Genomic DNA, 144,179 nt, shown 5'->3' with positions numbered 1-144,179 from the left:
TTAAGGTTTTATGTGTCACACTTTACCCCTCCATAAGACATGATATGATCCCGTAGTATACCTAATAAATTACCGAACTTCGCCTACCGATAATCTATTAAATGTACTACAAGGGATTTTAAAGCAATTTCATTTATTTTGAAGTTTAAAATGATGCTAAAAGAGTTATTAAAGTGTCCTTGATTCAATTAAGTGTCATAAAATTTATTTAGAAACAATTTAGCATTTTTAAAATTTTGCGAAAAATCCATGTGCTGACGGTTAAAAATGCAATAAAATAGTTCTTCAAACTTGTTGTAAAATGATCTATAAAAATATGTCATACCCAAATTGAACTCAATTAAACATCAAATCATCTCATTTCATTGTCAAAAAATTTCATCATCAAGGAAATAATTCATCATTTACAGAATTCAGAGAGAAATTGAAATATTTGCCTTCATTGAAGTAATAAATTAATATCACAAAATTGACATTAACTGAAATGACCAAAATAACATTACAATGCTTTTTATACAACTGCTCAACATATGTACATAAATACATACAACTACATATGCATCAAAATGTAATTACAAGAGTATACCTAATATATACCTGAAGCTATATCTAACACGTCTCCAAGCTGCTCACTCTATAGCTTTTTCCTTATCTTTACTGTGACAACATGAAATAGCCATCGCTGAGCATAACACTCAATGGTGCACAACTAGAATTTTAAGACTCGTTATAAAGCATAATGTATCAAAACATAACAAATCATAATTTCCATAAACAACAGAAATATTACCACAATTTCAAACCAATAATAATTAATTATTTAAATTCACATTTCACTTGAGAAATCACAATTCACGAATCACAATTGCAAAAGTGTTGCCAAGAACACATTGTTTAGACCATGACACAAAATTTTACGATTAATGTCATGTTGTACACCATGACAAATCAATCTACAACCTCACTAATTATTATTAATGAGGGAGTTGGCCAGCTAGCTATATGTGTGCTCATCCGAACTCGACCTCAACTGGTAAGCCAGGGAGGGAGGATCACATAATCGAACTCAACCCCATAAAAAGAGGAGAAACATAGTAAGGGATTGTTATGCTAACTGTGATTTAAAAATAACTTTCAAAAGTTTTCCAATCAATAATCACGTTTGCAAAACAATAATACATTCAAATCGTCATAAAACCCAAAAAGGGTTGGCAACACTCAAATTTCTCAAACACTTCAGAAATCATTCAAAATCAGCCCACCCCCTTACTACAATGATATAAAAGAGCCAACATCCAACTTTCCACATTCACAAATTCATTTCATAAAATTTAAGTTCACAAATGTAAGGGAAAATCATAAGTCACTCATATAAATCCATTCAAATCAATTTCAAGTTTTAAAACATAGAAAAAGGGTTAGTTGTGCACAAACCTCAATGGATTTCTTTTCTCTAGATTTACTTTTCCTTGTTTTCCAAAGTTTCCTTTTTCTACTGAAACACATAATTAAAATGTCTCAATACTCATCTCAATTATCTCTGAAAGTTATTCAATGAATTCCCTAAGTTGGCTATGCAATTTCAAAAATTTCTAGTTCTAGGCAGTTTCAAACCTTGACTTTGCAACCCCATTTTAACCTAGTTCTAGTCATAATTTGGTGAAGTTTCTTCATGAAAATTGTTCCTCTATGTTTTAGTTTTATTTTCCAATTTGAATCACTCAATTTGAATTTCTGGATCTCAAGTTATATCCTAATTACTAAACACTATTCCAGGTGCTATATCCTAAGATTCTAGTTTTTTCTAGATTTGTATTCCAACTTTTCATTCTATATCCGGGCATCTTAAGTTCATAATTTGGCCCTGCTCCCTGCAACAACATTTTAGGTCTTTGTCTTAGGTTTTCAAATCATTTTGAATCACTTCAATTGGAATTTTGTAGAGGACGTTATGGCTTGATAACCATTTGGAGGTCATAGGGCTAATTTGCCAAGGAGCAGGAATTCAAGATTTAGGATTCCTGAATTATATCAACAATTCCTCTACCTTGCCCTAAGAACTGGTTTCTAGTCAAAACATGAAATTCTTAGTTCTATGTCTTATGAGAATTTTAGCTTTAGAATCACCTAATTTTCATTTTTTTAGCCCAAGTTATGGCGGTTTTACCACAACTAGTCGGATGGCTCATTGTTCAGAATTTCCAGGTTAGTCCAAAATTAGGGCAGATTTACTAGACCAATATCATCTAGCAATTTGATCAACTTAGGGTCATAATTTGGCTCTATGTTCTTCATAAGAATTTTTCTCCTATGTCTCAGGTTTCTTTTGGTTCAAGAATCACCTAATTTGGAGTTGTCTAGAGTGAGTTATGCCTAATTTACTAATTAATATTCATTTGGTCATTTTTGGTCAGGTCCAGAATTGCAATCCGGAATCAAGGCTCATTTAGGGTAACTTATGGTCATTTTCTAAGCATGGTGTCTTCATAAAAAATTTAGCCCTATGTTTTATGTTTCATTTCCAATTGGTTTCACACCAATTGGAGTTGTGTAGCTCAACCTATAAGCTGTTAAGCACACTAGACTCAAGTGTCCAGATTCCAGTAATTCAACACACTACCAATCCATTCATCCCTTTCATCAATTCAACATCAATTCTTAACCAAAGAATGCCAAATGACCATAATTAGCTCTTATAACATTAATTGTATAACATACCACAATAGCCCTAATTTCCTATAAACCCTAATTCTTCATGCATGGGCTTCATCTTTTCTTAAGTTATTACTACATATTTGAACTTAAATTCAATAAATATATAAGAAAGAAGCTTAGGAAGCAACTCACCTCAATTGACCACTTTTCTATCTTCCCAAAACTCTTCAATTTTCTTGGTTCTTTGGCTTTCAATCTTCCACTCAAGCTTAATTATCAAGTTTTTGTTGAAGTGGCTATGAAATTTATGGAATAAAACTAGGGTTTTAGGAGCTTTGAATTTGTCCTCAATGGAGGAAGAAAGAAAATGAGAAGAGAGAGAGTGAGGAGTTTGGCCAACTAAGGAAGAAGAAGGAAAAATTATTTTGATTTTTATTGAAATTTGTCCTCTTATACTTAGAATTATCCATAACAAAAATTTAATTTAGTTTTAATTTTTTTATTGTGTCATGCTAATGTCATTATGATGTCATAAATGTAAATGAAATTTGAATTCTCATTTCTTTCCTTTCTTTTCCATTCCCCATTCCTTATTTTCAATTCTTTTTCAATATTTTGCTCTCATACAATTTAATGAACATTTAGGTCAAAAGTCACCTCTTGAAGTGAATTGACCAAAATGCCCTTTATCGGGTTATAGTATATCTTTTTCCATTATACCGTTTAAGTCCTAAGGTTCTGATTTCCTTAATTGTACTTGTTTCTTTTTTATTTCTATGATTTTCTAATTCCTAATAGTTTTGCAATTAACCTTAAATTATGGATTCCATGGGTTCCCACACAATTCTAAGGTAGCAATTGAGCTCGCAGTCACTTCCCGGGTCAGTTACCCATCATTAGAACTCTAGGCTCATTTAACCTAATGGTGCTCCATTTTTCTTATTTTTATCTAACATCATTCGATCTTTATCAATTTTATTTGTGGATTTTCTATGTGATTTAAGTATAATTCTAGACATTCTAACTCTCCAGACAAACATTAGTCACTGGAACAGTATAATGTACATGACTACTTAGTATGAGGGTGTTATATTATGATTTATGGAAAGTTTAATATTTCAAATATGTGCACAACAATTAATTTTAAAATACCAATAAAAACATAATATTTCAAATATTTTATTATGAATGGATAAATTATGTTTTTATTGGTATTTTAAAATTAAATGTTGTGCACCACTGGGTTATATACTCAGCGATAGCTGTTTTTATGCTATCGCAGGTAAAGAAAAAGAGAAGGCAGCTGAGTGAGCTTACTAGAAACTATAATTGGTCTGTTCAGCAGGCATATTTTAGGTATACCCTTGTGAATTGTAATTTTGATGTAATTATGGCTATATGTATATAAGATTCATTTGAGCAGTAGTACAAAAATGTTATATTATTATTTTGTGACCTTGAAAGAATGTAATTTTGAAACGAATTGTTCCTTTAATTGTGAATGAGAGAGGCAACTTGATAAATGTTTATTTGATGAGTATTTGTAAAATATATATTGCTATAGGTTGTTGGCAATGGGTTTTTAATTTTTGGTTTATTGAATTTTCAGCCGACACTACGCTAGTTTTTTGCAAAATTAAAAAAAAATGCTTATTTTTCCTTAATTAATTTTCATAGCATTTTCTTAAACCTTTTTATCATCAAGTTAACTTAAAAATGAATTTGAATTCGTTCAAAATCCCTTGTAGTATGTTTAATGGATTATCGGTAGATGGAGTTTGATAATTCATTAGGCATATTTGAGATCATGTCATATCTTATGGAAGAATAAGGTGTGACATATTTTGGTGGTATCAAAGCAAGTTTTAATGAAGGTTTTGAATCGTAAAATTAAAATATTTCTTGATAAGTATAACTGCTCAAATGTTATTGATTGATACATATAATACATTTACATCATGGGAAAATGGACTTATGGGTAGAATTTGTCACACCCTACCCCTCTGTAAGGTATAACATGATCCCGTAGTATACCTAATGAATTACCAACTCCGTCTACTGATAACCCATTAAATACACTACAAGGGATTTTCAAAACTTTTCTTACTTCTTTTACAGTGGTGAGCACTATTTACAGGTGTTAAAAACTTTTGTGAACTGAAGTGATAGAACTAACACATTTGACTTATTTGGAGTTTTTGTAAAAATTTTGGCAGAGTGCCATCTGTATTTTGGATAAAACAGTTCTTCAGAAAACCTGTAAAAAGCACTTCAATATATATTTGCAAATCTCAACTCCAACATATTTCTCAACACAACATTTTTCTCAACTCAAATCCGCAATGATTTTTCAAAGACTGAGATACAAGAAATATAATACAAAACTATTCAAGCAAATGAAATCTCAAATTTACATTTACAATAATTTACATTTAATTACATACCAAAATATTTTACAAGAGTTTCTATACAACTACTCCAATAATTTACATACATATTATTACATGCATACATCAAAACCTATGTACATGGGTATACCTATGATATACCTGGAGCTGATCTAAATATATCTTTAAGGAAATTTACTTACTGCTCTATGCTCTTCTTACCTGCGACAGCATACAAAGCTATCGTTGAGTGGTGAACTCAGTGGTGCACAACTATAATTTAAAACATAGTACAATATACATTGACAAAATTTACAGTAAATAATTTGGGAATCTGAATACTCATCAAATTCCAAAACTCAAAATATTCATTGCCAATAATGTAAATCATTTGTATAAATTACATTGATCACAAAATTCAATTTATCAAATCATGACTAACCATTTAAATAATTCTAACGAAATCAATTATACATAAACCATAATGGAAATCAAAATTCCTTACCATTCAAAAGCCATTCTGTATCTCAAAAATTATTCTTTATCTCACTAATATGCAAGACTAATCCGAAAGGGCCATATTCGATGTGATTCTAACTCCCTATGGTCGGGGAGGTCGAATCAGATTCTAACTCCCTATGGTCGGGGAGGTCGAATCATCGTGCACAGTACCATCACAATAATGAATCTTCCGCAAGGGCCATAACGATAAAATAAACTTAGATCTAACCTCAAATTAGAGGAAAATCTAAGCCTGTGCACGTACCATGGTAATCAAAACACAACTAACTCCATTGTCTTCTCAACAAATGAGAGAGACGGGTAATAACCTAGTCAAGCATCTATAGTGAGATATAAAACAATATTACAATCCATTTAGTGAGCATAAATCACAATATAATTCGATTCAAAGTCAATTCTAATATCCAATAATTTTTATGCTCATCACAATTCAAATCATAAATTTGCATTTTTCCATGAAAATTACCATCACAATTCAAAACATGTTCTATCATAATTTTCCAAAACATATTTTGTTCAATCCATAACAATGCTTAATACTTGTGGAAATACCATTTCACAAAGCTAAAATCATACATACTATAGCAATTTCAATAATAATTGAATTAAATCCAATGCCTGTTAAACATAGTTCATAAGAAAATATGTCATTTAATCATATAAAATATACAGAACAAAATCAGTTAAAAACTAGTTGTGCACAAACCTCTGATATTTGTCTCCTGGTCCTGACTCAGCATTTCTTTCCCTTTTGCTGAGTCTTGTTAACTGAGAAACACAATTTGAAGTGTTTCAGTGCTAAATTAATTTGCCTCTAACGATAATGTTCGATAAACAATTCACTGAATACCTTTATTTGCTTAATCACCTAATATACCGACCCTCGATGCATTTTAGGTAAATTAGGTTTTAGTGTCATTAATATGTCACACTCGATAGGGTTTTAGGTTTGGTACGTTTTGCCAAACTCGTTTCCTTGTTTAGTGCATTTTAATGCAACTTGCTGGATTCCGGGATACTGGTTTGACCTAGCCGGACGGCCTAGTTCCCTCGGTTTTCGGGTTTTGGTCAAAACTACAAACTTGTAGATCTATGTCTTATTGCACGCGGGGCAAAATTTCAGGTCAATCCGAGTTAAGTAGACCAAGTTATGGTCATTATACTATTGCTGGTCAAATGGCATCAAATTAAGTCAATTTTAGGTCAATTTGGTCAACTTTGGTTCGGCCAGTTTTTGGACCCGAACTTGTGCAAGCTTTTTGACTTGCTTATGGTCATTTCTGGGCTTTGGTGTCTTCATAAGACTTGTAGGTATGGGTCTTAATTATTCATGGTTAAAATTTCAGGTCAATTGGACCTGTTTTGAGTGAGTTATGGCCTAAACACTCACTGCTGCCCAATTGGTCATTTTTCAGGTCCTAATTGCACCTAATCCGAATTGGTCATTTTCTTAGCTCACCTTGCAAGCAGAATTTTGGTATGTTTTCTCAATGAAAGTTGGCAAATTTTGTGCCTAGTTCCACCTCCAATTGGTCTCATACCAATTGAGGTTACACATTTAAACTTATTGGCTAAAATGTACACTGCCCTTAGTTACTTTGCTTAACACACATCAATTACACACATTTACCTTGCAATATGTTTACTTCCCTACCAAATCTGTTTTGGTACATTACCAAAAACACATTCCCCTTTACATTAACATCATTTTGGGCAGATTACAATTATCCTCAATACACCAATTAACACTCAATTTACAAGTTCTAAGTACAATCACATACACACCTAACCATTACAAATTTTTGCATATACTTTACACAACAAGTTCATATACATATCCATCAATCCTTCTATGTCAATATTCTGCCAACACTTCCATGAATACATACATTTATTCAAGTGTCCCCAAGTTGCCGAAAATCTTCTTCAACACCAAATTGTCCTGCAATTCATCAATTCCCATCCAAGTGCCAAAAATCACCATATAAATATGAAATAATTCACTAGGTTATTAAATCATCACAACCAACATAATTCTCATCAATTATATGTACAAATACTTCATCAATACATGATTACATGGCTGCCCAAAAATGGATATCTCAATACTCTTCAAACTTAAAAATTTCCTTCACAAAACCAACACCCATAACATGTATACAAAGTTTATCAAAGAAATCTTCAAAAATGCTAACTTACCTTATGGTTGGAGCTTGTTAAACCTTGCTTAAACTTATTAAATTTGGTATCAAACTCTTCCTTGTGATGTGTAGACAAACTTTAATGAAGAACCCTAGGTGATTGGAGTTGAAATGGAGGAGTGCATGGAGCTTGATTGAAAAATGGCCATGGAGGATTTTTCTTCTTCAATTCGTCTAAGTTAAGGGAGTGAGGAAGATGAACATTCTGCTGGATATAGTGGACTTACACCTGCCCCATTATGTGTTTATTATATTCCTTTAGTGGCCCACTCACTCAATTTTAACTATATAATAAGCTTACATGTTTTATTTACACATTTTTCACTCCATTTTGGCTATTTACTTTAGGTACCACTAAACTAATTTTTCATTTTATTCTCTAAGTGTAATATTATTTATTTTTAATGGACATTTAGGTCAAAAGACAATTCGGGATGTCAAATGACCATAATGCCCCTGTTCGGGTTGCATTCCGATTTTTCTGAATACCGGTTTTGTCTGGTTTTCGATTTCTCACTTTTCTTTGTACTAATTATTTAATTTTTCTTTGATCTTTCTAATGATATTTATTCTTCAATAAGTGTCTATTTACGTCCTAAAATGTTTTTCGTGGTTCCCGCAGTGTGGCTAGTCAACGGTCCACGCCGTGACTTCCCAAAGGCCACCCATCGTTAGGTTTCCTACTGTTTAACTTGGCTACATTTCTTTGCTATTATTTTTCCTTTGTTTTTCTTGTATTTTCTTTTCTTGTATTTCATTATTTTATGTCTCCCCACTCATATTGAAGTGTAGTTCTAGGCATCCTAGCTGTCCGGACAACACTGGTCACCGGAACAGCAGAACGCACTACCGAACTTAGGGGTGTTACAATTCTCTCCCCCTTAAAATAATTTTCGTCTCGAAATTTTACCTGGCATTAGTCTCTGAACAACTGTGGGTGCTGTCTCCTCATATCCTCTTCACGTTCCCAAGTAGCTTCCTGGCCTGAATGATGGTTCCACAGCACTTTAACCAGGTGTATTTGTTTGTTCCTCAGCTGCTTTACCTCATAAGCCAGAATTTTTTTTATGGATTCTTCCTCATATGAGAGGTCTAGATTTACTTCAATCTCTTCAACTGGTAGTACATGAGATGGGTCAGATCTGTACCTCCTTAACATGGACACATGGAAGACACTGTGTATCTTTGCTAGCTCTGGAGGTAATGCCAACCGGTATGCCAAAGGACCCACTCTTTCCAGAACCTCATATGGCCCAATGAAACGAGGACTCAGTTTCCCCTTTCTGCCAAATCTCATAATTCTCTTCCAAGGAGAAACTTTGAGGAATACCTTATCACCCACTGCATACTCAATATCTCTTCTTTTCAAACCAACATAGGACTTCTGACGGTCTGATGCAGCCTTGAGTCTATCTCTGATCAATCTGATCTTTTCCTCTGTCTGTTGAACAATTTCTGGCCCAATCATCTTCCTTTCACCTACTTCATCCCAACATAAGGGAGTTCTGCACTTTCTACCATACAAAGCTTCATATGGAGGCATCCCAATGCTTGATTGGTAGCTGTTGTTATAAGCAAACTCAATCAAAGGCAAGTGTGTATCCCAACTACCTTCAAATTCAATCACACAAGCCCGTAGCATATCCTCCAATATCTGAATTACCCTTTTAGACCGCCATCCGTCTGCGTGGGTGGAATCTTGTCAGGTGAAGTTCAATCTAGTTCCTAGGGTTCTCTCAAGACTACCTGAATCTAGAAGTGAACCTAGGATCCTCGCTGATACAATTGATACTGCACTCCATGCAATTTTACAATCTCATATATGTACAATCCGCCAATCTTTCTGTGCTATAGTCCATCCGATCGGCAAAAGTGAGCAGACTTGGTTAGTCCGTCGATTATATCCTACATCGCATCATGACTATTCTGTGTCCTCGTAAATCTCATCACAAAATCCATAGTTATCTGTTCCCTTACAATGTTTCATAGGGTGCCACTTGTATGCTAGCTTGACACTTATTAATGTATACAAATTCTGTTAGTGGGATGTATCTGTCTCATCACCCCTCGAATTCAATGACACAAGTTCTCAGTATATTCTCGGGGGCTTATTACATTTTACAGGTTATTATTATCATTTCGTTTCATTATTTATAGAAACTCAATGAGTTTCAAAATTTACCTGAATCACTTATTTCGACTGTCCATCCATCTGAGGATGATAAGTCGTACTGATATCTCTAAGCTTATAGCAATTACTATGGTACAGGTCATTCACATTAATGTAACCGAGTCACTGACTCTAGCAACCTTACAAGTGTAGTCGTTTGATAGGCTAGTTCTGAAGTTTTAAATTTCTGACTAAAATTTTCACATTTATTTCTAGTAATAGTACTCTATTCGGGTATAACTGTATCAATTTATAGATTACTTACAAATATTCTTAATTTATTGTACCACGAGGAAGCACGTAGCTCTACACAATAATCCTGTGTCGGTACTATAATCTGCAGCTTACAATAAAAACATTGAGAACATTATATAGTCACTACGTTATAACCTCATGGGCTAGGTTTTCTAACATCTTATCCTTCTCGAATCCACTAATATCCCAAACCGATTCTGATTACAATTTCCTTTGACAATTACTAACAGTAACATTTTTGCCCTCATCTAGAGTAATTCTATTACTGTAACTTACTTTTAGGTCCTCTTGCCTTACATTAAGTAGGCTCGCCAATTAGCTTTATAATTTACGGTATGTCAGAATGTCACACCCTACCCCTCTGTAAGGCATAACATGATCCCATAGTATACCTAATGAATTACCAACTCCGTCTACTGATAACCCATTAAATATACTACAAGGGATTTTAAAAACTTTTCTTACTTCTTTTACCGTGGTGAGCACTATTTACAGGTATTAAAAACTTTGGTGAACTGAAGTGAAACAACTAACTCATTTGATTTATTTGGAATTTCTGTAAAAATTTTGGCAGAGTGCCATCTGTATTTTGGACAAAACAGTTCTTCAGAAAACCTTTAAAAAGCACTTCAATAATGTTCCAAATCTCAACTCCAATATATTTCTCAACACAACCATTTATCAACTCAATTCCATAGAAATTTTTCAAAGTCTGAGATAAGGAAATATAATACAGCTTTTACAAGTCAAAACAGCTCATAATTATTTTACAACTTCAAGGTACAATTTGAATTTACAACTGCTCAAAACCAAAAGCAAAATGTACATACAGTGTCATACATTACAGTACAAAATGCCACATGTGGTATACTCACTATACCCAAAAATCTCTCATGTGTATTAGCAACTAGTCTCACAGACTGTTTGCCTGTCTACTGCATGACAAAGAATAAAGCTATCGCTGAGACAATGTCTCAGTGGTGCACAACATTAACCAAATACAATTTAAATCACAATTCATAAGTCATGTAAATAGTGGATACTTAAAATCATAGTTAAATTCAAGACAGTAATTGTCAACAGGAATTTAAACTCCATTTGTCAATATCACAATAATTTTCATAAGTTAGATCATGTTTGAATTCAAAAGACAGTATATGTCAATGAGAGTTTAAATCCATTTCACAATCTCACAATACATATCAATAAATCACACACAGCTTAATCATGATCCGTAGTTCAATTCGTCCCAAAAGCCGATGGCTAATGAGGTATTCGATTCGTCCCAAAAGTCGATGACTAATGAGGAATAACATGGCTAGCTAGCAAAAATATGAGTACTCATCCAATTCGTCCTCAACAGGCACACACCTCAACACTTCAGCCAGAGAGGGAATTCAATTCGTCCCACTAGACAAGCTAATGAGGAATACGATCAATATACATGATAGCTGTGGTTTCAAACCATTTCCAATGCTTTTCAATCAATAAGTAACCATCAATGTCATTCAAACAATTTTTCACAGTTTCAAATCATTCACAATATTTTTCAATCAATAAGTGTCCATCAAACTCATTTACACAATTTAAAACAATAATATACAAATAGTCAATATTTATTTCAATTGAAAATAATTCAAAAGAAACAGTTGTTGTGCACAAACCTCTGATATTTGTCTCCTGGACTTGACTCAGTATTTCTTTCCCTTTTGCTGAGTCCTTGTTAACTGAGAAACACAATTTGAAGTGTTTCAGTACTAAATTAAACTGTCTCTATCGATGGTGTTTGGTAAATAATGCACTGAACTCAATTATTCACTTAATCACCTAATATACCGACCCTCGTTGTGCTTTAGGTAAATTAGGTTTTAGTGTCGTTAATATGTCACATTCGATAGGGTTTTAGGTTTGGTACGTTTTACCAAAGTCATTTCCTTGTTTAGTGCATTTTAATGCAAATTGCTGGATTCCGGGACACTGGTTTGACCTAGCCGGACGGCCTAGTTCCCTCGGTTTTCGGGCTTCGGTCAAAACTACAAACTTGTAGATCTATGTCTTATTGCACGCGGGGCAAAATTTCAGGTCAATCCGAGTTAAGTAGACCAAGTTATGGTCATTACACTATTGCTGGTCAAATGGTATCAATTTAGGTCAATTTTTGGTCAATTTGGTCAACTCTGGTTCGGCCAGTTTTTGGACCCGAACTTGTGCAAGCTTTTTGACTTGCTTATGGTCATTTATGGGCTTTGGTGTCTTCATAAGACTTGTAGGTATGGGTCTTAACTATTCATGGTTAAAATTTCAGGTCAATTGGACCTGTTTTGAGTGAGTTATGGCCTAAACACTCGCTGCTGCTCAATTGGTCATTTTTCAGGTCCTAATTGCACCTAATCCGAATTGGTCATTTTCTTAGGTCACCTTGCAAGTAGAATTTTGGTATGGTTTCTCAATGAAAGTTGGCACATTTTGCGCCTAGTTTCACCTCAAATTAGTCTCATACCAATTGAGGTTACACATTTAAGGTTATAGGCTAAAATGTACACTGCCCTCAATATGCCTTTCACACCCCACTTCAAACACACATTTACCTTTGCAATTTGTTTACTTACCTACCAATCTGTTTTGGTACATTACCAAAAGCATTTTCTACATTACATCAACATTACTTTGGGCAGATTACCATTACCCTCAACACACCAATTATAATTCACATTTACAATTTCTAAGTACCATTACATACACACCTAACCATTACAAATTTTACATACACTTTACAATATCAATCTACATACATATCATCAATCCTTATAGGTCAATATTCTGCCTACACTTCCTTCAATATATACATTTACTCAAGTGTTCCCAAGCTGCCGCAAACCTTCTTCAACATCAAAGTGCCCTACAATTTACCAATTCCCATCCAAGTGCATAAATCACCATATATATGTGAAATAATCCTCTAGGATATTAAATCACCATGATCAACATTATTTCTCATCAATTATATGCATAAATATCTCATCAAAAACGTGACTCCATGGCTGTCCAAAATGAAAACAACAATAACTCTTCAAACTCAAAATTTTCCTTCACAAAACCAACACCCATAACATGCACACAAAACTTAATAAAGCTATCTTCAAAATTATGAACTTACCTTATGCTTGGAGCTTGTTAAACCTTGCTTAAACTTCTCAAATTTAGTATCAAACTCTTCCTTGTGATGAGTAGACAAAGTTTCATGAAGGAACCTAAGAGATTGGAGTTGAAAATGGAGAGTTAAGAGAGCTTGCATGAAAAATGGCCATGGTGTTTCCTCTCACCTTCATTCACGGCAATGTTGAGATACCTTTGAGGAAGATGAAGTTCAGCTGATTTAGTGGAGTTACAGCTGCCCTATTATATGTTTATTTTATGCATTAGTGGTCCACTCACAATTTTAATCATATTTTAAGCTAAACTTTCATTTAATCCCACATTAAACCCTTGATTTTAGCTATTTACTTTAGGTACCACCAAATTAATTTTTCATTTTATTTTCTAAGTGTAATATTATTTATTTTTAATGGACATTTAGGTCAAAAGACACTTCGGGACGTCAAATGACCATAATGCCCCTGTTCGGGTGGCATTCCCGATTTTTCGGTAACACCGAGTTTTGTCCGTTTTTCGATTTCTCACTTTTCTTTGTACTAATTATTTAATTTTTCTTTGATCTTTCTAATGAGATTTATTCTTCAACAAGGGTCTATTTGTGTCCTAAAAATGTTTTCGTGGTTCCCGCAAAGTGGCTAGTCAACGGTCCACGCCGTGACTTCCCGGTGCGGTCACCCATCGCTAGGTTTCCCGGCTCGTTTAACTTGATCACATTTCTTCACTATCATTTTTCCTTTGTTTTTCTTGTACTTTCTTTTCTTGTATTTCATTATTTTATGTCTCCTCACTCATATCGAAGTACGGTTCTTGGCATCCTAGCTGTCCGGACAACACTAGTCACCGGAGCAGCAGAACGCACTACCGAACTTTGGGGTGTTACACAGAAAATACTTTTAGCTAACAATTCTTCCAAAATTAACGTCAACCATACTTGTTATTGTAGTTATTATCCTAAAGGACTAATCACTAATACATCAAAATTCATTTCCATGTAAAGGAATAACAACAGAACCTATAGTTCTGACACTAACACACAACTAAGTAGTGCTGGGATCAAATAATAACTAATTGTTTCTTTCAAAAATTAAGAACTTACCAGCAGCTACATCTGAAGTTTCTGCTCCTTTTACTTGGCGCATGGTGGACACTCCGACTGGTGCGCTACTATATTCGGGTTGATTCATTGTGTTATAGTGGTGAGGAGTACCGACTCTATTTCTATCTTGACTCTGACTGACGGTCTATGAAATCCGGAGAGTATATTGAGGTGGTTTAGTACAATCTTTAGCAAAGTGTCCAAGTTTTCCACAATTATAGCAGGCTCCAGAGGCCTTACGACAAATACCTCCATGATATCTTCCACAAGTTTCACATTGGCGGGAAGGGTAGGAACTTCTAGTTGTTTGACGACTGGACCTTGGTGGTCTCTGTCTTAATGATCCACCTCTATCATATTTCTGAGTTCGGGGTTCCTCAAATTCTTTTCTCTTCCCCAAATTACTGTTTGAACTCTGACCCATAGGTTTCTCCCTCTTTTCCATTTCACACTGCCCTTGTGGGGTTGGAGTCTCAGATTGGGCTTGGCTGTGATTATCACCATTTGTTGGAAGAAAGTGGCCATTTGTCGGGCCATTTGTGCAGAATTTGTACTTGGTAAAACTAGTACAATGCCTTCGACATTTTGTGGAGCTGGGGCCTCAACTTGTTCTTCTGCCATCACAGACTGTTCTATTATCTCATTCTTCTCTTCCATTTTTCTCACAGAATTTTCTATTCCTGTACAACCAACACAAGGAGATTCCTCTCCATTAGTTCACATTTATGATGTAAATGTACTATATGTATCAAACATTTGAGCAGTTGTAGTTCTGACAAAAGATTTCAAATTCACAGTTCAAAATTCACTTTAAAACCATTGCTCGATACCACTAAAACATGTCACACCCTACCCTCTCAGAAGGTATAACATGATCCCGTAGTATACCTAATTAATTACCAACTCCGCTCATCGATAACCCATTAAATACACTACAAGGGATTTTCAAAACTTTTCTTACTTCTTTTACAGTGGTGAGCACTATTTACAGTGTTAAAAACTTTTGTGAATCAAGTGATAGAACTAACACATTTGACTTATTTGGAGTTTCAGAAAATTTTGGCAGAGTGCCATCTGTATTTTGGATAAAACAGCTTCTTGTAAAACTCAGTAAAAGCACTTCAATATATATTTGCAAATCTCAATTCCAACATATTTCTCAACACAACAATTTTCTCAACTCAAATCCGCAATGATTTTTCAAAGACTGAGATACAAGAAATATAATACAAAACTATTCAAGTAAATGAAATCTCAAATTTACATTTACAATAATTTACATTTAATTACATACCAAAATATTTTACAAGAGTTTCTATACAACTGCTCAAATAATTTACATACATATTATTACATGCATACATCAAAACCTATGTACATGGGTATACCTATGATATACCTAGAGTCGATCCAATATATCTTCAAGGAAATTTACTTATCGCTCTATGCTCTTCTTACTCATGACAAGATACAAAGCTATCGTTGAGTGGTGAACTCAGTGGTGCACAACTATAATTTAAAACATAGTACAATATACATTGACAAAATTTACAGTAAATAATTTGGGAATCTGAATACTCATCAAATTCCAAAACTCAAAATATTCATTGCCAATAATGTAAATCATTTGTATAAATGACATTGATCACAAAATTCAATTTATCAAATCATGACTAACCATTTAAATAATTCTAACGAAATCAATTATACATAAACCATAATGGAAATCAAAATTCCTTACCATTCAAAAGCCATTCTGTATCTCAAAAATTATTCTTTATCTCACTAATATGCAAGACTAATCCGAAAGGGCCATATTCGATGTGATTCTAACTCCCTATGGTCGGGGAGGTCAAATCAGATTCTAACTCCTTATGGTCGGGGAGGTCGAATCATCGTGCAGCATACCATCACAATAATGAATCTTCCGCAAGGGCCATAACGATAAAATAAACTTAGATCTAACCTCAAATCAGAGGAAAATCTAAGCCTGTGCACGTACCATGGTAATCAAAACACAACTAACTCCATTGTCTTCTCAACAAATGAGAGAGACGGGTAATAACCTAGTCAAGCATCTATAGTGAGATATAAAACAATATTACAATCCATTTAGTGAGCATAAATCACAATATAATTCGATTCAAAGTCAATTCTAATATCCAATAATTTTTATGCTCATCACAATTCAAATCATAAATTTGCATTTTTCCATGAAAATTACCATCACAATTCAAAACATGTTCTATCACAATTTTCCAAAACATATTTTGTTCAATCCATAATAATGCTTAATACTTGTGGAAATACCATTTCACAAAGCTAAAATCATACATACTATAGCAATTTCAATAATAATTGAATTAAATCCAATGCCTGTTAAACATAGTTCATAAGAAAATATGTCATTTAATCATATAAAATATTCAGAACAAAATCAGTTAAAAACTAGTTGTGCACAAACCTCTGATATTTGTCTCCTGGTCCTGACTCAGTATTTCTTTCCCTTTTGCTGAGTCCTTGTTAACTGAGAAACACAATTTGAAGTGTTTCAGTGCTAAATTAATTTGCCTCAACCATAATGTTCGATAAACAATTCACTGAATACCTTTATTTGCTTAATCACCTAATATACCGACCCTCGATGCGTTTTAGGTAAATTAGGTTTTAGTGTCATTAATATGTCACACTCGATAGGGTTTTAGGTTTGGTACGTTTTGCCAAACTCGTTTCCTTATTTAGTGCATTTTAATGCAACTTGCTGGATTCCGGGATACTGGTTTGACCTAGCCGGACGGCCTAGTTCCCTCGGTTTTCGGTCAAAACTACAAACTTGTAGATCTATGTCTTATTGCACGCGGGGCAAAATTTCAGGTCAATCCGAGTTAAGTAGACCAAGTTATGGTCATTATACTATTGCTGGTCAAATGGCATCAAATTAAGTCAATTTTAGGTCAATTTGGTCAACTTTGGTTCGGCCAGTTTTTGGACCCGAAATTGTGCAAGCTTTTTGACTTCCTTATGGTCATTTCTGGGCTTTGGTGTCTTCATAAGACTTGTAGGTATGGGTCTTAACTATTCATGGTTAAAATTTCAGGTCAATTGGACCTGTTTTGAGTGAGTTATGGCCTAAACACTCACTGCTGCCCAATTGGTCATTTTTCAGGTCCTAATTGCACCTAATCCGAATTGGTCATTTTCTTAGGTCACCTTGCAAGCAGAATTTTGGTATGTTTTCTCAATGAAAGTTGGCACATTTTGTGCCTAGTTCCACCTCCAATTGGTCTCATACCAATTGAGGTTACACATTTAAACTTATTGGCTAAAATGTATACTGCCCTTGGTTACTTTGCTTAACACACATCAATTACACACATTTACCTTGCAATATGTTTACTTCCCTACCAAATCTGTTTTGGTACATTACCAAAAACACATTCCCCTTTACATTAACATCATTTTGGGCAGATTACAATTATCCTCAATACACCAATTAACACTCAATTTACAAGTTCTAAGTACAATCACATACACACCTAACCATTACAAATTTTTGCATATACTTTACACAACAAGTTCATATACATATCCATCAATCCTTCTATGTCAATATTCTGCCAACACTTCCATGAATACATACATTTATTCAAGTGTCCCCAAGTTGCCGAAAATCTTCTTCAACACCAAATTGTCCTACAATTCATCAATTCCCATCCAAGTGCCAAAAATCACCATATAAATATGAAATAATTCACTAGGTTATTAAATCATCACAACCAACATAATTCTCATCAATTATATGTACAAATACTTCATCAATACATGATTACATGGCTGCCCAAAAATGGATATCTCAATACTCTTCAAACTTAAAAATTTCCTTCACAAAACCAACACCCATAACATGTATACAAAGTTTATCAAAGAAATCTTCAAAAATGCTAACTTACCTTATGGTTGGAGCTTGTTAAACCTTGCTTAAACTTCTTAAATTTGGTATCAAACTCTTCCTTGTGATGTGTAGACAAACTTTAATGAAGAACCCTAGGTGATTGGAGTTGAAATGGAGGAGTGCATGGAGCTTGATTGAAAAATGGCCATGGAGGATTTTTCTTCTTCAATTCGTCTAAGTTAAGGGAGTGAGGAAGATGAACATTCTGCTGGATATAGTGGACTTACACCTGCCCCATTATGTGTTTATTATATTCCTTTAGTGGTCCACTCACTCAATTTTAACTATATAATAAGCTTACATGTTTTATTTACACATTTTTCACTCCATTTTGGCTATTTACTTTAGGTACCACTAAACTAATTTTTTATTTTATTTTCTAAGTGTAATATTATTTATTTTTAATGGACATTTAGGTCAAAAGACAATTCGGGATGTCAAATGACCATAATGCCCCTGTTCGGGTTGCATTCCCGATTTTTCGGTAATACCGGGTTTTGTCTGTTTTTCGATTTCTCACTTTTCTTTGTACTGATTATTTAATTTTTCTTTGATCTTTCTAATGATATTTATTCTTCAATAAGGGTCTATTTAAGTCCTAAAAATGTTTTTCGTGGTTCCCCATGATCCAGGCTAGTCAACGGTCCACACCGTGATTCTCCAAAGGCCACCCATCGTTAGGTTTCCATTGCTTAACTTGGCTACATTTCTTTGCTATTATTTTTCCTTTGTTTTTCTTGTATTTTATTTTCTTGTATTTCATTATTTTATGTCTCCCCACTCATATTGAAGTGTAGTTCTAGGCATCCTAGCTGTCCGGACAACACTGGTCACCGGAACAGCAGAACGTACTACCGAACTTAGGGGTGTTACAGAATTTCTTGTGTTGGTTATTCAGGAAGTAGAAATCCTTGTGAGTCATAATGGAAGAGGGGGATAACTCTGCTCAACAATCTATGGCAGCTGAAGTTCAGAGGGAGGCCCCGGCCCCTCACGGTGTAGAAGGGCTAGCTGCTCAAGCCCCTCCTATGCAGTTTCCTGCTCAACTGGCTCAGCAGATAGCTGGCAATGTGCAAGTACAACCCCAACCACCACAAAGACAGTATGAAAAGTTGATGAACTATGGGGCTACAGAGTTCAAGGGCACTGTAGACCCATTAGAAGCAGAACAATGGTTGGAAAGAATGGACTGAATCTTTAAGAAATTATAGTGTACAGAAGCTCTAAATTTTGAATATGTCATGTCACTGCTTCAGGGGGACACATATGAATAGTAAAAGACAATCCCAAACAGTTTGTTAGAGCCCCCAATTCTGATATGGGGTGACTTCCTTAGGGAGTTTAGGAAGAAATATGTCCCTGACACATATGTGGACATGTAGCTTCAAGAGTTCCTAAGTCTAAGACAGGGGGATAGAATAATAACTAAATATGAAAGAGAATTCTCCCACTTAAGCCATTATGTAGGGGGCCTGCTCACTACTAGTAAAGATAAATGCATGAGTTTTAAGGCTTGTTTGAGGCCAAGCATCAGGATGTAAGTGATAGGCTTCTGGTATACAAACTTATCAGACCTAACTTTCACAAGCTCTTAAACTTGAGAGAGTGGAACTAGAGATGATAGCTGATAAGAGTGTGGGAGAGAAAGATAAGAGTGGAAAGACAACTGGTCAGAGTTCAAGCAGTGGATTATGGAAGAAAAAAGAGTTTTGGGGGATCTAATACCCAAAGATTTAGTAAAGGTAGATACTCGGGATAGAGGCCAGCTAGAGCTAATCAGCAAATGCCTAGGGGATCCTTATCTGTTTGCACCTGTGAGACTTATAGTAAGGTGCATGGGGGAGCGTGTTTTAAGGCCACCGAAGCCTACTATAACTATAGTGGAACTAGACATTTTACCAAGGATTGCACTAATGCATGCCAATCTTTGCCATATACTCCAATAGAGGGGTCAGTTCAAGGTCCTACCCCTAGAGTGTCACAGACTGCTAGTAGAGGCAAAGGTAGAGGCAGAGGCAGAGGCAGAGGCAGAGGCAGTGGTACAGCTAGCAAGTGTATAGTAAACCCGCCTGAGCAAAGTGGTGCACTAGCTCGGGTATACACCATGTGACAGAGGAAAGAAACAGAGACTTTAGATGTGGTAGCTAGTATATTCTCCTTCTTTGAACAAGATGTGTATGTGTTGTTTGACCCTGACTCTACTCATTCATATGTTAGTGCTAGGGTTATTGGTGATATTGCTATTCCTTGTGTAAAAATGGACTATGATGTGTTGGTGACTAGTCCATTAGGGCAAGAGGTGAAGGTGAATAGATTATATTGGGATTGTCCACGAAGGAGCGGAAGCGTGAAAAACACAAGTTTATACCATTGAATTCAAAAATTTTCACCTAGGGTCACATGCATCATGCAAGATTTATTTTTTATCTATTTGATTTCAATGATAAACAACATAATAAAACTCTTTTAATATGTTTTTAGATCTATATTTGCCATTTAAGATTTTAAAATTAATCAGATTAATTTTAGAACCCTAAATTAAATCAAGAACGATTACACTAACCTCTTGATGCACTGCAGCGTGTCTGCGCCTTTGAGATTCGTCTTCAGGACACCAGATGTTGTCCCTCTAGCTTGTCCACACCAAGAACACCTATGGCAGCCCTTGAACAGCTTTTAAAGCTTTTTCTATTAATTAGAAATTCAAGTTCTAGTGTTCTTAATTCAAGAGATTGATGGCTAATCTCTTTGAATTAATGAGAGATGAAGAAGAATAGATGAAAAGCCTCAAAGTGGCGTCACAAAGGAGAGGAGTGGCTGCTGGTTATTTTTTCTTTTCATAACCACACTTAAATAGCTAGGTTAACACATTAAACCCTTGCCACATGTCACCCTTTGATTAGCTCTAGGTTTAAGTGACCCAATCACATTGTGCCAAGTGTCAAACCTATATTTAATCTTGATTTTAATCATCTTACATGATTAAAAAAAATATTTGGCAAGTTTATGTGTAATCCCATGTGTCACCATCTCATGGTGCCACGTGTCACACTGTGAAATGACCAAAATGCCCCTGTGTCTTAATTTTGAGTTCTTAATCCAAAATAATTATTTTTCTTCTTCTAATTAATTTATATCAAATATAAATTAATTAATTAATCTCTATTAATTAATTTCTCATTAATTAAATTCATATTTAAACACTTTAAATATAAATTTAATTTATACTACACATCCAATAATCTAGATTTGGTTTCAAGTCATGCTAGGGACTTTGCAATTTAATTGCAAAATAAACCTATTTAATTAATCAATTAAACTCTTTAATTAATTAATTAAATCATATTTAAATAGGTGATAACTTGTGTATGTGTGTGACTTACTAGGCTCATCACTAATTGGCAATGAGACATGATATCAACTCTTAATATCATCAGAACTCTTTCTTACCATAAATGATTTCTCTAAATCATTTTATGAACCTCATAGACCATGGTTAACACCTAGCATAGCATGCCATGGCCACCCAATTAGTAATAAGGTTTATCTTAAATGAACCTATAATCATATGTTACCATGCACTAGAATCTCTCTGTTATAAAATCCCAACTCAAGCTGGAGTCATGGTTTATGTCAAACTCCATTTGCTATGAATATTATGTTTTCTTTTAATTCCAGTTCTTGATTAAAAAGATTTTTTTATCGTAAACTCTTTCTCAATAAATCTATCTGTCTGGCCAGAACTTGAAACATCAAGAACAATTAAATGAACATAGGATTTTATCTCTATTTACTTAGAGGAACAGATTCCATCTTGATCAACACCTACCTCCATATATAACTAGTAGGAGCCAACACATGCCCATATACCCATACATAGTACAAGTATGAAAGCAGTATCAAACTCAAACTACCTATATACAAGATAACTGTGCTATCTCAGGTCTAAAGATTATATGCACTGATATGATTTATGACAAAACATTGACAAGAGTAAACTCCATGTGCTTGTCATAAGTGTCACTGGTTCGGCCTACTTATCATTTATAAGTGCCTATCATGTTTGTTATATGGCATAAGACTCACCATTCCATCTTATTTATATCTCATATAAATAACTTGGGAACAAACATGAATACAATCTTTCTGGATAAGTCATGTCCTTATTATGAAGTATCCTCGATTGTGAACCTATTTATGATACTTTGTGCTAGAAATATTGTCACTCATATTCTTAACAACTTAAGAATAATATTTCTAACAAAATATCAATGGACCTTTTCTATTAAACATAAATATATTATGTAAACGGAAAAGTAGAAATGCCTTTTATTAATAAAAATATGTACAAGATACATACTAAATGATATGCTCTAAGGCATATTACTAACAGTCCATTGGTGATCCAAGGGCATACATTTTTGTCTAATTCGATTGAGATGCCTTTCAAAGACTGTGATGTTATTTTGGGCATGGATTGGCTATCTAGGCACCATGCAATGATTGACTGTAGATTGAAGACAATCACTTCTGGCCTCCCTGAGCATGCAAATGTGGTGATACAAGGGGAGAGACACTTATTATCACACCTCTTCCCTTGTAAGGCATGACATGTTCCCATAGCATACCTAATGAATTACTGAACTACACCTACTAATAACCCATTAATTATGCCACAAGGGATTTTAAATAAATCATAGCTTTTTATCTTATCAATTCTTTTGCGGAAAACTGCATGGGAATAGTTAAACTTCAATGTAAACATTCATTAGAAATAATAATAGAGTAAATATTACAAAAGTTACATTTCCATAAGTCTCAAAATAAAATACAAATAGTTACAAACTCAAAATGTGATAGCAATGTAATGCTTTTAAATACAAACAATGTCTGTACATCCATACATATAAGTACAAAATATATCATAAGAAAATTACAGGGGTATACCTATGATATATACCCACAATCAAAACTAAAATGTTGCTTCCAAGTCTCTCACTCAGCAGCCTTCTCCTTTCCCTTAACTGTGACAACATGAATAAGTTATTGCTGAATATATCACTCAATGGTGCACAACTAATAACTTTAATACTTAAGGTAAAACACAACTTGTCCAAATAAAAGAAATTATATATTTGCATAATCATGATAGCATCATAAAACTTTCTGAGTCCATAAGAATCATTTATTGAAATCACATTTCGAATGAGAAATCATACTTTACAAATCACCATTCACAAAGCATAAGTGTTGCCAATATCAACACACAGTTTAGACCATGACACAAAATTTCATGATCAATGTCGTGTTGTACACCACGACAAAGCAATCTCAACCTCACTAACCATTATTAATGAGGGAAGGGCTAGCTAGCTAATGAGTACTCATATAGTCTTTGTAACACACTCACTGTAGCAATTCTGTACATTGTACTGTTCCGGTGACCGGTGTCGGTCCGAACAGCTAGAACGTCTGGAAAAATATTTAAAATAAAGTGAGGAACTATAATTAACTCAAATACTAATAAGAAAAATTTGGAAAAATTTTAGAAATAAAATACAACAAAGTTAAATAAGCCGGTGCCCTAGCGATGGGTAACCCAGTGGGAAGTTGCGGTCTTCGCAACTAGAAGCCCTAAACCTGGAAGAAAATTCATAAAATAATTTTTGGGACTCTAGAGAAGAGTCATTGAGGTTTCTATGGCATTAGAATGCCAAGAAAATGCTTAGAAAAATTTTTCGATTGGTACAGATGATTTTGGCTCAATAAGCCAAACGGAGGGCATTTTGGTCATTTCGTCTTCAGAGATGATTTTTGACCAACTTGTCCAATTAAGTAAATAAATTATATGACATAAAATATGAACTAATATTGGTGAAAAATTAATTAAAAATGAGTAAAGAAATAAGAAAGAAAAAGAAAACAAAAATGAGATTAAATGCTAATTATGACATAAGCTTAAAGTAAAATGATGTAATTAAAATATTTTGGCCAATCAAAATTAAACAAATACATATAAGAAGATAAGAGAGAGTTGAAGAAGAAAAATTAAAAATTGAAAGCCATCTTCTTCATTTTTTTTCAAGATAGCTGAATCTCTTTCATGGTGAGCTTTCACCATTTTTGTCAAGCTTGAGCTTGATTTCTCCTTCATTCTTCCACCAAAATCCATAACTCCTTCCATCAAAAATTAATTTCACACTTAGACTAAGCTATTGACAACCAAGAAAAGAGGAAAAGAGAAAGTTTTTCACAAGTCCAAGAAGTGCCACTTCAAGGTTAGTGCTAAATCTCTTACTTCTCTCTTTACATTTTTTATTTGAACTTTGAGTTAAGTTAGAAAATGGAGAAAATTTGAAGAAAATATACATGTTAGGGACATTCAAATTTTCAGCAGCCATGGGGGAAGGTTGAGAATTGTTTATTTGATTAAATTAAATTGCTTAGGAATGATGTTTGATAATTATATTAGAATTAGATGTTGATTTGTGTATGTTAGATGAAGTAATGGATTGTTAGGGTTAGGGTTTTGAGATTTAATTGAGGATTTAATGCTTAGATGTTTAATTTAAGTTCTAATGGTTAATTAGTGACCATTTGATGAATTTTGACCTTAAATTGGAGACCAGTGTGGCATTGGAATTGAAATGGGTGTGCTGCCTTGTGTTCCCTGCAGGACTGGGTGTGAATCCAGTAGGTTTGGGTAGCCATAAATGGAGTTGTTTAGGTTCAATTGGTGCAAAGCCAATTGGACATGAAACTAGACACATAATGACACAACTTTTGTGAAGAAACCCTGCCCAGAAAACCAAACAAAGTTGACCTAAAAATTACTCTAATCCGGGTGACCAACATGCTGTCCCTGGAAAATGACCAAATGCACAGTATTTGTTCAAATGATCATAACTCACTGTATAAAGTATTAATTGATCTGAAATTTTACCAGCTGAAAGCTGAGATATATCGCTACAACTTTCATGAAGAACACAAATCCAAATTCTGACTATAACATAGTTAAATTACCAATCAAACTTAGGTCACAAAATATGGCAGAACCAAATTGCCCAGAAATTCTGGGTACAGGTCAATCCGGCCAGTTATGGTAAAATGACTATAACATAAGCTACAAAACTCCAAATGGAGTGATTCAAAAAAAGAAATCTAACTAGACACAATAAGGAACAACTTTCAAGAAGACAATTTTATCAAATTCCTACTGTACAAATAACCAATGGAGCAGTAAACTTAGGGTATGAAATCTGAAAATTTTGAATAACATAAGATAAGCTTCTGAATGGTATTGGAAATCAATACCAACAAAAATAAAATGCAAAATGTGGTATCTTAGAGAACTTAGGTTCAATAAATTTGTTTTGTATTAAAAAGTCAACAATTTGAGTGAATAGTAATACAAAGACACAAAGTGTAAGAACTAAATTGGTAGAGGAAATTAAGGTATGAAATTTGGAATCCATGAAATGTTCATGGATTACTTGGAATAGAAATAGTAATTTACCTAAATGACTTAATAAACATTTAAGTTATGTGAATATATAGTTAAGATTTGTATTCCCATTACTAGTAGGTCTAATAAATGCAAGTGATACCACTTGAATAGGAAATGAAATTAACCTAGATGGATTGTTGAGACTTATACTCCCAACACCAATAGAGTTCATAATATATTAGCAATACAACTTGAAGTATGGAATGTACTTTACATGAATAGATTGTTGAATAAATAAATGTGATAAAAGTGTCATTTGGGATTTAGGTTCTCATCAAGAGAGAAAGGAAAGATGTTTTGAATGTGAATTGTGATCAATATGAATAATGTAAGGAATGTATGATATTATGATGAATGTATAAATTATGGAATTTGTCATGAAATAATAAAGTCATAAAATATAATATATTAATATTTAATGATATTATGTGCCCTTGTATTGCCTAGACATGTGTATCAGATTGGATAGATTTGCATGCCAATAGGGTATTGTTTTAGCAGTACTGTGAAAGGCTTTATGCCTGTACTCATGGCTTTATACCCATACTCATGGCTTTATGCCAAAATTCATGGCTTTTATGCCCGATTATGTGTTATCATGGCTTTTTAGCCATACTGACTGCATACGTGATTGATGTTCTGCGTCCCATGGTATGAAGGCCCGAGGCATCGCGGTGTCCAGTGCCAACTACTTGTTATCCAGTTTAGTCAGCCTATCATAGGTTATCTGGGCAAAGAATTAAAAAAAATTTTATTGAAATAAGTTAAAAATATTAAAAACTAAATAAGTCAGTGAGAAAAATCCAAAAGGCATTAAATTGGTATTAAGAATTTAATTATTACAAAATAATCCACAACACATAAAAAATATTAAGAGAGTAAATGAAAGACTAGCAAAATAAGCATAACGTAAGTAATTATTAGAAATGCATCCTCTATAATAAAATAAACATAAACTAAATATTTAGATTTATTTGTACATTTTATAAATAATTATTGTAAACTTATGACAAAAGAGATTCTAGAGAGCAACATAAATGACAAAAAATGTATTGTATGGAAAATTTCATATGAACCCAGTAAAATTCTTGAGTATAGAAAATATGCTCCAATTATTTTTATTTGTATACATTATTTCTTGTTATATTATTGCTCCACTAAGCAGCAATGCTTAGCGCGATAGATTTGTTTCCTCTCGCAGGTACTGAAGTTAAAGCCTAGCGAATACTAAACAGAGATTTTGGAGTCCAGATCTGCAGAGTGTCAAAGGTTGTCACCTCCTCAGCAATGCATATGGCTAGGGCCCATGTATATCACTTTATGTATTTTATATGTTATAAATATTTCGTATGTTGTAATTCGTATGTTGTAATGTAAATTAAGAATTTGTAAGCAATATTTATGTGATGTAAATTTATAAATTGATTATTTCATATGTAATTAAATTATATATCATGTAAATTAATGAAGATTGAAAATTATCATATACAAGTTGAGAATGAATAGAAATGAATATGAAATTAAATTATATAGAGAATATTCGAATTGATGAGATAATTATGATTAGTATGAATAAGATTTTATTGTGAAAATATTATTGAATTTTCAAGCAGGTGAATAATGAAATGCGCCAAATTGAAATAAAATAGGGGAAACTCCGCTGGTTTCCCCATAGAAAAATAATTGATATTAAATTAAACGAAATCAAAATTACTAAAATAATAAAGTAAGATAAGATAGGGTGCTCCGGCACCGAATGTAGCACACTTTGCTCGGCTACACTGTAATCGGGTGAGGGGTGTTACATTTATTGGTATCAGAGCACTGTTTAGACATTCCTAGGCATAGGTAGATAGAATGAGATAGTGTGCATAACATGTATTGCATTCATATGAGTCGAGGTGACACTAATGCAGATCTGTTTTCTTGATTATTTTAGGTTAAGGTATGGACTCAGAATCGCAGAGGGCAGTAGAAGAAGAAGTAGTAAGCCGTGTCCCGACTGGGAGTGATATTGGAAATCAGGGAGATCCTGCTCCACCAGTGCAAGAGGTGCCTGTACAACCCCAACAGGCCTTGTTTGAGCAGATGACTGAATTCTTTTGATAGATGACTGGGGTTATTCCACCACCGCCTCAGCGGAAATCATCTCTAAGAAAAATTAGGAAGTATGGAGCTGTAGATTTCAATGGTAGAAAGGAAGAAGATTCTTCAGCGGATGAGTATTGGTTAGAAAGGACTGAAAGAGTCCTGCAGCAGCTCCATTGCACACTAGAACAAAGTTTGAAGTGTGCAGTTTCATTGTTGCAAGAAGCTATATATCGGTGGTGGCATGCTGTAACCAAGGTAATGCCACCAGCCGACGTAACTTGGGAATTCTTTCTAACAGAGTTCAGAAAGAAATATATTAGCTGTGTTCATGAAGAGGAACAGAAGAGGAGTGGTGATCAGCAAAAGAGGAAATTTGGACAGTCTAGTAATAAGAGGCCGAGAGAACAATTAAGTCAGACATCTTATCAAAGTAGGAGATCTAAACCCAGGCCTATACCCAGAAGAGATCAATCAGAAACACTAGTAGTGAGCGTGCTAGGACTAGCAAGAAAATGTGGCCATTGTAACAAGTGGCATAAAGGTGAATGTAGGGGATTGACTGGAGCCTGTTATAGATGTGGGGCCATAGACCATCGTCTAAAAGATTATCCTAAGAGGAATTTACAATGGACCCAGACAAAGGTCGTGGAAGGACCAAGTACAACAGTAACACCACTTTCAAACGTCACCCAAGCTGGAGAGGAGCAAGAAGCCCCAAATGTGAATTTGAGGTAAAGTATCCTTCCCTTATGATCTGCCTAAGTGTATAATGATAGAATCGAAAAGACTAAATAGTACCATATATATATAAAAGAAATAGACTGAGGAAGCAATAGAAAGGTAAAGGAATTATCTCAGATACCTACACCCGGTAAATTACGAGGACGAAATTTTTTTTAGAGAGGAAGAATTGTAACACCCTCACTGTAGCAATTCCGCACATTGTACTGTTCCGGTGACGGTCCAGACAGCTAGAACGTCTAGAAATATATTTAAACTAAAGTGAGAAACTATAATTAACTCAAACATTAATAAGAAAAATTTGGGAAAATTTTAGAAATAAAATACAACCAAGTTAAATGAGCCGGTGCCCTAGCGATGGGTAACCCAGTGGGAAGTTACGGTCTTCGCAACTAGAAGCCCTAAACCCAGGAGAAAATTCATAAAATAATTTTTGGGACTCTAGAGAAGATTCATTGAGGTTTCTATGGCATTAGAATGCCAAGAAAATGCTTAGAAAAATTTTTCGATCAGTATAGATGATTTTGGCTCAATAAGCCAAACGTAGGGCATTTTGGTCATTTTGTCTTCAGAGATGATTTTTGACTAACTTGTCCAATTAAGTAAATAAATTATATGACATAAAATATGAACTAATATTGATGAAAAATTAATTAAAAATGAGTAAAGAAATAAGAAAGAAAAAAGAAAACAAAAATGAGATTAAATGCTAATTATGACATAAGCTTAAAGTAAAATGATGTAATTAAAATATTTTGGCCAATACAAATTAAACAAATACATACAAGAAGATAAGAGAGAGTTAAAGAAGACAAATTAAGAATTAAAAGCCATCTTCTTCATTTTTTTTCAAGATAGCCGAATCTCTTTCATGGTGAGCTTTCACCATTTTTGTCAAGCTTGAGCTTGATTTCTCCTTCATTCATCCACCAAAATACATAACTCCTTCCATCAAAAATTAATTCCACACTTAGACTAAGCTATTGACAACTAAGAAAAGAGGAAAAGAGAAAGTTTTTCACAAGTCCAAGAAGTGCCACTTGAAGGTTAGTGCTAAATCTCTTACATCTCTCTTTACATTTTTTATTTGAACTTTGAGTTAAGTTAGAAAATGGAGAAAATTTAAAGAAAATAGACATGTTAGGGACATTCAAATTTTCAGTAGCCATGGGGGATGGTTGAGAATTATTGATTTCATTGAATTAAATTGCTTGGGAATGATGTTTGATAATTATATTAAAATTAGATGTTGATTTGTGTATGTTAGATGAAGTAATGGATTGTTAGGGGTAGGGTTTTGAGATTTAATTGAGGATTTAATGCTTAGATGTTTAATTTAAGTTCCATGGTTAATTCGTGACCATTTAATGAATTTTGACCTTAAATTGGAGACCATTGTGGCATTGGAATTGAAATGGGTGCGCTGCCTTGTGTGCCCTGCAGGACTGGGTGTGAGTCCAGCAGGTTTGGGCAGCCATAAATGGATTTGTATAGGTTCAATTGGTACACGGCCCATTGAACATAAAACTAGACACATAATGGCACCTTGCCCAGAAAACCAAACCAAGTTGACCTAAAAATTACCCTAATCCGGGTGACCAACATGCTGTCCCTGGAAAATGGCCAAATGAATAGTATTTGTTCAAATGGTCATAACTCAGTGTAGAAAAGTTCAATTGATCTGAAATTTTACCAGCTGAAAGCTGAGATATATCCCTACAACTTTCATGAAGAACACAAATCCAAATTCTGACCATAACCTAGTCAAATTACTAACCAAACTTAGGTCACAAAATATGGCAGAACCAAATTGCCCAGAAATTCTGGGTACAGGTCAATCCGGCCAGTTATGGTAAAATGACTATAACTTAAGCTACAAAACTCCAAATGGAGTGATTCAAAAAAAGAAATGTAACTTGACACAATAAGGAACAACTTTTAAGAAGACAATTTTGTCAAATTCCTACTGTATAAATAACCAATGGAGCAGTAAACTTAGGATATGAAATCTAAAAATTTTGAATAACATAAGATAAGTTTCTGAATGGTATTGGAAATCAATACCAACAAAAATAAAATGCAAAATGTGGTATCTTAGAGAACTTAGGTTCAATAAATTTATTATGTATTAAAAAGTCAATAATTTGAGTGAATAGTAATGTGAATAGCAATATAAAGACACAAAGTGTAACAACTAAATTGGTAGAGGAAATTAAGGTATGAAATTTAGAATCCATGAAATGTTCATGGATTACTTAGAATAGAAATAGTAATTTACCTAAATGACTTAATGAACATTTAAGTTATGTGAATATACAGTTAAGATTTGTATTTCCATTACTAGTAGGTCTAATAAAGCACAAGTGATACCACTTGAATAGGAAATGAAATTAACCTAGATGGATTGTTGAGACTTATACTCCCAACACCAATGGAGTTCATAACATATTAGCAATACAACTTGAAGTATGGAATGTACTTTACATGAATAGATTGTTGAATAAATAAATGTGATAAAAGTGTCATTTGGGATTTAGGTTCTCATCAAGAGAGAAAGGAAAGATGTTTTGAATGTGAATTGTGATCAATATGAATGATGTAAGGAATGTATGAATATTATGATGAATGTATAAATTATGGAATTTGTCACGAAATAATGAAGTCATAAAATACAATATATTAATATTTAATGATATTATGTGCCCTTGTATTACCTAGACATGTATGTCAGATTGGATAGATTGGCATGCCAATAGGGTATTGTTTTAGCAATACTGCGAAATGCTTTATGCCTGTACTCATTGTAACACCCCTCTCCCGTCTACAGTGTAGCCAAGCAAAGTGTGTTACACAGAGTGCCAGAGCACCTGATCTTATCTGATTTCATTACAGTTCTTGATTTATTTATTCAAAAACTTTATTTAAGGTTTAGGCTATTTTTACTTTTATCAAAATCTAGCTAATTTGGAAAATTCAAAAATTTTAATGATAGTCCAGCAGAGTGCCGGTAGTAATTTGGACTAACAGTTCTTCTGAACCTGCCAAAAACAATTTCAATATATACTCAAATTCACAACTCAGAATCAGTCTCAAAATTTTTCATACTCAATCTCAATCAGAATCATCATGATCAAATACTTGACTCATATATCAAAATTCTTACATTTTATTATTTTGCATAATTTGCCAACTAATTACATAAATTTGTCAAGTACAGGATGTACAAATAATTTACATTATACTTAGAATGAACAAAATACATAACATGTGTAAATATGAGCCCTATCTACATGCATTGCTGAGGAAGTGACAACCTTCAATTCTTCTGACACTTTTGCAGATCTGGACTCCAAAAATCTCGATCGACGATCTCTTGGTTTTACCTTGATGCACATGCGAGGAAGCAATTCCACCGCGCTAAGCATTTCTACTTAGTGGTGCAATAGTATAACAAGAAATAATATATACAATTAAAGAAAGAAATAAATCATAATTCAGATACTCAAGAATCAATTTAATTTAGTATGGTATTTCTAGTATCAATAATCTTATATACTAGTTTGTTCCTCTTTGGAAGTGCTTAGTTTATAACTTTTTAGTAATACTACCCAGTATACAAATTATTCTAACTGTATTGTATTTCAAGTCTCTACGATTCTGCAATTTATATTTTTGTTATGTTTCTTTTGCTAATCTCTTTTACTCATTCATTCAATACGTAATTTAATTGTACTGAAATTTCATTATACTTAACTTAACTTAGCTTCCTGAATTGAATAATGTTTTAAATGACTGCCCATATAGCCTATACACTGACCAGACTGGATAAGCGAATACACTAGCACTGGGTACCTAGTACCTCGGGCCGTCACACCATCGGTCACAAAGTATCTCCCGGTGTGCAAACAGTGTGGCTAAAAAGCCATATAATCAATCAGGCATTAAGCCGAGTATAACAACACAATCTGTATAGCCATAGGCTATTAAAATCATAGTATGGCATAATAAGCCATAAAACATAGTATGACGTAAAGTCATTTATAGAACAGCTGTCAGAATCCTATTGGCATGCCAACCTATCCAAACTAGTCAACTAGGCAAATTAGGGCATATTACAATGTTACATATTTAATTCTTTATTAATAGGGTTTATACATCTTTATGCCTTTCACTGGTCAATAAAATTATTGACCTTTTTATGCATCATGGATAGGTTGATTCTAGCATCAACATGTCACAATTTACAATTCAATATGTTGTCAACATAATGCAATTTACCCTTTTCACAAGTTGGCATTCATTGCCAAATCACTTCAAGCATCATTTTATGTAATTGCCAATTTTCAATTTTAATATGCTAGATTGGTCTAGCTTAAAGTCCTATTTTCCTTGGTTTTTAGCTTCTGGTCAAAGAAGCAAAATTGTAGCTCTATGTCTTATTGCACGCTGGGTAAAGTTTCAGGTCATTTCGAGTTGTATAGACCAAGTTATGGTCAATTTACTAAAGCTGGACAGTTTTCACCTTTACTTCAAAATTTGGTCAATTTCTCAATTTTTGTGTGCTAGATTTATCTAGCTTAAAGTCCTATTTCTCTTGGTACTATTCCCTTCAATTCATTTCCTTAGTCAACCTATAATGTTGACCCTTGATGCACTCTACGTGAGTCAATTCTAATGTTACCAATATGTCACATTTTATAGCCCTTTAGTGTTGGTATATGTTACCAATTTCATTTCTAAGTGTATTGCATTTTATTGCAATTTACCGAATTTCGGTGTACTATTTTGACCTAGCTGGACGACCTAGTTCCCTCGGTTTTTGGGTTTTGGTCCAAACTAAAAACTTGTAGGTCTATCTCTTATTGCACGCGGGGAAAAATTTCAGGTCATTCTGAGTTGTGTAGACCAAGATATGGTCAATTTACCAATGCTGGACAGAAAGTACTAAAATAGTAGGTTAGGTCATTTTTAGGTCACATTTGGTTCAGCCAGTTTTGGTACCTGAACTTGTGCAAGCTATTTGACTTGGTTCTGGCCATTTCTGAGTTTTGGTGTCTTCATAAGAATTGTAGCTCTATGTCTTATTGCACTCGGGGTAAAATTTCAGGTCATTCTAAGTTGTATAGACTAAGATATGGTCAATTCACTAAAACTGGACAGATTGCACCTTTAGTGCAAAATTTGATCAGTTTTAGTTCTGGCAGTTTTGGTACCTGAACTTGTGCAAGCTATTTGACTTGGTTCTAGCCATTTCTAGGTTTTGGTGTCTTCATAAGAATTGTAGCTCTATGTCTTATTGCACTCGGGGCAAAATTTCAGGTCATTCTAAGCTGTATAGACCAAGATATGATCAATTCACTAAAGCTGGAAAGATTGCACCTTTATTGCAAAATTTGATCAGTTTTAGTTCTGGCAGTTTTGGTACCTGAACTTGTGCAAGCTATTTGACTTGGTTATGGCCATTTCTAGATTCTGGTGTCTGTATAAGAATTGTAGCTCTATGTCTTATTGCACTCAGGGCAAAATTTCAGGTCATTCTAAGTTGTATAGACCAAGATATGGTCAATTCACTAAAGCTGGACAGATTGCACCTTTAGTGCAAATTTTGGTCAATTTTAGTTCTGGCAGTTTTGGTACCTCAACTTGTGCAAGCTATTTGACTTGGTTCTGGCCATTTCTGGGTTTTGGTGTCTTCATAAGAATTGTAGCTCTATGTCTTATTGCACTCGGGGCAAAATTTCAGGTCATTCTAAGTTGTATAGGCCAAGATATGGTCAATTCACTAAAGCTGGACAGATTGCACCTTTAGTGCAAAATTTGATCAGTTTTAGTTCTGGCAGTTTTGGTACCTGAACTTGTGCAAGCTATTTGACTTGGTTCTAGCCATTTCTAGGTTTTGGTGTCTTCATAAGAATTGTAGCTCTATGTCTTATTGCACTCGGGGCAAAATTTCAGGTCATTCTAAGCTGTATAGACCAAGATATGATCAATTCACTAAAGCTGGAAACATTGCACCTTTATTGCAAAATTTGATCAGTTTTAGTTCTGGCAGTTTTGGTACCTGAACTTGTGCAAGCTATTTGACTTGGTTATGGCCATTTCTAGATTCTGGTGTCTATATAAGAATTGTAGCTCTATGTCTTATTGCACTCAGGGCAAAATTTCAGGTCATTCTAAGTTGTATAGACCAAGATATGGTCAATTCACTAAAGCTGGACAGATTGCACCTTTAGTGCAAATTTTGGTCAATTTTAGTTCTGGCAGTTTTGGTACCTCAACTTGTGCAAGCTATTTGACTTGGTTCTGGCCATTTCTGGGTTTTGGTGTCTTCATAAGAATTGTAGCTCTATGTCTTATTGCACTCGGGGCAAAATTTCAGGTCATTCTAAGTTGTATAGGCCAAGATATGGTCAATTCACTAAAGCTGGACAGATTGCACCTTTAGTGCAAAATTTGATCAGTTTTAGTTCTGGCAGTTTTGGTACCTGAACTTGTGCAAGCTATTTTACTTGGTTCTGGCCATTTCTGGGGAATTGTAGCTCTATGTCTTATTGCACTCGGGGTAAAGTTTCAGGTCATTCTAAGTTGTATAGACCAAGATATGGTCAATTCACTAAAGCTGGACAGATTGTACCTTTAGTGTAAAATTTGATCAGTTTTAGTTCTGGCAGTTTTGGTACCTGAACTTGTACAAGCTATTTCACTTGGTTCCGGCCATTTCTGGGTTTTAGTGTCTTCATACGAATTGTAGCTCTATGTCTAATCTAACCATGGTAAAAATTTCAGGTCAATTGGACCTATTTTGAGTGAGTTATGGTCATCCCAAGGACTACTGTTCATATGGTCAAAAATCTGGGTTGCAAGGTTGCTAATCCGGATTTGGTCATTTTTAAGGTCAGTTTCAAGGCAGAATTTTGGCAACATTTCTACATGAAAGTTGGCCTATATGGTGTCTAGTTTCACCCCCCATTGGCTTCATACCAATTGGGTTCATAGTTTGGCACTTATGGCCTAATTTAGGTACTGCCTTCAATACATAACCTACACAAAGCCCATACACTTCCAATTTGATATTCCTTCTCCTCCTCATTACTTCAATATTCAATCAATAACACTTCCATATATATATTGTACACAATTCCAGCAACAATTTTGGGCAGAATATTCAAGTGCTCAATGCACACAATTCACCATTAAGTTCAACATTCACTTCCACCATAATTCAACATATCTCAATGTCAATATTACACATACACTTCAACATAATCATACTTCAATATCACTTACACTTGCTGCCCACAATTTAACATTAGCATATTTTATTAATAACTACATGTTCACACACAAATTCATGGTTTAATAAGCTGCCAAACATGGCAGTTTGCCCAAAGCATTAAGGTTCCATTACACACCCTTAATTCAAGCACTACATGCACATACTTAGATTTTAACTTGCTACTTCCTCCATTTAAGTTATTCAACCTTAGTTTCCATCCATTTGAGGTAAGAAAAACTCAACTACAATAAACTTTCATGGCTGTCCAAAATTGAATATATCAATAACTCATCAAATCCTTCAAATTTCTTCACCATCCAACTCATCTCAACCTTAGTACAAACTTTAATGAAGCAAGGGATGAAAAACTAGCACTAACCTTTTTTGAGCTTGACCAAAACATCATCAAATCCTCTTCTTTTTGCTTCCATTATACTGCCCATGATGTGTGTGCAAGCTTTAATGAAGGAACTAAGTAGAAATGGTGGCTTGATCATGCACCCATGGACGTTGCATGTGGGGCATCCATGGTGAACTTCATTTCTCTTGGCTGGTTATCTCTCAAGGTGGAAGATGATGGTTCTGCTGTCCCAAAGGAATATTTAAGTGTCCCAAATTAAGAGTTAGTGGAGCACTAATTTGGATTTTAATGTTTAATAAGTTAAAGTTTCCTTATTTGCTCATTTGGCTCCATTCTTTTACTATTTACATATTGTATCACAATTTAATTTTTCATGACATTTCTAAAGTGTAATATCATTTATTTTTAATGGACATTGAGGTCAAAAGGTGACCTAGGTGTCAAATGACCAAAATACCCTACTTTGGGTTATATTCCCAATTTTTCGGTAACACCGATTTTTGTCTGTTTCTCGATTTTTCGTTTTTCTTTGTACTAATTTATTAATTTTTCTTTCATATTTATAGTGTCAATTACATTTCAATAAACCTTTATCTATGTCTCAAAATTAAATTCCGAGGGTTCCCCGCAGTCCTGGGGTCGGCAACAGCCTTCCCAGTGCGGTCACCCATCGCTGCAGTGTCGGCTCGTTTAACTTAGCTTCATTTTCTCTCTTTCATTTGTCTTTGAATTTTTTTTTTTTTGCATTTTCTTCTTATTTATTTCATCATTATATGTCTATTCATTATCATCGAAGTGTAGTTCCAGACATTCCGACTTTCCGGGGCAAACATTTACCGTCGGAACAGTAGAATGTACGGACTACGAAAATGAGGATGTTACAACTCTTCCCCTCTAAAAAGGAATTTTGCCCTCGAAATTCATCTGATTCAAACAACCAAGTTATCATTGTCTCATAATTTTATTTACTTTTCCATCATTATTTTCCTCTGCCTTTAGTATTCCTACTCATGAAATTCTATTATTCATTAGTTTCTTGATCTCTCATACTAGGATTCTTTACCAGTCCTTCTGTCTCTTTTACCAATTCCAACTCTGTTAAATTACCCTTTGTCTAGGTATTCTGCATTTATCTCATACAAGACCTTATACCTTGGTATCTTCATGCTTATTTAATAAATATCACTATACACAAACTCCATCAATGGAAGGTATCTATTCTTGCTTCCGGAGAGAGCATCAATACAATTTCTAAATGTATTCTCAAATACCTACATCATTCTTTTCTGTCAAAAATATTAAAATACTGATAAGACTCCATATCTATGTCCAAATATCTTCATCCTCAAGGTGTTCTTTCTAATTTATAGCCATACTGAATTCTCAAACCTTATAGCAATTTTTGTGGTAATGGTCGTCCACATTAGTGTAACCGAGTCACTGACTCTAGCTACCTTAGAAGTGTAGTCTTTCGATAGGCTAGTTCTGAAGTTTTAAATTTTTTACTAGAATTTTCACAATTATTTCCCATAATAGTACTCTATTCGGGCGTAACTGTATCAAATTATAGATTACTTACAAATATTTTTGTTCTATTCTACCACGAGGAAGCACGTAGCTTTACACAATAATCCCATATCGGTACTGTAATCTGCAGCTTACAATACAAACATCGAGAAAATTATGTAGTTATTACGGTATAACCTCATGAACTAGGTTTTCTACTTCTTTTTCTAATGCCCTCTGCGACTCTGAGTCAATATCTTAACTTTAAATAATCAAAAGTAAACAGATCTACATAGTGTCACCTTGACTATTATGAATGCAATGCATGTATGCACACTAGTTATTTCTACTTATCTTTGCCTAGAAACGCCTAAACCGTGCTCTGATACCACTAATTGTAACACCCCTCACCCGTCTACAGTGTAGCCAAGCAAAGTGTGTTACACAGAGTGCCAGAGCACCTGATCTTATCTGATTTCATTACAGTTCTTGATTTATTTATTCAAAAACTTTATTTAAGGTTTAGGCTACTTTTACTTTTATCAAAATCTAACTAATTTGGAAAATTCAAAAATTTTAATGATAATCAAGCAGAGTGTCGACAATAATTTGGACTAACAGTTCTTCTGAACCTGCCAAAAACAATTTCAATATATACTCAAATTCACAACTCAGAATCAGTCTCAAAATTTTTCATACTCAATCTCAATCAGAATCATCATGATCAGATACTTAACTCATATATCAAAATTCTTATATTTTATTATTTTGCATAATTTGCCAATTAATTAAAAAATTTTTCAAGTACAGGATGTACAAATAATTTACATTATACATAGAATGAACAAAATACATAACATGTGTAAATATGAGCCCTATCTACATGCATTGCTGAGGAGGTGACAACCTTCAATTCTTCTGACACTTCTGCAGATCTGGACTCCAAAAATCTCAATGATCGACCATCTGGTTTTACCTTCAGTACCTGTGCGAGGAAGCAATTCCACCGCGCTAAGCATTTCTGCTTAGTGGTGCAATAGTATAACAAGAAATAATATATACAATTAAAGAAAGAAATAAATCATAATTCAAATACTCAAGAATCAATTTAATTTGGTATGGTATTTCTAGTATCAACAATCTTATATACTAGTTTGTTCCTCTTTGGAAGTGCTTAGTTTATAACTTTTTAGTAATACTACCCAGTATACAAATTATTCTAACTGTATTGTATTTCAAGTCTCTACGGTTCTGCAATTTATATTTTTGTTATTTTTCTTTTGCTAATCTCTTTTACTCATTCATTCAATACGTAATTTAATTGTACTGAAATTTCATTATACTTAACTTAACTTAGCTTCCTGAATTGAATAATGTTTTAAATGACTGCCCATATAGCCTATACACTGACGGCATCGATAAACGGATACACTAGCACTGGGTACCTAGTACCTCGGGCCGTCACACCATCGGTCACAAAGTATCTCCCGGTGTGTAAACAGTGTGGCTAAAAAGCCATATAATCAATCAGGCATTAAGCCCAGTATAATAACACAATCTGTATAGCCATAGGCTATTAAAATCATAGTATGGCATAATAAGCCATAAAACACAGTATGACGTAAAGTCATTTACAGAACAGCTGTCAGAATCCTATTGGCATGCCAACCTATCCAAACTAGTCAACTAGGCAAATTAGGGAATATTACAATGTTGCATATTTAATTCTTTATTAATAGGGTTTATACATCTTTATGCCTTTCACTGGTCAATAAAATTATTGACCTTTTTATGCATCATGGATAGGTTGATTCTAGCATCAACATGTCATAATTTACAATTCAATATGTTGTCAACATAATGCAATTTACCCTTTTCACAAGTTGGCATTCATTGCCAAATCACTTCAAGCATCATTTTATGTAATTGCCAATTTTAAATTTTAGTATGCTAGATTGGTCTAGCTTAAAGTCCTATTTTCCTTGGTTTTTAGCTTTTGGTCAAAGCAGCAAAATTGTAGCTCTATGTCTTATTGCACGCGGGGTAAAATTTCAGGTCATTTCGAGTTGTATAGACCAAGTTATGGTCAATTTACTAAAGCTGGACAGATTACACCTTTACTTCAAAATTTGGTCAATTTCTCAATTTTTGTGTGCTAGATTTGTCTAGCTTAAAGTCCTATTTCTCTTGGTACTATTCCCTTCAATTCATTTCCTTAGTCAATCTATAATGTTAACCCTTAATGCACTCTCCGTGAGTCAATTCTAATGTTATCAATATGTCACATTTTATAGCCCTTTAGTGTTGGTATATGTTAGTAATTTCATTTCTAAGTGTATTGCATTTTATTGCAATTTACCAGATTTCGGTGTACTATTTTGACCTAGCAGGACGACCTAGTTCCCTAGGTTTTTGGGTTTCGGTCCAAACTACAAACTTGTAGGTCTATGTCTTATTGCACGCGGGGCAAAATTTCAGGTCATTCTGAGTTGTGTAGACCAAGATATGGTCAATTTACCAATGATAGACAGAAAGTACTAAAATAGTAGGCTTAGGTCATTTTTAGGTCACTTTTGGTTCAGCCAGTTTTGGTACCTGAACTTGTGCAAACTATTTGACTTGGTTCTGGCCATTTCAGAATTTTAGTGTCTGTATAAGAATTGTAGCTCTATGTCTTATTGCACTCGGGGTAAAATTGTAGGTCATTCTAAATTGTATAGACCAAGATATGGTCAATTCACTAAAGCTGGACAGATTGCACCTTTAGTGCAAAATTTGGTCAATTTTAGTTCTGGCAGTTTTGGTACCTGAACTTGTGCAAGCTATTTGACTTGGTTCTGGCCATTTCTGGGTTTTGGTGTCTTCATAAGAATTGTAGCTCTATGTCATATTGCACTCGGGGCAAAATTTTAGGTCATTATAAGTTCTATAGACCAAGATATGGTCAATTCACTAAAGTTGGACAGATTGCACCTTTAGTGCAAAATTTGATCAGTTTTAGTTCTTGCAGTTTTGGTACCTGAACTTATGCAAGCTATTTGACTTGGTTCTAGCCATTTTTGAGTTCTGGTGTCTTCATAAGAATTGTAGCTCTATGTCTTATTGCACTCGGGGCAAAATTTCAGGTCATTCTAAGTTGTATAGACCAAGATATGGTCAATTCACTAAAGCTGGACAGATTGCACCTTTAGTGTAAAATTTGATCAGTTTTAGTTCTGGCAGTTTTGGTACCTAAACTTGTGCAAGCTATTTGACTTGGTTCTGGCCATTTCTGGGTTTTGGTGTCGTTATAAGAGTTGTAGCTCTATGTCTTATTGCACTCGGGGAAAAATTTCAGGTCATTCTAAGTTGTATAGACCAAGATATGGTCAATTCACTAAAGCTGGACAGATTGCACCTTTAGTGCAAAATTTGATCAGTTTTAGTTCTGGCAGTTTTGGTACCTGAACTTGTGCAAGCTATTTGACTTGGTTCTGGCCATTTCTGGGTATTAGTGTCTTCATAAGAATTGTAGCTCTATGTCTAAACTAACCATGGTAAAAATTTCAAGTCAATTGTACCTGTTTTGAGTGAGTTATGGTCATCCTAAGGACTACTGTTCATATGGTCAAAAATCTGGGTTGCAAGGTTGCTAATCCGGATTTGGTCATTTTTAAGGTCAGTTTCTAGGCAGAATTTTGGCAACATTTCTGCATGAAAGTTGGCCTATATGGTGTCTAGTTTCACCCCCCATTGGCTTCATACCAATTGTGTTCATAGTTTGGCACATTAGCATATTTCATTAGTAACTACATGTTCACACAGAAATTCATGGTTTAATAGGCTGCCAAACATGGCAGTTTGCCCAAAGCATTAAGGTTCCATTACACACCCTTAATTCAAGCACTACATGCACATACTTAGATTTTAACTTGCTACTTCCTCCATTTAAGTTATTCAACCTTAGTTTCCATCCATTTGAGGTAAGAAAAACTCAACTACAATAAACTTTCATGGCTTTCCAAAATTGAATATATCAATAACTCATCAAATCCTTCAAATTTCTTCACCATCCAACTCATCTCAACCTTAATACAAACTTTAATGAAGCAAGGGATGAAAAACTAGCGCTAACCTTTTTTGAGCTTGACCAAAACTTCATCAAATCCTCTTCTTTTTGCTTCCATTATACTGCCCATGATGTGTGTGCAAGCTTTAATGAAGGAACTAAGTAGAAATGGTGGCTTGATCATGCACCCATGGAGGTTGCATGTGGGGTATCCATGGTGAACTTCATTTCTCTTGGCTGGTTATCTCTCAAGGTGGAAGATGATGGTTCTGCTGTCCCAAAGGAATATTTAAGTGTCCCAAATTAAGAGTTAGTGGAGCACTAACTTGGATTTTAATGTTTAATAAGTTAAAGTTTCCTTATTTGCTCATTTGGCTCCATTCTTTTACTATTTACATATTGTATCACAATTTAATTTTTCATGACATTTCTAAAGTGTAATATCATTTATTTTTAATGGAAATTGAGGTCAAAAGGCGACCTAGGTGTCAAATGACCAAAATACCCTACTTCGGGTTATATTCCCGATTTTTCGGTAACACCGATTTTTGTCTGTTTCTCGATTTTTCGTTTTTCTTTGTACTAATTTATTAATTTTTCTTTGATATTTCTAGTGTCAATTACATTTCAATAAACCTTTATCTATGTCTCAAAATTAAATTCTGAGGGTTCCCCGCAGTCCTGGGGTCGGCAACAGCCTTCCCAGTGAGGTCACCCATCGCTGCGGTGTCGGCTCGTTTAACTTAGCTTCATTTTCTCTCTTTCATTTGTCTTTGATTTTTTTTTTTTTGCATTTTCTTCTTATTTATTTCATCATTATATGTCTATTCATTATCATCGAAGTGTAGTTCCAGACATTCCGACTTTTCGGGGCAGACATTAGCCGTCGGAACAGTAGAATGTACGGACTACGAAAATGAGGATGTTACACTCATGGCTTTATGCCCGCACTCATGGCATTATGCCCACATTCATGGCTTTATGCCAAAATTCATGGCTTTTATGCCCAATTATGTGTTATCATGGCTTTTTAGCCATACTGACTGCATACGTGGTTGATGTTCTGTGTCCCATGGTATGACGACCCGAGGTTGTTCTGTGTCTAGTGCCAATGACCCGTTATCTAGTTTAGTCAGCCTGTCATAGGTTACCTGGGTAGAGAATTAAAAAAAAATTTATTGAAATAAGTTAAAAATATTAGAAACTAAATAAATCAGTGAGAAAAATCCGAAAGGTATTAAACTAGTATTAAGAATTTAATTATTATGAAATAATCCACTAACACATAGAAAATATTAAGAGAGTAAATGAAAGACTAACAAAATAAGCATAACATAAGTAATTATTAGAAATGCATCCTCCATAATAAAATAAACGTAAACTAAATATTTAGATTTATTTGTACATTCTCTAAATGATTTTTGTAAACTTATGACAAAAGAGATTCTAGAGAGCAACATAAATGATGAAAAATGTATTGTATGGCAAATTTCATATGAACCTAGTAAAATTCTTGAGTATAGAAAATATGCTCCAATTTTTTTTATTTGTATGCATTATTTCTTATTATATTATTACACCACTAAGCAGCAATGCTTAGCGTGATGGATTTGTTTTCTTGCGCAGGTACTGAAGTTAAAGCCCAGCGAATACTAAACAGAGATTTTGGAGTCTAGATCTGCAGAATGTCAAAGGTTGTCACCTTCTCAGCAATGCATATAGCTAGGGCCCATGTATATCACTTTATGTATTTTGTATGTTATAAATATTTCGTATGTTGTAATGTAAATTAAGAATTTGTAAGCAATATTTATGTGATGTAAATTTATAAATTGATTATTTCATATGTAATTAAATTGTATATCATGTAAATTAATGAAGATTGAAAATTATCATATATGAGTTGAGAATGAATGGAAATGAATATGAAATTGAATTATATAGAGGATATTCGAATTGATGAGATAATTATGATTAGTATGGATAAGATTTTGTTGTGAAAATATTATTGAATTTTCAAGCAGGTGAATACTGAAATGAGCCAAATAGAAATAAAATAGGGGAAACTCCGCTGGTTTCTTCATAGAAAAATAATTGATATTAAATTAAATGAATTCAAAATTTCTAAAATAATAAAGTAAGATAAGATAGGGTGCTTCGGCATCGAATGTAGCACACTTTGCTCAGCTACACTGTAATCGGGTGAGGGGTGTTACAGTCTTACCCCATTAACCATTATTAATGGGAGACATAATTTGTAACACCCTCCCGGTAACTACTCCGTACATCCTACTGTTCTGGTGACCAGTGTCGGTCCGGACAGCTAGAATGTCCGGAAAAATATTTAAACTAAAGTGAAGAACCAAAATCAACTCAAATATTAATAAGAAAAATTTAGTAAAAATTTTAGAAATAAAATACAACCAAGTTAAACGAGCCGGTGCCCTAGCGATGGGTAACCAGAGGGAAGTTGCAGTTCTCGCAACGAGGAGCCCTAGACCAGGGGAAAAATTCATAAAATAATTTTTGGGACTCCAGAGAAGGGTCATTGAGGTTCCCATGGCATTAGAATTCCAAGAAAATACCTAGAAAAATTTTTCAATCGGTACAGACAATTTTGACCCGTTGAGCCAAACGGAGGGCATTTTGGTCATTTCGCCTTCAGAGGTGATTTTTGGCCGACTTGTCCAGTTGAGTAAATAATTAATATGACATAAAATATGAATAAACATTACTAGAAATTAAATTGAAAATGAGTAGTGAAAGAAAAGAAAAGAAAATGCAAAATAATGCAAATAATGACATCATTATGATGTCATTTAAAATGGTCCGCCAATCACCTTACAACTAATTCACTTAAAACAACTAAAAGAGGCTGAAATTAGAAGGAAAAAAAATCATCTTCTTCCTTTGGACAAACCAGCCGAAATCCCTTCCCCTCTCCCTCCATTAATCTTCAATCAAAAAGCTTGATTCTTCCTTTGTTTCACCACAAAACCCTCACCTCTCTTCATTAAAATTTTACCCCACACCTTAAACAACCTTTTGGCAGCCTAGAAAGTGAAGGAAAGTGAAGATTTAACTTGGGAAAATTCTGCCACTTAAAGGTTAGTGCACTATATACCTAAAACTCTTTAATTTCATGAATAGGAACTTGAATATAGTAAAAAAATGAAATTTAAATGAACAAAACTCATGTGTATGTGTACATGAATTTCGGATGCCCTATTGAAGGAATAGGAATGAGTGTTTTTGATGAACTTGGAGTGAACTAGAAACCATGTTTGAAGTTTATAAACAAAAGAATAGTGAATTAGTAGCTAACTAAGGTAAATTGTATAAATCATCACTTTGAACTAGGGTTTTGGTAGTAAAATGTGAACTTGGCTTATGCAATTGTTAAATAACATTCTAATGGTCAATTAGTGACCATTTGAGGAGATTTGACCATAATATGGACTGAAAAATAGCATGGCAAAGTGAATGACTATGCTGCCTAGGGACAGCAGCAATGGACTGAGATTTCAGTCCAATTACACAACCATAACTTTGGCTGTGTTGGTCCAATTGGTGTTTGGCCAATTGGACATGAAACTAGGCTTATAATGGCACATTTTTGCTGAAGAAACCATGCCCAAAAGACCAAAGCAAGAGGACCAAAAGTTGGCCCCAATCCGGATACCCTGCAACAGCACCTGCAGAAATGACCAAATGAATAGTAACTGTTCATTTGGCCATAACTTACTGTAGATATGGTCAATTGACCTGAAATTTTTACAGCAACAAGTTAAGACATTGACAAAAAACTTTCATGAAGAAACCTACCCCAAATTATGGCCAGAACCTATTCAAATATGCAATCACAGTCACTGTTCATGGTACTGTAGATGTGATAATTCTGCAGTTTTGGAAATCCGGGCAGCTGTGGTTTTTGGGCCATATCTGGAGCTACAAAACTCCAAATGAAGTGATTCAAAAAAGGAAATTCAACTAGACAAAACAAGGAACAACTTTCATGTTTGTCATTTCTTCAAATTCCCACTGTAACAGTGCTTAATGGAACAGTAAACTTATGCTTCAAAAACTGAAATTTTCTGCCCCCTTGGTTTTAAGTTAGAAATGGTAATGGTGACCAATTCTAACAAGTTTTAAATGTAAAATGTGGTATATTGGGAGTGCCAAAGTCAATGTACATATTGTCTATCCAAAAGTCAACATTTTTGTTGACCAATGAGGTGAATAGTAACACCAAAACTTGAAATTCACAAATTGAAGAATTTAAAAGTTTCAAATGCCCTAGTATACCTAACAAGATTGGTTTGGATAGTTTGGTATGCCAATAGGGTTCAGTTAGCAGTACTGCACATGGCAACATGCCATTCCGTGATTTTATGGCTTTTAGCCATTCTGACCTTGCATTGAGACTTGGCCTTGTGCTCGATGTATTCTGACTTGTTAGCTGTTACATTTGCCTGGGAGATGCATATGTGACTGATGGTGTGACGGCCCGAGGTACTTGATACCCAGTGCCAGTTTACCCGTTATCCAGTCCAGTCGTCTAGTGTAGGTTACTTGGGGCAACCAAATGAATAAAAGTGGACAAAGTAAATGATATACAAATACCAAACAAATATAACATATACATTCATTACATATTTATTTCTTGCTATTTCCTTTATTTTATTATTGCACCACTAAGCATTATTGCTTAGCGCATTGCTTTTGCCAGGTTACGAAGTGTTTTTAACAGGTTACGAAGAACTGTTTTCTCCATTTTTAGCCGGTACTCTGCCGGATTTTCTTTAAAATTTTCGAAACCTCAAATAAATGACAATTTCGATAAATGGCTTAAATAAATTATATTTCACAAATTATATTCAAAAGCATGATAAAAATTAAATAAGGCATATTAGAGTGTGCCGGTACACCGTGTGATATTGCTTACTCGGGTATACTGTACACGGGTAAGGGGTGTCACATTTAGTGGTATCAGAGCACGGTTTAGGCGTTTCTGGGCCTAGATTGAGTCCATACCATGCATTGCATTTGTAAGAGTCGAGGTGACACTAATACAGATCTGTTTGTCTTTGTTACATAGGATATGGACCCTTCATCTCAAAGAGCAGTCGAGGAGGAAGTGGAGAGTCATGCTCCACCTGCAGCAGCTGAGACTGGGGGCATGGGAGAACCTGCCCCGCCAACTCAAGCAGAGCCTGCTCAGCCTCCACAGGCCATGTTCCAGCAAATGGCCGATTTCTTTAGACAAATGGCCGGGGTAATGCCAGCACCACCACCACCACCAGCTCCACAGCAGAAATCACACTTGGAAAGGCTAAGAAAGTTTGGAGCAATGGACTTTTTCGGTAAGAGAGAAGATGACTCATTGCGGTAGGAATTGGTTGAAGCAGAGCAGGCGAGTTCTAAAACAACTCCACTGCACCCCAGAGCAAAACCTTGAGGCTGCCATATCTTTGTTGCAAAATGATGCCTACGAATGGTGGGACACGGTATCCAGTGAAGTGCAGTCAGAAGCTATAACTTGGGACTTCTTTCTCTCAAAATTCAAGAAGAAATATGTGGGTACTGTATACCTGGAAGAGAGAAGAAGAGAGTTTATTAACCTGAGGCAGAGACAGCTGTCAGTGGCCGAGTATGAAAAGGAATTTGTCCGATTAAGCCACTATGGAAGGGAGATAGTCCCTAATGAAGCTGAAAGGTGCAAGAGATTCGAAGAGGGACTAAATGACAACATAAAGATTCAGCTCACTGCCTTGGGAATCACAGAATTTAGCAAGTTAGTGGAAGCTGCAATAAGGGTTGAAAAAGTAAGAATAAGTGAGCAGACCAAAAGGGAGAGACAGCAGAAGAGGAGACCGAGTGAGTCTAGCTCATCTCCTGCACCTGGGAAGAAGTTCAGAGGTCCACCTGCACAGAGTTCGGGTCAGCCACAAGGTCAGGGTCAGTCTCAGGGGCCCAGGCCATAGTTCACCTGTGACACCCCTTACCCGACTACAGTGTAGCCGAGCAAGTTATGCCACTCAGTGTGCCGAGCACTCTATTTTTATCTTAATTAATTTTTTTATCATAATTTTGAATATAACTTGTGAAATATAATTCATTTTAAGCCATTTATCGAAATTATTATTTCTTTGAGGTTCCGGAAATTTTAAAGAAAATCGTGAATCTGAAGCTAAAAATGGAGAAAATAGTTCTTGAACTGTGAAAAACACTTCCTATATTCATTTTCCATCATCTCAACTCCATTTATCAAATTCTCAACAATGTTCAATCTCAGTTCTCATTCATCCATCTCATATGATACCATGCATAATTCATATATAAACATTCACTTTTCCATTTACAACCACACTTTTCATTATTTACATGAATATCAAAATACGTTACATAAGTTTCAAATACATATGAGAAAATAAAATCAATTACAAAATACCAAAATGACATCTAGCGTCCTACCAATGCACTGCAGACAGTGAGGTGACATAGACACTATGCAGAACTGTGAACTGCCTTACCGAATCTGTGGTCTACTGGGCCCTCTGTCCAATCTTCAGTACCTACGCGTTGCAAAAGCGACGCGCTAAGCATAAAGCTTAGTGGTGCAAATAATAAAATAGAAAGAAATAATATGAAAATAAAAATCATAATTTCTTAGCCATTGTGTTCATAAGAACTGAATAATTACCAACTTAATGTTTAGTCGAGGGCTAATTACGTTTTATGATATTAACTTCTTCATGCATTTTGTTTATTTATTTTCTTCCTGATCTTGAGTTTCTTTGTATTCTATCGTAATCATTCCTGATATTTAGTTTTCGTATTTTCTTCAATAATCAGTTCAATTACAGTTATACTTTTCCATGCCCAAGTAACCTATCTTTGAGCGATCGATGGATAACGGGTCGTTGGCATGGACACCGCGGTGCCTCGGGCGTCATACCATGGGACGCGAGCGTCAACCACGTATGCGATCGATGGCTAAAAAGCCATGATATCACATAATTGGCATAAAAGCCATGAATACGGGCATAAAAGCCATGAATACGGGCATAAAGCCATGAATACAGGCATAAAGCCTTTCCTTTCGCAGTACTGCTAAAACAATACCCTATTGGCATGCCAAACTATCCAAACCAATCACATTAGGCCTACTAGGGCATTTTGCATATTTAAGTTTCACAATTTTTGGATTTCAAGTTCTCATGTCACTATTCATTTCATTAGTCAATTAAAATGTTGACTTTTGCATAAACAATAGGTACATTGGTTTTAATACTCCCAACATACCACATTTTGTATTCAAAACTTGTTAGTTTTGGTCACTTTCTCAAAGTTTAGGTCATTTTGGCAAAATTGTCAATTTTTTGGTTTTGGTGTCACTATTCACCTTATTGGTCAACAAAAATGTTGACTTTTAGAATAAAAATGTGTACATTGACTTTGGCACTCCCAACATACCACATTTGGTGTTTAAAACTTGTTGGCATTAAGTGTTAATACCATTTCCAAGCATTAAACCAAAGGAGCAGATTTTTCAGTTTTGGTGAGTCAACTTCACTGTTCCATTGGACACTGTTACTGTTGGAATTTGAAGAAATGTAAAACATGAAAGTTGTTCCTTATTTTGTCTAGTTGAATTTCCTTTTTTGAATCACTCCATTTGGAGTTTTGTAGCTCTAGATATGGTCCAAAGACCCAAGCTGGCCGGATTGCCAAATCTGCAGATTTACCATATCTACAGTGCATGAACAGTAACTAGAGTCACTTGGTTGGATGGGTTCTGGCCATAATTTGGGGTAGGTTCCTTCATGAAAGTTGTTTGTCTATGTCTTAACTTGTTGCTATAAAAATTTCAGGTCAATTGACCAAATATACAGTGAGTTATGGCCAAATGAACAGTTACTGTTCATTTGGTCAATTCTGCAGAGGCAGTTTCAGGGTTCCGGATTGGGGCCAAGTTTTGGTCCTCTTGCTTTGGTCTTTTGGGTATGGTTTCTTCAGCAAAAATGTGCCATTATAAGCCTAGTTTCATGTCCAATTGGCCAAACACCAATTGGACCTACACAGCCAAAGTTATGGCTGTGTAAATGGACTGAATTTTCAGTCACCATTCTGCACCCTCTAGGCAGCACACACCTTCCCTTTGCCATGCTTTATTCCAGTCCCAATTAAGGTCAAATTCCTTCAAATGGTCACTAATTGACCATTAGGATGTACTTTAACAATTTCATAAGCCAAGCTAATTTTTACTCCCCAAAACCCTAGTTTTCATATTCATTTCATGCAACCTATACTTTATCAACCCATCCATCACATATATACATATCTCATACCATCTCTAGGCAAGTTTAATATCAATTAAACTCATCATACCCTTATACATCAAAGCTGCCGAAATTCATGCACACTCCCACAGATATGTTTTGTTCAATTTTTTCATCAATTTCTCATTCAATTTAACTTCCTAACAAAATTTAAGAAAGGAAGATAAGTATATGCACTAACCTTTTTGAAACCAACCTTGAGCTTGTTATTCTTCAAGATTTCTCCTAGAACCATAATAATCATAATCAATTATAACTTCACTTTCCTAAATTAAATATCCAATAAAAATTCAATAGCATTTCCCCTTAAATTGGACTAAACTCCCATCATAAATCTTAAATCCACAACCCATTAATACCCAATCTGGCAGCTTGTGCATTCAAATTTATATATAATGATCTAACCGTTAGATAAATCCCAAATTTATACCATATATTCAAGACATCCCTATACAATATCAGTAAAAATTTCAGCATCAAATCATCTCTATATCATGAGATATCAAAACATTCATTCAACCCTTCACAATCTGAATTTTTGCAGAAATCAGTCTTACTCAGATAGCTCATGCAAAACAATTTATATCTCATAAACCACAAGTCTAAAATTCACCAAATTTTAACACAGCAGCCTCAACATCCCAAATATCATTTGTACCAAATTTCATAATTTTATAAGCATCCTAACTATTTATTTTTCTCAAATTTCAGTAGCCAAAATTTAGAATTCAACCTACAGACAGCCTGTGTTCAACAATATGTTTCTCCAAATCCAACCGTTGAACAATCACCAAATTTTTACCATAACTTCCACACATACATAGCTTAAACATATCCAAAAATCAGCCTTATAAGTTGAGCCAAACTCACCTGGACGGAAAAGAAATATGCTGCCCTGCTGAACCCCTATTTCTGCTACTTCTCCTTCTCCTTCTTCCTTTCTTTCTTTCTTTTCCTTTTCTCTCTCTTTCTCTCTTATTCCAGCCCGTATGAAGAAGGAAGCTGCTGGTTCTTTTGTTTTTTTATCTCATTTTAAGTTCATTTTATCTCTTTTTATTAGTTTTATCAAGTGGTGATTGGGTGGGAGTAAGTGAGTGACATCATGTGATGTCATTATTTGCTTAATTTTTGATTTTTCTTTTCTTTTCTTTTCTACCACATTTCAATTTAATTTTTAGCAATATTTATTCATATTTAAGATCATAATAATTATTTACTTAACTGGACAAGTCGGCCAAAAATCACCTCTGAAGGCGAAATGACCAAAATGCCCTCCGTTTGGCTTAACGGGTCAAAATTGTCTGTACTAATTGAAAAATTTTTCTAGGTATTTTCTTGGCATTCTAATGCCATGGGAACCTCAATAACCCTTCTCTGGAGTCCCAAAAATTATTTTATAATTTTTCCCCCCGGGTCTAGGGCTCCTCGTTGCGAGAACCGCAACTTCCCTCCGGTTACCCATCGCTTGGGCACCGGCTCGTTTTACTTGGTTGTATTTTATTTCTAAAATTTTTACTAAGTGTTTCTTATTAATATTTGAGTTAATTATGGTCCCTCACTTAAATTAAATTATTTTTCCGGACGTTCTAGTTGTCCGGACCGACACCGGTCACCGGAACAGTAGACTGTGCGGAATTGCTACCGGGAGGATGTTACATCACCCCTAGGAGAGGTCAGTCCACACCATCAGTGGGCAGCTCTCCAAAGATGGGGTTCAGGGGACCAGCCCCAACATCTTCTGCATGTCCACACTGTCTGAAATGGCACAAGGGGGAGTGTTGGAGAGTAACTTGTGCCTGCTTAAGATGTGGGTCGACAGAGCATCAGCTGAGGAACTGCCCACGCAGAACTACTACAGCTGCTCCAACACAAGCAGACAGACCTGCTCCTGCACCACAGAGGGGTAGAAAATCTGGCAAGTCTGAGGCTGTAGGACCATCGCAGAGGCCTGCATCTGAGCCAGCAGAGAGGCCAGATAACAGACCACCTGCCAGAAATTATGCCCTGAGAGCTCAGGAGGAGCAAGATGCCCCGGACGTCATCAGGGGTACGTTCTCCCTCTACAATACTCCTGTGCATGCATTGGTGGATCCAGGATCCACTCACTCATACATTTGCATCAACCTACCCGTAGAAAGGGGGATACTAGTAGGGGAGAGTGACCAAGACATTCTGGTCACTAATCCATTGGGCCACAGTGTAGTGGTGAACAAAGTATACAAGGGTTGCCCGTTAAGGATTCAGGGGTATGAATTCTTGGCCGACCTGATTGAGTTACCCTTCCACGAGTTTGACGTGATTTTGGGAATGGACTGGTTGTCACGTCATCAGGCAATAGTTGATTGCAAATTGAAGAGAATTTCTCTAAAAACTTCAGAGGGTAATGAGATCACAGTTGTGGGGGAAAGGACAGATTTCTTATCCAATGTCATCTCAGCCACCGTTGCAAGAAGGATGATGAGAAAAGGCTGTGAAGCCTACCTAGCACATGTGGTGGATACTAGGCTGGCTAAGCCAAACCTGGGTGACATACCCACAATAAGAGACTTCCCAGAGGTATTTCCCGAAGAGTTGCCTGGTTTGCCACCAGAAAGGGAAATTGAATTTGCTATTGAGACACTGCCGAGTACAGCACCCATTTCCATTGCTCCTTATAGGATGGCACCCACTGAATTGAGGGAGTTGAAAACTCAGTTGCAAGAGTTGCTTGATAAGGTGTTCATACGCCCCAGTGTGTCACCATGGGGAGCTCCAGTGCTGTTTGTGAAAAAGAAGGATGGGACTTTGAGACTATGCATCGATTACCGGCAGTTGAATAAAGTGACTGTGAAGAACAAATATCCGTTGCCTAGAATTGATGATCTGTTTGATCAGTTGAAGGGAGCAGGAGTATTTTCTAAGATTGATCTCAGATCAGGGTATCATCAGCTGAGGGTGAAGGATGTAGATGTGCCCAAGACTGCATTCAGGACCCGGTATGGGCATTATGAGTTTCTGGTGATGCCCTTTGGCTTAACAAATGCACCAGCGGCATTCATGGACCTTATGAACCGTATCTTCCATCCATACCTAGATCGGTTCGTAGTGGTCTTTATTGATGATATTTTGGTGTATTCCAAGACCAGGGAAGAACATGATGAGCATTTGAGGATTGTTCTACAAACCCTGAGAGAAAAGGAACTGTATGCTAAGTTGTCCAAGTGTGACTTTTGGCTGAATGAGATTGCATTCCTTGGACACATAGTGTCAGCTGATGGGATTAGGGTGGATCCCAAGAAAATAGAAGCAGTGATGGAATGGAAGCCTCCCAGAAATACAACTGAGGTCAGAAGTTTCTTGGGGCTAGCTGGGTATTACAGGAGATTTGTGAAGGGATTTTCCTTAATAGCTGCTCCAATGACCAAGTTGTTACACAAGAATGTCAGATTTGACTGGAATGACAAGTGTCAGACCAGTTTTGAGAAGTTGAAGGCTATGTTGACAGAGGCACCAGTGTTAACATAGCTTGATGTCGTGAAAGGACTTCGTGGTCTACAGTGATGCCTCTCATAATGGGTTAGGGTGTGTATTGATGCAAGAGGGAAAGGTGGTCGCTTATGCTTCCAAGCAGCTAAGGCCACATGAATAGAATTACCCTACCCATGATCTAGAGCTTGCAGCAATTATCTTCGCACTGAAGATATGGAGGCATTACTTGTATGGTGAAAAGTGCTACATTTACACAGACCACAAAAGCCTGAAATATTTGCCAACTCAGAGGGAGCTCAACCTTAGACAGAGGCGATTGATTGTGTTCATGAGTGATTATTATTGTGTGATTGACTACCATCCTGGGAAGGCAAATGTAGTTGCTAATGCTTTGAGCAGAAAGTCCATCACAGCTTTAAGATCATTGAATGCTCGTCTATCTTTGATTCGAGATGGAGCTATTTTGGCTGAGTTGCAAGTGAGGCCAAACCTGCTCTGACAGATTTTAGATGGGCAAAAAGTAGATGAAAAGTTCTTGGCTATTATGAGCAAAATCCCAGAGGGAAAAGCAGCTGACTATGAGGTGAAAGCAGATGGGTGTCTGAACTATATAGGAAGACTGTGTGTACCAGATAATGGGGAATTTAAAGCCAATATTCTAAAAGAGGCACACACCAGTGTATATGCTATGCACCCAGGAAGTACAAAGATGTATCATGATCTGAAGCTCCAGTATTGGTGGCCTGGTATGAAGAAGGACATAGCTGACTATGTGACTAAATGCTTGACATGTCAGCAAGTCAAGGCAGAACATCAAGTTCCATCGGGTTTGCTCTGACCTATACGCATACCTGAATGGAAATGGGATCGGGTCACCAAGTATTTTGTAAGTGGTTTACCTCTAACTCGGAAGAAACATGATGTATAATGGGTGATAGTTGATAGATTCACGAAGTCGACACTTTCTCGCGATTAGACCGACTACTCACTAGAGAAGTTAGCAGAATTGTATATCAGTGAGATAGTTAGACTGCATGGAATTCCATTTTCCATCATATCTGATCGAGACCCAAGGTTCACATCGAGATTTTGGAAGAAGTTGCATGAGTCCTTGGGTACACAACTACATTTCAGCACAGCTTTCCATCCTCAGACGGATGGGCAATTTGAAAGAGTAATCCAGGTAAACAATAGAAACCAATTAGATAAATACACATATTGAACTGAAATGATAACAATAACATGAAAAATATGTCAAGTCCTTGAGGATATGCTGAGGAGTTGTGTCATTGAGTTTGAGGGAAGCTGGGATAGATACCTCCCACTGGCAGAATTTGCATACAACAATAGCTACCAAGCTAGCATCCAAATGGCCCCATATGAAGTACTGTATGGGAAAAAATGTAGAACTCCAGTGTGTTGGATGGAATTGGGCGAAGACAAACTGGTAGGACTAGACCTGGTGAAACAGACTGAGGAGAAAGTAAAACTAATCAAAGCCAACTTGAAGGTTGCCTTAGACAGACAGAAATCTTATGCCGACCTGAAGAGAAAAGAAATAGAATATGCAGTTGGCGACAAAGTGTTCCTCAAGGTGTCACCGTGAAAGAAAGTATTGAGGTTTGGAAGGAAAGGTAAGTTAAGCCCTAGGTTCATTGGCCCATATGAAGTCATTGAACGTGTGGGTCCAGTGGCCTATAGGCTAGCTTTACCACCAGAGCTGGACAAGATCCACAATGTATTCCACGTGTCCATGCTAAGAAGATATCGCTCAGACCCTTCACATGTCATCTCCAGGGAAGAAATTGAAATACAACCGGATTTGACTTATGAAGAAGAACCTCTACGGATCCTAGCTCGGGAAGTAAAAGAATTGAGGAACAAGCAGATTCCACTGGTGAAAGTGCTTTGGAGGCACCACAACACCGAGGAGGCAACTTGGGAAAGTGAAGAGACGATGAGGCAACAGTTCCCTCAACTGTTTGCATCAGGTAAATTTCGAGGATGAAATTTAAATTAGAGGGGAAGAGTTGTAACACCCTCCCGGTAACTACTCCGTACATCCTACTGTTCCGGTGACCAGTGTCGGTCCGGACAGCTAGAATGTCCGGAAAAATATTTAAACTAAAGTGAAGAACCAAAATCAACTCAAATATTAATAAGAAAAATTTAGTAAAAATTTTAGAAATAAAATACAACCAAGTTAAACGAGCCGGTGCCCTAGCGATGGGTAACCAGAGGGAAGTTGCGGTTCTCGCAACGAGGAGCCCTAGACCAGGGGAAAAATTCATAAAATAATTTTTGGGACTCCAGAGAAGGGTCATTGAGGTTCCCATGGCATTAGAATGCCAAGAAAATACCTAGAAAAATTTTTCAATCGGTACAGACAATTTTGACCCGTTGAGCCAAACGGAGGGCATTTTGGTCATTTCGCCTTCAGAGGTGATTTTTGGCCGACTTGTCCAGTTGAGTAAATAATTAATATGACATAAAATATGAATAAACATTACTAGAAATTAAATTAAAAATGAGTAGTGAAAGAAAAGAAAAGAAAATACAAAATAATGCAAATAATGACATCATTATGATGTCATTTAAAATGGTCCACCAATCACCTTACAACTAATTCACTTAAAACAACTAAAAGAGGCTGAAATTAGAAGGAAAAAAAAAATCATCTTCTTCCTTTGGACAAACCAGCCGAAATCCCTTCCCCTCTCCCTCCATTAATCTTCAATCAAAAAGCTTGATTCTTCCTTTGTTTCACCACAAAACCCTAACCTCCCTTCATTAAAATTTTACTCCACACCTTAAACAACCTTTTGGCAGCCTAGAAAGTGAAGGAAAGTGAAGATTTAACTTGGGAAAATTCTGCCACTTAAAGGTTAGTGCACTATATACCTAAAACTCTTTAATTTCATGAATAGGAACTTGAATATAGTAAGAAAATGAAATTTAAATGAACAAAACTCATGTGTATGTGTACATGAATTTCGGCTGCCCTATTGAAGGAATAGGAATGAGTGTTTTTGATGAGCTTGAAGTGAACTAGAAACCATGTTTGAAGTTTATAAACATAAGAATAGTGAATTAGTAGCTAACTAAGGTAAATTGTATAAATCATGACTTTGAACTAGGGTTTTGGGAGTAAATGAAGGAACGGAAGCATGAAAAACACAAGTTTATACCATTGAATTCAAAAATTTTCACCTAGGGTCACATGCATCATGCAAGATTTATTTTTATCTATTTGATTTCAATGATAAACAACATATTAAAACTCTTTTAATATGTTTTTGGATCTGTATTTGCCATTTAAGATTTTAAAATTAATCAGATTAATTTTAGAACCCTAGATTAAATCAAGAACGATTACACTAACCTCTTGATGCAATCGCAGTGTCTGCGCCTTTGAGATTCGTCTTCAGGACACCAGATGTTGTCCCTCTAGCTTGTCCACACCAAGAACACCTATGGCAGCCCTTGAATAGCTTCTAAAGCTTTTTCTATTAATTAGAAAATCAAGTTATGCCTTTTAAGAGATTAAAGATGTAAACAGGACACTAGAAACAATTTCTAGTGTTCTTAATTCAAGAGATTGATGGCTAATCTCTTTGAATTGATGAGAGATGAAGAAGAATAGATGAAAACCCTCAAAGTGGCGTGACAAAGGAGAGGAGTGGCAGCTGGTTGTGTTTTATTTTCTCATAACAACACTTAGATAGCTAGGTTAACACATTAAACCCTTGCCACATGTCACCCTTTGATTAGCTCTGGGTTTAAGTGACCCAATCACATTGTGCCAAGTGTTAAACCTATATTTAATCTTGATTTTAATCATCTTACATGATTAAAAAACATTTGGCAAGCTTATGTGTAATCCCATGTGCCACCATCTCATGGTGCCACGTGTCACACTGCAAAATGACCAAAATGCCCCTGTGTCTTAATTTTGAGTTCTCAACCCAAAATAATTATTTTTCTTCTTCTAATTAATTTATATCAAATATAAATTAATTAATTAATCTCTATTAATTAATTTCTCATTAATTAAATTCATATTTAAACACTTTAAATATAAATTTAATTTATACTACACATCCAATAATCTAGATTTGGTTTCAAGTCATGCTAGGGACTTTGCAATTTAATTGCAAACCAAACCTATTTAATTAATCAATTAAACTCTTTAATTAATTAAGTAAATCATATTTAAATAGGTGATAACTTGTGTGTGTGTGTGACTTACTAGGCTCATCACTAATTGGCAATGAGACATGATATCAACTCTTAATATCATCAGAACTCTTTCTTACCATAAATGATTTCTCTAAATCATTTTTTGAACCTCATAGACCATGGTTAACACCTAGCATAGCATGCCATGGCCACCCAATTAGTAATAAGGTTTACCTTAAATGAACCTATAATCATATGTTACCATGCACTAGAATCTCTACATAAAATCCCAACTCAAGCCGAGTCATGGTTTATGTCAAACTCCATTTGCTATGAATATTATGTTCTCTTTTAATTCCAGTTCTTGATTAAAAGATTTTCTCATCGTAAACTCTTTCTCAATAAATCTATCTGTCTGGCCAGAACTTGAAACATCAAGAACAATTAAATGAACATAGGATTTTATCTCTATTTACTTAGAGGAACAGATTCCATCTTGATCAACACCTACCTCCATATATAACTAGTAGGAGCCAACACATGCCCATATACCCATACACAGTACAAGTATGAAAGCAGTATCAAACTCAAACTACCTATATACAAGATAACTGTGCTATCTTAGGTCTAAAGATTATATGCACTGATAGGATTTATGACAAAACATTAACAAGAGTAAACTCTATGTGCTTGTCATAAGTGTCACTGGTTCGGCCTACTTATCATTTATAAGTGCCTATCATGTTTGTCATATGGCATGAGACTCACCATTCCATCTTATTTATATCTCATATAAATAACTTGGGAACAAACATGAATACAATCTTTCTGGATAAGTCATGTCCTTATTATGAAGTATCCTCGATTGTGAACCTATTTATGATACTTTGTGCTAGAAATATTGTCACTCATATTCTTAACAACTTAAGAATAATATTTCTAACAAAATATCAATGGACCTTTTCTATTACACATAAATATATTATGTAAACAGAAAAGTGGAAATGCCTTTTATTAATAAAAATATATACAAGATACATACTAAATGATATGCTCTAGGGCATACTACTAACAATCTCCCACTAGCACTAGAGCCATTCATTACAATACCTTAGACCCATCTTCTCAAGATGTCAGTCTAACTGAGCTTGTGACAAAGGCTTAGTGCATGGATCAGCTGAATTTTTTCAGCTGATGTTATTTTTCTGCATGGCTATATTGCCTTTGCCCAACTATATGTCTGATAATGTGATAGTGCCTTTCTATGTGTTTGGATTTTGGGTGAGACCTTAGTTCCTTAGCCTGTATGACTGCTCCATTATTGTCACAGTGTAGTGGAACTGCTGACTCAATGGAAGGAACTACTATAAGTTCTGTCACGAACTTCTTTATCCAAACAGCTTCCTTTGCAGCATCTGATGCAGCAATATACTCAGCCTCTGTAGTGGAATCTGCAGTCGTGCTCTGTTTGGAACTCTTCCAACTGACTGCACCTCCATTACAAATGAACACATATCTAGAGGTAGACTTTCTATCATCAATATCTGATTGGAAATCGTAATCGATAACCATCTAATTGCAAGTCTCCACCTCCATAAATCAAGAATAAATCCTTAGTTCTTCTCAAGTACTTAAGGATATTCTTGACAGCTATCCAGTGTTCCAAACCTGGATTGGATTGATACCTGCTAGTCAAACTAACAGCATATGCGATATCTGGTCTAGTACACAACATTGCATACATTATACTTCCAATAGCCGAAGCATATGGAATCCTGGCCATCTTATCTCTTTCTTCAGGTGTCTTTGGAGACATCTCTTTAGAAAGATGGATACCATGTCTCACTGGTAACAATCCTCTCTTGGAATCAAGCATGTTAAACCTCTTTAACACCTTTTCCAAGTATAGACTTTGGGATAAACCAATTATTCTTTTCGCTTTATCTCTATAGATGCGAATCCCAAGAATATAGGTTGCCTCCCCTAAGTATTTCATGGAGAATGTATTTGACAACCATACCTTTATAGTTGTCAACATACCTGTGTCATTACCCATCAATAGTATGTCATTCACATATAAGACAAGGAAAGTGATAGCACTGTCACTAACCTTCTTATATACACATGGCTCATCCTCATTTTTGATAAAACCAAAGGATTTAATGGCTTCATCAAAACGGATGTTCCAACTCCTCGAAGCTTGTTTCAACCCATAAATGGATCGCTTTAGCTTGCATACCTTGGAACCATCTTGGGATTCAAATCCCCTAGGTTGTTCCATGAAAATGTTTTCTTCAATGTATCCATTGAGAAAAGCTGTTTTGACATCCATCTGCCAAATCTCATAATCATAGTACACAGCTATTGCTAATAAAATCCTAATTGATTTAAGCATGGCAATAGGTGAGAAAGTCTCCTCATAGTCGATTCCTTGCCTTTGGCGAAACCCTTTCGCTACTAGCCTTGCCTTATAGGTCTCTACCTTTCCATCAGAACCAATTTTCTTCTTGAAAACCTATTTGTTCCCTATAGGTACAATACCTTCAGGTGGGTCAACAAGATCCCAAACTTGATTCTTATACATGGAATCAATCTCGGATTTCATAGCTTCAATCCATTTTGAAGAGTCTATATCTGATATAGCTTCTTCATAGGTAAGTGGATCATCTCCATGATCTACTTCTTCATGAGTAGACAACTCTTGTTCTTCTTTATGAAGAAAACCATATCTCACTGGTGGGTGAGATACCCTGGTTGTTCTACGAGGAACAGCTGTAGATGTTTCATCAACGGGTATAGGTTGACTAGATGGATCTATATCCATCTGATATGTTGGTTGGTCAGAATTCTCCAATTCTAACTCTATTTGCCTTCCTTTGCCTCCTTCTTGAACAAACTGTTGTTCAAGAAATGTGGCATCTCTACTTATCACAACCTTTTGTGAAGTAGGCAAATAAAAATAATATCCAAAACTATCTTTTAGATATCCAACAAATCGACCCTTTTCTGATCTGGTCTCCAATTTATTAGTGTTCAGCTTTTTGATATAAGCTGGACAACCCCAAATCTTAACATGCTTAAGACTTGGTTTTCTTGCATGCCATATCTCATAAGGTGTGGAAGAAACTGATTTTGATGGAATCCTATTCAGAATATACAAAGCTGATTCTAATGCAAATCCCCAAAAGGAGATTGGCATATCAGTATAGCTCATCATACTACGTACCATATCCAAAAGGGTACGATTTCTCCTTTCAGATACACCATTCAGTTGTGGTGTTCCTGGAGGAGTCAGCTGAGAAACAATGCCATGCTCTCTCAAGTATTCATCAAATTCAGTACTCAAATATTCACCTCCACGATCTGATCGAAGAGCTTTAATGCTCTTTCCTGTTTGATTTTCTACTTCAGATTTAAATTCTTTGAACTTTTCAAAAGATTCATATTTTTATTTCATCAAATACAAATACCCAAACCTTGATTTATCATCAGTAAAGGTAATAAAATAATGAAAGCCCCCTCTAGCCATTTCTTTAAATGGACCACATACATCACTATGTATTAGCTCCAAAATATTTTCAGCTCTTAGCCCCTGTCGAACAAAGGGTGATCTAGTCATTTTGCCCTGAAGGCAAGATTCACAAGTTGGAGTAGGCTTAGAGTCCAATAAGGATAGAATCCCCATTTTCTCCAATTTTGTAATCCTATCTTCTGCAACATGACATAACCTTAAGTGCCAAATATATTTTGAACTTGAGTTGTTTTTCACCATGGCATTGCTTTCATTTAGATTGCTATACTCTGGCCAGTGGAAACACTTTCTTACTGGTAATGGAAACACTTTCTTATTGGCAATGGAAACACTTTCCTGTTGGCAGTGGAAACACTTTCCTTTGCCTTCATCAGCTTTAGTCTTCCTTTTCTGTTTAGCTATTTTCTTAGAAGGACTAGGAATCTGAGGTTTCTTTTTCTTATTGCCCTTCTTCTTGTTGGACTTTCCAGCAGAAGAAGATGCAACCAAAGCTACCTCTTTTCCTTTATTGCCTGGCATATTCTTTTGGGCAATAACCAGCATGTTGAGTAAACCAGCTAAGGTGCATTCCTGTTGAGTCATATGGAAATTTGTCACAAAATTTCCCAAAAGACCTGTGAAGGGATCAAGGATCAAATCCGTCTGTAGTTGGAAATCCATGTTGAAGTCAAGATATTCCAACTGCTCAATCAGCCGAATCATCTTGTGGACATGATCCCCAACATTCTGCCCTTCAGACATGCTCATGCGAAACAGTTGCCTAGATATCTCATACCTAGCATTCCTGTTGTGCTCACCATACAACTCTTAGAGGTGAAGGAGGATCTCACTCGCACTCTGCATGTTCTCATGTTGCTTCTGTAACTCATTACTCATGGAAGCAAGCATGTAACACTTAGCTCTCATATCATGCTCCTTCAACTTGTCCAAAGTTTCATGTTCCTCTTGTGTGGCCTCTGGAGGTAAGGGACCAGGAACATTTGAATCTAGAACATATCCTATATGTTCAAGGTTCAGGACAAGTTTCAAATTTCTTAGCCAATCAGACAGATTAGGTTCTGTCAACCTATTGTGATCAAGTATGCTTGCAAGGATATTGGATGGTGGTGGTTGTTTTGTGATCATTTTTATCAGAAAATTAACTGCAGAAAATAACCAGATTAATTAGTAAATATATCATGTAATTAACCAAAATGATTATGGTCTTTTAATCAAATTGGTCCTCCCACTAACTTAGCGAATCCTACACTTCCAAAGTAGAAAACGGAAATCCTAGGTGGATGGATTTCTAGTGGGTGATTGAATTCTTATAATTCTATTGATCATCCTCAGGTAAATCCATTATTGGAATTACAATAAACTATAAGTGAGCAACTCTTTGCCCATCACATCTCATGTGAGGTTTAATCCTTTACCTAGCCCCTAATGCTCAAAATCTCAGGTACATCCATTATTGACTTATCTTGCATTAGTTAAGTTGATCCCATTGAGCCAGTAATTATGCAAATAATTTTAATGTCCTCAGGTACATCCAATATTGGCCACTAAACCATTTACATATTTACAACATCTCATGCTTAACAATTATTCTTAAGAAAATCTCTTAAATAAATTGCATCTTATGCAACTATTTAAAATTTCTTAAAATAATTGCCCCAATGGAGGGCCTATGTTATAATTACTTTAATTATAGCATTTCCAACTTAATCATTTGTTTGGAAGATTTTATGGTCATTCTATTTACTATTAAGGTCTCACTTTGCACATTATCCATTTAGCATGCATATATCATATAATTGCATACATTCCCATACATCTCATGCATTCATGGATAAGCAGTAAATATGGTATGATCATGGACTTTCTAAGGGATTCAATTCGAGCCACCAAGAATTGAATCAGGGCATTCCTAGGTGCATTTCATTCATTCATTTTACAAGAGTTGCTGAAGGAGTACATAATCAACACTTGATCTTGAATTCCTCCCACTGGTCCCACCAATGCTCTTGACGTCCTTGAACTTCTTGCAATCCAATATTACATAGTAATCCTTGGCATACCAAGGCAAATTTACAAGAACTTAAATAAATGAAATTACAACCCAAAAATTATTACAAACTTAATAATACATGCCCAAAATAAATTAAAATAAATTAATTAATATACAATCCCAAAGAAACATAAAAGAAATAAATCCAATCACATTGGTCTTTTATAGTCCATGATCATCCATCATGCATATCACTATTTAACAATTAAATAAAACATACATACTTAAATTAAATTGAATATCTCATATTCAACTTAAAAATTCAGATTTGAATATGATTCAAATAAATTTAAAAATTCAGATTTGAATCTCATTCAAACAAATTTAAAAATTCAGATTTGAATCACATTCAAACAACTTTAAAAATTCAGATTTGAATCATATTCAAACATTTTTTAAAAAATCAGATTTGAATCACATTCAAATATTTTTTAAAAAATCAGATCTGAATTTTATTCAATCAATTTTAAAAAATCAGATTTAAATATGATTCAAACAACTTTAAAAATTCAGATTTGAATCACATTCAAATAACTTTTAAAATTCAGATTTGAATCACATTCAAACAATTTTTAAAATTCTGATTTGAATCATAATTTAATTGTGTGATAAAAATTCTAATTAAACAATTTAATTAGACATAAAATGGATCTTAAATCATACAACAATTGCACATTCACCATCCATTTACCTTTGCACACCATTGTGATGCATCAACCATGCACACCATGGTGTTCATCATTTGTGCCGCCACTTTGACTTTGCAACCAGCAATAAACTCTTGATCTCATGATCAAACACACAATTAAATCATATAAACATCAATCTAAATGGCAAATATAGTGGCTCTGATACCAATTGAAGGAACGGAAGCGTGAAAAACACAAGTTTATACCATTGAATTCAAAAAGTTTCACCTAGGGTTACATGCATCATGCAAGATTTATTTTTATCTATTTGATTTCAATGATAAACAGCATATTAAAACTCTTTTAATATGTTTTTGGATCTGTATTTGTCATTTAAGATTTTAAAATTAATAAGATTAATTTTAGAACCCTAGATTAAATCAAGAACGATTACACTAACCTCTTGATGCACTGCAGCGTGTCTGTGCCTTTGAGATTCGTCTTCAGGACACCAGATGTTGTCCCTCTAGCTTGTCCACACCAAGAACACCTATGACAGCCCTTGAATAGCTTCTAAAGCTTTTTCTATTAATTAGAAAATCAAGTTCTGCCTTTTAAGAGATTAAAGATGTAAACAGGACACTAGAAACAATTTCTAGTGTTCTTAATTCAAGAGATTGATGGCTAATCTCTTTGAATTGATGAGAGATGAAGAAGAATAGATGAAAACCCTCAAAGTGGCGTGACAAAGGAGAGGAGTGGCTGCTGGTTGTGTTTTATTTTCTCATAACAACACTTAGATAGCTAGGTTAACACATTAAACCCTTGCCACATGTCACCCTTTGATTAGCTCTAGGTTTAAGTGACCCAATCACATTGTGCCAAGTGTCAAACCTATATTTAATCTTGATTTTAATCATCTTACATGATTAAAAAACATTTGGCAAGCTTATGTGTAATCCCATGTGTCACCATCTCATGGTGCCACGTGTCACACTGCAAAATGACCAAAATGCCCCTGTGTCTTAATTTTGAGTTCTCAACCCAAAATAATTATTTTTCTTCTTCTAATTAATTTATATCAAATATAAATTAATTAATTAATCTCTATTAATTAATTTCTCATTAATTAAATTCATATTTAAACACTTTAAATATAAATTTAATTTATAATACACATCCAATAATCTAGATTTGGTTTCAAGTCATGCTAGGGACTTTGCAATTTAATTGCAAACCAAACCTATTTAATTAATCAATTAAACTCTTTAATTAATTAATTAAATCATATTTAAATAGGTGATAACTTGTGTATGTGTGTGACTTACTAGGCTCATCACTAATTGGCAATGAGACATGATATCAACTCTTAATATCATCAGAACTCTTTCTTACCATAAATGATTTCTCTAAATCATTTTATGAACCTCATAGACCATGGTTAACACCTAGCATAGCATGCCATGGCCACCCAATTAGTAATAAGGTTTACCTTAAATGAACCTATAATCATATGTTACCATGCACTAGAATCTCTCTGTTACAAAATCCCAACTCAAGCTGGAGTCATGGTTTATGTCAAACTCCATTTGCTATGAATATTATGTTCTCTTTTAATTCCAGTTCTTGATTAAAAAGATTTTCTCATCAGAAACTCTTTTCTGAATAAATCTATCTGTCTTGGCCAGGAACTTGAAACATCAAGAACAATTAAATGAGCATAGGATTTTATCTCTATTTACTTAGAGGAACAGATTCCATCTTGATCAACACCTACCTCCATATATAACTAGTAGGAGCCAACACATGCCCATATACCCATACACAGTACAAGTATGAAAGCAGTATCAAACTCAAACTACCTATATACAAGATAATTGTGCTATCTCAGGTCTAAAGATTATATGCACTGATATGATTTATGACAAAACATTGACAAGAGTAAACTCCATGTGCTTGACATAAGTGTCACTGGTTCAGCCTACTTATCATTTATAAGTGCCTATCATGTTTGTCATATGGCATGAGACTCACCATTCCATCTTATTTATATCTCATATAAATAACTTGGGAACAAACATGAATACAATCTTTCTGGATAAGTCATGTCCTTATTATGAAGTATCCTCGATTGTGAACCTATTTATGATACTTTGTGCTAGAAATATTGTCACTCATATTCTTAACAACTTAAGAATAATATTTCTAACAAAATATCAATGGACCTTTTCTATTACACATAAATATATTATGTAAACAGAAAAGTGGAAATGCCTTTTGTTAATAAAAATATATACAAGATACATACTAAATGATATGCTCTAGGGCATACTACTAACAGTAAAATGTGAACTTAGCTTATGAAATTGTTCAAGAACATTCTAATAGTCAATTAGTGACCATTTGAGGAGATTTGACCATAATATGGACTGAAAAATAGCATGGCAAAGTGAATGACTATCTTTGCCTAGGGACAGCGAATGGTGAGATTTCAGTCTAATTACACAGCCATAACTTTGGTTGTGTTGGTCCAATTGGTGTTTGGCCAATTGGACATGAAACTAGGCTTCTAATGGCACATTTTTGCTGAAGAAACCATGCCCAAAAGACCAAAGCAAGAGGACCAAAAGTTGGCCCCAATCCGGATACCCTGCAACAGCACCTGCAGAAATGACTAAATGAACAGTTCATTTGGTCATAACTTACTGTAGATATGGTCAATTGACCTGAAATTTTTACAGCAACAAGTTACGACATAGACAAACAACTTTCATGAAGAAACCTACCCCAAATTATGGCCAGAACCTATTCAAATATGCAATCACAATCACTGTTCATGGTACTGTAGATGTGGTAATTCTGCAGTTTTGGAAATCCGGCCAGCTGTGGTTTTTGGGCCATATCTAGAGCTACAAAACTCCAAATGAAGTGATTCAAAAAAGGAAATTCAACTAGACAAAATAAGGAACAACTTTCATGTATGTCATTTCTTCAAATTCCCACTGCAACAGTGCTTAATGGAACAGTAAACTTATGCTTCAAAAACTGAAATTTTCTGCCCTCTTGGTTTTAAGTTAGAAATGGTAATGGTGACCAATCCTAAAAAGTTTTAAATGTAAAATGTGGTATATTGGGAGTTCCAAAGTCAATGTACATATTGTCTATCCAAAAGTCAACATTTTTGTTGACCAATGAGGTGAATAGTAACACCAAAACTTGAAATTCACAAATTGAAGAATTTAAAAGTTTCAAATGCCCTAGTATACCTAACAAGATTGGTTTGGATAGTTTGGCATGCCAATAGGGTTCAGATTAGCGATCGCACATGGCAATATGCCATTCCGTGATTTTATGGCTTTTAGCCATTCTGACCTTGCATTGAGACTTGGCCTTGTGCCTGATATTGTTTACAGCTTGTTAGCTGTTTTGTTGCACACCGGGAGATGCATATGTGACCGATGGAGTGACGGCCCGAGGTACTTGATACCCAGTGCCAGTTTACCCGTTATCCAGTCCAGTCGTCTAGTGTAGGTTACTTGGGGCAACCAAATGAATAAAAGTGGACAAAGTAAATGATATACAAATACCAAACAAATATAACATATACATTCATTACATATTTATTTCTTGCTATTTCCTTTATTTTATTATTGCACCACTAAGCATTATTGCTTAGCGCGTTGCTTTTGCCACGCGTAGGTTGTGGAGATACAGATCGTGAGCCCAGTGGGCGCAGATCGGGTGAGTCCATCCTGTAGTTCTGCACAGTGTCCGTGTCACCTCAACTTCTGCAGTGCATTGGTAGGACACTAGGCGTCATTTTGATATTTTGTAGCTAATTTTTACTTCCTCATATGTATTTGAACTTATGTAATATATTTTGATGTTCATGTAAATAATGAAAGTTATGGTTATGAATGCAAAATTTGAGCATTTATTTATTGTTGTATATGAGCATTATGAGAAATGGATGTTTGAGAAATGAAAAGGTTGTTGAGAACTGAAATTGAAAATTATTGAGATTTTGGATATTGGAGTTTGAGATGATTGAATACAAATATTGGAAGTGTTTTTAACAGGTTCCGAAGAACTGTTTTCTCCATTTTTAGCCGGTACTCTGCCGGATTTTCTTTAAAATTTTCGAAACCTCAAATAAATGACAATTTCGATAAATGGCTTAAATAAATTATATTTCACAAATTATATTCAAAAGCATGATAAAAATTAAATAAGGCATATTAGAGTGTGCTGGTACACCGTGTGACATTGCTTACTCGAGTATACTGTACACGGGTAAGGGGTGTCACATAATCAATATCAATTATTGATCCCAAATAGTCGTTACTACTGGAGAGTTCCAAAAGGGACTATCATGCTAATTGTGGTTTCAAAATAATTTTGCAAAAGTTTCCCAATCAACAATCACATTTGCAACCCAATAAACACATTCAAATCATCATAAAATCCATATAGAGATGGCAACACTCAAATTTCTCAAATGCAAGAGAAAAACCATATTTCTTTCAAAGTAAACTCGTTCAAAGCAAACTCATTCAAATAAACAAATTTCAAACAATTTATAAGTTTAAAAATGAAGAAAAATATTAGTTGTGCACAAACATTCAATGAACTCCTTTATCTTTACTTACTTCTCCTTGTCCATCTCAACCTCTTTCTCTACTAAAAATACACATTTAGAATACCTCAATACTCATTGCTTCCAAGTACGCATTACATGAATGTCTAATGCATCCCAAGTTAGCTTTGTAAATTTTAAAGAGTTTTAGATTTTGGACAGCTTGGTGCCCCAATTTTTGAACCCAATTTTTACCTAGTTCCAATCATAAATTGATGAGGTGTTCTTCATCAAAATTGTCCCTCTAGGTCTTATCTTTATTTTTCTTTTTGAATTACCTCATTTGGAGTTACGTAGCCAAAGTTATAGTCAAATAAATTTTACTGTTTACGTAGGACTGATTCTAGCAGATTTGGTGACTTAGCTTTGTCCAACAATTTGATTGAGTTAAGCTCATAATTTTGTAACACCCCTCACCCGACTATAGTGTAGCCGAGCAAAGTGTGCTCCATTCAGTGCCGGAGCACCCTATCTTATCTTACTTTATTCCTTTCATAATTTGATCTCATTATATTTTAATATTAATTATTTTTCGACGGAGAAACCAGCGGAGTTTCCCCTATTTTATTACCAGTTGACGTATTTTACTATTTACCTGTTTGAAATTCAACAATATTTCTAAAAATAAAATCTTATCCATGCTAATCATAATTATCTCATCATTCATTCTCATAATTTTCTCATATTTCAAATCTCATCCATACATTTCAATTTCATAATCATTTCCATACATTTCCATTCATACTCAATTCATATGTAAACATTCTCAATTTACATAAGCAAAATTTTCAAATTTCCTTAATTTACATAATTTATAAAATAATTACAAAATTTCATAATTTACATGATATACAAATTAATTACAATTTGCTAATTTATATTACAATATAAGAAATAATTAACATACACAAAATACATGATATGCTTAATGTGAGCCCTATCTACATGCATTGCTGAGGAGGTGACAACCTTTGACACTCTGCAGATCAAAACTCCCAAAATTTCCAGTTAAACGTCCATTGGGTTCTAGCTTCAGTACCTGCGCGAAGGAAACAATTCCATCGCGCTAAGCATTGCTGCTTAGTGGTGCAATAATAGAACAAGGAAATAATATACAAATAAAGATAGAAATAAAACATCATTCAAATAATTAAGATCTATTTATACTTCACATGCGGTTTCTAAAATTTAATATGTTTTATCCTAATTTAGTCTTCTTTGAAAGTGTTTATTTCGCCAATGTACAGTAATAATATACAAAGAAAAATGATCTGAAAATAATAAATTTATGCTTATATTATCATGTAAGTCACATTTGCAATATTTATGTGTGTTATAATTTTCTTGCTAATCTTTTAGCTTTTTCTCAATACTTCCTAGGTTGTCTCAGATTATTTCATAATAAGTAAATTTTGATATCGGTCCAGTTCATTTCGATTCTTTTTAATAAATAACTATTCTAATTTATTTTAAGTCATCTTACTCATTTCTTTTATTTCATATCTAATATTTTTAATTGCTAATATTCTTAACTTATTTCAATAAATTTCACTGCCCAAGTAACCTATGACAGGCTGACTAAAGCGATAACGGTCGTTGTACTGGACACCATGATTGCCTCGGGCCGTCATACCATGGGACGCAGAACGTCAACCACGCATGCAGTCAGTATGGCTAAAAGGGCCATGATAACACAATCGGGCATAAAAGCCATAAATGTTGGCATAAAGCCATGAATACGGGCATAAAGCCATGAATATAGGCATAAAGCCTTTCGCAGTACTGCTAAAACAATACCCTATTGGCATGCCAATCTATCCAATCTGACACACGTGTCTAGGCAATACAAGGGCACATAATATCATTAAATATTAATATATTGTGTTTTATGAATTCATTATTTCATGATAAATTTCAATTATAATTCATACATTCATTTGATCATTTATATGATCACAATTTACATCAATTAGGTGACTTAGTTTTCATGTTTCAAGTAATCCATAAACATTTCATGGATTTCAAATTTATGGCCTTAATTCCTTTTTAACAATTTTGACTAGGATGCATAGTCTATATTTGTCATACAATTCTAAGCATTTAAGCTTAGAATTGGTTCTAGGTTTTCATTTTAATTTACTAATCATTTTGATTACTATTCACCTTACTAGTCAACCAAAATGTTGATTTTTTTCATACTTAGTGGATATATTAATTCTAATTACCCCAAGATCCCACATTTTGAGTTTTACATTTGCTAGTATTAATTGCCAATTGCAATTTAAAGTCCCCTAGATGCATTTCTAATTTCAAATTTTGAATTTCAAGTTTTGGTGTCACTATTCACCTCATTGGTCAACAAAAATGTTGACTTTTGGATAGAAAATAGGTACATTGGTTTTAGCACCCCCAAATGTACCACATTTTACATTTAAAACTTGTTGGAATTAACCACCAAATCCATTTCCAAACCTAAAACCAAAAGAGCAGAATTTTCAGTTTTTGTGACCCAACTTTACTGTTCCATTGGGTCCTGTTGCAGTAGGAATTTGAGGAAATGGTAAACATGAAAGTTGTTCCTTATTTTGTCTAGTTGAATTTCATTTTTTGAATTACTCCATTTGGAGTTTTGTAGCTCCAGATATGGTCCAAAAATCACAGCTGGCCGGATTTCAATTCTGCAGAATTTACCAAATCTACAGTACCATGAATAGTAACTGCCACTGCCATTTGGGTTAGGTTCTCGTCATAATTTGGGGTAGGTATCTTCCTGAAAGTTGTTTTTCTATGTCTTAACTTGTTGCTGTAAAAATTTCAGGTCAATTGACCATTTCTACAGTGAGTTATGGCCAAATGAACAGTTACTATTCATTTGGTCATTTCTGCAGGTGCTGTTGCAGGGTATCCGGATTGGGGCCAACTTTTGGTCCACTTGCTTTGGTCTTTTGGGCATGGTTTCTTCAGCAAAAATGTGCCATTATAAGCCTAGTTTCATGTCCAATTGGCCAAACACCAATTGGACCTACACAGCCAAAGTTATGGCTGTCTAAGTGGGCTGGAATCACAGCCACCATTGCTGCTGTCCCTAGGCAGCCTACCATTCCACTTTGCCATGCATTAGCTCACTTCAAATTATGATTAACTTGCCTCAAATGGTCACTAATTGACCATTAGAATGTCCTTTAATCATTTCATAAGCCAAGTCAAATTTTCACTCTCAAAACCCTAATTTTCCCTTTCAATTCACCCATACACCTAGTTAAGCACTTTCATTCATTCTATATGTGTATATACACCTTAAACATAATCTCTAATTCATTTTAAGTCCAATAAAACCATCAAAAACACTCCATCATTGTTCCTTCCTTAGGGCTGCCGAAATTCATGGTGGACATACACATATATTTGGTTCATTTAATTCACAAATTCTTACCTATTTCAAGTCTCTAACATGGAAATAAAGAGTTTAAGGTTTATATGTGCACTAACCTCTTGTAGGGCAGAATTTTCCAAGCTCAAACTTCACTTTCTTTCCTTTTCTAGGCTGCCAAACACTTTCCCAAGATGAGTGGACAAGTTTTAATGAAGAGAAGAAGAGATTTTATGGTGGGGAGTGAAGGGAATCAAGCTTGAAACAAGAGCTTCAATGGAGGGAGAGGAAGATGGGTTTTGGCTGGTTGTAAGGAAGAAGATGGCTGCTGTATTTTTTTTATTTCTTTGGTCATATTTATCTCTTTTATTGGTTAATTAATTGGTTGTTTAGTTATAATTGGTGGAAGCTTTTAAGTGACATCATAATAATGTCATATTTGGCATTTTATTGATTTTCTTTTCTTTTCATCTCTACTCATTTTCAATTTAATTTTTAGTAATGTTTATTCATATTTTATGTCATAATAATTATTTACTTAACTGGACAAGTCGGCCAAAAATCACCTCTGAAGGCAAAATGACCAAAATGCCCTCCGTTTGGCTTAACGGGTCAAAATTGTCTATACCGATTGAAAAAATTTTCTAAGTATTTTCTTGGCATTCTAATGCCATAGGAACCTCAATGACCCTTCTCTGGAGTCCCAAAAATTATTTTATAATTTTTCCCCCGGGTCTAGGGCTCCTAGTTGCGAGAATCGCAACTTCCCACTGGGTTACCCATCGCTAGGGCACCGGCTCGTTTAACTTAGTTGTATTTTATTTCTAAAATTTTTACTAAAATTTTCTTATTAATATTTGAGTTATTTATGGTTCCTCACTTTAGTTTAAATATTTTTCCGAACGTTCTAGCTGTCTGGACCGACACCGGTCACGAGCGATGGGAATGTACGTAATTGCTACAATGAGGGTGTTACAATTCTTCCCCTCTAATTTAAATTTCGTCCTCGAAATTTACTGGGTTTAGGTATCTAGGATAATTCTTTTACCTTCCTATTGCTCTCTCTGTCTACTTCTTTTATATATATAGTACTATTTAGTCTTTTCGAATCTATCATTATACACTTAGGCATATCAGAAGGGAAGGATACTTTACCTCAAATTCACATTTGGGGCTTCTTGCTCCTCTCTGGCTTGGGTGACATTTCGGTGGTGTTACTGTTGCACTTGGTCCTTCCATGACCTCTGTCTGGGTCCGTGGTAAATTTCTCTTAGGATAATCTTTCAGACGATGTTCTATGGCTCCACATCTATAACAGGCTCCAGTCAATCCCCTACATTCACCTTTATGCCACTTGTTACAATGGCCACATTTTCTTGCTTGTCCTGGCGCACTCACTACTAGTGTTTCTGGTTGATCTCTTCTGTGTATAGGCCTGGGTCTAGATCTCCTACTTCGATCAGATGTCTGGCTTAACTGTTCTCTCGGTCTCTTATTACTAGACTGTCCAAATTTCCTCTTTTGCTGATCACCACTCCTCTTCTGTTCCTCTTCATGAACACAGCTAATATATTTCTTTCTGAACTCTATCAGAAAGAATTCCCAAGTTACGTCGGCTGGTGGCACTACCTTGGTTACAACATCCCACCACCGATATGCAGCTTCTTGTAACAATGAAACTGCACCCTCCAAACTCTGTTCTGGTGTGCAATGGAGCTGCTGCAAGACTCTTTTAGTCCTTTCTAACCAATACTCAGCAGCTGAAGAATCGTCTTCCTTTCTACCATTAAAATCTACAGCTCCATACTTCCTAATTTTTCCTAGAGGTGATTTCTGATGAGGCAATGGTAGAATAACCCCAGTCATCTGCTCAAACAAGGCCTGTTGGGGTTGTACAGGCACCTCTTGCACTGGTGGAGTAGGATCTCCCCGATTTTCAATATCACTGCCAGTCGAAATACGGCTTACTACTTCTTCTTCTACTGCCCTCTGCGATTCTGAGTCCATACCTTAACCTAAAATAACCAAGAAAATAGATATGCATTAGTGTCACCTCGACTCATATGAATGCAATGCATGTCATGCACACAATCTTATTCTATCTGTCTATGCCTAGGAACGCCTAAACCGCGCTCTGATACCAATAAATGTAACACCCCTCACCCGACTATAGTGTAGCCGAGCAAAGTGTGCTACATTCGGTGCCGGAGCACCCTATCTTATCTTACTTTATTCCTTTCATAATTTGATCTCATTATATTTTAATATTAATTATTTTTCGACGGAGAAACCAGCGGAGTTTCCCCTATTTTATTACCAGTTGACGTATTTTACTATTTACCTGTTTGAAATTCAACAATATTTCTAAAAATAAAATCTTATCCATGCTAATCATAATTATCTCATCATTCATTCTCATAATTTTCTCATATTTCAAATCTCATCCATACATTTCAATTTCATAATCATTTCCATACATTTCCATTCATACTCAATTCATATGTAAACATTCTCAATTTACATAAGCAAAATTTTCAAATTTCCTTAATTTACATAATTTATAAAATAATTACAAAATTTCATAATTTACATGATATACAAATTAATTACAATTTGCTAATTTATATTACAATATAAGAAATAATTAACATACACAAAATACATGATATGCTTAATGTGAGCCCTATCTACATGCATTGCTGAGGAGGTGACAACCTTTGACACTCTGCAGATCAAAACTCCCAAAATTTCCAGTCAAACGTCCATTGGGTTCTAGCTTCAGTACCTGCGCGAAGGAAACAATTCCATCGCGCTAAGCATTGCTGCTTAGTGGTGCAATAATAGAACAAGGAAATAATATACAAATAAAGATAGAAATAAAACATCATTCAAATAATTAAGATTTATTTATACTTCACATGCGGTTTCTAAAATTTAATATGTTTTATCCTAATTTAGTCTTCTTTGAAAGTGTTTATTTCGCCAATGTACAGTAATAATATACAAAGAAAAATATCTGAAAATAATAAATTTATGCTTATATTATCATGTAAGTCACATTTGCAATATTTATGTGTGTTATAATTTTCTTGCTAATCTTTTAGTTTTTTTCTCAATACTTCCTAGGTTGTCTCAGATTATTTCATAATAAGTAAATTTTGATATCGGTCCAGTTCATTTCGATTCTTTTTAATAAATAACTATTCTAATTTATTTTAAGTCATCTTACCATTTCTTTTATTTCATATCTAATATTTTTAATTGCTAATATTCTTAACTTATTTCAATAAATTTCACTGCCCAAGTAACCTATGACAGGTTGACTAAACTGGATAACGGGTCGTTGGCACTGGACACCGCGGTGCCTCGGGCCGTCATACCATGGGACGCAGAACGTCAACCACGTATGCAGTCAGTATGGCTAAAAGGGCCATGATAACACAATCGGGCATAAAAGCCATAAATGTTGGCATAAAGCCATGAATACGGGCATAAAGCCATGAATATAGGCATAAAGCCTTTCGCAGTACTGCTAAAACAATACCCTATTGGCATGCCAATCTATCCAATCTGACACACGTGTCTAGGCAATACAAGGGCACATAATATCATTAAATATTAATATATTGTGTTTTATGAATTCATTATTTCATGATAAATTTCAATTATAATTCATACATTCATTTGATCATTTATATGATCACAATTCACATCAATTAGGTGACTTATTTTTCATGTTTCAAGTAATCCATAAACATTTCATGGATTTCAAATTTATGGCCTTAATTCCTTTTTAACAATTTTGACTAGGATGCATAGTCTACATTTGTCATACAATTCTAAGCATTTAAGCTTAGAATTGGTTCTAGGTTTTCATCTTAATTTACTAATCATTTTGATTACTATTCACCTTACTAGTCAACCAAAATGTTGATTTTTTTCATACTTAGTGGATATATTAATTCTAATTACACCAAGATCCCACATTTTGAGTTTTACATTTGCTAGTATTAATTGCCAATTGCAATTTAAAGTCCCCTAGATGCATTTCTAATTTCAAATTTTGAATTTCAAGTTTTCGTGTCACTATTCACCTCATTGGTCAACAAAAATGTTGACTTTTGGATAGAAAATAGGTACATTGGTTTAGCACCCCCAATGTACCACATTTTACATTTAAAACTTGTTGGAATTAACCACCAAATCCATTTCCAAACCTAAAACCAAAAGAGCAGAATTTTCAATTTTTGTGACCCAATTTTACTGTTCCATTGGGTCCTGTTGCGGTGGGAATTTGAGGAAATGGTAAACATTAAAGTTGTTCCTTATTTTGTCTAGTTGAATTTCATTTTTTGAATTACTCCATTTGGAGTTTTTTAGCTCCAGATATGGTCCAAAAACCACAGCTAGCCGGATTTCAATTCTGCAGAATTTACCAAATCTACAGTACCATGAATAGTGACTGCCACTGCCATTTGGGTTAGGTTCTCGTCATAATTTGGGGTAGGTTTCTTCATGAAAGTTGTTTGTCTATGTCTTAACTTGTTGCTGTAAAAATTTCAGGTCAATTGACCATTTCTACAGTGAGTTATGGCCAAATGAACAGTTACTGTTCATTTGGTCATTTCTGCAGGTGCTGTTGCAGGGTATCCGGATTGGGGCCAACTTTTGGTCCACTTGCTTTTGTCTTTTGGGCATGGTTTCTTCAGCAAAAATGTGCCATTATAAGCCTAGTTTCATTTCCAATTGGCCAAACACCAATTGGACCTACACAGCCAAAGTTATGGCTGTCTAAGTGGGCTGGAATCACAGCCACCATTGCTACTGTCCCTAGGCAGCCTACCATTCCACTTTGCCATGCATTAGCTCACTTCAAATTATGATTAACTTGCCTCAAATGGTCACTAATTGACCATTAGAATGTCCTTTAATCATTTCATAAGCTAAGTCAAATTTTCACTCTTAAAACCCTAATTTTCCCTTTCAATTCACCCATACACCTAGTTAAGCACTTTCATTCATTCTATATGTGTAGATACACCTTAAACATAATCTCTAATTCATTTTAAGTCCAATAAAACCATCAAAAACACTCCATCATTGTTCCTTCCTTAGGGCTGCCGAAATTCATGGTGGACATACACATATATTTGGTTCATTTAATTCACAAATTCTTACCTATTTCAAGTCTCTAACATGGAAATAAAGAGTTTAAGGTTTAAATGTGCACTAACCTCTTGTAGGGCAGAATTTTCCAAGCTCAAACTTCACTTTCTTTCCTTTTCTAGGCTGCCAAACACTTTCCCAAGATGAGTGGACAAGTTTTAATGAAGAGAAGAAGAGATTTTATGGTGGGGAGTGAAGGGAATCAAGCTTGAAACAAGAGCTTCAATGGAGGGAGAGGAAGATGGGTTTTGGCTGGTTGTAAGGAAGAAGATGGCTGCTGTATTTTTTTTATTTCTTTGGTCATATTTATCTCTTTTATTGGTTAATTAATTGGTTGTTTAGTTATAATTGGTGGAAGCTTTTAAGTGACATCATAATGATGTCATATTTGGCATTTTATTGATTTCCTTTTCTTTTCATCTCTACTCATTTTCAATTTAATTTTTAGTAATATTTATTCATATTTTATGTCATAATAATTATTTACTTAACTGGACAAGTCGGCCAAAAATCACCTCTGAAGGCGAAATGACCAAAATGCCCTCCGTTTGGCTTAACGGGTCAAAATTGTCTGTACCGATTGAAAAAATTTTCTAAGTATTTTCTTGGCATTCTAATGCCATAGGAACCTCAATGACCCTTCTCTAGAGTCCCAAAAATTATTTTATAATTTTTCCCCCGGGTCTAGGGCTCCTAGTTGCGAGAATCGCAACTTCCCACTGGGTTACCCATCGCTAGGGCACCGGCTCGTTTAACTTAGTTGTATTTTATTTCTAAAATTTTTACTAAAATTTTCTTATTAATGTTTGAGTTATTTATGGTTCCTCACTTTAGTTTAAATATTTTTCCGAACGTTCTAGCTGTCCGGACAGACACCGGTCACCAGAACAGTAGAATGTACGTAATTGCTACAATGAGGGTGTTACAAATTTGGCCTTACATTCTTCATATGAAATGTTCTACTATAGTATAGGTTTCCGTTAGTTTAAGAATCATCTAGATCAGAGTTTTCTATAGAAAGTTATGGCTATGCAAAAATTACTGTTTATGTTACTGTTTATTATTCTAGCAGATTTATCAACTGAACTTTGCTCAGTAATTTGGTTGGGTTAAGTTCGTAATTAGGCTTCAAGTTCTTCACACAAAATGTTCTAATATGTTTTAAGTTTCTATTGGTTCATGAATCACCTAAATCGGAGTTTTCTAGAGAGAGTTATAGCCTTGCAAAATTTACTATTCATATGATCAATTTGCAGATTTCTAGATTTTGACAGATTTGGTGACTCAATTTTGCTTAGCAATTTGAATAGGTTAAGTCCATAATTTCGCCTTAAATTCTTCATATGAAATTTTCTACTATATTTTAGGTTTCTATTGGTTCAAGAATTACCTAAATCAGAGTTTTCTAGAGTGAGTTATGATAATTCAAATTTTACCATTCACGTGGTCTAACTCTGTCAGGTCTAGAATTTCACTTCTAGTTTCAAGGTTCATTTAGGGCAGTTTGTGGCCATTTTCTAGGTAGGGTATCATCATGAAAATTCTAGCCCTATATCTTAAGTTGCATTTGCAATTGGTTTCACACCAATTGGAGTTATGTAGCTTAACTTATGAGCTGCCAAACACACTAAACTCAGTGTGCTCAATTTCTGCCCTATGGTTCAATTGTTACTTCCTTTAATTACTCCCACTAACCAATATCAATTCATATTTAACTCACCCGAAATGATCATAATTTAGCATTAATACATCCATAGCACTCATAGCACAAAACCCCCTAATTTTTCAAATCCCTAGTTTGCACTTTTCCCCAATCCTACCATTTCATTACTTCCATTCATCAACCCATTGTCAATTCAAACTAAATGAACCTCAAATGACCATAATTAGGTTTTATAACCCTCAATTGTATAATACAACACAAAAGCCCTAATATCTTATGAACCCTAATCTTCCATTTTTTAATTTATGCATATCCCATGCAATCTCACTAACCCATTCATGTAAACTACTTCAATTAAACTTGAATTCATCATCAATTTAACTAAACTACATCAAAACCCTAATTGCCCCCAAGTTGGCCAAAATTTCCTACCTTTAGTGTTAAGCATAATTTTTTATATATTTTTTTTAAGTTAAATTCCCATAAATAATCCTTAATTCTATGCATACACAATGAATTTAAATTAGAGAAATAACTTACCTTTAAGGAAGCTTTTCCCAAACTTGAATTGCCTTTACTCTTTCTTATTCTTCTTTCTCCCAAACTTCCCTTTGATGCTTAATTATGGATTTTCTATCAATTTGGTGGAAGATAAATGGAAGAAATATGGGGAAATCAAAGGTTGAGGAGGCGTGTTAATGGAAGAATGAAGAAGAAAAGAGAAAGAGAGAGGGAAAGAGAAAGAGTGGGTAGCACAATTGGGGGGGAGGAAGTGGGCTTTGTTTGCTTTTTATATTTATCCAAATTTTGATTTATTTAATTAATTTTAATTGAGTTGTCCAAAGCCCATTGGTCCTAAAATTTTAATTAGGTCAAAATAGAATTAAAATTCTAGATTTTTATTTCTCTTATTTTCTTTTCACTTTATACTTGAATTCTTTTCCAAAAAAAAATTATTCCATAATTCAATTCATTAGTTTCATTTAATTTAATTGACATTTTGGTTAAAAGTCAATTCTTGAAGTGAATTGACCAAAATGCCCCTCATCGGGTTTTAATCCCTTTTTTTCAATATACCCGATGAGTCCTTATATTTTTGGGTCGCTTGAATTTTTATTGTGTCTATCTCAATAAATTTTCATTTTATTTTTGGTCCTCAAGGTGTCTTTAAATAGTACAAGTCACAGACCAAAAATGGTACTATTCAGAACTCGGAGGTTCGGGGTGTTACACTTATTGCCCTCTAATCTCATTTCATTTGCACTAGCTAAGAAGATGATTCAAAAGAGGTTTGACGCTTATCTGGCTCATGCGATAGACACACGTGTGGGGAGTCTAGATCTTAAGGATATCCCTACTGTGTGTGATTTTCCAGATGTTTTTCCTGATGAATTGCCAAGATTACCCCCTGTTAGAGAGGTGCAGTTTGAGATTAAAGTTGTCCCTGGAGTGGAGCCAATATCTATTACTCCATATCAGATGGCAACTACAGAATTAAAAGAACTAAAGGTACAACTGCAAAAATTGCTTGATAAAGGGTTCTAGTATGTCACCGTGGGGAGTGCCAGTGTTATTTGTTAAGAAGAAAGATGATACTCTCCATCTGTGTATAGATTACAAATAGTTAAACAAGGTGACAGTGAAGAACATATATCCTCTACCCAGAATTAATGATTTGTTTGATCAGTTGAAAGATGCAACTGTGTTCTCCAAGATAGATTTGAGATCGGGGTACTATTAAGTGAGGGTGTAGGAGCAAAGTATCCCAAAAACTGCTTTGAGGACTCGATATGGCCACTATGAATTTTTAATGATGCCATTTGGGTTGACTAATGCTCCAGCTGCATTTATGAACCTGATGAACATAATCTTCAGGCCATATCTTGACCAGTTCATGATGGTGTTTATTGATGATATTTTAGTTTATTCAAAGAATGCAGAGGAGCATGATAAACACTTGAGGATTGTATTGCAGATTTTGAGGGAGAAATAATTGTATGCCAAGTTGTCCAAATGTGATTTTTGGCTGAAGGAGATTGCCTTTATAGGGCATATTGTGTTAGCAGAGGGAATTAAAGTTTATCCTAGTAAGGTGGAAGCCATCTTTAATTGGAAATTGCCAATGAATGTTACAGAAGTCTGCAGTTTTCTTAGTTTGGTTGGGTATTATCACATTTTTGTAGAAGGATTTTCTATGTTGGCCTCTCCGCTGATGAAGTTGCTACGAAAAGATGTAAAATTTTAGTGGACTGAGCAGTGCTAGGAGAGCTTTGATAAGTTAAAACAGTGTTTGACTAAAGCTCTAGTATTGACTTTACCTACACTGGGTAAATAGTACACTATCTATAGTGATGCTTCTCATAATGGATTAGGCTGTGTGTTGATGCAAGATAGAAATGTTATTGCCTATGCTTCATGCTAGCTTAAGCCACATGAGAGGAATTTTCCCACTCATGATTTGGAGCTAGCAGCAGTTGTCTTTACTCTTAAGATCTGGAGATACTACTTATATGGAGAGAGATGCTACATTTATATAGATTATAAAAGTTTAAAATATTTGGGCACTTAGAAGGAGCTGAATTTGAGGAAAAGGAGATGGCTAGAGCTGATAAAAAATTATGGCTGTTTGATTGATTATCAGCCAGAGAAAGCTAATGTGGTGGCAGATGCCTTAAGTCGGAAGACCATAGCTAGTTTGAAAGTTTCACCCTTATCTATGGTGCATAACTTAAGAGTGCTACATGTAGAATTAGTGATTGATATGATCGGCAGATTATGGCTACTCTGCAAGTGAAACCACTGTTAGTGAAACCACTGTTAATTGAATAGATTAAAATAGCAGCTCAGAATGATGACATATACTTGAAGTTAGTGGAAAAGGCTCAAGATGGTAAGAAACCAGAATTCTCAATAAATGGTGAAGACATGTTGCTACACCAGGGCAGAATTTGCATCCCTAATGACGTTGAATTGAAGAAGATTATTTTATAGGAAGCACATGATTCACCATTTGCTATGCATCCTAGTAGAATTAAAATGTACATAACCATAAAAGAGCACTACTGATGGAGAGGAATGAAGAAAGATATTACAAAATTTATAACCAAATGCCTAATTTGTCAACAAGTGAAGGTAGAGCACCAGGTGCCAGTAGGATTATTACAGCCATTGCCTATTCCCGAGTGGAAATGGGAAAGGATTACCATGGATTTTGTGATTGGACTTCCTCATACTCAGAAGAGTCAAGATGCAGTTTGGGTAATTATAGACCGATTGACTAAGTCTGTACACTTCCTACCAGTGAGGATGGATTACAGTTTAGATAGATTGGCTAAGCTATACATTTATGAGGTAGTGAGATTACATGAAGTCCCAGTGTCCATTGTATTTGATAGAGATCCAAGATTCACTTCTAGATTATGGGGTAGCCTTTAAAAAGCCCTAGGAACTAGATTGAATTTCAGCACAACATTCCATCCACAAACAAAAGGCCAATCTGAGAGAATAATTCAGATATTGGACGATATGCTTTGGGCTTATATTATTGAATTTAAAGGAAGTTGGGATATACACTTGCCTTTGATTGAATTTGCTTACAATAGTAGCTACCAATAAAGAATTAGAATGCCTCCATATGAAGCACTGTATGGTAGAAAATGTAGAACACCCTTATGTTGGGATGAAGTGGCGAGAGAAAGTTGATTGGCCTAGAAATTGTGCAGCAAACTAAGGAGAAGATTAAAATCATTTGAGACAGACTAAAGGCTGCATCTGGCCTACAAAAGTCCTATGTGGATTTAAAAAGATAAGACATTGTGTGTAATGTGGGTGATAAGGTATTTTTGAAAATTTTCCCATGGAAAAAGATTATGAGTTTTGGAAGAAAGGGGAAATTAAGTCCTCACTTCATAAGTCCATATGAGATTCTGAAAAGAGTGGGTCCATTGGTATATAGATTAGCCTTGCCTCTGGAGTTGGATAAAATCCATAATGTATTCCATGTGTCCATACTTCAAAGGTATAGGTCAGATCCTTCACATATATTGCCTTTGGAGTCCATTGAAGTCAGTTCAGACCTTACCTATGATGAGGAGCCCATGGCTATTCTTGCAAGGGAGACAAAATAGCTGAGAAACAAATAAATTCCTTTAGTAAAGGTGTTATGGAGGAACCACTCCAAGGAGGAAGCCACATGGGAACGTGAAGAGGATATGAAGAGACAACAGCCACAACTACTCAGAGACTAATAACAGGTAAATTTCGAGGATGAAATTTTCTGTCACACCTTACCCGTCTGTAAGAAGTGGCATGATCCTGTAGTATACCTAATAAATTATCGTACTTCACCTACCAATAATCTATTAAATATACTACAAGGGATTTTGGCAAAGAAAATTCATTTTTAAGTTTGGCATGGTGATAAAAATTTAATTTAAGTGTGTTCAATTCAAGTGTGTGTCGTAAAACTTATATAGAAATAATTAGGTATTTTTAAAATTTTAGGAAAAATCCGCATGGTTACAGCTACAACTATGTAAAACGGTTCTTCAATCTTATTAAAAAACAATTTACAAACTACATCATGCCCAATTTGAAACTCAATCAACTCAAATCGTTTCATTTCATTCTCAATCAATCTCATTAATAAGAAAATAATTCATCATTTATAGGATTCAGAAAAAAATTTAAATATTTACATTCATTGAGATAATAAAATTAATATTTACAAAATATACAGGCAAATAAAATCTCAAAATAATATTACAATCATTTGCATTTGATTTACGTTCCAAAATAATATTACAAATATTTCTGTATAACTCCTCTAATGTAATTACATACTAATAGCTACATAATTATATCAAAATCTAATGTACAACGGTATACCTACAATATACTCGAAGATAATCCCAAAACGTCCTCAAGTCACAGCTTAAAATGATCTCACTCAACTACTCTATATTTTCTTTTACCTGATACAGCATACAAAGCTATCGCTGAGCGGTGAACTCAGTGGTGCGCAACTAGTAAATTAAAATTCAATACAAAACATACTTTGATAAATCATAACAAAAAGCTTAAAATATTCAAATTCTTCATAACTCATAAACCAAAGTCAATATTTTCTATCATGCAAATTATTTGTTTGATTGATGTTTTGGGTCAAGTAACCACAATTTAAAACATTTAAAATACTCACATCTTTCTTGATCCAAGAAAATAATATAATACATTCAACCATTTGCAAGTATTTGTTTCAATCACCTTTTTAGCAAAATATGCACAGTTTAAGGGTGTTGAAAATATTTACACAGTTTAGAGCATGACACTAAAACAATATCGGGTTGTACACCATAACAATTCCAATACATCCTAATAACCAAAGGCTAAAGGGGAACACAAGGGTTAGCTATCATATATATAAGTACTCATTCAATACGTCCTCAATTGGCAACACACCTCAACACTTCAGCTAGAGAGGGAACACATAACCAATACATCTCACTAGATAAGCTAATAAGGAACTGTTTGCTAGTTTTTCAACCACCGCAAGTGCACAAATCGCTAACAGGTAATAAAGTGATGAGTGAAGTATCTTTCCCACAAGGAATTTAATTAGCAAGTACCAGGCTACACAGCAGTTTTGATTGTTTAGGCTACCGAATATAGATGGAGAATGAGTTAAATCTATTTTAGATGATGAAAGTAATTTTTGAATTAAACTATTTGTAAAAGCAATTCCAGAATTAAGATTTCACACTGTAACCTTACTATGGATTTTAATATTATCTATTCATCGGATTGAGAATAGTTGCTTTAATGTAAATTAATCCTAGGATATCCTAAGTCCTCTCTCAAGGCACTCAAGGTGTATTTTAATTAACCTAAACCCTACTTTCGTGGTGATTAAATTAATTAAAACCCTTTAATATCTATGATTAATTTTAGAATTTCACAAAGGTCATCACCTTACCTCTAGGTCAGATTTCCTAGGTTCAAGATCTCAACTTTCAAATATTAATTTTCACCTTTCAGTCCTTCAATTAATATCTGCAATCAATACTAAGTGGGTACCATCACATAGCATGCATTAAGATCACAAGAAATTGAATCAAAGAACTAAGCTCAAATCCAATAAATAAAAATCAATATTTATCCATAATAATAATTGCAAGTGCTACTCTCCTAACTCCAGAATAAAGAAACTACTCACTCATGGTGAGTTTAACAAACATAGAGAAAATAAAATAAAAGAACATAAAGAGTCCGCTTAAAGAAATAGAACAAAAGAACCGAAGAGGAATGACTATAGTCTTGATCCTTGTGGGACTTCGACTGAGGATTTTCCTTCTGTGCTGGTGTTTTACTCTTCAAGACGGCTGTAGAGAATGCAAGTATGAAAAGTGAAAACCCTTCTGAAACTCTCCAAAAAAAGCTTCTGCAAAAAGGTTGAACTGAAAAGAGCTCCCCCTATTGCCATTTTTTGCTTCTATTTATAATAGCGGGTCTAGGGTTAGGTTTTTAAAATCCCAAAAGCATTAGGAGTCTGTTTGGAGTGTGTAAACAAGAACTAGAATTCAGATTAGGAAACTGGCTACTGCATGGTACATGACCCGTGTGTCACTACACGGCCCTAACTTACTGGAGCTGAATGGTCGCATTTTGCATAGTCACAGGAGTCTACATGGATCTGTGCTAGTTACACGGGTCTGGTTACACACCCCATGTTCTTTTGTTCTTAGAAAATTCTTTAAGCCTATTCTCAGTAAATATTTACATGGGTCTCCATAGCTTAAACGGGTTTGATTACACGACCCGTGTACTTTTGCTTCTTCCTTAGCTCTCTGGCTTTCTTTTGGCAGTAGGTTATACGAGTTTGTGGCTTTGCTTACACGACCCATGTACTTTGTATCAGTAGCTTTTCTCAATCCTTTGGCCTTTCTAAGTTTCCTTCCACACTCCTATGCCCTGAGACTTCACCCAAATACCTGAAATGATGCAGAAAACATGGAATTTAGAGCTTGGCAATGGAATTTACAGAAGTTAATGAAATTAATGGTTATGCATGAGATTACTATTCTAAATGCTATGAAATATTATACAAATTCACTTAAAAACATCTATATAATATAAGTGTATCAAATACCCCAAACTCAAACTTTTGCTTGTCCTCAAGCAAATCAAAACTCTTTTTAGAACACTTTTTAGGGGAAAACTTAGAAACATAACCATGACTCAATATGAACATAACTGGATTCCTTCAACCTTCATACCAATTCCCTTCCTTCAAGGCATAAAGGCTTCAATAGCTACTTGCTTAAACCTTCCCACTTTTCATGGAGTTTCAACTGGTTATTCCTCTATGAAAGGCTATTAATAAGTCACAAATAACTTGTTTTATCAGGATAGACTTGAGAAATACTTACTCCCCCAAATTTGCCTCTATTATGGATAATTGTGATGGAGTGACTCAATTCTAACTCCATAGGCATATCTCAATTTTCTATCTCCACTAATGTAGCATATGCTTTTCAAAAGATCAAAAGGTCTTTAAAAGGGTTGTAATGGGGCTAGAGGATAATGACTTGGTTGCCAATGAAAGGTTTTTAGGGAATGCAAATATGAGGATAGCATGTATACATAAAATATCAAGTATACTAAGTTTATTCACTAATTTTGCATGGAGAGGAGGGGCTTTTGGTTTTTATAGTGCTAAGTAAGCTTCCATGATACTTATCTTGGGACTTCTTCTCTTTCTCTCTTTTTTCTCTTTTTTATTTTATTTTATGTCCCTTTTGTCCTCTCCCTCAAACTCATTGCTTTAGTTGGGTTGGAAAGGCAAAGTTTTCTTTGATTTCAATTGCACACTTGCACTTGTTCTTGAGTTCTACATCCTCTCTTCATTTTCCCTTTTTTACACTTAATATACTTTTTTACTTATGCATTTAGCTTCCTCAAAAGGGTATGGTAGGTGTTTAGGCTAGAGGCTAGGTAAATAATATAGATAAACAATAAATTTTTAAGGGATAAATATAGGTTTCAAATTGGCTACAAAGGATATATACTTTAATTAGGGATGGCTAGGGCTTAGTGAGGGTATATCAAAGAATGCATTAATCATCTTTTCATTAAGCATATACTAGGATTTCACCTTGATAGGTCTAAGAGACATGTTATAGAGCTAGTGAGGCATTTTTAGTTTCGCTTGTATTTCAAAAATTTTCTCCTAACTTTGCAAGTTCAATGTGATAAATTAATAGCTATGAAGGGGTTTAACTAGTCTAGCTCTGCTAAGGTGATTAAGTTGTTTTATAGACAACAGATTAAAGCCTTTTTGCCTATCTAGATAAATTCATTCCTTATCCCGTGGAGTCCAATTATTAGCTAACTGATTTTTAAGGTTATAGTTCTAAGTTAAAAATCAATCCAAAAATTCAAAATGTTCAAAATTTTCTGGATTTTTGATACACAAGTATGATATGGATATAATTAAGCAATGAGATGCAATGCATGAAATGAATCCACACCTCCAAACACAAATGTGGCGTTGTCCTCAATGTCAACACAATATGCAAAATTAAAGCATAGCACACAGAATTATCAAAAAGCATATTATGTATTAAGAAATTTAAAGTTTGGACAAAAAAGCAAGCAATAGAGACCTATGAGCACTCAGTAGGATTAGGGCATATAAATTTATACATGAAAATTCTTATCCTTAAGTCCTAGCTCTAAAAAGTCCTTGATGGTGACAATAGTCCCTCTCCATCAAGTCTCTCCATTATCATGTTCAGCTTGTTGTGGGCCTCCTGGAGACTATTCTCGATCATGTGCTTCCTGTTGTTTATGGTGGTCTCCATTCGCTGAAGGTATGCAAGGATGGGATCTATCAGGTGTGGAGTGTAGGGAGGCACTTGGGCTGGAGAATAATGGTGGAGTGGCTCCTATGGCTCTAATGGTTCACCAGGCTCTGGTTGTGCTTCATCTCTTCTGGGAATGACATTTCCTTCGGCATCTACCAGGAAACAGATATTCCCAACCTTCTTGCATATCCATATGGATATGCATATGGTTTGGTCGATTCTGGTTGTACCAGCAATGGAGCGCAGCCTATGACGCCCTGGGATGAAGCCGAAGTGTAGTGCGAGGGCTGTAATGAAGTCACCAAGCATTATTTGCCTTGTAGGATGGTGACATAGGTGGTGAAGGTGGTTACAGAGGAAGAAACCAGTGCTGCAGTGTTGTCCAGTGACCATACACCACAGGAAAAAAGAGTTCATTGGCATTCACTACACCCAAGCTATCCCCTCGGCTCATTATAGTTTGTGCGAAGAGTCGGTGCATGTATCTGAGGGCAGGACTGGTGATGCCTGTGGATTTAGATTTGCTGGAGTTGTAAACTTTGGTGTTTGGTGTGATGGAGTGCCATAAGTCCACACTGTTATAGATCATTTGGTTGTGTGGAATTTCTTAGAATCTAGCGCTATCAAAGCCAAACACCGCATTGAACTTGTCCATGTTAATAATTCAGTCAATGCCAAGAAGCCTAAATTCGATCTGTCCCCTGTTTTCCCAATCTGTGGGCCATAAGGTGGCCTTGAAACTCCCTAAGAACTCCAGGGTGGTGTCATGGTAGGCTGGAAATTGAAGTTGGGTGAACCTAGTCCACCCAATGCTATCTAGCAGCCCGTCCATGTATTTGGTGGAGATAATCCTCCTGTTGTTCAGCCGGGCACACAAGTCTCAATGGGTGCTGTCTCTGAATGGCCAGGCAATGGAAAACTCAGGTTGTGGTGGTTGTGGTTTGGCTTGTGGCTGTGGTTAGGGTTGTTGTTTTTGTGGTTGGGGTGGTTGTGGTGTAACTCGTGGCTGGGTTTGCCTAGTTCTCGAGCACTAGGGTGACGGCTAAGGAGGAGAAGGTGTAGAGTTGCCTCCTTGCTTTGAGGAAGAGCCCATTGATTGGGCTGGTCTCTTTGCAGATGCCATTGATGGTTTTGGAGAAGTAAAGGCTAGGGTTTGTGAAAGAAGAGGGAGATTAGAGGGGTTTTACAAGGGAGGAGGCTTGGAGAGGAAAGGTTTTTGATTTTGAGGGAGTTTAAGGGAGTGGGGTGAATTTAAAGGGTCATTATGACCATTCGTTCTGAGCCCTAAGAGTCGCATCTGCGACATGATACACGGGTCGTGTATCACTACACGGGTCCTGACCTGGAGACCCATGTAATCTTCTATCCTAGATTTTTCTTTTTCTGTCTAGTTACATGGCCCATATAACTTTACTCAGGGACCCGTGTAATTTTTTGTCCAATAACAGTAATGCTAGATGATTCACACAGCCTGTGTACTTTTGATTTGGGACCGGTGTAACTTTCTGTCTCCTTCAAATTTAAAGTTTCTCTTTCTATTATCAAAGCACGACCCGTGTAATGTTACACGGGGTCAACCAGTGTAATGTTACATGGGGGGGCTTGTGCAAGGGTTTTTCTCGGATCCTAGAAGGTTACACGGGGCGTGTAAAACTAATACACAACCTGTGTAATTTTCTGACTCTCTAATTCTTTCCATATGAAAAATTAATGCTTACCACTATGCATAAAATGAATGAAAAAGTTAGCAACAGAGCTACTTCCCTAGTTTTGTACAGTCTTCTCTTGTGTGGTTTAGACTTGACATCTTTTTTCTTTTATTACCCTCAGTTTTTGCTTTTTGCAGATTTGAGGCTTGGGATGCCTATGAAATAAAGCATGAACAAACAAAAATAAGAGTTGAAATAAAGGAAATTATATAAAATAAAGTAAAAATAGAAATAAAAATAGAAATTTTGGGTTGCCTTCCAAAGAGCGCTTGTTTATAGTCATTAGTTTGACTTTGTTTTTGTTTTCTCACGGTTTGTCTGGAGGGTTGCTGAAGGTACAGTTGGCTCCCTCCTCTATGGGTTCTCCTTGAAAATATGGTTTCAGCCTTTGCCAATTCACTTTGAATGCTCCTAAGGTTTCACTCTATATTTCCACAGCTCCATGCGGGAGGATTTGCCTAACCTTAAATGGACCTGACCATCTTAATTTCAGCTTCCTTAGAAAAAGTTTTAGTCTGGAGTTGAAGAGTAGGACAAGGTCTCCTACTCTTATTTATTTTCTTACTGTACGTCTGTCATGCCATCTTTTGGTCTTATCTTTGAAGATTTTGGTATTCTCATATGCATCCTGTCGGATTTCTTCTAACTCATTATGTAACGCCCTCACCGTCGATAGTCCGTACGTTCTACTGTTTCGATGGCTAATGTCTGTTCGGACAATTAGAATGCTAGGCACTACATTTAAACGATAGTGAGGAGACATAAAATGATGAAATACATGATAAAAAATGCAAAAAAATTAGGAAAAATAAAAGACATAAAATGAAATTAGGTTAAAAGAGCCGTGTCCCAGACCTGCGAGGAACCCTAGAAAATAATTTTCGGGGTTTAATTAAAAATTTATCGAGATGTAAATGACATTAAAAATGTCAAAGAAAATTTAATTAATTGGTAAAGGTGAAAATAAAAATAAAATAGATAGTATAAAAATTAAAGGGGACCGTCGGATTAGGGATTTGATCGGTATTACAGAAAAAGTGAGACTTAACCTGAAGAGGGGCATTTTGGTCATTTGGCACCTAAAGTTGACTTTTGACCAAAAAGTCCATTAAAATAAGTGATATTAAAAATTTAGAGAACCCCATAAAAATCCCAAGAAAATATGAAATTACATGTAGTGTAATTAAAGGAACTTAAATGGGGCTAATTAGAATTGGAAATCTTGATTATTATATTATTAAACCAAAAAGTTAGTGGACTATAAAAGGCACTAGTGACAGATTTTAAAACCCAAAAAGGGCTCCTCTTCCTCACACCCACTCCCATGGTCGAAACCCTCATTCCTTTCCTCTCAATGAATTTTCTTGTATGCAATCTTAAATCCTTCCATTTCTCCACCTAAAATCGCAAGTCCCTTCATTGAAACTTATCTCCACACCTTGGGGAGTTTGTAGGTAGCAAAAGGGAGGATAAATTGTTAAGTTTTACAAGCTTGAAAAGTTCTTGAAACAAGGTTAGTGCATAATTTCTCACCCTTCTTCTTTTAATTCTTGATTTGAGGGTTAATTGAGTTAGTGTGGTGGAAAATTTGAAGAAAATAATGGGTAATTATGAGTCCCCCAATTCGGCAGCCTTGTGAGGTATGAAAGAGTGATTTATTCTTGCATGAAAATGGGAGTTAATGATGTTGATTAAGGCAATTGCATGTACTAGAGTCTAATTGTAGGTGTATGTTTAGGGTTGAACATAGAATTAGGGTTTGTAACCATGAATTTTGGGGATTTTGTTTTATGCTTGAAACTGTCCAATTTGACAGCTTGATAAGTATGGATATTGATTAATTCATACATATAATTGGTGATTAATGATGTTAGTTCAGGTGATTATAAGTATTAGAATTCAATTGCATGAATATGATTGAGGTGGATAAATTGATTTACGGTTTGAATGATTATTCACTACTTAGTGAAACTGCCGAATTTGGCAGCCTTGAGGAATTTAAGAGATGGATAATTTTATGAATTAAATGGTGATTAATGGTGTTCATGGATACCTGGGAGTGAATTAGATGTTAATAGTTGAAGTTACATATACTAGCGTATTGTTTTCATGTGTGTGTTATTGATTTTGATAATGTGAATTAGGATTCTGATCTAACCAAATGAGAATTGATTGATGTTGCTGAAAATTAATTGTATTGAGATTGATTTATGATATAAGAAGTGCCATGAATGCCATAATTGTAGTTTGGGAGATGGAGAAATGAATATTGGGAGTGTAATTTTCTTACAGGTTGTGAAATTGTTGAAAATAGTGTGTAATTTGAGCTATAATTGACCTTGTGTGACTCCAATTGGTATGAGGCCAATTGGAGGTGAAATATGACCTAAAACACTCCATTTTCTATGCAGAAACCATGTTCCAATTCTGCCTAAAAAGTTACCAAAAGTTTTCCTAATCCGGATTGCCATTTAGTGAACATAGAAAATGACCAAATGAACAGTGTTCATTCATTTGGTCATATCTCACAATAGACAGGTCCAAAAGACCTGAAATTTATATCACTGGAAATATTAGATGTAACACCCTCATTGTAGCAACTACGTACATTCTACTATTCTGGTGATCGGTGTCAGTCCGGACAGCTAGAATATCCAGAAAAATATTTAAACTAAAGTGAGGAACCATAAGTAACTCAAATATTAATAAGAAAAATTTAGGAAAAAATTTAAAAATAAAATACAACCAAGTTAAATGAGCCGGTGCCCTAGCGATGGGTAACCCAGTGGGAAATTACGGTTCTCACAACTAGGAGCCCTAGACCCGGGGGAAAATTCACAAAAATAATTTTTGAGACTCCAAAGAAGGGTCATTGAGGTTCCTATAGCATTAGAATGCCAAGAAAATACTTAGAAAAATTTTTCAATCGGTACAGACAATTTTGGCCTGTTAAGCCAAACGGAGGGCATTTTGGTCACTTCTGTAACACCCTCACCGTAGCAATTACGTACATTCTACTGTTTCGGTGACCGGTGTTGGTCCGGACAGTTAGAACGTCTAGAAAAATATTTAAACTTAAGTGAGGGACCATAATTAACTCAAATATTATTAAGAAAAATTTAGTAAAAATTTTAGAAATAAAATGCAACTAAGTCAAATGAGCCGGTGCCCAAGCGATGGGCAACCAGAGGTAAGTTGCGGTTCTCGCAACGAGGAGCCTTAGACCCGGGGAAAAAATTCATAAAATAATTTTTAGGACTCCAGAGAAGGGTCATTGAGGTTCCTATGGCATTAGAATGCCAAGAAAATACCTAGAAAAATTTTTCAATCGGTACAGACAATTTTGACCCGTTAAGCCAAATGGAGGGCATTTTGGTCATTTCGCCTTCAGAGGTGATTTTTGGCCGACTTGTCCAGTTAAGTAAATAATTATTATGACATAAAATATGAATTAATGTTGATGAAAAATTAATTTGAAGTTAGTAGAAGAGAAAAGAAAAGAAAATACAATAAAATGCCAATTATGACATATTATGAGGTCATTTAAAATTGTCCACCAATCACAATTAAGTAACCATCAAATTAACTAATAAAATGAGTCAAAAGAGACCAAAGAATTAAAAAGCAAACAGCAGCCCTTCTTCTCCTTCAAAAACGTTTTTCACCTCCTCCCTGACTCCATTAACAAACTTTCTAAAGCTTCAATTTCCATGATTTCCTCACCCCAAAACCCTAAGTCCCTTCACTAAAAACTTGTCTCTACCTCTTGGGAAGTGTTTGGCAGCCTAGAAAGGGAAAGAAAGTGAAGATTAACTTGGGAAAATTCTGCCCTACAAGAGGTTAGTGCACATATATACTTAAAACTCTTTAATCCCATGCTAGAGACTTGAAACAAGTATGAATTTGTAACTTAAATGAATAAAAGTTATGTGTATGTCCACCATGATTTTCGGCAGCCCTAAAGAAGGAACATGATTGAGTGTCTTGATGGACTTAGAGTGAACTAGAGAGTATGTTTAAAATATATATATATATATATATATATATATATATATATATATATATGTAAGGAATGAAAGTGATTAATTAAGGTAGTTGTGAAAATTTATAATGGAAATTAGGGTTTTGAGGTGTGAAACTTGGATTTAGCTTATGAAATTGTGAAAGAACATTATAAGGGTCAATTAGTGACCATTTTAGGTATGTTGACCATAAATTGGACTGAAAAATGGCATGGCAAAGTGGAATAGTAGGTCGCTAAAGACAAAGAGATGGTGGCTGAGATTTCAGTCCAATTGGACTGCCATAACTTTGGCTGTGTAGGTTCAATTGGTGTTTGGCCAATTGGACATGAAACTAGACATATAATGACATAATTTTTCTGAAGAAACCAAGCCCAAAAGACCAAAGCAAGTGGACCAAAAGTTGGCCCCAATCCGGATACCCTGCAAACAGCCCCTGCAGAATGACCAAATGAACAGTGTTCATTTGCCCATAACTCACTGTAGAATGGTCAATTTGACCTGAAATTCTTACAGAAACAAGATATGATATATACAAACAACTTTCATGAAGAACATCACCCCAAATTATGCCATTAACCCATTCAAATTATTGAGCAAAGTTGAGTTATCAAACCTATAACTCTGCAGATTTTCATTTGAACAGTAATGTTTGGATGGCTATAACTCTCTCTAGAAAACTCAGATTTAGGCGATTCTTGAACCGATGGAAACCTAAGGCATGGTAGAACATTTCATATGAAGAAAGTTAAACCAAATTATGAACTTAACTTGGTCAAATTATTGACCAAAGTTGGACCAAAATCTGCCAAAACCCAAAATTTCAGCAGGAACAGTACACGTGAACAGTAAACTTATTTTGGCCATAACTTGAGCTACAAAACTCCAAATGGAGTAATTAAAAAAAAAAGAAATTCAACTAGACAAAATATGGAACAACTTTCATGTTTACCATTTCCTCAAATTCCCACTGTAACAGTGCTTAATGGAATAGTAAAGTTAAGCTTCAAAAACTGAAAATTTTGTTTCCCTTGGTTTAAGCCTAGAAATGGTAAAGGTGACCACTTCCAACAAGTTTTAAATGAAAAATGTGGTATGTTTGAAGTGCCAAAGCCAATGTACCTACTTTCTATGCAAAAGTCAACTTTTTTGTTGACTAATGAAGTGAATAGTGACACCAAAACTTGAAATTCAAAAATGTGAAACTTAAAAATGCAAAATGCCCTAGTAGGCCTAATGTGATTGGTTTGGATAGGTTGGCATGCCAATAGGGTATTGTTTTAGCAGTACTACGAAAGGCTTTATGCCTGTATTTATGACTTTATGCCCGTATTCATGGCTTTTATGCCCGTATTCATGGCTTTTATGCCAATTATGTGATATCATGGCTTTTTAGCCATACTGACTGCATACGTGGTTGACGTTCTGTGTCCCATGGTATGACGGCCCGAGGCACCGCGGTGTCTAGTGCCAACGACCCGTTATCCAGTCCAGTCGTCTAGTATAGGTTACTTGGGCATGGAAAAGTATAACTGTGATTGAACTGATCATTAAAGAAAATACGAAAATTAAGTATCAGGAATGATTACCAAAAATACAAAGAAGCTCAAGATCATGAAGAAAATAATTAACAAAATGTATGAAGAAGTTAATATCATAAAACATGAATAGCCCTCGACTAAACAATAAGTTAGTAATTATTCATTTATTATGAACACAATAGCAAGGAAATTTTTATTTTTATTTGCATATTATATTTTCTTGTATTATTTGCACCACTAAGCTTTATGCTTAGCGCGTAGCTTTTGCAACGCGTAGGTACTGAAGATTTGGACAGAGAGCCCAGTAGACCACAGATTGGGTAAGGCCGTTCACAGTCTGCATAGTGTCCGTGTCACCTCACAGACTATAGTGCATTGGTAGGACACTAGGTCCCATTTTGTATTTTGAGATTTTTGTAAATTTGGTAATTAAACTCTTATTTTATCATATGTATTTGAACAAATGTAATATAATTTTGTTTTAATGTAAGTACTTGTAATTTGTGATTATAAATCACATGTGAGAATTTATTTATGATTTGAGTCTAATGATGATGTGAAATGACAAATAGAGGAATCGTTAAGAAATTGTTGTAACTTGATGTGATACAAAATGTGAATTGTATATGAGTACCATGAGATGAATGATTGAGAAATAAATGAAATTGATGAAATTATTCTGAGACTTTGTTGATAATTGGAGTTGGGATTGATTGAATATGATCATAGGAAGTGTTTTTCACAGGTTCCGAAGAACTGTTTTCTCCATTTTTAGCCGGTACTCCACCGGATTTTCTATAAAATTTTCGGAACCTCAAATAAATTACAATTTCAATAAATGAATTATATTTCACAAGTTATTTTTAAAACTATGATAAAAATGAATTAAGATAAAATAGAGTGCTCCGGCACACTGAGTGGCATAACTTGCTCGGCTACACTGTAGTCGGGTAAAGGGTGTCACAACTTCGCCTTCAGAGGTGATTTTTTGCTGACTTGTCTAGCTAAGTAAATAATTAGTATGATTTAGAATATGAATAAATATTGTTAAAAATTGAATTGAAAATGAGTAGCAAAGAAAAGAAAAGAAAATGAATTAAAATTATAATTTTGACCTCATGTTTATGTAACTAAGCACTCTCACCCAATCATATTGTGACACATGTCCATAAACCACTTAAAATGAGTTAAATGGGCAGAAAATTGAAATGAAAAAACTGCACTCTTCTTCCTCATTTCCCATCCACCATATCCAAGAAGCTCTCTCTCCATTTTCTCTTTTAAAGCTTGATTTTCCTAAGCTTCCTCCCCATAAAACCCTAAACTCACTTCACTAAAAATCATTCCCACATCTTGGAGAAGCTAGTTGTAGCAAAAATAAGAGAAAGGATTGAAGTTTTTTTACCTAGAAATTCTACTCAAAGAGGTTAGTGTCCAATCTCCTATCTCTTTTAATTAATTCATGTTTATTGGCATGAGATAAGTGGAAAAGTGTAAGAAAATCAAAATAAAACTTATGTATATTCATCCCTACAATTTGGGCAGCCTATGGATGGTTAGGGTTTGATGAATTTACTTGAAGTAAAGTGTTTATGAGCTGCCCATAGCATGAGATGAGTGATTGAACATGTAAGAGTAAGTGAAATGCAAGTGTGATGCATGAATGAACCTTGAAAATGTGAACACTTGAACAACATTAGGATTTGCTCATGTGATGGTTCATTAACCTTGTAATGGTCAATTAGTGACCATTTGAATGTGTATGATGAGGAAATGAAGTGAGTTGAGGCTTAGCATTTGAGTGTGGATGAGCTACCTTGGCTGACCTGTAGAACTGAGCATGAGTCTATGAGGTTTGGGCAGTTATAAATGGAGTTGTAGAAGTTCAATTGGTGCAAGGCCAATTGGACATGAAACTAGACATATAATTGCACATCTTTGGTATAGAAACCCTACCCAGAAAAGCAAACCAAGTTGACCTAAAAATTGCCCTAATCTGAGTGACTTGCATTCTGACTAGGCAAAATGACCAAATAAATAGTGTTTATTCATTTGGTCATAACTCAGTGTAAAAACGTCCAATTGACCTAAAATTTTACCAGGAGAAAGCTGAGATATAGACCTACAACTTTTATGAAGAAACCTAACCTAAATTTTAACCATAACATGTTCAAAAAGTGACCTGCAATCACTATACAAAACACTATAGATTTGGTTAGTCTAGAAAATCTGAAAAGTTTGCAATCCGGCCAATTATGGTGTTTAGGCCATAACTTGAGCTACAAAACTCCAAATGGAGTGATTCAAAAAAACAAATGTAACTAGACACAATAAGGAACAACTTTCATTAACAACTTTGCCAAATTCCTACTGTAAAAATGACCAATGGAATAGTAAACACAAGGCTAGAAATATGAAAATTTTGAACAACTAACACTAAGCTTAGAAATGGTATTGGCAACCAATACTAACAACTTTAGAATGCAAAAATGTGGTATGTTGGGAGTATTAAAACCAATGTACCTATTGCCTATGCAAAAGTCAACATTTTAGTTGACTAATGAAATGAATAGTAACACCTAAACTTAAATTTCAAGAATTGTATAATTTAAAAGTGTAACATGCCCTAGTACACCTAGTGTTAGTAGTATGCCCTAGAGCATATCATTTAGTATGTATCTTGTACATATTTTTAACAATAAAAGGCATTTCCACTTTTCCTTTTACATAATATATTTATGTGTAATAGAAAAGGTCCATTGATATTTTGTTAGAAATATTATTCTTAAGTTGTTAAGAATATGAGTGACAATATTTCTAGCACAAAGTATCATAAATAGGTTCACAATCGAGGATACTTCATAATAAGGACATGACTTATCCAGAAAGATTGTATTCATGTTTGTTCCCAAGTTATTTATATGAGATATAAATAAGATGGAATGGTGAGTCTCATGCCATATAACAAACATGATAGGCACTTATAAATGATAAGTAGGCCGAACCAGTGACACTTATGACAAGCACATGGAGTTTACTCTTGTCAATGTTTTGTCATAAATCATATCAGTGCATATAATCTTTAGACCTGAGATAGCACAGTTATCTTGTATATAGGTAGTTTGAGTTTGATACTGCTTTCATACTTGTACTATGTATGGGTATATGGGCATGTGTTGGCTCCTGCTAGTTATATATGGAGGTAGGTGTTGATCAAGATGGAATCTGTTCCTCTAAGTAAATAGAGTTAAAATCCTATGTTCATTTAATTGTTCTTGATGTTTCAAGTTCTGGCCAGACAGATAGATTTATTCGAAAGAGTTTCGATGAGAAAAATCTTTTAATCAAGAATTGGAATTAAAAGAGAACATAATATTCATAGCAAATGGAGTTTGACATAAACCATGACTCCAGCTTGAGTTGGGATTTTGTAACAGAGAGATTCTAGTGCATGGTAACATATGATTATATGTTCATTTAAGGTAAACCTTATTACTAATTGGGTGTCCATGGCATGCTATGCTAGGTGTTAACCATGGTCTATGAGGTTCATAAAATGATTTAGAGAAATCATTTATGGTAAGAAAGAGTTCGATGATATTAAGAGTTGATATCATGTCTCATTGCCAATTAGTGATGAGCCTAGTAAGTCACACACATACACAAGTTATCACCTATTTAAATATGATTTAATTAATTAATTAAAGAGTTTAATTGATTAATTAAATAGATTTGGTTTGCAATTAAATTGCAAAGTCCCTAGCATGACTTGAAACCAAATCTAGATTATTGGATGTGTAGTATAAATTAAATTTATATTTAAAGTGTTTAAATATGAATTTAATTGATGAGAAATTAATTAATAGAGATTAATTAATTAATTTATATTTGATATAAATTAATTAGAAGAAGAAAATAATTATTTTGGGTTAAGAACTCAAAATTAAGACACAGGGGCATTTTGGTCATTTCACAGTGTGACACGTGGCACCATGAGATGGTGACACATGGCATAACACATAAGCTTGCCAAATATTTTTAATCATGTAAGATGATTAAAATCAAGATTAAATATAGGTTTGACACTTGGCACAATGTGATTGGGTCACTTAAACCTAGAGCTAATCAAAAGGTGACATGTGGCTAGGGTTTAATGTGTTAACCTAGCTATTTAAGTGTGGTTATGAAAAGAAAACATAACCAGCAGCCTCTCCTCTCATATGTCACGCCACTTTGAGCCTCTCCAGCTATTTCTCTTCATCTCTCATCAATTCAAAGAGATTAGCCATCAATCTCTTGAATTAAGAACACTAGAAATTGTTTCTAGTGTCCTGTTTACATCTCTAATCTCTTAAAAGGCAGAACTTGAATTTCTAATTAATAGAAAAGGCTTTAGAAGCTATTCAAGGGCTGCCATAGGTGTTCTTGGTGTGGACAAGCTAGAGGGACAACATCTGGTGTCCTGAAGACGAATCTCAAAGGCGCAGACACGCTGCAGCACATCAAGAGGTTAGTGTAATCGTTCTTGATTTAATCTAGGGTTCTAAAATTAATCTAATTAATTTTAAAATCTTAAATGGCAAATACAGATCCAAAAACATATTAAAAGATTTTTAATATGTTGTTTATCATTGAAATCAAATAGATAAAAATAAATCTTGCATGGTACATGTGACCCTAGGTGAAAATTTTTGAATTCAATGGTATAATCTTGTGTTTTTCACGCTTCCGTTCCTTGAATTGGTATCAGAGCCACTATATTTGCCATTTAGATTGTTGATTATATAATTTAATTGTGTGTTTGATCATGAGATCAAGAGATTCATTGCTGGTTGGATCATGAGATGTGGCGTCACACATGGTGAAGCCACCATTGGTGGCGGTAACAATGGTTCCATGGGTGGTTCAAGGTTTGGCTTTTAATTCTGCAATTGTTGTATGATCTAAGGCCTATTCTTTGACTAATTAAAGTGTTTAATTAGTTGTTTTAATCACACAATTAAATTATGATTCAAATCAGAATTTTAAAAAATTGTTTGAATGTGATTCAAATCTGAATTTTAAAAGTTGTTTGAATGTGATTCAAATCTGAATTTTTAAAGTTGTTTGAATCATATTTAAATCTGATTTTTTAAAATTGATTGAATAAAATTCAGATCTGATTTTTTAAAAAATGTTTGAATGTGATTCAAATTTGATTTTTTAAAAAATGTATGAATGTGATTCAAATCTGAATTTTTGAAGTTGTTTGAATGTGATTCAAATCTGAATTTTTAAATTTGTTTGAATGAGATTCAAATCTGAATTTTTAAATTTATTTGAATCATATTCAAATCTGGATTTTTAAGTTGAATATGAGATATTCAATTTAATTTAAGTATGTATTTTTATTTAATTGTTAAATAGTGATATGCATGATGGATGATCATGGACTATAAAAGACCAATGTGATTGGATTTATTTCTTTTATGTTTCTTTGGGATTGTAAATTAATTAATTTATTTTAATTTATTTTGGGCATGTATTATTAAGTTTGTAATAATTTTTGGGTTGTAATTTCATTTATTTAAGTTCTTGTAAATTCGCCTTGGTATGACAAGGATTACTATGTAATATTGGATTGCAAGAAGTTCAAGGAGGTCAAGAGCATTGGTGGGACCAGTGGGAGGAATTCAAGATCAAGTGTTGATTATGTACTCCTTCAGCAACTCTTGTAAAATGAATGAATGAAATGCACCTAGGAATGCCTTGATTCAATTCTTGGTGGCTCAGAATTGAATCCCTTAGAAAGTCCATGATCATACCATATTTACTGCTTATCCATGTATGCATGAGATGTATGGGAATGTATGCAATTATATGATATATGCATGCTAAATGGATAATGTGCAAAGTGAGACCTTAATAGTAAATAGAATGACCATAAAATCTTCCAAACAAATGATTAAGTTGGAAATGCTATAATTAAAGTAATTATAACATAGGCCCTCCATTGGGGCAATTATTTTAAGAAATTTTAAATAGTTGCATAAGATGCAATTTATTTAAGAGATTTTCTTAAGAATAATTGTTAAGCATGAGATGTTGTAAATATGTAAATGGTTTAGTGGCCAATATTGGATGTACCTGAGGACATTAAAATTATTTGCATAATTATCGCTCAATGGGATCAACTTAACTAATGCAAGATAAGTCAATAATGGATGTACCTGAGATTTTGAGCATTAGGGGCTAGGTAAAGGATTGAACCTCATATGAGATGTGATGGGCAAAGAGTTGCTCACTTATAGTTTATTGTAATTCCAATAATGGATGTACCTGAGGATGATCAATAGAATTATAAGAATTCAATCACCCACTAGAAATCCATCCAACTAGGATTTCCGTTTTCTACTTTGGAAGTGTAGGATTCGCTAAGTTAGTGGGAGGACCAATTTGATTAAAAGACCATAATCATTTTGGTTAATTACATGATACATTTACTAATTAATCTGGTTATTTTCTGCAATTAATTTTCTGATAATAATGAGCACAAAACAACCACCACCATCCAATATCCTTGCAAGCATACTTGATCACAACAGGTTGACAGGACCTAATCATGCGATTGGCTAAGAAATTTGTAACTTGTCCTGAACCTTGAACATATAGGATATGTTCTAGATTCAAATGTTCCTGGTCCCTTACCTCCAGAGGCCACACAAGAGGAACATGAAACTTTGGACAAGTGGAAGGAGCATGATATGAGAGCTAAGTGTTACATGCTTGCTTCTATGAGTAATGAGTTACAGAAGCAACATGAGAACATGCAGAGTGCGAGTGAGATCCTCCTTCACCTACAAGAGTTGTATGGTGAGCACAGCAGGAATGCTAGGTATGAGATATCTAAACAGTTATTCCGTATGAGGATGTCCAAGGATGTAATGTTGGGGATCATGTCCACAAGATGATTCGGCTGATTGAGCAGTTGGAACATCTTGACTTCAACGTGGATTTCCAACTACAGACGGATTTGATCCTTCAGTCCCTTCCTGAGTCTTTTGAGAATTTTGTGACAAATTTCCATATGACTAAACAGGAATGCACCTTAGCTAGTTTTCTCAACATGCTGGTTATTGCCCAAAAGAATATGCCAGGCAATAAAGGAAAAGATGTAGCTTTGGTTGCATCTTCTTCTGCTGGAAAGTCCAACAAGAAGAAGGGCAATATGAAAAATAAACCTCAGATTCCTGGTCCTTCCAAGAAAATAGCTAAACAGAAAAGGAAGATTAAAGCTGATAAAGGCAAAGGAAAGTGTCTCCACTGCCAACAGGAAAGTGTTTCCATTGCCAACAGGAAAGTGTTTCCATTGTCAGTAAGAAAGTGTTTCCACTGGCCAGAGTATAGTAATCTAAATGAATGCAATGCCATGGTGAAAACCAACTCAAGTTCAAAATATATTTGGCACTTAAGGTTATGTCATGTTGCAGAAGATAGGATTGCAAAATTGGAGAAAATGGGGATTCTATTCTCATTGGGCTCTGAGCCTACTCCAACTTGTGAATCTTGCCTTCAAGGCAAAATGACTAGATCACCCTTTGTTGGACAAGGGCTAAGAGCTGAAAATATTTTGGAACTAATACATAGTGATGTATGTGGTCCGTTTAAAGAAATGGTTAGAGGGGGCTTTCATTATTTTATTACCTTTACTGATGATAAATCAAGGTTTGGGTATTTGTATTTGATGAAATACAAACATGAATCCTTTGAAAAGTTTAAGGAATTTAAATCTGAAGTAGAAAATCAAACAGGAAAAAGTATTAAAGCTCTTCGATCAGATCGTGGAGGTGAATATTTGAGTACTGAATTTGATGAATACTTGAGAGAGCATGGCATTGTTTCTCAGCTGACTCCTCCAGGAATGCCACAGCTGAATGGTGTATCTGAAAGGAGAAATCGTACCCTATTGGATATGGTACGTAGTATGATGAGCTATACTGATATGCCAATCTCCTTTTGGGGATTTGCATTAGAATCAGCTTTATATATTCTGAATAGGATTCTATCAAAATCAGTTTCTTCCACACCTTATGAGATATGGCAAGGAAGAAAACCAAGTCTTAAGCATGTTAAGATTTGGGGTTGTCCAGCTTATATCAAAAGTCAACACCGATAAATTGGAGACCGGATCGTAAAAGGTCGATTTGTTGGATATCCAAAAGATAGTTTTGGATATTATTTTTATTTGCCTACTTCACAAAAGGTTGTGATAAGTAGAGATGCCACATTTCTTGAACAACAGTTTGTTCAAGAAGGAGGCAAAGGAAGGCAAATAGTGTTAGAATTGGAGAATTACGACCAATGCATCGGATGGATATAGATCCATCTAGTCAACCAATACCCGTTGATGAAACATCTACACTGTTCCTCGTAGAACAACCGGTATCTCACCCACCAGTGAGATATGGTTTTCTTCATGAAGAAGAACAAGAGTTGTCTACTCATGAAGAAGTAGATCATGGAGATGATCCACTTACCTATGAAGAAGCTATATCAGATATAGACTCTTCAAAATGGATTGATGCTATGAAATCCGAGATTGATTCCATGTATAAGAATCAAGTTTGGGATCTTGTTGACCCACCTGAAGGTATTGTACTTATAGGGAACAAATGGGTTTTCAAGAAGAAAATTGGTTCTGATGGAAAGGTAGATACCTATAAAGCAAGGCTAGTAGCGAAAGGGTTTCGCCAAAGGCAAGGAATCGACTATGAGGAGACTTTCTCGCCTGTTGCCATGCTTAAATCAATTAGGATTTTATTAGCAATAGCTGTATACTATGATTATGAGATTTGGCAGATGGATGTCAAAACAGCTTTTCTCAATGGATACATTGAAGAAAACATTTTCATGGAACAACCTAAGGGATTTGAATCCCAAGATGGTTCCAAGGTATGCAAGCTAAAGCGATCTATTTATGGGTTGAAACAAGCTTCGAGGAATTGGAACATCCGTTTTGATGAAGCCATTAAATCCTTTGGTTTTATCAAAAATGAGGATGAGCCATGTGTATATAAGAAGGTTAGTGACAGTGCTATCACTTTCCTTGTCTTATATGTGGATGACATACTGTTGATGGGTAATGACACAGGTATGTTGACGACTATAAAGGTATGGTTATCAAATACATTCTCCATGAAAGACTTAGGGGAGGCAACCTATATTCTTGGGATTCGCATCTATAGAGATAAAGCGAAACGAATAATTGGTTTATCCCAAAGTCTATACTTGGAAAAGGTGTTAAAGAGGTTTAACATGCTTGATTCCAAGAGAGGATTGTTACCAGTGAGACATGGTATCCACCTTTCTAAAGAGATGTCTCCAAAGACACCTGAAGAAAGAGATAAGATGGCTATTGGAAGATGGCTAGGATTCCATGTGCTTCGGCTATTGGAAGTTTAATTTATGCAATGTTGTGTACTAGGCCGGATATCGCATATGCTGTTAGTTTGACTAGCAAGTATCAATCCAATCCAGGTTTGGAACATCGATAGTCACAAGAATATCCTTAAGTACTTGAGAAGAACTAAGGATTTATTCTTGATTTATGGAGATGGAGACTTGCAATTGGATGGTTATACTGATTCTGATTTCCAATCAGATATCGATGATAGAAAGTCTACCTCTAGATATGTGTTCATTTGTAATGGAAGTGCAGTCAGTTGGAAGAGTTCCAAACAGAGCACGACTGCAAATTCCACTACAGAGGCTGAGTATATTGCTGCATCAGATGCTGCAAAGGAAGCTGTTTGGATAAAGAAGTTCGTGACAAAACTTACAGTAGTTCCTTCCATTGAGTCAGTAGTTCCATTACACTGTGACAACAATGGAGCAGTCATACAGGCTAAGGAACTAAGGTCTCACCCAAAATCCAAACACATAGAAAGGCACTACCACATTATCAGACATATAGTTGGGCAAAGGCGATGTAGCCATGCAGAAAATAGCATCAGCTGAAAATCCAGCTGATCCATTCACTAAGCCTATGTCACAGACTCAGTTAGATCGATATCTTGAGAAGATAGGTCTAAGATATTGTAATGAATGGCTCTAGTGCTAGTGGGAGATTGTTAGTAGTATGCCCTAGAGCATATCATTTAGTATGTATCTTGTACATATTTTTAACAATAAAAGGCATTTCCACTTTTCCTTTTACATAATATATTTATGTGTAATAGAAAAGGTCCATTGATATTTTGTTAGAAATATTATTCTTAAGTTGTTAAGAATATGAGTGACAATATTTCTAGCACAAAGTATCATAAATAGGTTCACAATCGAGGATACTTCATAATAAGGACATGACTTATCCAGAAAGATTGTATTCATATTTGTTCCCAAGTTATTTATATGAGATATAAATAAGATGGAATGGTGAGTCTCATGCCATATAACAAACATGATAGGCACTTATAAATGATAAGTAGGCCGAACCAGTGACACTTATGACAAGCACATGGAGTTTACTCTTGTCAATGTTTTGTCATAAATCATATCGAGGCATATAATCTTTAGACACGAGATAGCACAGATTATCTTGTATATAGGTAGTTTGAGTTTGATCTGCTTTCATACTTGTACTATGTATGGGTATATGGGCATGTGTTGGCTCTGCTAGTTATATATGGAGGTAGGTGTTGATCAAGATGGAATCTGTTCCTCTAAGTAAATAGAGTTAAAATCCTATGTTCATTTAATTGTTCTTGATGTTTCAAGTTCTGGCCAGACAGATAGATTTATTCGAGAAAGAGTTTACGATGAGAAAAATCTTTTAATCAAGAACTGGAATTAAAAGAGAACATAATATTCATAGCAAATGGAGTTTGACATAAACCATGACTCCGGCTTGAGTTGGGATTTTGTAAGAGAGATTCTAGTGCATGGTAACATATGATTATAGGTTCATTTAAGGTAAACCTTATTACTAATTGGGTGGCCATGGCATGCTATGCTAGGTGTTAACCATGGTCTATGAGGTTCATAAAATGATTTAGAGAAATCATTTATGGTAAGAAAGAGTTCGATGATATTAAGAGTTGATATCATGTCTCATTGCCAATTAGTGATGAGCCTAGTAAGTCACACACATACACAAGTTATCACCTATTTAAATATGATTTAATTAATTAATTAAAGAGTTTAATTGATTAATTAAATAGATTTGGTTTGCAATTAAATTGCAAAGTCCCTAGCATGACTTGAAACTAAATCTAGATTATTGGATGTGTAGTATAAATTAAATTTATATTTAAAGTGTTTAAATATGAATTTAATTGATGAGAAATTAATTAATAGAGATTAATTAATTAATTTATATTTGATATAAATTAATTAGAAGAAGAAAATAATTATTTCGGGTTAAGAACTCAAAATTAAGACACGAGGGCATTTTGGTCATTTCACGATTGTGACACGTGGCACCATGAGATGGTGACACATGGCATAACACATAAGCTTGCCAAATATTTTTAATCATGTAAGATGATTAAAATCAAGATTAAATATAGGTTTGACACTTGGCACAATGTGATTGGGTCACTTAAACCTAGAGCTAATCAAAAGGTGACATGTGGCTAGGGTTTAATGTGTTAACCTAGCTATTTAAGTGTGGTTATGAAAAGAAAACATAACCAGCAGCCTCTCCTCTCATATGTCATGCCACTTTGAGCCTCTCCAGCTATTTCTCTTCATCTCTCATCAATTCAAAGAGATTAGCCATCAATCTCTTGAATTAAGAACACTAGAAATTGTTTCTAGTGTCCTGTTTACATCTCTAATCTCTTAAAAGGCAGAACTTGAATTTCTAATTAATAGAAAAGGCTTTAGAAGCTATTCAAGGGCTGCCATAGGTGTTCTTGGTGTGGACAAGCTAGAGGGACAACATCCGTGTCCTCAAGACGAATCTCAAAGCGCAGACACTGCAGCACATCAAGAGGTTAGTATAATCGTTCTTGATTTAATCTAGGGTTCTAAAATTAATCTGATTAATTTTAAAATCTTAAATGGCAAATACAGATCCAAAAACATATTAAAAGATTTTTAATATGTTGTTTATCATTGAAATCAAATAGATAAAAATAAATCTTGCATGGTACATGTGACCCTAGGTGAAAATTTTTGAATTCAATGGTATAATCTTGTGTTTTTCACGCTTCCGTTCCTTTACCTAGCAAGGTTGGTTTGGATAGGTTGGCATGCCAATAGGGTTTAGTTAGCAGTACTACACATGGCATTATGCCATTCTGTGATTTTATGGCTTTTAGCCATTCTGACATTGTGATGATACTTGGCCTTGTGCCTAATATTTATTCTGACTCATTAGTTGTTACATGCTGCTTTGGGAGATACATATGTGACCGATGGTGTGACGACCCGAGGTACTTGATACCCAGTGCCAGTTTACCTGTTTATCCAGTCCAGTCATCCAGTATAGGTTACTTGGGTAACTAAAAATGGAAGTGAATAAATTTAATGAAATTATGAATATAACAAGTACAAAATAAATAAGATCACCAATAATGATCGAAGAATTGTCTGCATAAGACATCAGAACATGCATTGCATATTTATTTTTTGTTATTTCTTTTTTTTTTATTTTATTATTCGCACCACTAAGCATTATTGCTTAGCGCGTTACTTTTTCCATGCGCAACTTCTGGAGAGACCGATCAAGAGCCCAGTAGACCACAGATTGGTGAGACCTTCTACAGCTCTGCATAGTGTCCGTATCACCTCACTGACATCAGTGCATTGGTAGGACACTAGGTTTCATTTTGGGTATTTTGTAATTAACTTTTATTTTCTCATGTGTTATTAAGACTTATGTAATGTATTTTGGGTTTTGATGTAAATAATGAAAATTGTGTTTATGAATGAAAAAGTGAATATTTATTTATGACTTTTATATGAATATCGTATGAAATGAATGAATGAAAAATGGGAGTATATTTGAGAAATATTGAGATTTTATTGATGAAATGGAGTTTGGGATTGATAGAAAATTTTGGAAGTGTTTTTCACAGGTTCCGAAGAACTGTTTTATCCATTTTTAGCCGGCACTCTATTGGATTTTCTATAAAATTTGTGGAACCTCAAATAAATTATAATTACAATAAATGACTTAAATGAAATATATTGTACTTCATAACTTTGATAAAAATAAATTAAGGAAGAATAAAAATGATTGAGATAAAATAGGGTGTTCCGGTACACTATGTGACATATCTTACTCGATTATATTGTAGACGGGTATGGGGTGTCATATTTAGTGGTATCAGAGCACGGTTTAGGCTTTTCTGGGCCTTGATCGAGTCCATACCATGCATTGCATTTCTAAGAGTCGAGGTGACACTAATGCAGATCTGTTTGTCTTTGTTATTTTGAATAGGATATGGACCCCACATCTCAGAGGGCAATTGAAGAGGAAGTGGAGAGTCATGCTCCACCTGCAGCAGCTGAGACTGGGGGTAGGGGAGAACCTGCTTCGCTAGTTCAGTGAGCACCTTTCGGCCTCCACGAGCCATGTTCGATGAATGGCGAATGCTTGCACAAATGGTGAGGTAATGCCACCACCACCACCTCCACCTCCACAACAGAAATCACATCTGGAAAGACTAAGAAAATTTAGAGCAATGGATTTCTTTGGAAGGAGAGAAGATGATTCTATTGCAGCCGAAAACTGGTTGAACATAACAGGGAGAGTTCTAAAACAACTCCACTGCACTCCAGAATAAAATCTAAAAGCTGCTATATCTCTGTTGCAAGATGATGCCTGCCAATGGTGGGATACAGTGTCTAGTGAAGTGCAGCCAGAAGTAATAACTTGGGACTTCTTCCTCTCAAAATTCAAGAAGAAATATGTGGGTAGTGTATACCTGGAAGAGAGAAGAAGAGAGTTCATTAACCTGAGGTAGAGACAGCTGACAATGGCAGAGTATGAAAAGGAATTTGTCAGATTGAGCCACTACGAAAGGGAGATAGTCCCTAATAAGGCCAAAAGGTGTAAGAGATTTGAAGAGGGATTAAATGATAATATAAAGATCATGATCACTGCCTTGGGAATCACAGACTTCACCAAGTTAGTGGAAGCTGCAATAAAAGTTGAAAATGTTAGAATAAGTGAGCTGACCAAAAGAGAGAGACAGTAGAAGAGGGGCTCGGGTCAGTCTAGTTCATCTCCTGCACCTGGGTAGAAGTTCAAAGGTCCACCTGCACAGAGTTCAGGTCAACCACAAGGTCAGGGTCAGTCCCAGGGGCCCAGGCCACGGTTTACCCTTAGGAGAGGTCAGTCCACACCATCAGTGGGCAGCTCTCCAGGGATGGGTTCAGGGGACCAGCCCTAGCATCTTCTGCATGTCCACATTGCCTGAAGTGGCATAAGGGGGAGTGTTGGAGAGTGACTGGTGCCTACTTAAGGTGTGGGTCGACAGAGCATCAGTTGAGGAACTGTCCACGTAGAACTGCTACAGCTGCTCCAACACAAGTAGACAGAACTGCTCCTGCAACACAAAAGGGTAGGAAATCTGGAAAATTTGAGGCAGCTGGACCATCACATAGGCCTGCATCTGAGCCAGCAGAGAGGCCTGAGGGCAGAGCACCTGCCAGAGCCTATGCCATAAGAGCTTAGCAGGAGCAAAATGCCCCTGATGTCATTAGGGTTATGTTCTCCCTCTACAATACATCTATGCATGCATTGGTGGATCCAAGATCCACTCATTCATACATCTGCATCAACCTACCCATAGAAAGAGGGATATTAGTAGGGGAGAGTGACCAAGACATTCTGGTCACAAATCCATTGGGCCACAGTGTAGTGGTTAACAAAGTGTACAAGGGTTACCCGTTAAGGATTCAAGGGTATGAATTATTGGCAGACCTAATTGAGTTACCTTTCCATGAGTTCAACGTGATTTTGGGAATGAACTGGTTATCATGTCATCAAGCAATGGTTGATTGTAAACTGAAAAGGATTTCTTTGAAAACTCCTGAGCGTAATGAGATTACAGTTGTGGTGGAAAGGACAGATTTCTTGTCCAATGTTATCTCAGCCACAGTTGCAAGAAAACTGATGAGAAAAGGCTGTGAAGCCTACCTAGCACATGTGGTGGATACTAGGCAGGCTAAGCCAAATCTGTGTGACATACCCACAGTAAGAGACTTCCAAGATGTGTTCTCTGAAGAATTGCCTGGCTTGCCACCAGAATGGGAAGTTGAATTTGCTATTGAAGTACTGCTGGGTACAGCACCAATCTCTATTGCTCCTTATAAGATGACACCCATAGAATTGAAGGAACTGAAAATCTAGTTACAGGAGTTGCTGGATACGGGGTTCATACGCCTTAGTGTGTCACCATAGGGAGCTCCAGTGCTATTTGTAAAGAAGAAGGATGGGACTTTGAGGTTATGCATTGATTACTGGTAGTTGAATAAAGTGGCTGTGAAGAATAAGTATTCGTTACCTAGAATTGACGATCTGTTTGATCAGTTGAAGGGAGCAGGAGTATTTTCCAAAATTAATCTCAGATCAGGGTATCATCAGTTAAGGTTGAAGGGTGCAGATGTGCCGAAGGCTACATTAAGGACCCTGTATGGGCATTATGAGTTTTTGGTGATGCCCTTTGGCCTAACAAATGCACCTGCGACATTCATGGACCTTATGAACCGTATCTTCCATCTATACCTAGATCGGTTCGTAGTGGTCTTTATTGATGATATTTTGGTGTATTCCATGACCAGTGAAGAACATGATGAGCATTTGAGGATTATTCTTCAAACCCTAAGAGAAAAGAAGCTGTATGCTAAGTTGTCCAAGTGTGAGTTTTGGTTGAATGAGATTGCATTCCTTGGACACATAGTGTCAGCTGATGGGATTAGGGTGGATCCTAAGTAAATAGAAGCAGTGATGGAATGGAAGCCTCCCAGAAATACAACTGAGGTCAGAAGTTTCTTGGGGCTAGCTGGGTATTACAGAAGATTTATGAAGGGATTTTCTTCAATAGCTGCTCCAATGACTAAGTTGTTACATAAGAATGTCAGATTTGACTAGAATGACAAGTGTCAGGCCAGTTTTGAGAAGTTGAAGGCGATGTTGACAAAGGCACCAGTGTTAATACAGCCAGTGTCGGGAAAGGACTTTGTGGTCTACAGTGATGCCTCTCATAATGGGTTAGGGTGTGTATTGATGCAAGAGGGGAAGGTGGTCGCCTGTGCTTCTAGGCAGCTAAGGCCACATGAACAGAATTACCCTGCCCATGATCTAGGCTTGCAGCAATTATCTTCGCACTGAAGATATGGAGGCATTACTTGTATGGTGAAAAGTGCTACATTTACACAGACCACAAAAGTCTGAAATACTTGCCAACCCAGAAGGAGCTCAACCTTAGACAAAGGCGATGGAATGAGTTCCTGAAGGACTACGATTGTGCGATTGATTATCATCCTGGGAAGGCAAATGTAGTTGCTGATGCTTTCAGCAAAAAATCCATCACAGCTTTGAGATCATTGAATGCCCGTCTATCCTTAGCTCATGATGGAGCTATTTTGGCTGAGTTGCAAGTGAGGCCAAACCTACTACAACAGATTTTAGATAGGCAGAAGGCAGATGAGAAATTAATGACTACTGTGAGTAAAATCTCAGAATTGAAAGCAACTAACTATAAGGTGAAAGCAGATGGGTGTCTGTACTACAAAGGAAGAGTATGTGCAGCAGATGATGGGGAATTAAAAGCCAATATCCTGAAAGAGACACGCACCAGTGTTTATGCTATGCGCCCAAGAAGTACAAAAATGTATCATGATCTGAAGCTTCAGTATTGGTGGCTTGGTATGAAGAAGGACATAGCTGACTATGTGACTAAATGCTTGACATGTTAGCAAGTCAAGGCAGAACATCAAGTTCCATCGGGTTTGCTACAGCCTATACACATACCAGAACGGAAATGGGATTCAGTCACCATGGATTTTGTAAGTGGTCTACCTCTCACCCAGAAGAAGCATGATGCAGTATGGGTGATAGTAGATAGATTGACGAAGTCAGCACTCTTTCTGCCAGTTAGGACAGACTACTCACAGGAGAAATTAGCAGAATTGTATATCAGTGAGATAGTTAGTGTGACACCCCTTTCCCGTGTATAGTATACCCAAGTAAGCAATGTCACACGGTGTACCGGCACACTCTAATATACCTTAATTAATTTTTATCATGCTTTTGAATATAACTTGTGAAATATAATGTATTTGGGCCATTTATCGAAATTATAATTTATTTGAGGTTCCGAAAATTTTAAAGAAAATCCGGCAGAGTACCAGCTAAAAATGGAGAAAATAGTTCTTCGAAACCTGTGAAAAACACTTCCAATAACCATATTCAATCATCTCAAACTCCAATATCATCACAAACTTAATATTTTTCAATTTCAGTTCTCAATCATCATTTCTCAGGGTACTCATTTATAAACAACAAATAAATACTCAAACTACTTCCATACATAACCATAAATCTTCATTATTTACATGAACCTCAATATACATTACATAAGTTCATTTACATATGAGAAAATAGAAATTTAGTTACAAAATACCAAAATGACACCTAGTGTCCTACCAATGCACTGCAGAAGTTGAGGTGACACGGACAGCATGCGTAATCTGCAGGATGGACTCACCCGATGCGGTCTCACGGGCTCACGATCTGTATCTCCAGAACCTACGAGTGGCAAAAGCAACGCGCTAAGCAATAATGCTTAGTGGTGCAATAATAAAATAAAAGAAATAGCAAGAAAACAAATATGTAGTGAATGTATATGTTTCATTCATTTTGAATTTGTACATCATTAACTTTGTCCACTTTCATTCATTTGGTTGCCCAAGTAACCTATACTAAATGACTAGACTGGATAAACGGGTAAACTAGCACTGGGTATCTAGTAACTTGGGCCGTCACACCATCGGTCACATATGCATCTCCCGGTGTGCAACAGAACAGCTAACAAGCTGTAAATAATATCAGGCACAAGGCCACATCTCAATACAAGGTCAGAATGGCATATTGCCATGTGCAGTACTGCTAACTGAACCCTATTGGCATGCCAAACTATCCAAACCAATCTTGTTAGGTATACTAGGGCATTTGATACTTTTAAATTCTTCAATTTTTGAATTTCAAGTTTTGGTGTCACTATTCACCTCATTGGTCAACAAAAATGTTGACTTTTGGATAGAAAATAGGTACGTTGGTTTTAACACTCCCAATGTACCACATTTTACATTTAAAACTTGTTGGAATTGAGCACCCATACCATTTCTAAACTTAAAACCAAGAGGGCAGAATTTTTAGTTTTTGAAGCCTAATTTTACTGTTCCATTAAGCACTGTTGCAGTGGGAATTTGAGGAAATGGTAAACATGAAAGTTGTTCCTTATTTTGTCTAGTTGAATTTCTTTTTTTGAATCACTCCATTTGGAGTTTTTTTATCTCCAGATATGGTCCAAAAACCACAGCTGGCCGGATTGGAAAAACTACAGAATTACCAAATCTACAGTACCATGAACAGTGACTGTGACTGCCATTTGGGTTAGGTTCTGGTCATAATTTGGGGTAGGTTTCTTCATGAAAGTTGTTTGTCTATGTCTTAACTTGTTGCTGTAAACATTTCAAGTCAATTGACCATTTCTACAGTGAGTTATGGCCAAATGAACAGTTACTGTTCATTTGGTCATTCTGCAGAATTGGCTTGCAGGGTACCCGGATTGGGGCCAACTTTTGGTCCTCTTGCTTTGGTCTTTTGGGCATGGTTTTTTCAGTAAAAATGTGCCATTATAAGTCTAGTTTCATTTCCAATTGACCAAACACCAATTGGGCCAACACAGCCAAAGATATGGCAGTCCAAGTGGGCTGGAATCACAGCCACCCTGCTGCACTCACTAGGCAGCATACTCATTCACTTTGCCATGCTATATTTCAGTCCAAATTATGGTCAACTAACCTAAAATGGTCACTAATTGACCATTAGAATGTTCTTTAACAATTTCATAAGCCAAGTCAAATTTTCACCCCCAAACCCTAGCTCAAAGTCAAGGTTTTCACAAATTTCCTTAGTTAGCTCTTTCATTCCTTACATATATATATATATACACTTTAAACATAATCTCTAATTCACTCTAAATCCATTAAAACAATCAAAATCATTCCTTCCTTAGGGCTGCCGAAATTCATGGTATACATACACATGAATTTGGTTCATTTAATTCACAAATTCATGTTGATTTCAAGTCCCTAACATGGAAAATAAGAGTTTTAAGTAGATAGGTGCACTAACATTAATTTAGCCAAGTCCCTTTCTTGACAATTCAAGATTCTTGCTTCCTTTTACTTCCAAGCACTCTAGCTAGGGTAGATATTCAGTTTTTATGAAGATGATTATGGGAAATATGGTGAGATTTTAAGGAAACTTAAGCTTAAAGGGAGTAACAATGGTGGAAAGCTTTGGAAAAGGAAGGGCTACGGCTGAAATGAGGAAGAAGCTGCTGGAATTGGTTTTATTTTTGTCCCAGTTTATGTCATTTTTGTCCCTTTAATTTATTTGTCAAATGATGATTGGGTGGAGCTTTTTAAATGACATCACATTATGTCATAAATGAGCCCTTTTTTTATTTTTCTTTTCTTTTCATCACTACTCAATTTCAATTTAATTTTTAGTAATGTTTATTCATATTTTATATTATAATAATTATTTACTCAACTGGACAAGTCGGCCAAAAATCACCTCTGAAGGCGAAATGACCAAAATGCCCTCCGTTTGGCTTAATGGGTCAAAATTGTCTGTACCGATTGAAAAATTTTTCTAAATATTTTCTTGGCATTCTAATGCCATAGGAACCTCAATGACCCTTCTCTGGAGTCCCAAAAATTATTTTATGAATTTTTCCCTGGGTCTAGGGCTCCTAGTTGCGAGGACCGCAACTTCCCTCTGGGTTACCCATCGCTTGGGCATCGGCTCATTTAACTTGGTTGTATTTTATTTCTGAAAGGGACCTAGGTTAGGCTGTCCATAATTAGACCCCTACCAATCTGAATTTGGCTTCACTTCTCACCCTTCAAACACAACCTAATTGGTCCCTATTGACCATTTTAAGTCTCAATTAGGTCACTTTGGTTCAATTTCAAAAAGCTCTAATTTTTCCTCCCAATTTACCTAAGTCAAGAACCCTAATTTTCTAAATTCTTCATAATTCATACAATTAAAACATATTAATCACATCTACCTAATCCTTTAAGCTTGCACACATCTTTAATTATCTTAAAACACATCAATTCCTAACCCATCATAACTGACTGAATTTTATGGATCCCCAACATACATGGTTTTTTTCATGTTTTCTATAATTTCTTACTTGCTCACCTTACTTCCATATGTAATACTTAATTTAAATGAGGAGAGAGGAACTTACCTTATATGGAGCTTTTGAATTCTCAAGTTTCTCTCCCAATTTCTTTAATTTCTCCCTCTAATTTTTCTTCTCAAGATCTAATTAAGAGTTTTTTTATGGAGAAATTATAACAATAATGGGTAAATTTTGGGGTTTCAAAAGCTTAAGTGGGTTATCAATGGTGGAAGAAAGAAAAGAGAGAGAGAGAAGAGCTAAGGGAATTTGGCCATTATTGAAGAAAAGAAGACAATTTATCTTCTTTTAAATTTGGTCTTTTATGTTGATAATTATCCCATAAATTAAAGAAATTAGAAATTCAAATTATAAATTATGTTATGCTTACATCACCTTGATTATGTTATAAAGATTTATGTTAATTATTTTCTTTTATTTTCCTTTCTTTTTCCATAACCTATTCAATTTAAATTTATATTTCAAAATTTTAATTTCTCACATTTTATTAGATAGTTAGGCCATGAGTCACCTCTAAGGGTGAATTGACTAATTTGCCCCTCGCCAGTCTGATCTAGTTTGCCAATAATTCAATATTTCTTCCAGAACCCTGACCTAATTATTTGATCTTGTTCTGCACATTTTTCTATGATTTTCACATTTCTCCTAGCTTCATATTTTTTCTTAGGCCTGCGGTGTCACAATGCCCCGTACGAAATTAGGGTTTTGACTGATCTCGTAGTCACTTCATGGTGCGGTCACCGACCCCCAGCTCATTTAACATTTTATGTTCTATTTTTCTTATCTGTATTTGACCTTCTGCTAATCACTAATAATTCTTGTTCAGGGCTTTTCTAGGTGACTTAAATATGATTCTAATCCTCTTAATTGTCTAGACTGACATCGATCACCGAAACAGTGAAATACACAGGACTATGCATGTAGGGGTGTTACCATTCTCCTCCCCTTAAAAGAAATTTCGACCTCAAAATTTTGCCCACTGTTAGTCCTTAAATATCCGTATGTGTTATTTTCTCATGTCTCTCTCATATTTCTATGTATTCTCATAGTCTGAATAATGGTCTATAGCACTTTATCCAATAATATTTACATATCAATTGCTCACATAGTGTGCCAAGTTTCTTATGAGCTTCTGTCATAAGTTAAATTTGAATTCATTTCAATTCTAGAGATAAGCAAATCTGTGTACTAATGGATCCACTCTTTTTAGGACCTTATATAATCCTATGAAGTGAGAACTTAGCTTTTCTCCTTTCTACATAAACTTATAATCTTCTTTTCTTTGAATCTATGTAAGACTTCTAACAATCTAATACAACATATAATTTGTTTATATAACACTAATCTTCTCTTACTATTGTTCTATTTAATATTTTTATTCATATTTTCTTATTGATTGACCATTGTGGTCGTATTAGAATTACTTATCTAGTCATTGGCTGTAACACCCCTATGTTCGATAGTGCGTTCTACTGTTCCAGTGACCAGTGTTGTCCGGACAGCTAGGATGCCTAGAATTACACTTCGATATGTGTGAGGAGACATAAAATAATAAAATACAAGAAAAACAAAGGAAAAATAATAGTAAAAAAATACAATCAAGTTAAGCGAGCCGAGAACCCTAGCGATGGGTGACCGCATCGGGAAGTCACGGCGTGGACCGTTGACTAGCCCTGGACCGTGGGGAACCCTGAAAAATATTTTTAGGACTCAAATAAATATTTATTGAAGTATAAATATCATTATAAATATTAAAGAAAAATTAAATAATTAGTACAAAGAAAAGTGAGAAATCGAAAAATGGACAAAATCCGGTGTTACCGAAAAATAGAGAATGCAACCCAAACAGGGGCATTGTGGTCATTTGACATCCCGGGTTGTCTTTTGACCTAAATGTCCATAAAAAATAAATAATATTACACTTGGAAAATATAATGAAAAATTAATTTATGGGTACCTAATGTAAATAGTAAAAATGGAGGGCAAATTGACTAATTATGACATTTAAACATATAATATAATTCATTTTATGTGAGTGGACCACTAAGGACAATAAAATGCATTAAGTGGGCAGATTGCTCCACTAAAACTTCATCTTCAACATTTGAAGATCACCATTGCCGAAATGAAAGCCTTAGAAACCTCCATTGCCGAAAATTGAAGGAGCTTCATCATCCTCTTCATTTCACCTCCAAACACCTAGGTTGCTTCATTAAAGTTTATCCCCACATCACAAGGAAGAGTTTGATAGCAATTTCAACAAGTTTTAGTGAAGATTTGAGAAGTCTCATCCATAGGTAAGTTTGAGTTTTTTATTGTTGCTTTGTTAAAGTTTGTAAGGGTGTTATGGGTGTTTGATTTATGAAGAAATTTTTGAGGTTTGATGTTGAATGGGAATATGTACTTTTGGCAGCCATGGAAACACCTTGAAGGCAGTTTATTTGTGCTTGTAAATGGTAAATTAAATGATTGATTAAATGTATATTGTGTAGGAAATTGTTTGGGTAATGTATACTTAGTATATGTAAATGTGAAATGAAATTTAAAGCTTGGAAATTAATGGAATGTAAATGTACCATTGTGGCAGTTTGTTAACTCTTGAAGAATGCTGGAATTCATGCTTGGTTTATGGAATAATGATGTTAAATTGTGATAGGGGTTATGGCAATTTGAGTGCATGTATGATGGTGTGAAGTTGGGCATGTAAATGAGCATGAATTGGTGATTGAATTGTTGTAAATTGAGTTGGACAAATTCTGCACTTGTTGGTGCACATTGAATGTAATTGTAAGCTGCCAAAATGACCTATAATATGTTGTAAATTATGATTAAGTTGTGGTACAACCAGAATTGGTTTGAATGTTGAGTTTGGTGAGTGTTAAAAGTGATCCTTGATGTGTATGCAAGAATTGCAATAAAGGCAGTTTGAGTTTTAGGCCTATAACTTTAAGTGTGTGGCTCCAATTGGTATGAGACCAATTGGAGGTGAAACTAGGCACAAAATGTGCCAACTTTAATGAAGGAAGCATACCAAAATTCTGCTCACAAGGTAGCTTGAAAAATGACCAAATCCAGATTAAGTGCAAATGAGGCCTAAAAATTGACCATTTGGGCAGCAGTTAGTGTTTAGGCCATAACTCACCCAAACAGGTCAAATTGACCTGAAAATTTAACCATGAATAGTTAAGACCCATATCTACAAGTCTTATGAAGACACCAAAGCCCATAAATGACTATAAGCAAGTCACACAGCTTGCACAAGTTCGGGTCCAAAAACTGGCCGAACCTAAAATGACCTAAAGTGACCTAAAATGACCAATTTTGATGCAATTTGATCAGCAATAGTAAAATGACCATAACTTGGTCTACATAACTTAGAATGATCTAAAATTTTGCCCCGCATTCCATTAGACATAGATCTACAAGTTTGTAGTTTTGACCGAAACCCGAAAACGGAGGGAACTAGGTCGTCTGACTAGGTCAAACTAGTATCCCAGAATCCAGCAAATTGCAAGAAAATGCAAAATACATAGAAATGAATTTAGTAACATGTGCCAACCCTAAAATACTATCGAATGTGACATATTAATAACATTAAAACCTAATTTACCTAGAATGCATCGAGGGTCGACATATTAGGTTGATTAAGCAAATATTAGAATTCAGTGAATTACTTATCAAGCATTATAGTTAGAGACAGTTTAAATGAGTACTGAAACACTTCAAATTGTGTTTCTCAGTTAGCAAAGACTCAGGAAAAGGGAAGAAAATACTGAGTCAAGACCAGGAGACAGTTATCAGAGGTTTGTGCACAACAGCTAATTCTTTTGAATTTTTCAATTAAAATGAATTATGACTATTTGTACATTATTGTTTTAAATGGTGGAAATGTGTTTGAATGAATATTTATTGCTTGAAAAGCATTGGAAATGATTTGAAACCACAGCTATCATGTATATTAATTGTATTCCTCACTAGCTTGTCTAGTGGGATGAATTGAATTCCCTCTCTGGCTGAAGTGTTGAGGTGTGTGCCTGTTGAGGACGAATAGAATGAGTACTCATATTTTTGCTAGCTAGCTATGTTATACCTCGTTAGCCATCGGCTTTTGGGATGAATTGAACTTTGAAACATGATTTCAAGCTGTGTGTGATTTATTGATACGTATTGTAAGATTGTGAAATGGAGTTTAAATTCTTACTGACATTCACTGTCTTTTGAAATTAACTATGTTTTGATTACTGAGATTTATTGTGATATTGTGTTAAATTCCTTATGACATTATTGTCTTGAATTTAACTATGGTTTTAAGTATCCACTATTTATTTAACTTATGAATTGTGATTTAAAGTTGTATTTGGTTAATGTTGTGCACCACTGAGACATTGTCTCAGTGATTTTTCATTGCTATCGCAAGTAGACAGACGGACAGGGCAGTAGATTAGGCTGCTAGTACATCCAGCGAGAGATTATCGGGTATAATGAGTATACCACATTTTGCATTTTGTACTGTAATGTATGACCACTGTATGTACATGTTGTTTTTGGTTTTGAGCAGTTGTAAATTAAAATTGTACATTGAAGTTGTAAGGTAAATTATGAGTTATTTTGACTTGTAAAAAAATTGTATTATATTTCTTGTATCTCAGTCTTTGAAAAATCACTGTGGATTTGAGTTGAGAAATATGTTGTGTTGAGAAATATGTTGGAGTTGAGATTTGGAAATATATTGAAGTGCTTTTTCTGAGTTTTACAAGAACTGTTTTATCCAAAATACAGATGGCACTCTGCCAAAATTTTTACAGAAATTCCAAATAATTTAAATGTGTTAGTTCTATCGCTTCAGTTCAAAAATGTTTTTAACACCTGTAAATAGTGCTCACCACTGTAAAAGAAGTAAGAAAAGTTTTTAAAATCCCTTGTAGTGTATTTAATGGGTTATCAGTAGACGGAGTTGGTAATTCATTAGGTATACTACGGGATCATGTTATGCCTTACAGAGGGGTAGGGTGTGACATTGGCCATAGATTCATAACTATTACCTTGCCAACTTTATTTCGAATCTAGGTCTATGTGCCATTTCACACCATCTTGTTTGCTTTTGTTTAACTGATTTCTTACTATTCTATTTATTTCTTTTTGCATTCCACAACTTAACTTTAATTATTTTATTCCTCAATCTTATCTTCTTCCTTAACTTGATTGTCGATGTCACACCCTACCCCTCTGTAAGGCATAACATGATCCCGTAGTATACCTAATGAATTACCAACTCCGTCTACTGATAATCCATTAAATACACTACAAGGGATTTTAAAAACTTTTCTTACTTCTTTTACAGTGGTGAGCACTATTTACAGGCGTTAAAAACTTTTGTGAACTGAAGTGAAACAATTAACTCATTTGATTTATTTAAAATTTCTGTAAAAATTTTAGCAGAGTGCCATCTGTATTTTGGATAAAACAGTTCTTCAGAAAACCTGTAAAAAGACACTTCAATAATTTTCCAAATCTCAACTCCAATACATTTCTCAACACAACAATTTATCAACTCAATTCCATAGAAATTTTTCAAAGTCTGAGATAAGGAAATATAATACAATTTTTACAAGTGAAATAACTCATAATTAATTTACAACTTTAAGTTACCATTTGAATTTACAACTGCTCAAAACCAAAAACAAAATGTACATACAGTGTCATACATTACAGTACAAAATGCAAAAAGTGGTATACTCGTTATACCCAAAAATCTCTCGCTGGCGGTACTAGCAGCCTAGTCTGCTGCCCTGTCCGTCTCTCTACCTGCGACAGCAATAGAAAGCTATCGCTGAGACAATGTCTCAGTGGTGCACAACATTAACCAAATATAATTTAAATCACAATTCATAAATCATATCAATAGTGGATACTTAAAATCATAGTTAAATTCAAGACAGTAATTGTCAACAAGAATTTAAACTCCATTTGTCAATATCACAATAATTTTCAATAAGTCAGATCATGGTTGAATTCAATAGACAGTATATGTCAATGAGAGTTTAAATCAATTTCACAATCTCACAATACATATCAATAAATCACACACAGCTTAATCATGATCCATAGTTCAATTCGTCCCAAAAGCCGATGGCTAATGAGGTATTCAATTCGTCCCAAAAGTCGATGACTAATGAGGAATAACATAGCTAGCTAGCAAAAATATGAGTACTCATCCAATTCGTCCTCAACAGGCACACACCTCAACACTTCAGCCAGAGAGGGAATTCAATTCGTCCCACTAGACAAGTTAATGAGGAATACAATCAATATACATGATAGCTGTGGTTTCAAACCATTTCTAATGCTTTTAATAAGTATCCATCAATGTCATTCAAACAATTTCTCACAATTTCAAATCATTTACAATGCTTTTCAAGCAATAAATATTCATTCAAATACATTTCCACAATTTAAAACAATAATATACAAATAGTCAATATTTATTTCAATTGAAAATAATTCAAAAGAATAGTTGTTGTGCACAAACCTCTGATATTTGTCTCCTGGTCTTGACTCAGTATTTCTTTCCCTTTTGCTGAGTCCTTGTTAACTGAGAAACACAATTTGAAGTGTTTCAGTGCTAAATTAATTTGCCTCTAACGATAATCTTCAATAAAAAATTCACTGAATACCTTTATTTGCTTAATCACCAAATATACCGACCCTCGATGCGTTTTAGGTAAATTAGGTTTTGGTGTCCTTAATATGTCATATTCGATAATGTTTTAGGATTGGTACGTTTTACCCAACTCATTTCTATGTATATTGCGTTTTCTTGCATTTCATTGCAAATTGCTGGATTTCGAGATACTAGTTTGACCTAGCCGGACGATCTAGTTCCCTCGGTTTTCGGGTTTCAGTCAAAACTACAAACTTGTAGATCTATGTCTTATTGCACGCGGGGCAAAATTTCAGGTCAATCCGAGTTAAGTAGACCAAGTTATGGTCATTATACTATTGCTGGTCAAATGGCATCAAATTAGGTCAATTTTAGGTCAATTTGGTCAACTTTGGTTCGGCCAGTTTTTGGACCCGAACTTGTGCAAGCTTTTTGACTTACTTCTGGTCATTTCTGGGCTTTGGTGTCTTCATAAGACTTGTAGGTATGGGTCTTAACTATTCATGGTTAAAATTTTAGGTCAATTGGACCTTTTTTGAGTGAGTTATGGCCTAAACACTCACTGCTGCCCAATTAGTCATTTTTCAGGTCCTAATTGTACCTAATCCGAATTGGTCATTTTCTTGGGTCACCTTGCAAGCAGAATTTTGGTATGCTTACTCAATGAAAGTTGGCACATTTTGTGCCTAGTTCCACCTCCAATTGGTCTCATACCAATTGAGGTTACGCATTTAAACTTATTGGCTAAAATGTACACTGCCCTTGGTTACTTTGCTTAACACACATCAATTACACACATTTACCTTGCAATATGTTTACTTCCCTACCAAATCTGTTTTGGTACATTACCAAAACTATATATTACTTTACATTAACATCACTTTGGGCAGATTACAATTATCTTCAATACACCAAATATAACTCTAATTCCCAAAGTCCAAACACAATTACACATACACATAACATTACTAGTTTTTACATACTCTTTACACAACAAGTTCATATACATATCCATCAATCCTTCTATGTCAATATTCTGCCAACACTTCCATGAATACATACATTTATTCAAGTGTCCCCAAGCTGCCGAAAATCTTCTTCAACACCAAATTGTCCTACAATTCATCAATTCCCATCCAAGTGCCAAAAATAACCATATAAATATGAAGTAATTCACTAGGTTATTAAATCATCACAACCAACATAATTCTCATCAATTATATGTACAAATACTTCATCAATACATGATTACATGGCTGCCCAAAAATGGATATCTCAATAACTCTTTAAACTTAAAAATTTCCTTCACAAAACTAACACCCATAACATGAACACAAAGTTTAACAAAGCTATCTTCAAAAATGCTAACTTACCTTATGGTTGGAACTTGCCAAACCTTGATTAAACTTCTCAAATTTGGTATCAAACTCTTCCTTATGATGTGTAGACAAACTTTCATGAAGCTACTTAAGGGATTGGAGTTGAAATGGAAGGATTAGATGAGCTTGCATGCACACGCCAATGGAGGTTTCCTCTCACCTTCAATTCGGCTAGGTTTATGAAATGAGGAAGATGAAATTTTCTGATGGTGTAATGGAAGTACACCTGCCCCACTATGTGTTTAATTAATCCTTTAATGGTCCACTAACTCCAAATAATCATACAATAAGCTAATTGTTCATTTATTCCACATTAACCCATGATTTTAGCTATTTATTTTAGGTACCACCAAATTAATTTTTCATTTTATTTTCTAAGTGTAATACTATTTATTTTTAATGGAAATTTTGGTCAAAAGACAATTCGGGATGTCAAATGACCATAATGCCCCTGTTCGGGTTGCATTCCCGATTTTTCGGTAACACCGGGTTTTGTCTGTTTTTCGATTTCTCACTTTTCTTTGTACTAATTATTTAATTTTTCTTTGATCTTTCTAATGATATTTATTCTTCAATAAGGGTCTATTTAAGTCCTAAAAATGTTTTCCAGGGTTCCCCGCAGTCCAGGGCTAGTCAACGGTCCACGCCGTGACTTTCCGGTGCAGTCACCCATCGCTAGGGTTTTCGGCTCACTTAACTTGGTTACATTTCTTTGCTATGATTTTTCCTTTATTTTTCTTGTATTTTCTTCTCTTGTATTTCATTATTTTATGTCTCCTCACTCATATTGAAGTGTGGTTCTAGGCATCCTAGCTGTCCGGACAGCACTGGTCACCGGAGCAGTAGAATGCACTACCGAACTTAGGGGTGTTACAATTCTCTGCCCCTTAAAATAAATTTCGTCTCGAAATTTTACCTGGCATTAGTCTCTGAACAGCTGTGGGGGTTGTCTCCTCATATCCTCTTCACGTTCCCAAGTAGCTTTCTGGCCTGAATGATGGTTCCACAGCACTTTAACCAGGTGTATCTGTTTATTCCTTAGCTGCTTCACCTCATAAGCCAGAATTTTTATGGGTTCTTCCTCATATGAGAGGTCTGGATTTACTTCAATCTCTTCAACTGACAGTACATGAGATGGGTCAGATCTGTACCTCCTTAACATGGACACATGGAAGACACTGTGTATCCTTGCTAGCTCTGGAGGTAATGCCAACCGGTATGCTAAAGGACCCACACTTTCCAGAACTTCATATGGTCCGATGAAACGAGGACTCAGTTTCCCCTTTCTGCCAAATCTCATAATCCTCTTCCAAGGAGAAACTTTGAGGAATACCTTATCACCCACTGCGTACTCAATATCTCTTCTTTTCATATCAACATAGGACTTCTGACGGTCTGATGCAGCCTTGAGTCTATCTCTAATCAATCTGATCTTTTCCTCTGTCTGTTGAACAATTTCTGGCCCAATCATCTTCCTTTCACCTACCTCATCCCAACATAGGGGAGTTCTGCACTTTCTACCATACAGAGCTTCATATGGAGGCATCCCAATGCTTGATTGGTAGCTGTTGTTATAAGCAAACTCAATCAAAGGCAAGTGTGTATCCCAACTACCTTCAAATTCAATCACACAAGCCCGTAGCATATCCTCCAATATCTGAATAACCCTCTCAGACTGGCCATCTGTCTGTGGGTGGAATGCTGTGCTGAAGTTCAATCTAGTTCCTAGGGCTCTCTGAAGACTACCCCAGAATCTAGAAGTGAACCTAGGGTCTCTGTCAGACACAATTGATACTGGCACTCCATGTAGTTTTACAATCTCATATATGTACAATCTGGCCAATCTTTCCAGGCTATAATCCATCCGAACTGGCAAAAAGTGAGCAGACTTGGTCAATCTGTCAACTATAACCCATACTGCATCATGACTACTCTGTGTCCTTGGAAGTCCTGTAACAAAATCCATAGTTATTCGTTCCCATTTCCACTGCATCGACAAAGGATGTAACAAACCAGCTGGAACTTGATGTTCTGCCTTTACTTGCTGACAAGTTAGGCATTTGGAAACGAATTCAGCTATATCTCTTTTCATGCCCATCCACCAGTAATGCTCTTTCAGCCCTCTGTACATTTTAGTTCCACCAGGGTGCATAGCAAATGGAGACTCATGTGCTTCCTTCATAATGATCTGTCTCAATTCAGCATCATTAGGAACGCACATTCTGCCCTGATGTAGCAATAAACCATCCTCTCTCACAGAGAATTCAGGTTTCTTGCCCTGCTGGACTTCTTTTAGTAGCTTCTGATACTTTTCATCACTCTAAGTAGCCATTCTGATCTGATCAATCAACACTGGCTGTACATGCCAAGCAACTACTGTCTGTCCCTCATCATCAATCTCTAAACTGGCATGCTGTGCTTTCAATTCACATACCATGGACAAAGGAGAAACTCTGAGACTTGCCATAGTTTTGCGACTTAAGGCGTCAGCCACCACATTTGCTTTCCCTGGCTGATAGTCTATTAAGCAATCATAGTCTTTAATGAGTTCTAACCATCTCCTCTGCCTCAAATTCAATTCCTTCTGGGTGCCTAAGTACTTCAAGCTCTTGTGATCTGTGTAAATGTAGCATTTCTCCCCATACAAATAGTGTCTCCAAATCTTCAGAGCAAAAACAATAGCTGCTAACTCCAGGTCATGTGTTGGGTATTTCCTCTCATGCGGTTTCAGCTGGCGTGATGCATAAGCAATGACATTCTGATCTTGCATCAATACACAGCCTAGCCCATTGTGAGAAGCATCACTATAAACTGTGTATTCTTTACCTGGAGTAGGTAAAGTGAGAACTGGAGCTTCAGTCAAACACCTCTTCAACTCATCAAAACTTTGCTGACATTTATCTGTCCACTGAAATTTTACATCTTTCCGAAGCAGTTTGGTCAGTGGAGAAGATAACATAGAAAACCCCTTCACAAACCGACGGTAATATCCAGCTAGACCCAGAAAACTGCGAATTTCTGTGATGTTCCTGGGCGGCTTCCAATTAAGGATAGCTTCTACCTTGCTGGAATCTACCTTAATCCCTTCAGCTGACACAACATGTCCCAAAAAGGAGATTTCTTTCAGCCAAAATTCACATTTCGACAATTTGGCGTATAGTTATTTCTCCCTTAAAGTCTGCAGTACAATCCGCAGATGTCTGTCATGCTCCTCTGCATTCCTTGAATATATCAAAATGTCATCAATAAACACCACCACAAATTGATCAAGATATGGTCTGAAGATAGTGTTCATCAGATCCATAAAAGCAGCTGGAGCATTTGTTAACCCGAACGGCATTACTAGAAACTCATAGTAGCCATATCGAGTTCTGAAAGCAGTTTTTGGAATACTCTGCTCTTGCACCTTCAACTGATAATAACCAGATCGCAAATCAATTTTGGAGAATACAGCTGCACCCTTCAACTGATCAAACAGATCATCAATGCGAGGCAATGGATATCTGTTCTTTATTGTCACCTTATTCAACTGCCGGTAGTCAATGCATAAATGGAGAGTACCATCCTTCTTCTTAACAAACAACACTGGTGCTCCCCAAGGTGACACACTAGGGCGGATGAAGCCCTTTTTAAGTAGTTCTTGCAATTGTATCTTCAATTCCTTCAATTCTGCTGGTGCCATTCTGTATGGCGTTATGGAGATTGGATCCACACCAGGCATAACATTAATTTCAAACTGCACTTCTCTTTCCGGAGGTAATCCTGGCAATTCATCAGGAAACACATCTGCAAAGTCATGTACTGTAGGGATGTCCTTCAACGCTGGACTCCCCACTTGGGTGTCTATCACATGTGCCAAGTAGGCTTCATACCCCTTTCTGATCATTTTTCTGGCTAGTGCAGCCGAAATGATGTTTGATGGCAATAACTGTCTTTCCCCATGTATTACCACATCATTGTACTGAGGATGGCCAAAAGTGACTGTCTTCAGCCTACAGTCAATCATGGCATGATGCCTAGCTAACCAATCCATGCCCAAGATGATATCATAATCTCTGAAGGGCATTTCAATGAGATCAGACAGAAAAGTGTGTCCTTGGATCACTAAAGGACAATCTCTATACATTCTATTAACCCTGACTTCCTGTCCTAACGGACTTGTTACTAGCACCTCAAAGTCCATTTTTGTACATGGAACAGCAATGCAATCAATGATGCTAGCACTCGCATAAGAATGGGTAGAACCCGGATCAAATAACACAAACACATTTTGGTTAAAAGTTGAGAAGGTACCAGCCACAACATCAGATGTCTCTGCCTCTTCCCTCTGTCTCATGGCATAGACTCTGACTGGAGCACTATCTTGCTCTGAATGTTTTACCGTGCCTTGGCTGCCTGCTGGGCTACCTCTACCCCTGCCTCTACCTTTGTTAGGTGGTTGTGAACTTCTAGTGACAGGGCTCTGAACTGACCCTTCTGCAGTAGTAGGAGGTGGTCCAACTCTGTGACTACTGGTGCAGTCCTTGGCAAAGTGTCCTGTGCCTCCACAGTTATAACAGGCTCCAATAGCCTTATAGCATATTCCACCATGATTCTTTCCACAAGTTTCACATTGGCGGGAAGGGTAGGAACCTCTGGTACTCTGCTGACCAGATAGGGGAGGTCTCTGTCCTGAATATCTTCCCCTACCAGATTTCTTGCCACCTCTGCCATGTACCCCATAGTTCTTTCTCTTTCCAGTATGACCACTGGAACTCTGTTCTACTGATTTTTCCTCTTTCTCTGTCTTCTCTGATCTCTTTTTCTCTGGAGCAGTCTCAAACTCAACTCTTTCCAACTCTAGGGCTTGAGAAACAAGTTCAGAGAAGTTAGTGTGTTTGAAGTCGATCACTTGTACTCTGATACTGGGTTTGAAGCCAGTTTCAAACCTCTTGCATCTCTCCCTACTGGTAGAGAGTAGACTCACTGCATAATGGCTAAGGCGGGAAAATTCTCTTTCATACTCAGCCACTGATCTGTTCCCCTATTTCAAACTTAGGAACTCTTGCAGCTTCTGGTCTACATAAGCATCAGGGACATATTTCTGCCTGAATTCCCTGAGGAAGTCATTCCATGTTAGCACTGCAGGCTCTACCAGACTGTGGGGAATGGTTTTCCACCAGTCATAAGCATCCCCCTGTAGTAAGGACACTGAGTATTCAAATCTAAGCTCTTCTGTACAATGTAGCTTCTTGAACACCCTATCCATCCTCTCTAACCATTGTTCAGCTTCTAGAGGATCTACTGTCCCCTTAAACTCTGTAGCCCCATACTTCATCAATTTATCATACTGCCTAGTCGGAGATTGTGGTTGTACCACTGGTGTCTGTATTGGGACTTGAGTAGGCGCATTACCAGCCATTTGTTGGAACATTGCAGCCATCTGCTGAGCGAACTGAGCAGAAAAGCTGATCTGCAGTGGTCTTCTTTGAACCACTAACATTTTGTAGGCCTGGGGCATCCCCTTGCACCTCAACCTCAATAGATTGATCGACTGAACGATCACCCTCTTCCATGGTCAATGTGAGGATTTTAGATCTCCTGAACCAATAACACAAGGAGATTTCCTCCCGTTAGTGCATATTTATAATGTAATGTACTGTATGTATCAAACAATGATATTGAGCAGTTGTACTATGAAGAAAGAACATTCAAATAACAGGTGAAAACAGAATTTAAAAACTTTGCTCTGATACCACCAAAACATGTCACACCCTACCCCTCTGTAAGGCATAACATGATCCCGTAGTATACCTAATGAATTACCAACTCCGTCTACTGATAATCCATTAAATACACTACAAGGGATTTTAAAAACTTTTCTTACTTCTTTTACAGTGGTGAGCACTATTTACAGGCGATAAAAACTTTTGTGAACTGAAGTGAAACAATTAACTCATTTGATTTATTTGGAATTTCTGTAAAAATTTTGGTAGAGTGCCATCTGTATTTTGGATAAAACAGTTCTTCAGAAAACCTATAAAAAGACACTTCAATAATTTTCCAAATCTCAACTCCAATACATTTCTCAACACAACAATTTATCAACTCAATTCCATAGAAATTTTTCAAAGTCTGAGATAAGGAAATATAATACAATTTTTACAAGTCAAATAATTCATAATTAATTTACAACTTTAAGTTACCATTTGAATTTACAACTGCTCAAAACCAAAAACAAAATGTACATACAGTGTCATACATTACAGTACAAAATGCAAAAAGTGGTATACTCGTTATACCCAAAAATCTCTCACAAGCGACTAGTCAATTTAGTCCATCGTCCGTCTCTCTACCTGCGACAGCAATAGAAAGCTATCGCTGAGACAATGTCTCAGTGGTGCACAACATTAACCAAATACAATTTAAATCACAATTCATAAATCATATCAATAGTGGATACTTAAAATCATAGTTAAATTCAAGACAGTAATTGTCAACAAGAATTTAAACTCCATTTGTCAATATCACAATAATTTTCAATAAGTCAGATCATGGTTGAATTCAATAGACAGTATATGTCAATGAGAGTTTAAATCAATTTCACAATCTCACAATACATATCAATAAATCACACACAGCTTAATCATGATCCATAGTTCAATTCATCCCAAAAGCCGATGGCTAATGAGGTATTCAATTCGTCCCAAAAGTCGATGACTAATGAGGAATAACATAGCTAGCTAGCAAAAATATGAGTACTCATCCAATTCGTCCTCAACAAGTACACACCTCAACACTTCAGCCAGAGAGGGAATTCAATTCGTCCCACTAGACAAGCTAATGAGGAATACAATCAATATACACGATAGCTGTGGTTTCAAACCATTTCTAATGCTTTTAAATCAATAAGTATCCATCAATGTCATTCAAACAATTTCTCACAGTTTCAAATCATTTACAATGCTTTTCAAGCAATAAATATTCATTCAAATACATTTCCACAATTTAAAACAATAATATACAAATAGTCAATATTTATTTCAATTGAAAATAATTCAAAAGAATAGTTGTTGTGCACAAACCTCTGATATTTGTCTCCTGGTCTTGACTCAGTATTTCTTTCCCTTTTGCTGAGTCCTTGTTAACTAAGAAACACAATTTGAAGTGTTTCAGTGCTAAATTATTTTGCCTCTAACGATAATGTTCGATAAACAATTCACTGAATACCTTTATTTGCTTAATCACCTAATATACCGACCCTCAATGCGTTTTAGGTAAATTAGGTTTTGGTGTTCTTAATATGTCACATTCGATAATGTTTTAGGATTGGTACGTTTTACCCAACTCATTTCTATGTATATTGCGTTTTCTTGCATTTCATTGCAAATTGCTGGATTTCGGGATACTAGTTTGACCTAGCCGGACGATCTAGTTTCCTCGGTTTTCGGGTTTCGGTCAAAACTACAAACTTGTAGATCTATGTCTTATTGCAGGCGGGGCAAAATTCCAGGTCAATCCGAGTTAAGTAGACCAAGTTATGGTCATTATACTATTGCTGGTCAAATGGCATCAAATTAGGTCAATTTTAGGTGAATTTGGTCAACTTTGGTTCGGCCAGTTTTTGGACCCGAACTTGTGCAAGATTTTTGACTTACTTCTGGTCATTTCTGGGCTTTTGTGTCTTCATAAGACTTGTAGGTATGGGTCTTAACTATTCATGGTTAAAATTTCAGGTCAATTGGACCTGTTTTGAGTGCGTTATGGCCTAAACACTCACTGCTACCCAATTAGTCATTTTTCAGGTCCTAATTGTACCTAATCCGAATTGGTCATTTTCTTGGGTCACCTTGCAAGCAGAATTTTGGTATGCTTACTCAATGAAAGTTGGCACATTTTATGCCTAGTTCCACCTCCAATTGGTCTCATACCAATTGAGGTTACACATTTAAACTTATTGGCTAAAATGTACACTGCCCTTGGTTACTTTGCTTAACACACATCAATTACACACATTTACCTTGCAATATGTTTACTTCCCTACCAAATCTGTTTTGATACATTACCAAAACTATATATTACTTTACATTAACATCACTTTGGGCAGATTACAATTATCTTCAATACACCAAATATAACTCTAATTCCCAAAGTCCAAACACAATTACACATACACATAACATTACTAGTTTTTACATACTCTTTACGCAACAAGTTCATATACATATCCATCAATCCTTCTATGTCAATATTCTGCCAACACTTCCATGAATACATACATTTATTCAAGTGTCCCCAAGCTGCCGAAAATCTTCTTCAACACCAAATTGTCCTACAATTCATCAATTCCCATCCAAGTGCCAAAAATCACCATATAAATATGAAGTAATTCACTAGGTTATTAAATCATCACAACCAACATAATTCTCATCAATTATATGTACAAATACTTCATCAATACATGATTACATGGCTTCCCAAAAATGGATATCTCAATAACTCTTTAAACTTAAAAATTTCCTTCACAAAACTAACACCCATAACATGAACACAAAGTTTAACAAAGCTATCTTCAAAAATGCTAACTTACCTTATGGTTGGAACTTGCCAAACCTTGATTAAACTTCTCAAATTTGGTATCAATCTCTTCCTTATGATGTGTAGACAAACTTTCATGAAGCTACTTAAGGGATTGGAGTTGAAATGGAAGGATTAGATGAGCTTGCATGCACACGCCAATGGAGGTTTCCTCTCACCTTCAATTCGGCTAGGTTTATGAAATGAGGAAGATGAAATTTTCTGATGGTGTAATGGAAGTACACCTTCCCCACTATGTGTTTAATTAATCCTTTAATGGTCCACTAACTCCAAATAATCATATAATAAGCTAATTGTTCATTTATTCCACATTAACCCATGATTTTAGCTATTTACTTTAGGTACCACCAAATTAATTTTTCATTTTATTTTCTAAGTGTAATACTATTTATTTTTAATGGACATTTAGGTCAAAAGACAATTCAGGATGTCAAATGACCATAATGCCCCTGTTCGGATTGCATTCCCGATTTTTCGGTAACACCGGGTTTTGTCCGTTTTTCAATTTCTCACTTTTCTTTGTACTAATTATTTAATTTTTCTTTGATCTTTCTAATGATATTTATTCTTCAATAAGGGTCTATTTAAGTCCTAAAAATGTTTTCTAGGGTTCCCCACAGTCCAGGTCTAGTCAATGGTCCACGCCGTGACTTCCCGGTGCGGTCACCCATCGCTAAGGTTTTCGGCTCACTTAACTTGGTTACATTTCTTTGCTATGATTTTTCCTTTGTTTTTCTTGTATTTTCTTTTCTTGTATTTCATTATTTTATGTCTCCTCACTCATATTGAAGTGTGGTTCTAGGCATCCTAACTATCTGGACAGCACTGGTCACCGGAGCAGTAGAATGCAATACCGAACTTAGGGGTGTTACAGTCGAGTCATGATTTAACACCTCTTATCATCCCTAATAAATCCACTATACTTCAATATTACTTTGACTTGGTCCTCTTACATTCTAGTCAACACTTTTACTAATATTTGTAATATTTCTTTGTTACATTTGAGCCAATTATTCTAATTTTCATTTACACCTTTCTTTTATCTATCAATATTCTATAGCTTATTTTTCACTGATTTGCAATCATTACTTCCTCTTGTACTGAACGATAACCTATCCTTTAATACCTTAAGAAGGAAGCCTACAGATCTGTCCTTTTCCTCTTATCACATACCAATCATAATCTAGTTATTATGGTCCGCACAATAGAATTGTGCTCTTTCTAGGAAATACCTAGCCAATTATTCTTATCTTATCCTTGTCTTAATTAGAAAATCATTTTACAAGTTATGATGATCATCCATAGCATCCTGCCCTATTCAGGGGAAAAAAATTTTCTTTGCGCATTGCTGTTATACTATTATAATACAATTTTTCACTAGACTTTAGGTGAAAAATTCATAACAATACCAAAATAATTGTAAATCCCATATCCGAGACCAGATGACCTTGCACTATTAATGTTATCTTTAATTTATGACTATACCAAAATCTTTAGTCTTATAGCAATTCCTAATGTATCATAGTTCGGGTCAGATAACTGAGTCAATGACTCTAGCTATCTTATAAATATAACCTTTCGATATTCTAACTTTAGAGTTTTAAATCCCTACGTAGGAATTTCAAACTCATTTCCAATAAGAAAATTTTATCTTGTCATAACTATACCAAAACAGATGCCGTTTGCAACTATTCTTATCTTAGTACACAATCGGGTAGTACGTAGCTCTACACAATAATCCTAAGTCGGTACTGTAATCTGCAACTTACAGAACAAACATCAAGAATATTGCATAGTTACTACGATATATCCCAATAGACCAAACTTTCCTATATCTTATTCTTTTCGAATATACTAATATCTTAAACTTATTCTAATTACAATATCCATTGACAATTACTAACAGTAACATCTTTGCCCTTATCTAGATCAATTATATTACTGTAACTTACTTTTAGGTCCTCTTGCCTTACATTAAATAGGCTCACTAATGAGCTTTGTAAATTTTATGTGCTAGCAAATATTTTTTGCTGACAAACTCTTTCAAAAATAATTCAATTACACTCATTATCATAATTCTTTTCTTAAAGGACTAATCACTGATGCATCAAAATTTATTCCCATGTAAAGGAATAGCAACAGAACATATAATTCTAAAACTAACATACAAATAAGTAGTGCTAGGATCAAATAATAACTAATTATTTCCTCTAAAAATTAAGAACTTACCAGCAGCTACATCCAAAGTTTCTATTCTTTCTCCTTGGCATATAGTGGACACTCTGACTGGTGCGCTACTATATTCGGGTTGATTCACTGTGTTATGGTTGTGAGGAGTACCAACTCTATATCTATCTCGGCCCTGACCAACTATCTGTGAACTTCAAAAAGCAGGTCGATGTGCTCTAGTACAATCTTTAGCAAAATGTCCAAGCTTTCCACAATTGTAGCAGGCTCCAATGGCTCTATGACAAATACCCCCATGTAGTTTGCCACAAGAGTTACAGATATGAGGAGGATATGAACTTCTAGTTGTTCGATGACTGGATCTTGGTGGCTTCTGTTCTGATGATCCGCCTCTGTCATATCCCTAAGCTCGGGGTTCCTCAAATTCTTTTCTCTTCCCCAAATTACTATTCGAGCTCTGACCCATAGGTTTCTCCCTCTTCTCTATTTCATGTTGCCCTTGTGAGGGTTGGGTTTGTACTTAGGCTTGAGTTGATAGACTATCAGCCATTTGTTGAAAGAATGTCACACCTTACCCCTCTGTAAGGCATAACATGATCCCGTAGAATACCTAATGAACTACCAAACTTCACCTACCGATAACTCATTAAGTACCCTACAAGGGATTTTAAAACAATTTTCTTATTTTTGTTAAGTGGTGAGCATTTTCTAACAAGTATTTTAAAACATGTAATTAAGTTGAAAGCTAGTTGGAAATTTTGGCCCACTTTATTTTTTTTTTTTTTTGCAAATTTTATAAAAATTTTGACAGAGTTCTGTCTGTATTTTGAGAAAACAGTTCTTCAATACCTGTAAAAGCACTTCTAAAAATTTTTCTCAACAACTACTTCAATTTCACAATCAAACTCAATCCATTTCAATAACTCCACAATCATTTCAATCAATTTCTCAAGTTCAAAATTCAATAATCCTCAAAATACTAGCAACATTTCATTCAAATTAAATAAAATAGTTCCTCTCATATTTTATTAGAGACAAACTAATTTATATATATATATCATTACAAAATTTACATCAAAGGAATTTCAAACTAAATGTTTATTACAAACTTCATACAAACTTTGTACAAGCTGCTCAAGACCCATTTTACATGTCCATACATTTATGTGCAATACATACATCAAAAGAAATATTAACAGTTAGGGTATAAATTATACCCGATAACTTCAAGCAGAATGATCTTTAATCCTTAGCAGCTCAGTCTGCTGCTCTTCTAGTCTCTATATCTGCGACAGCAATAAAAGCTATCGCTGAGTACTAGGACTCAGTGGTGCACAACATACTAAAATAATCTTTATGCAGAACTTAAATCACATTTATTCAAAAATTTGACTAAACATGAGCATTAAACACAAAACATGAATTATGAGATTTTAATGCAAACCAAGTTTATTTCAATGTATCAAAACACATTTCATAAAATCCACAGTTAGATCATGCCATTCGAAACAAATAGAATCTCAATAGCCAGAGGCTAAAGAGAAATCACATCATTAGGCTAGCTAGCTCAAATATATGGATATCCATTCACATCCTCTTCTACTGGCACACCTCAACACTTCTCCAGAGAAGGAATCAAAATTCGAAACTAATTACCCCCACTAGTCATGCTAGTGAGGTGTTCAAATATATGGTCATGACACTGTGGTTTCAAAACTTATCTTAACAATTTGCTAAACATTGTTATTTCAAATATACACAATAACTTTCACAGTTTAAATCAAAACATCATAAATAATGTCACAAATAAACTTTTAATAATTCAAAACAAAAGTAAAATACATATTTCATTCACTTTATCAATGAATTTTAAAGCATAGTGATGTTGTGCACAAACCTCAAGCGAGTTGCCTCTTGGCCTCGACTCGGTTCCTCGGGTTCCTTCCCGGTATTCTTTTCAACTGAAACACACAATTTTACAATGTTTCAGTGCCATAACTTGGCATAAATCCAAAAATAAATTTAACTTCACTTTTAACTAGCTCTAACGTGCTAAATTCGACGTTCTCGAAATTTTGTGTTTTGGGTTACTATTCACTATACTATTCAAGTCAAATTGTTGACTTTCTAAGGCTCAATAGGTATGGGAACTCCAACTTCACCCACATACAACATTTTGGTCACTAAACTTGTTGGTTTTGGTCATTTTCTCAAAACTTAGGTCTTTAAGGCAAAATGGCCAAATTTTCAGTTTTGGTGTCCCTAATTGTACTGTTTCAGTGGTCAGTTTACTGTTAGAATTTGGCAAAACTTTCTTCATAGAAAATGTTCCCTATTGTCTCAAGTTTATTCTTCTATTTGAATCACCCCAATTGGAGTTTTGTAGCTCAAGTTATAAGCAAATTATGTTTACTGTTCATGCTGCAGAATTTTGTTATGGCAGATTACTGATTCCAACTTCGTTCAGCAATTTGATCAAGTTAGGTCCATAATTTGGTCTAATTTTCTTCATATGAAATGTTCTACTATGCCTTAGGTTTCCATAGGTTCAAGAATCACCTAAATCGGAGTTTTCTAGAGAGAGTTATAGCCATTGAAACTTTACTGTTCAAATGGCAAATCTGCAGTCTGCAGATTCAGTGATCCAACTTGGCTCATTAATTTGATTGGTTTAATGGCATAATTTGGGTTGGTGTTCTTCATGAAAGTTTTAGGTATATATCTCATCTAATCACTGGTAAAATTTCAGGTCATTTTGACCTGCCTAGCTCGAGTTACGACCAAATGAACAAACACTGTTCATTTAGTCAGGTTGTGCAGGGCAGCCTGCAATTTCTCAACTTCAGTCACTTTGTTCACTAGGTTTTAGTCACTTTTTGGGCAGGCTTCCTAAATGAAAATTGTTTCATTTAGTGCTTATTTTCATCCCCAATTGGTCCCATATCCATTGGACTTGTAAAATTTCATTTTTGGTCCCTCAAAGGAAATTTTAGTCATGCTACCAGCACATGACCTTATCCAATCCGAATTGGCTTTTAATTCCAACACTTCTAACACACCTAATTTGGTCACAAAAGACCATTTTTCACTTCACATTAGGTCAAATATATCATTTACCAATTTCTCCAAAATTTTTTGCCTCAAAACCCTAGGTTTCAAACCCTAACCACACTAATTCATTGTAATTAACTAATTCAAAGCATATAAACACAATCTTTCAACTCATTCAAGCATTTTAACATGTTTTACTCAATCAAACTCATGCAAATCACTCTCCCCTCCCTGCTGGATGAATTTTAGTTTAGTCCCTCCCACATATTTTTTTTATTTTAAGTTTATTTATAAGTAATTCAAGCTAAAAACACAACAATTAATCTCAAACTTTCAATTTGATGTGCTTACCTCAAATTTGATATCCAATCTTCAATTTTTCTCCTCTTTTCTTCTTTCTTTCTTGTTAAATTTCTTTCTCAAGAGGAAGGGAATAAGGTTTTATGGAATGATTATGGAAGAAGTTGGGATTTGGTAAGGGTTTCAAAGCTTGAAGACAAGCTTTAATGGAGGTTTAACTATGGAGATATGAGGGAGAGGGAAAGTGACGTTTTAAAGAAGAAGACTTTTGTGTTTTATTTTTTTTTTCTTTTCTTTTATGTCTTAAGAAGACCAAAAATCAATTTAAGTAAATTTATTAACTATATTCTTTATGGCATCATGCATGATGTCATGCATGATGTCATCTCCCTACACCTTTTTCATTTTCTCTTCTTTTTTCTTTTTCTATTATTTCTTTAATTTAATTCTCGATTATGAAATTTTGTTTTCTCTGATTTTATTTGACAGTTAGGTCAGGAGTGAGCTCTCGGGGTCAATTGACCAAATTTCCCCTCGCCGGTTCATCCCGGTTTGCAATTAATTCCATATTTCTTCCAGCTCCTTGACCTAATGATTTGATTGGCTTAACAGATCTTTTTCGTGACTTTCTCTTTTCCACTATGTTTATAAGGGTCCTAAGGACCGCAGCGTCACTTTTTACGATTCGAAATTTGGGTTTAAATCAACTTCGCAGTCGTTCCCGAGAAGGTCACCTATCGCTGTGACTCTCGGCTCGTTTAACTTCTTATGTTCTGTTTCTCTTGTTTATACTTAACTAATTGGACATTACTAATTATTTGTGTTTATGGCTTCTCTAGTTGTCTTAAGTGTTGTTCTAATCTCCTTAATTGTCCAGACCGACACCGATCACTGGAACAGTAAAATATACCAGGCTATGCAAATAGGGGTGTTACAATTCTCCCCCCCCCCCTAAAAATAAATTTCGTCTCGAAATTTTACCTGGTATCAATCTTTGAACAGCTGTGGGTGTTGTCTCCTCATGTCCTCCTCTCATTCCCAAGTATCCTCCTGTCCCGAATGATGGTTCCACAGTACTTTTACCAATGGTGTCTACTTGTTCCGTAACTGCTTCACCTCATAAGCCAGAATCTTAATGGATTCTTCTTCATATATGAGGTCTGGATTCACTTCAATTTCCTCTACTGGTAATACATGAGATGGGTCTGATCGATACCTCCTCAACATAGACACATGGAAGACATTATGTATCTTCTCCAACTCTGGACGTAGTGCCAACCGATATGCCAAAGGACCCACTCTTTCCATAATCTCATATGGCCCAATGAAACGAGGACTCAGTTTCCCCTTTCTGCCAAATCTCATAATTCTCTTCCAAGGAGAAACTTTGGGGAAAACTTTCTCACCCACTGCATACTCAATATCCCTTCTTTTCAAATCAATGTAGGGCTTTTGACGGTCTGATGTAGTCGTAAGTCGATCTCTGATCACCCTGATTTTCTCTTTAGTTTGTTGAACAATTTCGGGTCCAATCATCTTTCTTTCACCCACGTCATCCCACCATAATGGGGTTCTACATTTTCTGCCATATAAAGCTTCATATGGAGGCATCCCAATGCTTGATTGGTAGCTGTTGTTGTAAGCAAACTCAATCAAAGGCAAGTGTGTGCCCCAATTGCCCTCAAATTCAATCACACAAGCCCGTAGCATGTCCTCCACGATCTGAATTACCCTTTCAGACTGGCCATCTGTCTGTGGGTGGAATGCAGTACTGAAGTTCAATCTAGTTCCTAGGGCTCTTTGAAGAGTACCCCAGAATCTAGAAGTGAACCTAGGATCTCTGTCTGACACGATGGATACTGGCACTCCATGCAGTCTCACCATCTCATCGATATATAACTTGGCCAATCTTTCTAAACTGTAGTCCATCCGAACTGGCAGAAAATGAGCAGACTTACTTAGTCTGTCGACAATGACCCATACTGCATCATGACTCTTCTGTGTCCTCGGAAGTCCCATCACAAAATCCATTGTTATTCTTTCCCATTTCCATTCTGGTACTGGTAGTGGATGTAACAACCCAGTGGGTACTTGATGCTCTGCCTTCACTTGCTAACAAGTTAGGCATTTGGATACAATCTCTGTCACATCTCTTTTCATACCCATCCACCAGTAATGCTCCTTTAGCCCCCTATACATTTTTGTGCCACCAGGGTGCATGGCAAAAGGAGACTCATATGCTTCCTTCAAAATGATCTGCCTCAAATTAACATTATTAGGAACACATATTCTGCCCTGGTGTAGCAATAGACCATCATCTCTGATTGAGAATTCTAGTTTCTTGCCCTTTCGGACTTCTTCCATCAGCTTCTGATACTTCTGATCATTCTGAGTAGTCATTCTAATCTGATCAATCAATACTGGCTGTACATGCCATGCAACTGCTGTTTGCCCATCATCATTAATCTCTAAGCTGGCATGTAATGATCTCAACTCATGTACCAAAGACAAAGGAGTAACCCGTAGACTTGCCATAGTCTTGCGACTTAAGGCGTCAGCCACAATATTAGCTTTCCCTGGCTGATAGTCTATCAGACAATCGTTGTCTTTTATCAACTCTAACCATCTCCTCTGTCTCAAATTCAGCTCTTTCTGGGTGCCCAAATACTTCAAACTCTTATGATCTGTGTAGATGTAACACTTTTCCCCATACAAATAATGTCTCCAGATCTTAAGAGCAAACACAATGGCTGCAAGCTCCAAGTCATGTGTCAGATAATTCCTCTCATGCGGTTTTAGCTGGCGTGATGCATAGGCAATGACATTTCGATCTTGCATCAACACACAACCTAACCCATTGTGAGAAGCATCGCTGTAAACTGTATATTCTTTACCCGGAGTAGGTAAAGTCAGGATTGGAGCTTCAGTCAAACATTTCTTCAATTCATCAAAACTCTGTTGGCATTTATCCATCCACTGAAATTTTTCGTCTTTTCTAAGCAGCTTGGTCAATGGAGATGCCAACATGGAGAATCCCTTCATAAATCTACGGTAGTATCCAGCTAAACCCAGAAAACTACAAGTCTCTGTGACACTTCTGGGTGGCCTCCAATTAAGGACAGCTTCAATCTTACTTGGATCTACCTTAATGCCCTCTTCTGATACTACATGCCCCAAAAAGACTATCTCCTTCAGCCAAATTCACACTTCAACAATTTGGCATATAGCTATTTCTCTCTCAAAGTCTGCAGTACAATCCGCGGATGTCTATCATGCTCTTCTGCATTCCTCGAATAAACCAATATATCATCTATGAATACCACAACAAACTGGTCGAGGTATGGTATGAAGATAGTGTTCATCAGACCCATAAAAGCAGCCGGAGCATTAGTTAACCCGAATGGCATAACCAAAAACTCATAATGGCCATAGCAAGTTTTGAAAGCAGTTTTAGGGAAACTCTGCTCTTGTACTTTCAGCTGATAATAACCTGATCTCAGGTCAATTTTGGAGAACACAGCTGCACCCCTCAACTGATCAAACAAGTCATCAATGCGGGGTAATGGATATCTATTCTTTATTGTCACCTTATTCAACTGCCGATAATCAATACACAAGCAGAGAGTGCCATCTTTCTTCTTTACAAACAACACTGACGCTCCCCAAGGTGACACACTAGGGCAGATAAAGCCCTTGTCCAGCAATTCTTGCAACTGCACTTTTAACTCTTTCAATTCTGCAGGTGCCATTCTATATGGCGTTATAGAGATTGGGTCCACACCAGGCATAACATTAATCTCAAACTGCACCTTTCTTTCTGGAGGTAATCCTGGCAATTCATTAGGAAATACATCCGAAAAGTCACATACAGTAGGGATGTCCCTTAGTGCTTGACTCCCCACTTGGGTGTCTATCACATGTGCTAAGTATGCTTCACACCCCTTTCTGATCATCCTTCTGGCTAGTGCAGCCGAAATGATGTTTGACGGCAGTAAATGCCCCTCCCCATGTATTACCACATCACTGTACAAAGGAAGACCAAAAGTGACTGTCTTCAGTCTACAGTCAATCATGGCATGATGCCTGGCTAACCAATCCATGCCCAAGATGATATCATACTCTCTGAAGGGCATTTCAATCAAGTCTGACAGGAAAACATGTCCTTGGATCACCAAAGGACAGTCCCTATAAATTCTGTTGACCCGGACCTCTTGTCCTAATGGACTAGTTACTAGCACTTCAAAACCTATTTGCACACATGGAAAAGCAAGTGAACTGACTATGCTAGCACTAACATATGAATGGGTTGAACCCGGATCAAATAATACAAATACTTCTTGATCAAAGATAGAAAATATACCAGCTACTACATCGGAAGTCTCAGCCTCTTCTCATTGTCTCATTGAATAAACCCTGACTGAAGCACTCCCTTATGCCGACTGATCAACTGTTCCCTGACTACCTGAAGCAATGCCTCTACCTCTGCCTCTTCCTCTGCCAATAGACTGTGAGCCTCTGGGAGCAGGACTCTGAATAGATCCCTCGGCAGCAGTAAGAGCTGTACCATATCTCGGAGACGGAGCACTAGTACAATCTCTTGCTAAATGACCCTTGCCTCCGCAGTTAAAGCAGGCTCCAATGGCCCAATAGCATTCCCCCCCCCCCCCCCCATGAATCTTGCCACAAGTCTCACAGGGGTGGGTAGAATGTGAACCCTCGCCGATCACGACCTGGACCTAGGGGGTCTCTGTCCGGAAAATCTGCCCCTACCAAATCTTCCACCTCGACCCTTGCTGAGTCCACTAAATTTCTTTCTCTTTCCAGAGGTAGCACCAGAACTCTATTCAACTGATTTTTCCCCCTTGTCTTTTTCTGATTTCTCAGTTTTTTCTGATTTTTCTTTCACTGGGGTTGCTTCTGATTCAATTCTCTCCAGTTCAAGTGCTTGAGACATAAGCTCTGAGAAGTTGCTATTTCGAAATCCCACAACTTGCATCCTTATGCTGGGCTTCAAACCCGTTTGAAATCTCTTGCACCTTGCCTTGCTGGTAGTAAGGAGACTCCCAGCATAATGACTTAAGCAGGAGAACTCCCTCTCATACTCTGCCACTGATCGGTTCCCTTGTTTTAGACTCAGAAACTCTTGTAACTTCTGATCAACATATGCATCTGGGATGTATTTTTGTCTGAACTCTCTGATGAAGTCATCCCAGGTCAGCACTGGTGGTTCAGCTAAGCTGTGGGGGATGGTCTTTCACCAATCATATGCATCCCCTTGCAGTAATGACACAGAATACTCAAACTTTAATTCATATTGGCAGTGCAGCTTCTTAAATACTCTGTCCATTCTTTCAAGCCATTGCTCTGCCTCTAAAGGGTCCACTGTACCCTTGAATTCTGCAGCCCCATACTTTAATAACTTATCATACTGTCTGGCTGGAGGCAGTGGTTGTGCCACAGGTGGTTGGGGTGGAGCTTGAACAGGCATACCCCCAGCCATTTGTTGAAACATTGCAGCCATCTGCTGTGCGAACTGTGCAGGGAACTACAGTATTTGTGGGGCTAGTGCTGTTGACCCACTAACATTCGGTAAAGCTGGGGCTTCCCCTTGTGCCTCAGCTTTAACAGACTGCTCAACTGAGCGATCCCCTTCTTCCATTTCAGTCTGAAGTTAGGGTATCTCCTGAACAAGTAACACATGGAGATTTCCCTCCGTTAGTTCATATTCATGATGTAATGCACTGTATGTAACAAATATGGACATTGAGCATTTGTACTTAACAAGAAAGACACAAATTCTCAAGTTAAAATATACTTCAAAAATTTTGCTCTGATACCACTAAAACATGTCACACCTTACCCCTCTGTAAGACATAACATGATCCCGTAGAATACCTAATGAACTACCGAACTTCACCTACCGATAACTCATTAAGTACCCTACAAGGGATTTTAAAAAAATTTTCTTATTTTTGTTAAGTGGTGAGCATTTTCTAATAAGTATTTAAAACATGTAATTAAGTTGAAAGCTAGTTGGAAATTTTGGCCCATTTTATTTTTTTTGCAAATTTTATAAAAATTTTAGCTGAGTTCTGTCTGTATTTTGAGAAAACAGTTCTTCAATACCTGTAAAAAGCACTTCTAAAAATTTTTCTCAACCACTACTTCAATTTCACAATCAAACTCAATCCATTTCAACAACTCCATAATCATTTCAATCAATTTCTCAAGTTCAAAATTCAATAATCCACAAAATACTAGCAACATTTCATTCAAATTAAATAAAATAGTTCCTCTCATATTTTATTAGAGACAAAATAATTTATCTATATATATATATCATTACAAAATTTACATCAAAGGAATTTCAAACTAAATTTTTATTACAAACTTCATACAAACTTTGTACAAGCTGCTCAAGACCCATTTTACATGTCCATACATTTATGTGCAATACATACATCAAAAGAAATATTTACAGTTAGGGTATA

Source organism: Hevea brasiliensis, chromosome 8, assembly GCF_030052815.1.
Source record: "Hevea brasiliensis isolate MT/VB/25A 57/8 chromosome 8, ASM3005281v1, whole genome shotgun sequence".
Taxonomy (NCBI): domain Eukaryota; kingdom Viridiplantae; phylum Streptophyta; class Magnoliopsida; order Malpighiales; family Euphorbiaceae; genus Hevea; species Hevea brasiliensis.
The sequence above is the reverse complement of the archived record's forward strand: the minus strand, read 5'-3'. Positions refer to the sequence as shown.